This window comes from Neofelis nebulosa, chromosome 4, assembly GCF_028018385.1.
Source record: "Neofelis nebulosa isolate mNeoNeb1 chromosome 4, mNeoNeb1.pri, whole genome shotgun sequence".
Taxonomy (NCBI): domain Eukaryota; kingdom Metazoa; phylum Chordata; class Mammalia; order Carnivora; family Felidae; genus Neofelis; species Neofelis nebulosa.
Genome location: NC_080785.1, coordinates 112,848,094 through 112,990,619, shown reverse-complemented (window position 1 = coordinate 112,990,619; position 142,526 = coordinate 112,848,094). Strand labels below are relative to the sequence as shown.

Genomic DNA, 142,526 nt, shown 5'->3' with positions numbered 1-142,526 from the left:
AGTATTTGTGAATAGCCTCCACATCTATCACTCTTCTCTTGCCTTTTTTCTAGAGAGGATTCTTTGGGATTGTTCAAATGGCCTGCAACTAGTTACAAATGTTTTTCTGGGGGGAAAATGTTTTACTGGGAATTTCTAACTAACACACTTCATCAGCTTCTGGTGACAAAATTGTGTCGACCTGAAATTGCTCCCATTTCTCCAAACATCCTGTAATTTCACACTCTTGCCACTAGGTGGCGAGCGCACTCACTGAATAGAGGAACGAACAGAGGGTTCAAAATCGCCTTAAGCATGAGGTCTGGGAGTCTGGGATTGAACGCATCCGGATGCCCCTCCTTAGATATTTGCCGTATCTTTGCACTACTTGTGCTATTACCAACTCGATATTTTTCTTAGAATCAGCCCCCTTTTTAAACTTACGGAAATGGCTTTAGGACGAAAAGTTGTTGTGCACTAATTTAATTGAGAAAGCAGTCCCGCCTGCCGAACCCAGAGGGTAATGTAACAGGAAGTTCACAGAAAATACGACGACTTGTAGCTTCTGACCAGATGCATATGCCGAGCCTGAGGAGACAAGCAAGGGGCAAAGCCCCAGTGCTCAGGGGTGCCAAGCTAGACTGTCTGATCCTTTCACACAACTGATGTGGGACGCAAGGACGAATGAAAAATTAAATTTTCTTACAATTTACACCCCACTGACAAGTCCTTGAGACAGGCAGAGTGACCTTCCTCCAGGAGCTCGGCTGCCAGATGATGACACTTTGCTCAAGGCAAAAGGCAATCTTAGCCCAACCCTCCAGGATCCTATAAGTCTACTTTAACATGTAAAAATTCCTTTGGAAACGTCTTTTATCTATTACTACCCACTCCCCCGCCAAAATATATGTTGGCAATCATACTCCAAGTTTAATGGCCCCCTGGTACACATCGAAGGTCTCATGACCGAGGTTTTACTGAACAGTAATAAATGACTTTCCCTAACAGAAGCTAGCCCCCAAGGTCCTGGAAACCTTGCTTCCAAATTCCTTAGAGATTTACACTATCCCTAACCCCCTCCCAACCTGAAGGTATATAATCAGTCACCCAACACAACCCCAGTGCAGCTCTTTCTGCCCACGGGTCCTGTCCCCATGCTTTTAATAAAATCACCTTTTTGCACCAAAGACGGCTCAAGAATTCTTTCTCAGCCGTCAGCTCCGGACCCCCACCCCCACTCAAAACCACATCACAACCAAAGAGACAAGAATCCTCTGACACCACAGACAGATCCAAGGGTGTCAGGCCCACCTTTTATGCCCTGATAGCAGACAGTGCCTTGCCTGTGGCTGGCTGGCCCAGCTCGGACTGTACCAGGCTCCAAGCAACGCGCTTCAAGTCCCTGACTCACGCAGCCCTCATGGTTCCCCAGAGAGGCAGCTTCTTTTATTCCTCCATTTTACAGATGAGGAAACTGAGGCAGGGAGAAGCTGAGACTGTTGCCCAAGATCACGGAGCTAGGAAAGTTAGCAACAGGTGGGTTTGGAGCCACGCACGCTGCCCTACAGCCTGGTCCCAAACAGCTTTATTGACAGAGATGTGTATCCGCAAAGAACCAGCCAGCAGAATTTCTGGTCAAAGGGGCCCCAGCAGCTGGGGCAAGGGTGATCCTTTCACTGCCTGGTTACACACCAGCTAAAAATGCTAGGGAGTAGTGGGGCACCTGGGTGGTTCAGTCAGTTAAGCGTCTGACTCTAGATTTCCGTTCAGGTTGATGGGGTTTTGGAGTGGTGGGGTCCAGAGCTGATGGCCAAGAAAGAATTCTTGAGACACCGTTGGTGCAAAAAGGGGGGGTTATTAAAGCACCGTGACAGTGCCTGTGGGCAGAAAGAGCTGACCTGGGGTTGTGATGAGTGACTGGTCATATACTATGGAGTTGGCGGAGGTCAAGTCAAAAGGGAGGCCTCCAGGAGGACTTTCACATGCTAAAGAGGACTCAGAAGATGCCAGGGGCCTTGCTATTGTCAAGCTAAGGGTGTTTTCCCTCTAGTAGGGCATTAACATGAAGACAGAAGGGAGTTCCTGGAGAAATGTTCTACTCTGTATTTGCCTCAAGTATTTGTCAATGAGCTGCAGGCTATAAGGAAATTTAATTTTACCTGCCATTTCCTTCTTGTCCCCCACATCACTACGGCGGGGAGGGTGATGTTGGGGTTCCAGGAAACTGAGTCTCTAAGTTTCTGGAGATCCGGCTATTGATAAGATGGCCTTTTTCTTGCAATTAACTAAGATTTGTAAACTGATCAAGACCCGGTGTCCTGAAGGACTGTGATCTCTATCGGTTAACCATTTGTTTCCTTTCCTTTCCCAGGAGAGCCTGGGGAATGTCACACACATCCCACCTGGGGCGTGCTAGCTGTGCATTGCCCTGTTTGCCTTGCGCTCCCTTATCAAGGTCATGGTCTCACGGTTTGTGAGTTCAAGCCCCACCTGGGGCTCCGCGTTGGCAGTGTGGAGCCTGGTTAGGATTCTCTCTCTCCCTCTCTCTCTCTGCCCCTCCCAGCTCACTCTCTCAAAGTAAATAAATAAAGTTTTTTTAAAAAAACCACAATTAAAAATGAAATGTTAGGTAACAGTAATCACGTCTTATTCTCCTCTGCTTCCCATGAGAAGAAAAAATTATTTCAGGAGGACAGTGAAGGATCCTGGGGCCCCCAAATAAAGGGTTTCTAAGCAGCTTCCCTTATACAATAAGCAGACCAAGGCTCTCTCCTTTGATGCGGTTTTGGAGTGGTGGTGGGGTCTGGAGCTGATGGCCAAGAAAGAATTCTTGAGACATCTTTGGTGCAAAAAGGTGAGTGTATTAAAGCTCGGGACAGGACCGGTGGGCAGAAAGAGCTGCAACGGGGCTGTGAAGAGTGACTGATGATATACTGTGGAGTTGGGGGAGGTAAAGCCAAATGGGTGGTTTCCAAAAGCGCTTTCATATGCTAAAAGCTAGACTATTCCTAAGATACCTGAGGCCTTGCTATTGTCAAGCTAAGGGTGTTTTCCCTCTAGTAAGGCATTAACATTACAACAGTAGGGAGTTCCTGGAGAAATGTTCTACTCTGCCTAGGCAGGTTATAAGGAAATTTAATTTTACCTGCCATTTCCTTCTTTGTTCCCCACATCACTATGGAGGGGAGGGTGAGGGTGGGCTCCAGGAAACTGGGTCATAGGTTTCTGGAGATCAGGCTATTGATAAGATTGCCTTTTTCTTGTAATTTACTAAGATATTTGGAAACCGATGGAAGCTCATGACTGTGATCTCTATCAGTTCACCATTTGTTTTCCCCTCTGCTTTAGCTTTAGGGCAGCCAGGAGTGACTGAGGAATGTCACACATATCCCACCTGGGGTTGGGGGGAGGGGCTTGCTAGCTTGGGCTTTGACCTCAGCTTGCCTTACGCTCCGACATCACCTTTGGGTCAGGGGATGGGAGAGGAGTGACTCTGTCCCTCCTGTGTCTCAGTATGTATGTCAAAGGCATGTGTATGTGCTGAGATCACCTGAGAAACTCAAACAGCTTTGAGTCCTTCCTCACTCTGTGAAGCTCATCCATTATACCTCTGTGGGTGCCTGCAGTCCCCAAGGAGCTGGGCTTATGGGCAGACAGACAGGCAAACAGCAGGGCCACTAACTCAGCTGGGGAAGCAGGTCTGGGAGGACTTTTGGAAAGAGGTCATGTCCTAGGTGAATATATGTATATATTTTTTACATTTATTTATTATTGAGAGACAGACACAGAGCATGAGCAGGGGAGGGGGAGAGAGAGGGGAGACACAGAATCTGAAGTAGGCTCCAGGCTCTGAGCTGTCAGCACAGAGCCCGACGCGGGACTCGAACTCACGAACTGTGAGATCAAGACCTGCGCCAAGTCGGTCACCCAACCAACTGAGCCACCCAGACGCCCCTGAATATATATATTTTTTAATGTTTACTTACTTTAGAGAGAGAGAGAGAGAGACAGAGAGAAAGAGCATGGCGGGGGTGGGGGGTGCAGAGAGAGAGGGAGACACAGAATCCGAAGCAGGCTCCAGCCTCTGAGCTGTCAGCACAGAGCCCGATGCGGGGCTCGAACCCACGATCCATGAGATTGTGACCTGAGCCAAAGTCAGGTGCTTAACCGACTGAGCCACCCAGGCACCCCTCATCCTAGGTGAGTCTTAAAGAGAGGAGTGTGACAGGAAAACCAGCTGGGGAGGGGAGCAGACTCCAGAAAGAGAGAGGCACAGAGAGGGAAACCAGCATGTGGGTGGGGAGTAGCATCAGAGATGACCTACCCTGAGGCTTCTGGTCAGGAAGACATGACAGGGGAGCCTGGAGTGGATGGCCGAGGAGAACTCTGAGGAGTTGGACTTCATCCTGAAGATAACCAAGGAGCCATGAAAAGATGTTGAGCAGCTGAGTGTCAAGGTCAAACCTCTGTAGCCAGAGGCAGAGACTGGCATCCAGGAGACAAAAGTCCTGGAGAGATATGGACTAGCCAGCACCGGAGGAGAGCTGGTCAGCAAAACTGACAAATATGTATTAGGCACATACTATGTGCCACGCATAGGTGTGGTTATAAACAGCAGTTAACAGAGTCCCTGTCCTCTTGAAGTTCAGCGTCAGGGGCACAGACATTTAAGAAATGCACAAAAATGTACATAGAAGGGGCGCCTACGTGGCTCAGTCAGTTGAGCCTCCAACTTCGGCTCAGGTCATGATCTCAAGTTTCGTGAGTTCAAGCCCCGCATTGGGCTTCTATGCTGTCGGCACAGAGCTTGCCTCAGATCCTCTGTCTCCCTCTCCCTCTGGCCCTCCCCTGCTCGTGCATGCTCTCTCTCTCTCTCTCAAAAATAAACATTAAAAAAATAAAAAATAAAATAAGATAATCTTAGGTCCCATCAAGTGCTATTGATGAGGGAGCATAAAGCAAGCTGACATCCTTCAAGCACCGCCCCCCCACCCCCGCCCCAGGTGGGATGTGTGTGACATACCCCAGGCACTCCTCCTGGCTGCATGAGAACAAAGGAAAGGAAAGAAAACAAATGGTTAACCAATAGCACAGTCCTACAGGACTTGAGTTAACAAATCTTAGTTAATTGCAAGAAAAAGGCCATCTTATCAATAGCCGGATCTCCAGAAACTTAGAGACTCAGTTTCCTGGAACCCCAACATCACCCTCCCCGCCGTAGTGATGTGGGGGACAAGAAGGAAATGGCAGGTAAAATTAAATTTCCTTATAGCCTGCAGCTCATTGACAAATACTTGAGGCAAATACAGAGTAGAACATTTCTCCAGGAACTCCCTTCTGTCTTCATGTTAATGCCCTACTAGAGGGAAAACACCCTTAGCTTGACAATAGCAAGGCCCCTGGCATCTTCTGAGTCCTCTTTAGCATGTGAAAGTCCTCCTGGAGGCCTCCCTTTTGACTTGACCTCCGCCAACTCCATAGTATATGACCAGTCACTCATCACAACCCCAGGTCAGCTCTTTCTGCCCACAGGCACTGTCACGGTGCTTTAATAACCCCCCCTTTCTGCACCAACGGTGTCTCAAGAATTCTTTCTTGGCCATCAGCTCTGGACCCCACCACTCTAAAGGAACTGAATGGAATACTATGGGGCAGAATAATGGAGAGCTGCCTTAGCGGGTGGGGGAGGGCCTTTGAGAAGGAGGTCACTTCAATTGAGGCAAGAATGACGGTCAGGAGGAAGCCATGGCAGGGTCTGGGGGAAGGGTGCTCCAAACAGGGAGATCTGGGAGTGCAAAGGCCCAAAGGCAGGAAGATACTGGAGTGTTTGAGGAACAGAAAAAAAGGTCAGCGTGGCTTAGATTAGGGAGCAAAGGTCAAGAACTGGGTGGGGGTCAAGCCACAAAGGACCTCATAAAACACGGAAAATGGAGTTTATTCTAGTTGCAATAGGAAGCTGAGAAAGTTTACAGAAGACCAGGGCAGTGGCAGTCCAGTGGGTAAATTCTGTATATTTGGGGGCTGAGACAACAGGAATTACTGATGAGTTGGATAGCAGGTGAAACCAAATCTTTGGAGGAATTTCGTGATGGAGAGAGGCAGGAGAAGTGGAGGAGACCGGATTAAAGTGTGGCATTAGGGAGGGTTTTATAAAACGACGATATTATAGACCATTTGCAATCTAATGGGAATGGTACTGTAGAGGATAAATTTGATGATGCGGGAGAATGGCTAGCTGTGGGAGCAATGTGCTTAAGAAGGTGAAAGATGATGACCTTAAAAATAAAACTATCAGTTACCTTGCCAGCAAAAAAATGGGCTTATTCGGGAACAGCAGAGAATTGCAACTGGAGACAAAGAAGCTACTGCAAAACCATAGGCAAATCCGCAGAATAAAAGAGAAGGCTCTTTTATAGAGGAAAGGGAGGAGCTGGGAGGGGCTGTCTTCATTAAACAAAAAGCCCATTGGCGTAAACTAGGAGCTCAAAGTGTAGTGACTTCTCATTGGCTGAGTTGGGACAGCCTCTCATTGGCTGGGCTGTTGCGAAGGCGGGGCAAGAGAAACCTTCCTTCCACCTGCTAGAGAGTAAAGTAGCATTCAAGTGCCAGGTCCCTCTCTTCCTATTGGGTCTGTAATTGACCATGGGTGGTAGGGCACGAGCGCTCCCCCTGCCTGCCTCCCCGCTCCATTCTGAACAACATTTCCTTTCATGACTTTTCCCAAAGGGGATAGAATGCAGAGCACCTGAGCGGATCCTGCCCTTGGCGTTGGTTTTCTCTTGCTGCTGTGAGAAATTACTACAGACTTGTAGTAAGGCTTACAGCAACACTCGTTTCTTATCTCACATTTTTCAAGGGGCAGAGGTGTGGGCCCAGTGTGGCTCTTGGTTCTGTGCTTAAGGTCTCACAAGGCTGAAATCAAGTGTGGGCAGGGCTGCCTGTGTCCCTTCCCAGATGCTCTGGGTTAGAATCCACTTGCTGGCTCATTCCCGCCATTGGCAACATTCAGCTCTTGCTTTGTCTTCAAATCGGAAGTCTCACATCAAGTCCTCGTGGTCAAAAACCGACCTCTGTGCTCTGGAGCTGAAATATAACAGGAGGACAGAGTTGGGGGATAAAGAGGAACAATTGTATTAGTTTGCCAGGCAAAAGGAGGCTGCAGCAGGCTGAATGCCTTCAAATGCCTTCTAATGCTTTAGACCTGCCCAGGGTAAAAGGCTGAGGGGTTTTATAGGGAAATACAGGATCTGGGCAGTTTTGATAAGAATCTGGTATGCTTCAGTCACGTGTGTCATGTCTTCGAGATGGTCTTATAACTGGCACTGGCACAGGCTATCCAAGCCTCATTATTAAGTATCAATACCAAGTTCCAGAACAAAGCGTTCTACAGAAAAACAAGTGAAGGGGAGGGGGGAGGCCTCAAGAATGAGGAAGAAGGGGGCACCTGGGTGGCTCAGTAGGTTAAGCGTCCAACTCTTGATTTAGGCTCAGGTCCTGATCTCACGGTCGTGAGATTGAGCCCCGCATCCAGCTCCACGCTGAGCATGGAGACTGCTTTGGATTCTCTCTCTCTCTCTCTCTCTCTCTCTCTCTCTCTCTCTCTCTCTTCTCTCCCCCCCACCCCTCCCCCACTTGTGCACACATTCTCTCAAAAAAAAAAAAAAAGTGAGGAAGAGAAACATTTGTTCAGTTTCAAGTCCCCCTTCCTGAAGAATTAGTGTGTCCACCTTAATTTCTATCCACCCTGACATTTCTAGAGCGATTCCATTCTTACATTCCGGATCTCTCCAGCTTCCCTTTCTGCCGCATCTCTCTCACTTCCTCTTCTGCCAGCAGCCACAGAAAGTTCTCTGCATTTAAGAGCCCACATGTGTGGATCAGGCCCTCCTGGAACGCCTCCCTTTGTACAGTCAACTGTACCATAAAACAAAGCACCACCATGGCATTGATGTCTCATCAGATTCACCAATTCTGGGGATTCGGGTGTGGGATCTTGGAGTTAGGGAGGCATTCCTAGGAATTCTGCCCACCCAGCCTTACAACAGCAGGACCTTCTTTTTTGTTTTTCTTTTTGAGAGAGTGAGAGTGAGCAGGGAGGGGCAGAGAGAGAGGGAGACAGAGGATCCGAAGTGGGCTCTGTGCTGACAGCAGAAAGCCCAATATGGACTGAGCTAAAGTCAGATGCTTCACCAACTGGGCCACCCAGGTGCCCCAGAACTGCAGGGCCTCCTTGCACTGTAGCAGGTGGCATGGCAGAATGTGTGAGGGCAACCTACGGGCAGACTGCCTGGGTTTGCCCTCAGAGGCACATAGGCTGCTGAGGCACGTGCCTGAGCCTGATGGCAGTTCCAGAACCATCAAGAACCCGGGCTCCTTCTTTTTGCTCTGCTATCGTCAAGTCAGGACTATTCCTCATGGACCAAGATGGCTTTCCCTGCCCTCTGCAGCCAGTGGAAAGCAGAAGTGATCACTTCTTCCTCTTTCCCCATTGGCCTACACTTGGTCACATGACTACACTGAAAGGCAAAGGAGGCTGGGAAATATAGTCTTTAGCTTGACAGCCACATGTCCAGCTAAAATTCTATTTGTGTGAGAGAAAGGAAGAGTGGACACTGAAAGACAGTGGTCATCCCGGAGTCAGCTTGTGAGGCCATGACATTGAGAGTATAAAAGGACCATGATAAGGCCACTGGCCTGGAGATCTTGATGAGGTCAGAGAAGGACCAGAGCAGGTATGCTCAAAAACTTGTGCTGGAATGGAGAGGTGTAGTCAAGGGGTGGGGCACTTGAATCAAGGGTTGGAGGAGGAGTGGTTGCTGGTGATGGCCAGTCTGGGGTAGGATTGTGAGGGTGAGTGGCTGGGGTAGGGCAGAGGGCAGGAGTACAGTGCAGGGAGAGGCCAATGGACTGTGAGGCCAGGGGGACCAAGGGTCATCCACGTGGATGCTAGAATTACAGAGAGGGAGGGCAGTGTTCATGGTGGACAGGAAGCCATGTACCCGAAGTGGAAGTCACCCAGAAGAGGAGTGACCAGGATAGGGAGCTGCTGGCAGGAGCAGGTGGCCTGGTAGACAACAAGCATCAAGAAGGAGCAAGAGGATAGGGTCCTAGGGAAGAGCTGGGTTTCCATTCTAGAAGTGGAGAAGGATGTGAGAGGAGAAAGGGGAGTGGTGAGGGTTGCTTGAGAGAGGTGGAAAGCAAGGCCAGAGGAGGGGGACATAGAGTGAGCAGAGAGCCACCCAAAACGGGACGAAGTCTACAGATATGTGGGAGGCATTTGGCCAGCTTGGAGGCCAATGGGATATGAGAGTGGGGAAGAGAGGACATCCCTAATGGTATCCCAGGTTTCTGGCTGGGTGATGGGGTGGACGAAGCTGGCCCTCCCTAAGGTGGAGAACACTGAGAAGGGCTGGCGTTGGGGAAAAACAACCAGGTTTAGGCCATGGTGGGTGTGATCACCCTGTAGGACACTCAGAGGGTTTGTCCAGGAGTTACAGGATACCCAGGTCTGGGCTGGCATTGGAGATGGGTAGGTGAGCAGTGCAGCTGGACTGGAAGCTAAGAGAGAACACACAGGACTGAGGTAGGACTTGGTGCCTGTGGGACGTAGCGACTGTATCTGGGATAGTCGTCATCCCAAGGGGATGAGGGGAATGGGCAGGGAGCATGCTGTGGTGTTCAAAACATGCACACACACGTACACACACGCACAAGATCTTTCCAGAATATAAGAGGTCATAAGCATGTACAGGAATTGAGAAGAAGGAAGGGGCCAGACAGAAGAGGCCTCCACATATAGAGAGTGGGGGGTGACCTGGTAAGGAGCCTGAAGGGGCAGGAATGGAGAATGCCTCAGTTTCCCCACAGGGAAAATGGTGTAATAAACCAGGCCAGCCAACTTGGGTCGGCCTGGAAGGAGGAGTCTCCCCACCTCAGGAAGCCCCAAGAGCTGTCCCCCTCCCACCCTCAGCCCCCACAAAGGCCTGTCTGACCAAGATAAGGAGAGCAAGGCATGTTCCTTATGCCCAAAGAGTCCTTAAATAAAAGGTGCCACATCCATACAATGGAGTCATGGCGAATGCTGGTGACATATGTGGGTGTTTCACAGGTGGGAAGAGAAGGTTCCAGAAGAGCGTGGGCCCCAAGTGACCTGATTTGGGTAAGAAAAAAAATACACACAGGGAAAAACTAAAAGGCAAGCCTGTTTGGTATTAGAATTGAGAGAACATTTTATTGTCTCTTTCCTGCTCATCTGAACGCTCAATTTTTCCACAACAAAAATGAGTTCTCATTTGTCCCCTTTTTTGTTTTTTTTAGTTGTACATGCTAAAAATAAGAAGGCGATCTCAGAGGGCCAAAAAGAAGAAAGAGCGTGGGCCCAACTAGGTCAGGTCAGGTCAGGGAACACAGCCTAGGGGCTGTGGGACCCCCACTCACCGGGACTCCTTCCCCAACTGCTGTAAACTCATGCAGGCAGAGGGAGATGGGACAAGGCCAGGAGTTCACAAGTGGACCTCCAAGGGTGGGTCCATGGAGGCCAAGGTTCCCGTCTGGGGTCCAGGCTCTACTGAGAATGTTCACCAAGTACCTGCCAGGGGACCCCACCTGGAACAAGCAATCTCCACAGCAGGCATGATTCCAGGGGCCCGAATGACACCTTTCCCACCCTGCTCTGGGCCAGGCATCAGAAGGTCGGGGAGGCTGGCCCTTTGGGAGGTGCGTGGTAAGAAATAAGAAGGCCTTGGGGCGCCTGGGTGGTTCAGTCCGTTGGGCGCCCGACAGTTGATTTTGGCTCAGGTCGCGATCTCACAGTTCATGGGATGGAGCCCTGAGTGGAGCTCTTCGCTGACCTCGCGGAACCTGCTTGAGATTCTCTCTCCTCCTCTCTCTGCCCCTCCCCCCTCACATGCCCGCTTTCTCTCTCAAAATAAATATACCTTAAAAAACAACAAATATAAAAATAAATAAGTAAACTAAACAAGAAGGCCCCCATTCTCAAGCCCCCCTCTCCCCACCCCCCGCCCCGCCCTGGGCAAGGATAGTTTGGATAGTTTGTTGCAGTTTGTTTTACCGAAATGAGGTATTACATTACACTCAATAGGATGGAAATTCCTTCAACACAATTCATGCAGTTTTATGTCACTTAATGTAATGTCAGTATCATATCCCGGGGTGTGAATGCACCAGTACCTATCCCTTTTGCTTCCGGCTCTTTGCTACCATTAACAACACTGCTTTGGGTATTTAAAAACAAAAACAAACCCAATCCCAGGTGTCCTAGGACCAGAAGTCTGCTCAGAAGCCCGGGGCCACCGTGACAGGTGAGGCTCTTGGTGAGCCAGGGCTCCCCTCAGAGCTGCCTGCCAGCATCCGGCATCTACACAATGAGGGGTCAGGTTAGAAGAGGACCAGGGTACCCCTGCAGATGGGATCGGTCAGAGTCAAAGCACTGGCTCCCTCCTGCAATCACCCGGCACAAACTAAGTGAGGACCCTCAACGTGCAGGCACTGACCTGAGCACTGTCACTGGACCTCGGAGACGGTTCCCGCCCTCAGGGACCCCTGTGCAGTTGAGGAAAAGGCAGATGACAGATACACACAAGAATGGGAGCAATGCCATGCCTCGAAGTGGGCTGGGAGTTGCCAGATGCTAAAAAAATAAAACACCCACATTCCGTGTGAACACAGGAATGCTCCTGTGGGTCTAGGGTAGTGTGTAAACGGGTGTTTAATGTTGTTTTTTTTTTTTAATGTTTATTTATTTTTGAGAGAGAGAGAGAGAGAGAGAGAGACAGAGCGTGAATGGGGGAGGGCAGAAAGAGAGGGAAACACAGAATCCGAAGCAGGCTCCAGGATCTGAGCTGTCAGCACAGAGCCCGACGCGGGCCTCGAACTCATGAACAGTGAGATCATGGCCTGAGCGGAAGTCAGACTGAGGCACGGTCTAAATATAATGCAAATTAAAAATGGTCTCTAGCTAGAGACCAGTGTTTGATGGAAACTGCGCCCCAGACTGCAGTGTCCTGTGAAAAACAGGGTTCAGCAAAGCGTTAGAAGGCGCTAAAGACACGGGGGAACCAAAAAGCGACTTTCTCCCTGGCCTATTCCGAAGAACCGAAGAAAATGAAAACCCACGTCGTTCTCCCCCTGTGGGGTTCTCAGCCCATGGGAGCTGCCCAGCCCACACCCCGTGTATGCAAGCAGGACAGACATCATCGCTCCCATTTTACAGATGAGGAAATCTGAGATTTGGAGGAACAGCCAGCAAAGTCACTCAGCTCCAAGGCCTCTTCCTCCTGGAAACCTTCCCCACCACCGGGGACCTGGTGAGGGGCCTCCTTGGTCCTCCCACAGACCCTGAACTGAGGCCCAGTGAGGCGCTGGTGGCACATAGCGTACCTTGAGGGACCCCCTTCCGTAAACTGGGGTCGACTTACAGTTCTGGGCCCGAGCCCGCTGGATCCCTGAGTGCCCGCTGCCCCCGCAGATAGGGCCCCCCGGCGGCTGCATTCGGGGGATAAGCCAGGCTATTTTCATCACTTCCTTCCTCCCACTCGAGCAGCGCCCACCATCTGCCGCCTCACATCCAGCTGCCAACTTAGCCTCCACCAGGACAGTTCAAACCACAGAAGAGGGTGCCGACTGCAGGCCTCACAAGTAAGTGGCCCTCCTTATTACTCATCGCCCCCTCCCACACACACCCCCTCACCCAGGTAGGACAATGGGACAGGGCCTGGCAGGGGAGGCCAGCCACCGAGGCCTGCCTGTGTCCCACCTTCAGCTCTCCGCTCCAGATGGGGCTGGGCGGGGGGCACTCGCTCTGAGACACTGGCTCCTTGGTTTATTCAACCCAAATTCACAGGAAGCCTGTGCGGGCCAGGCCCTGGTGGGGAGGGCCTGTCTTAGGAAGGGGAAACGCTCATAGGGAAGTCACCTGGAGCTCACGAGGCCTGAATTTGAGTCTGTTCTCTGACACAGACCGCTGGGTGACCCTGCACAAGTCACGCTCCGTCCCTGGGCCTCAATTTCCCCAACTCTGAGCATTAGCCTAGATGCATGGCTTCCCACAGGGAACCTCTTCTGTTCTCCTTCCCTGTCTGCGCCTCAGCATCCAGTTTTCAGCATTGGCTTTCACCTAAGAGTTCACTTGGCCTCGGGGCGAGCTGTTTGGCATGGTTGGGAGGAGGTGTGGGCTGTGAAATCCACACTGGCTGCCTGACCCCAGGCTTAGAGGTAGGGGGGCTGGGAGGAGCCTGGGGGCCAGGGGTCGGAACTGGGAATCACGTAGCAGGCATCAGCGCCCCTCACCCATGAACTGGGGGTGGGGTCTCTGTTAGGGGCCAGGAGGTCCCTTCCCAAGAAACTTCGTACCCTCCCTCGCGTCCCCCATCACAGCCACGCTCACCATCCTGCCTTCTGAGTGTCCAGTGAGGCTCAGCGAGGCCTGGGTGGGACGCATTACACTTGCTTCTGTCTTCACCACCCCATTTCAACACAGGAGAAAGTTGAGGCCTGAGAACGGAGGTGAGTGGTCCCTTGTCTCAGGTTCGATTCCTCTAGCCCTTGGCATGGGGTGGAGGCTGCCGGGCCCTCCCTCACCCTCCCTCACCTCACGGCCACCCTCCCCACAGCCAGCCTGCCAATGCCTGCCTGGGGGGCCCTGTTGCTGCTCTGGGCTGCCGCAGAGGCCACCAAGGACTGCCCGGCGGAGTGCACCTGCCAGGCCCTGGAAACCATGGGGCTGTCGGTGGACTGCAGGGGGCGGGGGCTCACGGCCCTGCCCGCCCTGCCCACCCAGACCCGCAACCTCCTGCTGGCCAATAACAGCCTTAGCTCCGTGCCTCCGGGTGCCTTCGACCACCTGCCCCAGCTACAGGTCCTCGACGTGACGCAGAACCCCTGGCACTGCGACTGCAGTCTCACCTACCTGCGTCTCTGGCTGGAGGACCGCACGCCCGAGGCCCTGCTGCACGTCCGCTGCGCCAGCCCCAAGCTCGCCACCGCCCACCCCCTGGGCCAGCTCACGGGCTATGAGCTGGGCAGCTGCGGCTGGCACCTGCAGGCATCCTGGGCCTACCCGGGCTTCTGGCAGGACGTGGCGCTGGTGGTCGTGGCCACGCTGGGCCTGGCTCTCCTGGCTGGCCTGCTGTGCACTGCCACAGAGACCCTGGACTGAGCCCGGGGCCCCCAGGGTCACTCCCCCCAGCCTGAGCCCCCAGTAACCCAAAATAAACTGCTCAACCATTGTCTCCAAGCTCAGAAAAATTGTGTTTCCTCTCGGTACCCAAGTCTGGCTCCTTCTGGAAACCTGGGTCCGTTTTGTTATAACCTGATATCAACTGGGGCTTCTCTGTCCCCCAGGTTCCTAGTAAAATGGGCTGTTCCACCTCCCCCACACCAGCCACCCCCAATTCCACCATCTGTGGACATCCCGAGCCCTTCTTCGGTGCCTGACAGGTCCCAGGACTCCGGTCCGCACGCTCTCCTCTGTCCCGGCGCCCACATGGGACACTCTGGAGGGCCCAGGCGAATTTCACATCAACACGTGGCTCCCGTCCAAATTCTGCAGAAAGCTGGCTCTCACGACACAGCAGTGAGCAAGCGGGAGGCGCAGAAGACCCCAGGCAGGTGGGAGGAGTTTCCATCTCTGTGACAGACATACCTTGAAAGGCACACCACCGTGTCCAAAACAGCCTTTTGTGTCCTGGCCACAAAGACACCTGCTTTTCCAGCCCCATCTTTTCTCATCTTCTCCTGCAGGCCTTCTCTCCTTTCCTCCTCTCTCTATCCCTCTTTCTTCAGAAACAAAAGTGGGGCTCCTGGGTGGCTCAGTCGGCTCAGCGTCCAACTCTGGCTCAGGTCATGACCTCACGGCCTGTGAGTTCGAGCCCCACGTCAGGCTCTGTGCTGACAGCGCAGAGCCTGGAGCCTGCTTCAGATTCTGTGTCTCCCTCTCTCTGCCCCTCCCCCCCAAATATAAATAAACATCTAAGGCATTTTTAAAAAAGAAACAAAAGAAATTTTTCCCTTTCTCATGGAAACAACTCCAGGTACTGACATCAGACACCTCAAACTCTGGAGTCCCACCTCTACCCCAAGCAATGGTCACCAAATTCTTCAAACAAGACTCTTATCTCCCTCAGAGGATTCTGGTGCCAGCAGTTAAACTAATAAAACATTTCTCAACTGTATGAGAGTGCTTCCAGGTCTGTTACGGCCAATCCGAATCCAAATATAATCACCCCAAAGTCCTTCCCTCGAGGAGATCCTGCATGTGGTGGGCCTGGGGCTCAGAGGGTACCATAAGGAAGGTCAGGTAGGCACAGAGCACCATGGGAGGGCACTGAGCCACAGAGCTGAGGCTGGAGCAGGAGGCCCGAACTCGGGGGCGGGGGTGAGCTATAGGGAGAGGTGGAGACTGTGGCAAACCCCGACAGCCCGTGTTCCATCTGTGCTGCCCTGTGCAGATGTGAACCCTGTCTTCCCATTCGTCCGGAGAGATCGGAAATGTACATCTGTATGTGAAATCCCAACCTCAGTGTTGGCAAGTAAATCCGGAAAAAAATACGTATACATCAACAGGACACATAAAATACATTGATTGACTGGATGGAGTCCGTAGGCTGAGAGTCTGTGAATTTTACAGTCAGGATCAGCTGGAACGGGGCGGCCTTGGGAAGCAGGAAAAGCTGGCATCTCCCCACAGGGCACTTAGTAGGTGTGCGGCCCTGCGTGAACCACCCGCCATGGGGCCTTCTTGTATGTCCCGTGAGGAGGGCACTGCTCCCCCACACCGGATGGAGGACACAGCCCCAGGGCCCACGACAGTCTCTTCACAGGCGTGATCTCAGACAGGTCCCCTTTTGTACCTGAAAAGTGCCCCCTTGACAGCTTCCTCAAACTAAGGCCCTTCAGCAACCCCAGGGCCCCCCATGTAGGGTGCCCCTAAATCCTGCTACTGCCCCTTCCTGAGGCCCACACATGCAGCCACAGCTCTGGCACAGTAGTGATCATAAGCCTTGATCCTACTGGCCAAGCAGCTGGTCCCATGAGACCCTGCCAGAAGCCCAGACAGCACAGCATCGTCAATGCAGAGGGTGACGTCCCCGCGGAGGTAGGGAGGGCAGGGATCTCCCGAGGTGGATGGCGGATTCACACGAGAATCCCCAGGGAAACAGGTGCACTGGGAAACTCAATTGGCCACCTCCGTTGTCCCCATGGTCTTTGTCCCAGGCCAGCAAGGTGGCCACCACAGCGCCACGCGCATAGTCCCCACCCACTCCACAGCCACCAACCCAGCATCCACAGATCCCATCACCACGGCCGACCATCCGCTGGCCACCACTGTCTCCTACGGGTCGGCCACAGCCACAGACATCAGGTGACACTGCCCACCTCCTGCCTCGCTGGCCCCCTACTGCTTCTGTCACCTCTAGCACCAAACAACCAGGGACCTTGGCCCCATCATAAGCAAAATGTCATCTTTGTCACCATTGTCAATCTATCCCACGGTCACCCTGACGTCATCCTCGTGACCATCTCCCTCATGAGCGTTTTCAAAATCAAGCAGCACGTGGAGAATTCGCTAAGGTGACTTTCACCAGCTGCTGACCCCCTTGCCACCTCGGCCTTCTGCCCCTGCTCCAAGGCTCCTGCTCCACTCGGCTTCTAGGGCCTGCTCAGAGCCCTCTGCTGGTCCTCTGCAATCCTCTGGCCAGTGGGTGAGCGGAGAGACCAAAGAGGAAAGCGCGGATGTTCGTGGCCGGGCCTGGAAGTGGTAGGGAGGGCCTTTGCAAGCAGCTGTTGTCTGGAACCAGCCACCGGCCCCGCCCTAACCACAAGGGAGGCCTGGAACTGCTCCCCCTGTGTGCCCAACCGCAGCAGCAGGCAGGCATCTGGCCACTGCCAGCCCCACCCGGTCTACGCAAAGGTAATGGCACTTGATCAGAAGGCAGGCACACTGTAGAGAGGGAATCTGTGAAGCCTGGGCGGTCTCGGGGGCACACGCCGGGTTTTGGCCCTGAGCCACAGCCAGACCCAGCCCCTAACACAGTGCCCATCTCATGTGTTTTGCATACACACTTAACCACACCTCCTGTAAGTGCATGTGTGCACAGAGTCTCCTAAGACTCCATGGCCCAGCCAGGACCCTCACCGTCTCCAGCCCCTGAGGTTGACACGTCAAACCTGATAAGAGTGAATTCCTTGTCAGGCAAAGGATGCACTCCATTTCTTGAAAGCGGCCTGAGCCAGCCCCTGTGCATGTGGCTGAGATGGCAGAGAGAAGGTGGAAGGCTCTGCCCTCCCCGGGCTCCGCTCCAAAGGGGGACACTGAGTCCGGGGCCTGAGGAATCTTCTAAGAACAGCATCTGACTTGACAGAAACCCCTGGCCTCTGAATGTCAGCTTTCTTAACAGCTCTGGGGCCAGAATCCTCATTTTATTTATTTATTTTTTTTTTTAAATTTTTTTTTCAACGTTTTTTATTTATTTTTGGGACAGAGAGAGACAGAGCATGAACGGGGGAGGGGCAGAGAGAGAGAGGGAGACACAGAATCGGAAACAGGCTCCAGGCTCCGAGCCATCAGCCCAGAGCCTGACGCGGGGCTCGAACTCACGGACCGCGAGATCGTGACCTGGCTGAAGTCGGACGCTTAACCGACTGCGCCACCCAGGCGCCCCTGTTTATTTATTTTTGAGAGAGAGAGACAGAGTGTGAGCAGGGGAGGAGGAGGAGACAGGGGGAGACACAGAATCCGAAGCAGGTTCCAGGCTCCGAGCTGTCAACACAGAGCCCAACACGGGGCTTGAACCCACGAACTGTGAGATCATGACCTGAGCTGAAGTCAGACGCTTAACTGGCTGAGCCACCCAGGCACCTCTATTTTCTTTTTTAATGTTTATTTATTCTTGGGAGAGAGAGAGAGAGAGAGAGAGAGAGAGAGAGGGCATGAGTGGGGGAGGGGCAGAGAGAGAGGGAGACAGAATCTGAAGCAGGCCCCAGGCTCCAAGGTGTCAGCACAGAGCCCGATGCGGGGCTCGAACCCACGAACCGTGAGATCATGACCTGAGCTGAAGTCAGACGCTTAACCAACTGAGCCACTCAGGTGCCCCAAAACTATATTACTTTCTTAATAAACACACACACACACACACACACGAAACAAAACAAAACAAAAAAAAACCTCGGGGTTGTGAGGGCAACAATACAGAAGGAGCCAGATGGAGCCCCGGATCAGCCCTATTGATCCTGTCCTGTTTGTGTTCAGACTGTTAGAGGGACATAGATTTAGTCCTATTCCTTTCTTTTAGATCTGTGTACCCCTATTAAGTAGAAAACAAATATGAGGTTTACAACGATATCGTGAAAAGAGAGGTCGGGCTCTGAGGTTCATCCAACCTGCTGGGTTCTTTATCTGATGCTTCAGGGTGCTGACTTGTTAGTGAAAACAAAAGCATGAATACATGCATTTGACGTTTCAGAGTCTAAAAGAACTCCGCACACCTGCATCGCAAGCTGAATGACTATTCCTTCCTCTGAGTTCAGAAAGTTTGAATTACCATACAGAAAGTCTTTGTATATTTATGCAGTATCTTTCGACAAACACGGATAATTGTATTCTGTAATTGAAGCCTTTAAAAAGTCGACAGTGGAGACTCAGGGGTGGGGAGTTTGGGGAGCTGTTGAAGGCGTGTAGAGTTTTGTTTTGCAAGAACTAAGACGAAGAAGCTCTGGAGGTGGATGGTGGCAATGGTCGCACACCCACGTGAATATACTTAACACTCCGGAACTAGACACTTAAAAAAGCTTAAGATGGTAAATTTTATGCTATGCATGTGCTATCACAACTTTTTAAAAGAAGTCTAGAGGGGCGCCTGGGTGGCTCAGTTGGTTGAGCATCCGACTTCGGCTCAGGTCATGATCTCGCAGTCCGTGAGTTCGAGCCCCGCATCGGGCTCTGGGCTGACAGCTCAGAGCCTGGAGCCTGTTTCAGATTCTGTGTCTCCCTCTCTCTCTGACCCTCCCCTGTTCATGCTCTGTCTCTCTCTGTCTCAAAAATAAATTAAAAAAAATTTTTTTTTAAAAAGAAGTCTAGAGTGATGGTTTTCAAACCTTTTAGCAGTAAGACCTTTCTACCAATGAACCCCTAGGCAGTACCTGGTATATGAAATAAAGTGTCTCCATCTAGTTGGACAGGGGCCTAACTGGCATCCTTCCCTCCTTCCCCATCCCTGCCTTTTGTGGGCTACTGACAGGCTTCAAGACTCTTCCAAAAGCCCATTTGTGAAACACAGGTCTAGAGTTTTAGTGGGGTATTAAAATTTGGTTAAAAAAAAAAAAAGAGTACAGGGGCACCTGGGTGGCTCAGTCAGTTAAGCGGCTGACTTCGGCTCAGGTCATGATCTCACAGCTGTGGGTTCGAGCCCCACCTCTGGCTCTGCGCTGACGGCTCCGGGCCTGGAGCCTGCTTCACATGCTGCGTCTCCCTCCCTCTCTGGCCCTCCCCCGCTCACACTCTGTCTGTCTGTCTCTCTCTCAAAAAGTAAATAAACATTTTAAGAAATTAAAAACAGGGGTGCCTGGGTGGCACAGTCGGTTAAGCGTCTGACCAGCTCAGGTCACGATCTCGCGGTCCGTGAGTTCGAGCCGTGCGTCGGGCTCTGGGCTGATGGCTCAGAGCCTGGAGCCTGCTTCCGATTCTGTGTCTCCCTCTCTCTCTGCCCCTCCCCCGTTCATGCTCTGTCTCTCTCTGTCTCAAAAATAAATAAATGTTAAAAAAAAAATTAAAAACAAAACAAGTACAGCAAACTGTCTCTGAGGACACATGGTCTGGAAATGGAAAGAGGTACCCGTTCAAGAACCGCAACACTCAGTCCTCCCAGATTAGTCTCTAAATTCAATGTCATCCCAATCAAAATTTTTGCTATAGAACCTGACAAATGAGGGATGAGACCGGCGTCACTGGAACCTCCTTATCAATCCTCGTGAGAGGTTTAAGCAGAAAGTCAGATAAAGCCAGAGCGGCAGCTTGGAGGGGCGTGGGTGAGGCGGACAGAATTTTCCCCAGACTGCTTACACTGAGCATGCTGACCACATGGGACAGACAGCTCTCCCTGCCTCAAGCCCCATGGAAGTTACTAGATGATTGTAAAAAAAAAAAAGGGTAAGTTCAAGGGATACAGGAGTACTGATGTGTAGGGGCACTTGTACCCCAATGTTTACAGCAGCACTCTCAACAATAGCCAAATTATGGAAAGAGCCTAAATGTCCATCAACTGATGAATGGATAAAGAAATTGTGGTTTATATACACAATGGAGTACTACGTGGCAATGATAAAGAATGAAATATGGCCTTTTGTAGCAACGTGGACGGAACTGGGGAGTGTGATGCTAAGTGAAATAAGCCATACAGAGAAAGACAGATACCATATGGTTTCACTCTTAGGTGGATTCTGAGAAACTTAACAGAAACCCATGGGGGAGGGGAAGGAAAAAAAAAAAAAAGAGGTTAGAGTGGGAGAGAGCCAAAGCATAAGAGACTCTTAAAAACTGAGAACAAACTGAGGGTTGATGGGGGGTGGGAGGGAGGGGAGGGTGGGTGATGGGTATTGAGGAGGGCACCTTTTGGGATGAACATTGGGTGTTGTATGGAAACCAATTTGACAATAAATTTCATATATTGAAAAAAAATGTAAAAAAAAAAAAAAGGGTAAGTTTCCAAGGATGGGTTAATAGAGGAGACAACAGTAGGAAAGTGATGCCCACAAGCTTCTGTAAGACGGACAGTGGACAGAGGAGTCGCCACTGCCTCAGCAGGTGACAGGAGGCTCCCCCCATGGCCTGCACTGGGACCACCGAGGAGGGGCCGCGGCGTCGCCCCACTGAACCCCCAGGAGGCTCCATGCTCCCCTGTTGCAATTGTGATGTGACTCTTATTCAGAAATGAAACAAAAGAATTAAAAAAAATTTAATGTTTCTTTACTTTTGAGAGGGAGAGAGAGATGGAGTGTGAGCGGGGGAGGGGCAGAGAGAGAGGGAGACACAGAATCCGAAGCAAGCTCCAGGCTCTGAGCTGTCAGCACAGAGCCCGACGCGAGGCTCAAACCCACGAACCAGGAGATCATGACCTGAGCTCAAGTCGGACGCTCAACTGACTGAGCCACCCAGGCACCCCTCTCATCAGATTTATTACTTATTTCCCATATGAGCATGTACCCATATGTACCTGTGTCTATAGCTAGATATAGGTATATAGTTACACACACTTATGTAATATGTATCAATAGGATACATATAAAACACGTTTTATATATATATATATATATATATATATATATATATAAAAGATAGTTCCATTTTTAAAGATTTATAAAAGAAAGAAAAGAAGGAGGAAGTTCTTCATAGCTCTATTTTAACACAATCGCTGTTAACATTTTCATGTCCAGACTTTCTTGTTTACATCAGTCAGAACACTTCTTTACTTGGGTACTCTGAATCATTTGCTGACTATTGCATCATATTTTTGAACGTTACATTGTTTTCCTGACTCTTCTGAAGTATATATATTATGCCTTTCTATTACAAAGATAGTAGATATTGATTATGGAAGACTGGAGAGTGTAGAAAGGCAGAAGGAAGACCCAAGCTCCCCAGCCCTTCACTGAGAGATGGTCCTACATTTCCAGCGTTCCAACATACTGTCTAAAATACTCTGCAGCGAGGGATGGCTACCTCCTGGGTCCCCCTGGTATGGGAATAAGGCTATCATGGATATTCCTGTGCGTAGAGGTTTTATTGTTTTTAAGAATCATTCCTCGAGGGGCGCCCGGGTGGCTCAGTCAGTTAAGCATCTGACTCTTGATTTTGGCTCAGGTCATGATCTCATGGCTCATGAGATCGAGCCCCACATCGGGTTCTGTGCCGACAGCACGGAGCCTTCTTGGGATTCTCTCTCTCTGCCCCTCCCCTGCTTACATGTGCCCAAACTCTCTCTCTCTTGCTCTCAAAGTAAATAAGTAAACTTAAAAAAGAAAAAGATGTGTTCCTTGAGATAGATCCCTGTAAGTTTTCTGTTCTTTTCAGACCTGTCCACTTAGAATTGAGTCCCTTTTGTCGAATCTAAACCTGAGTACACGGCACTGTCACTGCAGCCACAGTCCCACCCGACGAAACCCAAGGGGTCCCCCCAGGATTTCAGGGGGGTCAAGGCACGACCCTACAGCACCACATCGAGGCCTCGCATCTCATCTCTGCTGTTCACTGGATGTGCATTTGAGGCAAGGCCTCAAATTCTATGTGAATTCTCTTGTGAATCCGTATGTTTTCCAACTGGAAGGTCTACAGCTTAAAGGGGTCACAGATCCAGACAAGACCCAGAACCCGCATCAGGCACGAGCTCAAATGTTGCCAGAGGGGGTTGGAGTATGATGGAAGAGTGCTGGGTGTCAGGTGATCTGGCCATCAGAATCAGACCCTGCCACCAGCCCTTTGCCTCTGATGTCCTTTGCCTCTGTGCAGAGGACAGAAAACACTCTTCAGGGGTAAACGGGCAAGAACCTTCGGCTCTTCTTTTTTAGGAAGAAACTAAAAACTTCTGAGGCACGAAGACCTGCCCAGGGGACACATGAGTGGGGTAGGCAGGCGGTGCAGACCAGGGTTCCTCAAACTGTAACTTGCATGCAGATCCCTTGGGGAACTTACTGCAATCTAGGTTCTGACTCAGGAGCTCTGCTGTGGACACTGAGATCCCGTGTTTCTAACTGGCTCCCGGATGACGCCGGGCTGGCGGCCCATGGACCACACGTTGGGCATAAGGTTGGAGCATGTTGGCCGGGAGCTAACTCACCAGCCCCCTGACCACCCTCTCTGTCTCCTGGCCTCCTTTGCCGGGTCCGCACCTCCTGATGTCCCCTCAACCCTGCACACGGGGCTTCCAGCTCCCTGGTGGACACCGTCATCACTGTGCTGGTGAGGAAGCAGCTTTGAACCGGCAACCCCCACGTCTGCGGCTGGCTCCCCAGGAATCGTACTGAGGCCATGGCTGCAGCAGGACGCGAGGTTCAGAACCGCTGCAGGGGACAGAGTCCCGAAGCACACAGCCCACGTGGGGGAGGGCTGGGACGGTCCGGGCTCTGTCCAGGGCCGAGGTGGGCGGGCAGAGCCATCCTTGCCACACCCCCGGGCTGGCCCGCGTGAAGGCACACCACGGATGTCCAGGAGGCGCGAGTGGGAACCCAGCCTGCCATCCGGGCTGGGTCTTTTCTTTCCAGGGTGGGGAACCAACGGCAGCGATGGGGTACAGCCCTCTCTGGGGCTGTGTGTGTGGGAGGGGGTTCCCCACGTTCTAGAGGGCTCCTAGGAGTAGCTGGGAGTGAGTGTCAGGACCAAGCAAGGGGGCAACCCGGTCGGTCAGTGCGTGGCCTGCTTTAGGAAGGTGTGTGGAGACGGGAGGCAGGAGCCAGGTCAGGCAGAAGCTGGGCAGAGACTGGCTGGGGTGGGGAGTGGCCGTGTGGGGAAAGGGACAGAGGACGAGGAGAGGGGATGTGACTTGGGTGAGGGCACCCTGCGTCCTGGCTTTCCCAAAGGAAGGGTGGCGCAGTCCCTCCTCAGCTGAGCCCCTGGCTGAATGTGTGGTCGGGGTTGGGGCTTTGGGGGCCCCCGGGGGGGGCACCGGGACCAGACTCCGCTCTGGGACCTAGGACCCAGCCCCAGCTTGGTCTGGGACAGGGGCTCAGGAGCCAACTTACTGGGGGCTTTGAGTGAGTCCCTCAGGCCCCTGGCCTCACTCTCCGTTTCCAAGTCCAAGACGTTGTCCCAGGGTCTGGCAGTCCCTTGGTGCGGGCAGAGGCAAGAGAGGGCCCTCAGCACAGCTTCTGGGGGCCACGTGGTGGCCCGGCTCAGACCACCCAGTTAGGGGTTTTTCTTCCAAGGGCCACATGCAGGCTTGGGGCCGCCCTGCATTCAAGGACACCAGGAAATTCAAACAACAGGTATCTCTCCCTGGAAAAGGTCACAGAAGAGACTGCAGTGTGGCCCCTCTGGAACGCCCAGGGCTCCAGGCCCGCCTCCGTCATTCAGTCCGTGGAATTCACAGGTTTCAAACCTCTGGGACAGAGTCAGAGTGTCACTGCTCCTGTCCTTCAGTTTCCAAAGTCCCACCCAGCTGGGATCTCCTGGTGGCTTCCCAGGATGCAGGCAGGACAGGAATTCGTGTCCCACATCTGAGGAAGCTGAGGCTGGGTGGAGAAATGACTTGCCTATGGTCACACTAGTCATACCGGACCTGGGATTGGAATGGAGGTTGGTCTGACCCCCATGTTGTCAGCGTGTCTCAGAGCCGGGCTGCCAGACCGGGTACTGTTACTACCTGGCCACCGTGCACAGTCACGCTATCGTCATCTGGCCCCTGTGTCAGCATAGGCCCCCTTCTGAGAATGACCGGGGACAGATCCCAGATGGTCTCGGCGGGCTATGGTTCCTGGTGGCAGGGGCCCCATTCAGGCACTTGGCAGTTTTTTGAGCACCTACTATGCACCCAGAACCATTCTCTGCCCTGGGAACATAGCAGCAGTGAGCAAGACCAGTCCTGGCCCTTGTAGGGCCTCTCCTGACTTGGAATACAAGGTCTAACTTGTTACAGCTGCAAGACTCGGGCAAGACACTCCCAACCACTGAGTCCACTGGCTTATCTGCAAAGCACGGGGATGGTAACACCTCCCCCACAGGGTTGTAGGTGTGGGAGAGGCCTGGTTCCCCCGGGCATCGCCCAACCGTACTCCTCAACCTGCCTCCCCAACTCAAATCGAGCTGAAGGAACCAGAGGCCCAGGAGTCGTTCAGTGACTTGCCCATGGTCTCCCTGGCTGAGTGAGGACCGAACCCAAGCTCTTTCCTGCCCCTTGGGCACTGACTGCTCCTCTGCCAAAGGATCCCACATTGGCCTGGGGCAGAGACGTCTTAACAGGGCTCCAGGCAACAGATGGGCGGTGAGAAGTGCAGACCCACCCGTCCACTCTGGGCCTGAAGACTAGTCGGGGAAACCAGCTGGGCAGGTGGGACCATCTGTAGAGATGTGGCCACCTGGGCCAGCTCTGGGCTCAAAGGTGAGAGAAGCAGTCTTGGGCGCCATTGACTCTTTGCAGAAATCTGTTTAATGGTTTAGGAATGTGTAGACTCTGGCTCTGCTAAGTTTCCATAAAGGCAACTTTCCCATGTTTTAAAAAATAGATTTGCTATAAAGATTTATGTATCATAAATAGGTAACATGAAAAATTCCCAAATGCAAAATGGCATTGCCTTATTGCAATGCTGAGGCCCTCCCTGCAGCCCAACAGTCCAGTCCAGCAGGGCTCAGAGGGTCCTTGAGGCCCCCACCCGTGGCAGCCCTCCTGGGGAAGAGTAACTGAATTCAATATGAATTAGGAGCTTCCTCTAGCTCCATGGCTGCCTGCCGGGGTCTGTGTCCTTGAAGCCCTTTTCTGGAAGGACAGGGACCCTCTGGGCAGCCCTGCTCCTCCTCCCGGGAGTAGAAAACACCAGCCTTCTCCTTCTTCAGCCCACGCCCCATTAGCCCCACCCAGGCCACAGACTGCCCTGTCCCTGGGGACCTGGTGGCGGCCAGGATACTTCCTGGCCCTCTGATCCCTGCCTCCTCTCCTAAACCCTGGCCTCTGACCTCACCGGCTCCTGCTACTGGGTAATTTATAAACAGAGGGAGAGATAAAGCTGTTTCCCTTCAGCCCCAGAAGGCCTGGGCTGTTGCAGGAGGAAACAAAGGTGGGTTGTGTTGTCTCACACAACTTCCCCGTTTTCTCTTACCCAAATCCGGGTCCCCACGTGACAGAAGACTGAGGCCCAGGAGGTAGTGAGGCTCCTGCCTGATGCCTCACTACAGGCAGCCCACCAGCGTGGGGCCCTGAGCACTAGCATTTGCGCCTGTGACTGAAACCCGGAAATGGTCTCTGTTCGAGGCTGCAGGAAATGGCTTCTGCCCAGGAAGAGGGGGAGAAGGAACTCAATCTCACCAGAGGGTACTATGGGCTAAGGACTAGCTTGGGGTGGGGCCAGTGCTCAGAGGTGTCCAGCTAGGTCATTTGTGGGACTCTGAATGACACAGATAAAAAGGCTGGGTAAGTGGGGGTGGGGGAGGGCAGGAAGGGCGCGGCCTGCATAAAGGGTGCTCCTGGGGGACAAGGTGCTGGGAGAAGCCAGGGCGCAGCTGTGGAGGCCTTGGACACCTAGATTGAGTATGGGCCATATCCCAAGGGCCCCAGGCACCCTGGAATGGGGAGGGGGCAGCAGCATCAGTTGTGACCTTCTACAAATGCCACTCTGACTGCAGCACGAGGGCGGCTTGGGCTGCACAGGCTAGAGGCCCAGGAGCCAAAGAGGTCCATGAGATGTCCAGGGGATCCTGGGGCCCATCCAGAGCAGGGGGGGGTGGGGGGGGGGAGGGAGTATGGAGGCGGGATCCCAGCACTGTGGTGGGGAGGGGAGAGGGAGGGTCCTGGCTAGACCCTATTGGCTGTGGTGCCTGAAGGAGGGATGGCCAGAGACCAATCAGCCCACGTTTCAGACACCTTGGGACTCTGAAGGGAGAAGAGAATCGTGCTGGGGGTTGTTGCTGGGTGAGCCAAGAGGCTGCCAGTGAGGAAACCTCCCCGGTCCAGGCTGGGCCAGCTGCTCCCTGCCCCCTCTCAGCCAGGCCCTTGCAAAGTTTCAGGTCTCCATCCCAGGGGTCTGAAGGAGGAGGGAGATGGCTCATAGAGAGGAAATGAAAGGTCTCCCCACCTTGCCAAAGCCATCCCAGCCCTGAGGCAGAGAAGGTGCAGCAGGTAACAACGGCAAGGGCCTGCACCTGTGCTCAGCTGGAACTGTGGCTGCAAGTCAACGATGGGGGTGCAGGCCCAGACCCGTGCTCGAAGATCCCCCGTGTTCCCGCCACCGCCCCCCAAAGCAGCAGGCCTCTGGAAGGTCAGGCTTCATGAGATCGCTCTTCCAGCTTGGGCCCTGGTAGACGGCTTAGCTCTGCCCCAAGATCAGCCCTTAGAGGCCATGGTCTGAATGTGTCTCAGTGACAGGCACTTTCTACTTTGGAGGTAGAGCCCAGGCACTGCAATGGAGGGGCCTGGCAGACACCAGCTCTCCCTGCCAGCAGCTGGGCCCCAGGCCCCGCTCACCCCATCTCACTGACAAGGCCACTGAGGAAGGAAGCCAAGTGGCCTTCTTGCTCCCAGCTCCCACCCCACCACGGCCACCAGTGGGCCGGCTGCCCTCAGCACAGGACCCTGCTCAGCAGCTCTTGGCCCAACCAGGCCAACATCCTTCCCTTCCAGAACCGGGCTCAGACATGCCTGCCTGAAACGGAGTCATCAGCCCTGCTGGTCTCGGTCTCAGCCAGGGAAGCCTTCCATGCCCAAGCCCACAGAATGCCGTGGGTCTGGCTTCTCACTCTGCGGTCAGGCCTGCCTACGAGAAGGGGTGGGACGGTGCAGACGAAAGTGCAGGAAGTGGAAGGCAAGGGAAGTCGGCTGGAGCACCGCCTGGGCCCCACAAGGCTCTGGGCTGCACCTCCACGATGTGACCTTCCCCACGGCTCTGACGGCAGTTTATTTCCCGGGGCCCTCCACTGAGGGGGCCTAAGGGGCTAGACTGGGCTGACATGGGGGGTCCGGGTAGTACGGGGAGATCACCCGCCTCCCCCAGCTCAATCCCTGTGACCCTCTGAGCTACCCGCAGAGTGCAGCCCCAGTGATCCCAGCCCCCACCCGCCTTCTAACCTCAGCACCCTGCACACGTTGAGGCTGGTAAGGCCCAGGATAAGAGAGCCAGACCCAGGACTGCCGGGGCATCGCCTTTTTGGTTTGAGAAACCAGAAGCTAGACTGGAAGCAGTTAGGGAGCTGTCGCTCTGAACGTGGCAGGAAGGGCTTCTGCACAGCTAAGACTAAGTGCCCTGAGGGTCCCTCTCAGACCGTAGCCTCAGGGATGCAAGCGTTTACTTTTCCCTTAAGTGTCCACATTCCCACCTCATTCCCCCAACCCCCAAGTTCTGAGAGTCGGTGCTGAAGGAATCAGCTGGTTTTGCAACCTGAGTGGCCACACTTTGGGCCCCAGGCCAGCAGACGGTCCCCGCTGGGCTGTGGGCCATGACCCCATACTTGTGCCGACGAAAACAAGAAGCTACACGGAAAACCAGAAAACTTGAGAGGTCTTGCTAAGGCAGCAGGCCAAGCCCCAAGCTGTCTGTGAGCTTCGAGCTGGCAGTGAAGGAAGGAAGGAAGTTCCCGGCCTGGAAGGAGCTGGGGCTTCCCTGGGGCTGTGCTCAGGAACCGAGTCTGCTGGGCGGGTTGCTCTCACTCGGTACAGAGGCCCTGGAGTGACCTGAAAGAACCCAAGGCACCAGCCACACACCCCTGCCGCCTGAGCTGCAGCAAGACTCAAGGTGTGAAATGGTCAGACCCAGTACATGTGCAGCAAGGGAGGCACATCCCGGCCCCTCTCCTGCTGGGATCCACACCGGCAGGCCTGGGCCAGTCCTGGACTGTGAAGAACACAGAGGGGACGGCCACTGGCTGGCAGGTGGGGCCCCACGCCCCACAGGCCAACAGGTCTCCCTCAGAAGGTATCCCGCTGCTTCTTTCATCCAGGGTAGCTTTCCCATCAAGCACCCAGGCCACGGAATGGAGAATTCCAGGGCTTTATCCAGCTGCTCTAGGATCGCTGGCACCGTGGAGGGCCAGCTCTGGAGGGGTGGGCCTGGCAGGCCAGAGAGAGAAGGTGGGGAGGCCCCTGCCTGCCTGCCCTGCACCCCGGTCAGCAGCCGCAGCCCCAGCTCTCTCCGACGACCTTGCTATCCAGCTGGATGTGGTCGGTGCCCTTCTCACTGAGCAGAGGGCCGCCGTGCCGCATGACCAGCTCCGTGGCCACCCTCACGAAGGCCTCCTCCACGTTGCTCGAGTCCTTGGCCGACGTCTCGATGGCACACAGGATGTCATAGTGCTCTGCCAGGCTCTGTGCCTCGGCCAGCGGGACCTCCCGGAGCTCGCCGAGGTCCGACTTGTTCCCTGTAGGGAAAGGCCAGGTGCAGCTTGGTGAGGCCCACGGTTGCCAGCCCGCCCTGTCCCACCCGGTGGGGCCAAGCCGAGACACGTCAAGCCGCCCACCGTGCTCGGCCAGCCACCAGTGAATACCTTCTGGTGTGGCCCTCCATCTTTTTAGGGGAAGAAAAAAGACCTTCTTTTATTTTAAGGCTCTTAGTCCAGCCTTTAGTCCCTCCTTTTGTTTCTCTTTTTTATCTTTGCCAGAGGCTGGTGTCTTTTATGGCTTCTTTCTGACACATCGGAGCACTCAACTTTGGTGGAAAGAACCTTAGAGCTGCAGGAAACTTCAGCTCCCTTGCACCTGCTGCGTGACCCTTGGGGAAGTCACTTCATCCCTGGGTCTCGGTTTCCCCATCTGTGATGCCACCTTCAGCACAGGAGGGATCAGATGATACAGTGAACCTGAAAGCAACGGGCACTTGGCAGACGCTCTCTACGAGGGGACGCCAACAAGGAAGTCTCGCACTGCCAATTGTTTCCTTGGCTACAATTTCGTTATGCTTATTATTTAGGCTCTCCTATTCTCATCTGGAATTCTTTCATTGCCTGGAAGACGGGGACTTTGATTATTTTGCTTTGCTGATAGTAAGAGCACAGCCTACCGCCTGACCTGAGAGCGCACCTCTGGTTGCTCCTGCAAGGTGTCAGCTGTGTCATTATGTTCTAAATAATCTGGTCAACTGCTCCTTGACCCAATTTCTAGAAGAATTTTTTTTTAAGTCTCTAAGCGGTTGACTTTTGTAATGTGGTTATAGGGAGGACACAAAAAAAAGATAACCGCGGGGCCCCTGGGTGGCTCAGTTGGTTAAGTGTCCGACTTCAGCTCAGGTCATGATCTCACAGTTCGTGAGTTCGAGCCCCGCGTCAGGCTCTGTGCTGACGGCTCAGAGCCTGGAGCCTGCTTCGGATTCTGTGTCTCCCTCTCTCTCTGCTCCTCCCCCACTCATGCTCTGTCTCTCAAAAATGAATAAACATTAAAAAAAAAAATAGGGGCGCCTGGGTGGCGCAGTCGGTTAAGCGTCCGACTTCAGCCAGGTCACGATCTCGCGGTCCGTGAGTTCGAGCCCCGCGTCAGGCTCTGGGCTGATGGCTCGGAGCCTGGAGCCTGTTTCCGATTCTGTGTCTCCCTCTCTCTCTGCCCCTCCCCCGTTCATGCTCTGTCTCTCTCTGTCCCAAAAATAAATAAAAAATGTTGAAAAAAAAAAAATTAAAAAAAAAAAATAGATAACCACCTATAAAAATCAAGACTGTCTTTGGTAACCTTAAATGCTACAGCAACTAATTTCAATGTGTGGAACTCGTTTGGATCCTGATTTCAACAAAAAGAAAAAAAACAAGTACATGTGATATTTATTAGCAATTATAAATCTGAGCACTCATCAGCCATTTGATTATATTAAGAAAATATCAATATGGGGGGTGCCTAGATGGCTCAGTCGATTAAGCATCTGACTCTTGATTTTGGCTCAGGTCATGATCTTGTGGTTCGTGAGTTCGAATTCTGCATTGGGCTCCAGGCTGACAGTGCAGAGCCTTTTTGGGCTTCTCTCTCTCTCCCTCTCACTCTGCCCCTCCCTTGTTCTCTCTCTCAAAAAATAAACTAAATAATAATAATAAGAAGAAGAAGAAAATATCAATATTTTGTGGATGTGAAAATGGTATTGTTATGTACTTTTTATTAAACTGTTTGTACCTTTTATAGATTTATGCTGGAATATTGATAAATGAAATAGTTTGGTGTTGGGATTTGTTCCAAAGTAAGACAAGGGAGGGGAAGGGATGAGGGTAGAGAGGAAACTGGCCGTGAATGGCTCATTGCTGAAGCTGAGTACTGGGTATCTGGGGTTCAGTGCACTATTCTATTTTTATACTTGTATAAAATGCTCTATGATAGAATGTTTTATTTTATTTTTTATTTTTTTTAACGTTTATTCATTTTGGAGAGACAGAGACACAGAATGTGAGTGGGGGAAGGGCAGAGAGAGAAGGAGCCACAGACTCCGAAGCAGGCTCCAGGCTCTGAGCCATCAGCACAGAGCCCTAGGCGGGGCTTGAACCCACGAACTGTGAGATTATGATCTTAGCCAAAGTTGGATGCTTAACCAACTGAGCCCCCCAGGCGCCCCAGAATGTTTTATTTTGAATGTTCTGGATAAAAGGGAAGTGTCAGGCCAGGTAAGGAGAACCCCATTCCTGGCAGGGGAGCCCAGCTCCACTGAGTGCTCCCATATCCGAGGCCAGGCAGGGAACCAAGCATCGCCCTTTCCCCAGGTGGAGCTATGTGCAGCCCCATCTGTACAATCTCATCTTAGAAGAATCTGCCTCTAAAAAACGAGAACAAAATTGGGGCGCCTGAGTGGCTCAGTTGCTTAAGCGTCCAGCTCTTGACTTCGGCTCAGGTTGTGATCTCATGGTTTGTGGGTTCAAGCCCCACATCGGGCTCTTTGCTGACAGTGCGGAGCCTGCTGGCAATTCTCTCTCTCTCCCTTTCTCTCTGCCCCTCCTCCACTTGTGCGTGGTGTGCTCTCTCTCTCTCAAAATAAAATTTAAGATTCTCTCTCTCTAAATAAATAAGTAGATAAACTTAAGAAAATTAAGATTCTCTCTCTCCCTCTGCCCCTCCCCAGTTGTGTGCATGTGCGTGTGCTCTCTCACTCTCTCTCTCTCTCTCTCAAAAAAAAAAAAAGAAAAAAAAAGGAAGAAGAATCCGCCTGACTGTTGGAATGAGGACCCTGGGGACCACAGAAATGGTCCAAAGCGCTTGAGCCCAGGTCTGGGGAGTTTATGTAGGAGGAAAAGGGAAAATGGAAGTAAGAGCATCTCTCTGCAACAGTGGTTCTCAGTGTGGGGTCTCTGGGCCGCCAACATGGACGTCACCTGCGTCACCTGGGAACCTGTGAGAAATGCACATTCATGGGCCCCACCCAGCCCTCCTGAGTCAGACACGACGCCTGGCATCTGTGCTTTAACAAACCTTCGGAGCGCAAAGGTTTGAGAAGCGCTGCTCTGCGGTGTGGGGGGACAGCATGTCACCAAAGCACCACCAGCAGGGCCCCAGTTTCGGATTTATAGGCTCATAGGGTGCGCGAACTGGGACAAGTTACTCCACTTTTCTGAGCTTCGGCTCTAGCCCTGCCAAACCAGGAGGAGCCAGTAGCCAAGGTTATGGGAACTGAATCCAGAGACACACGTGAAGGTTTAACCAGGGCTGACCATGGTGGGGATATGGTCAAAAAAAAAATGTAAAAAGCAAATGTTCGCTCCTTTCTCCCTCCCTCCAATTCCAGTTTTGAATATGACTTTGTAAGTGATTGGCAGGATCAGAATTTGCAAGATCATCGTTCAAGCTCAGCCTCTCTCTGCGCTCCACCTGCCCTTTGTTTAAAAAGAAGAAAGATGAGGGGTCCCCGGGTGGCTCAGTCAGTTAAGCGTCCAACTTCGGCTCAGGTCATGATCTCACAGTCCGTGGGTTCGAGCCCCGTGTCGGGCTCTGTGCTGACAGCTCGGAGCCTGGAGCCTGCTTCCGATTCTGTGTCTCCCTCTCTTTCTGCCCCTCCCCCATTCGTGCTCTGTTTCTCTCTCTCTCAAAAATAAATAAACATTAAAAACAATTTTTTTTTTAAAGGAGAAAGACACTAAGACGGAGAGACAGAACCGTGGCCCCGAGAAACCCTGCTGGCCCTGGCCCTGTTCCCCTCAGCTCACCGATCAGCAGCTGCACAATGTTGGAGCCCGCGTACTTCCTCACGTCCTCGATCCAGTGAGGCACGGACAGAAAGGTGCTCCTCTTGGTGATGTCGTAAGCCAGGATGGCCCCGTTGGCACTGCGGTAATAGCTCTGGGTGATGGTGCGGAATCGCTCCTGGCCAGCTGTGTCCCAGATCTGCAGCTAAAGAAATAGGGGGCCTCCCGTGAACCTGGTGGTGTGACCAAGCACGGGGGATAGGGAGGCCAATCCCACAGACCCATGCCCAAAGTGCTGGTTCCACTGGGCAGGCCACCAGCCCACACCTTGGCGGGAATCATGCAAGAGGGGCTAGAAGGTGGACAGAGAGGACCCCTGATCCCTTGCAAGACAACTCAGTGGCCCAGCTTTGAGGGGGGCAGGAGGATGCAAAGGAAGGTGGGGAGCCCTCATCTCTGCTCTCTAGAGTGCCCAAGGCTCCCCCTAAGGCTGGGCTCTCTGCTGTTGGGACACTGAACCAGAAGAGCTCCAGCAGCTCACAGTCCGGCGAGCTGGTTCTGGTATGCAATGATGCTGGCTGTGTGTGCATGTCCTGTGCCTTCCCCTCTCTGGGCCCGTAAACACACTGCTACACCCAGCCACGTGGAAAGCTCCTCCAGCATTAGGGTTCTCTACTTCTGCCTCGGTGATGCCTGGTAGCAGTGACGGCCTGGGGGAAGCAGTGGATGGAGTCCTCTGGCGGGGCCTTTATCACCTGCTGGCCCAGCTTGGCCAAAGGCAAGGAACTTGGGGTCTTCCCTTGCCCATGTTTTCACTTAACTAACACCCATCAGTGCCCACTGCCAAGCCTTCCTGCACCCTGGCCATGGATGAGAGGTGCCTGTGTAGCGGGAGCTTCCCTAGTTTCTGGAGAAGCAATAGTCTGGCATTCTCAGATAGGGCAGGGGGAGGGCCTGAACCCGGGGTAGACCTTGGACCTTCACTGTGCCCGGGCTGGGAGGCTGCGCACTCTGGGTGGAGGTCACCAGCTCTGCAACTGGGAGAGATGGACTGCAGGCAGGCATCAGAGGAGGCAGATGGCAGGGCTCTTGGGGGCTCAGGACTTGCCTTCTCTGCTCCACAGATCACAGGTTCTTGGGGCTCTCTGAAGATGAACACGAGCCTTGGGTCTCCACCACGCTCTGGGTCCATCCATTTTCCTTTGCTGGCACAAGCATTCTGGGGGCCTCTTTATCTAGTTCTCAAGGTATTGGGAGGCACCCTAGTCCATCCGGGGTAGAGAAAAACCCCAGAGGCCTCAGACTGTTCCTGAGGGCAGGGCTTCAGGCCCTGGTACCATGGAGGTGAGCAACCTCTTCCCTCGGCCCCACAGAGAGACGTTCAAGAGTTAACAAACTCAGCCACAACATGCCAAATGAGACCCTCCTGTCCCAAGACCTCCTATTTACTCAACTATGAAAGGTTCCAAGGAAATCAGGTATCTGCTTGCTTACGCATGATGGGGGGGGGGGGGGGGGGGAAGGGGGGGCGAAGCGAAAAGCATGAAGTCTGGCAATACACAAATCTGGAATCCAGTTGACCAAGAAACTCATCCCCATACCCCAGAGAGAGCGCATGACACAAAAGACAAAGGACAAACACAGAAAAAAAAGTGACCTGGACGAAACAAAAGCTAGGCAGAAGCAAATTTTTGTTTATCAAAAACAAACATCGGTATTTTCAGAGATAGGAAAAGATCCACAAAACAATAATAGAATACTATTTTTTTTTAAGTTGTGGGAGTATTCAGGGAAAAAAAGAGCTTTTGACTATTAAAAATATATCAATGAAAAATACAACCTAAGGGCTGGAAGATAAAGTTGAAGAAATCCCTCCAAAATAAAGAAATAAGAAGAAATAAGAAGAGTAAGAGGGAAAAAACTGTAGAGCCAGCCTAAGAGGTCTAATATCGGGATAGTAAGCATTTCAGAAGGAAAAGAACAGTGGGGCGCCTGGTGGATCAGTCCGTTGAGCATTGGACTTTGGCTCAGGTCATGATCTCATGGTTTGAGTTTGAGCCCCGTGTCGGGCTCTGTGCTAAGCCCTCAGAGCCTGGAGCCTGCTTCAGATTCTGTGTCTCCTTCTCTCTCTGCTCCTCCCCTGCTCATGCTCGGTCTCTCTCTCAAAAATAAACGTTAAAAAATTAAAAAAAAAAAAAAAAAAAAAAAAAGACTGAGAAAAAAAAGAAAAACAGTAAAATCAAGGGGAGGAAATCAAAGAAAGACTTCAAGAAATCTCCCTCTGAGAGTTCAAAGGGCCCACTGAACATAACACACAATGGAAGAAAACAGACACCCCCCCCCCAACACACTGTGTGGGAATTCTACAATGGGGTAGGGGAAAGTGCTAAAAGCTTCCAGAAAGAAAAAAAAAAAAGAAAAGAAAACAGGTATTAAGGTTAAAGTTTCATAAAAATCCATATGGCATTAGATATCCAATGAAAAATGCCTAGGGGCGCCAGGGTGGCTTAGTCCGTTAAGTGTCCGACTTCAGCTCAGGTCATGATCTCATGGTTCACGGGTTCAAGCCCCACGTCAGGCTCTGTGCTGACGGTTCGGAGCCTGGAGCCTGCCTCAGATTCTGCGTCTCCCTCTCTCTCTGTCCCTCCCTGTTCACGCTCTATCTCTGTCTCTCTAAAAAATAAATAAACATTAAAAAAATTATTGTTTCTTGTAATTTCCTTATAAGACAACTGACCAGAAAACGATAAATAAGGACTGTAAAGTGGGATTTCTAATGTGTAAGAAATAAAAAAGTAGGACAATAATAGCAGACACAAAAAAGGAAAGCAGATACATGAAATCATCCTGTTGTAAGGTGACTACACTTGTGCGGTGTCAGATGTGAAGTGAAAAATGAGAAGGGTTCAGTGCCAGTTGTAACATATGAAGTGATACAAAACTGTAAAGAGACTTTATAAGTTAAGGACGCCCTAACTTATCATTGGCCCTATATCAACTAGTAAGAGAAACAGCAAGTCAGTAGAGGAAATAAGGAAATAAACTGGTATTTAAAAAAAAAAAAATTTTTTTTAATTTATTTTGAGAGAGAGAGGGAGGTGTGCAAGCAGGGGAGGGGCAGAGAGAGAGGGAGAGAGAGAATCCCAAGCAGGCTCTGTGCTGTCAGCATAGAGCCCAACGAGAGGCACCTTAACGTTTTTTGTTTTTTTTTTTTTTTTTTTTTTTTTTTTTTTGGGACAGAGAGAGACAGAGCATGAACGGGGGAGGGGCAGAGAGAGAGGGAGACACAGAATCGGAAACAGGCTCCAGGCTCCGAGCTGTCAGCACAGAGCCCGACGCGGGGCTCGAACTCACGGACCGCGAGATCGTGACCTGGCTGAAGTCGGCCGCTTAACCGACTGCGCCACCCAGGCGCCCCTAGAGAGGCACCTTAAATATAAAGACACAAATAGGTAGCCTATAAAAAAAACGAAACATATAATAAAATACATATAAGAAGTGAGGGTAAGAAAGTATATGAATGACAGTTACAGTAATATCAAAGGCTTCCAGACCAAGAATTGCAAGAGATAAAGAGACACTTTGGGGCACCTGGGTGGCTCAATCAGTTAAGCATCTCTTGGTATCGGCTCAGGTCATGATCTCACAATGTGGGATCGAGCCCCATGTTGGGCTCCACACAGAGTGTAAAGTCTGCTTGGGATTCTCTCTCCCCCTCACCCCTCTGTGCCTCTCCCACTCAGACTTACTCCCCAACTCCCTCTCAAAATAATGATACTACATATGTATCTACCTAATTACAGAGTTTTAAATCCCATGAAGTTAAAACTGATAAAACTAAAGGGAGAAACAAATCCACAACTATCGTTGGAGATTTAATACCTCTCTCTCAGGAATTGATAGAATAAACAGAGAAAAAAAAAATCAGTGTTGGGTAAAGAACATCTAAACCACACTATTGATCAAATTGGTATTTCCAGAACACCATACCCAACACGGCAGAACCGCCCCAGCGGTTTGCCTTTTTTTTCCAGTGGACCCAGCATATTCACCAAGATAAACCATATACATACACTGGGCCTCAAGTAAGTCTCAGGACATTTCAAAAATGGAATTCTTATAGAGTAGTACTCTCACCACAAAAACAAACAAACAAACAAAAACCTAAAATAGAAATCAAGAAAGCTCTGAGAGAGATTTCTTCAAGAAGACAGAACTGAGGGAAGGTCATATACTGAGAGGCAGGGTTTACGGTATGTTGGACAGATGGGGAGGACAGCTATCCCAGTTAGGATCTCCCCTACTTGCAGAGATGAATTAATGGTAAAAACACAGACACGTAAGCAAAACCAAGATGATAGTGCTTCCAGGAAGAACTAGTGGGACGTGGCCAACGGAAGATCAGTGAACAACTCTTAGTAATATAATCATCACCCTTAGTTGAACAATTCCTTCAACAATTTCTTTAAAAAAAAGTTTTTTTTTTAATGTTTATTTATTTTTTTTTCTTTTCTTTTTTTTTTTTTTAATTTTGGTTTTTTTACTTTTTTTTTTTCAACGTTTTTTATTTATTTTTGGGACAGAGAGAGACAGAGCATGAACGGGGGAGGGGCAGAGAGAGAGGGAGACACAGAATCGGAAACAGGCTCCAGGCTCCGAGCCATCAGCCCAGAGCCCGACGCGGGGCTCGAACTCACGGACCGCGAGATCGTGACCTGGCTGAAGTCGGACGCTTAACCGACTGCGCCACCCAGGCGCCCCAATGTTTATTTATTTTTGAGAGAGAGAGAAAGCAGAGTGTGAGCAGGAGCAGGGAGGGGCAGAGAGAGGGGGGAGACACAGAACTTGAAGCAGGCTCCAGGCTCCAAGCTGTTGGCCAAGAGCCTGACACGGAGCTCGAACTCACAAACCGTGAGATCATGACCTGAGCTGAAGTCAGACGCTCAACCGACTGAGCCACCCAGGCGCCCCCCTTCAACCATTTCAACAAGAAAATACTAGAGATACTGGGGCCAACCAAACAGATGCGATTTGCTGTCCTCAAGCTTACAGTGCAGGAGACAAATGCTAAGTAAGATCATAAGTAATAAGGGTTTATAATTATTATAAAATATATTTGTTTATACATAAATATCTATAATATAAATACTATCAATTATAAAGTAAATAATAAAAATAGTAATTATGGTAGCTAGTGATCAGATGGGAAAAAATGAGCAGGGAAAGAAATTATGAGGCAAGGCGAGGAATAGAGATTTAGATAGGACAACCACACAAGACCTCATTGTTCGTAAAGATCTGGAGAAAGTTAGCTACCAGTGCAGATGTCTGGGAGAGAAGTATTTCAGAGAGAGAGAACAAGTGCAAAGGCCCTGAAGCAGAGACAAAGCAAGCAAGACGATGGGTGTGTTTGGCACAGAATACAAAGGGAGAGAGTAATCAGGGATGATGGGGCGGGGAGGCGGGACCAGATCACACAGTGGCTTCCAGACCACAGCAAGAACTTTTGGCCTTCACTCTGAGTGAAGGTGGGAAGCCATGGGAGTTTAGAGCCAATCAGATTTACTTTCTAACAGGATCGCTCTGACTGCTGCCCGGAGAAGAGATCAAAAGAGATCCAGGACAGAAATGGGGAGACCAGTTTAGGAGGCAAGGGCCATCATCCAGGTAAAAGACAGCGGTTGGACCAGGGTGGTAACCACCCTGTGGTTACCACAGCGAAGGTGGGGAGAAAGGAACAAATTCAGAATACGTTCTGAGAACAGTGCTGAAAGGAACATACTGTTGATCTAATCAATATTGCCACACCACTCTACTGGGAGGATGTGGAGTGTGTACGTGTGTGATGGGGGCTGGGGAGGCACTGAGAGTTAGTTAACTCTCACCTTCTGAAGTCAGAAGTCAACAGACTACGTGTGTAACTGGGGGAAGCGGAGGCAGGTAGCAATGTAAGCAAAATAAATAGAAAAACCCCATCAACTGAAAAGAGCTCGAAGGGGTTACCCCCAGAGGCTGCGGGTGGCCGTATCAGGAGACCTTTTTGTACCGTGCCCTTGTTGAACCAGATGACTCTTTCAACCATACACAAGTACAACTCTGATAAAAATAAAAACTAAATTAAAAACCAACAAAATAGCTACAGGTCAAGGTATCTGGGTCAACCAATTGGTGAAATTTGGGTGGCAATGGAGGAGGTATTTCTGGAAAGTAGGTCCTTCCCATGACTGGCAATATTCTCATCCTCTCCCACATTAGAGGAAGGGAAAGAAAAGAGCAGTGTCAGCGCTCTTGGGGTCCGACCGACCTGACTCCGTCACTTTCCAGCACGGTTATCTCTGGGCTACAACTGAATTCAGTTTCTCATCTGTTCCAAAAAAAAAAAAAAAAAAGAAAGAAAAAAGAAAAAAAAAAAAAGGTCCAGTAAGGGCCACATGACAGATTCAGTGTGTACGGTGCCTAACACAGAGAAGGTGTTGGATAAATGCAGCCATTTAACAATATTTGCGTAGCTATTTACAATTTTTGGCTAGTGTTTTTAATATACACAAAGGAGATTTAATGTACAAGGTAGAATACATGAAATGCCCAAAGGAAAACCTACTGGGCTGTGGGCATGGGCCAACCACTTGTTCATCTAACGTGTGCTGAGTTTCTGCCGTGTGCCAGCCCTTGCTCTAGGAACTGGAGATACTGCAGGGAACAAAACAAACACAGGGTTCACATCGCAGCAAAAGGAGAGACAGGAATGCAGACAGGATCCTTGCAGAGAAGGGTAACGAGCACTCTGAAGAGGATACAGATAATAGGAGAGACTCCCTGGGACAGGGGCCGCCTCGGGTGGTCACAGAAGGGGGCACTCGAGCTGAGGCCTGATGATGAGAAGCCAATCATGGGGACAGTGCTCGGGCAGAGGGAACAGCGCGACAGTGTCCAGAAGGACAAAGCTCTCCGTGTTGGGAGATACAGAAAGGGCAGTGTGGCCAGACAGCAGTGAAAAGGGACATGGAAGGAGACGCGGTCAGAGGCAGACTGAAGCCAGAACGTGTGGGATCTTACGGGCCATCGTCAAGTGCAGGTTTTATTTTTATCGCGATGGGAAGCCACTGGAGATGGTCTGCATCAGGGAAATATACATTAGACATCTCTTCCATCCCACCTGGGAGTCTCTCCGATTCTAGCCAGGGGTGGGGGTGGGGCGGTGCTGCACAAACCACCAAGCTTTCATGCCTTCGTGACACACATGTGAGAAGGCCTCACCAACCCTATGGATCAACCCTTGGCCAATGGGGAGCAGGGATGTCCGGCCAGATCAAGCCCTATCTGCCCATGGCAGCGACCAACTTGAGGATGCGGCCTTGTAACGTGTCCTTCCTCCTCTGTTTCCCCCTCTCCAGTTGCCAAAACAAACGAGCTGCGAGCCAGCCCTTGTCTCAGGCCGTTTTCCAGAGGGAGCCCAGGCTAAGACAAGAAGCACTCTTGACTGATGTCTGTGAAGTACATCTGGGCTGCTGAGCGCGGCGCGGTCCTGCCGTGGGATCGCAGAGGAGGTTTTAGTTGAGGAGGCTCAATCTCTTGGCCCAAACGCCCTCTGTGTTCCAGAAGAGGTGCGAGAAGCCAAACCAGGGGAGGCCCTGCTTTCCCAGCAGCCAAGTGAAGCTACTCTGCCAGAGCCCCAGGTGTGCCACTAGGCAGCGCCCCGAGGGGGTCTGGGTGAAAAGTTTAATGAGCATGATCAGCCACCTCAGCTCCTCAAGAGACAGGAAGGTGACGAGGTAGGCAAGCACGCCAGCACCATCCTGAACCTTCCATCGGAGAGGATGATGCAGGCTCTACTTCTCAGAAGTGACAGCAGAATCCACTGCATGGATGCTGTGGGGTCCTGGGGCAGGCATGCAGGCCACCTCACCGGGTCCCCAACAGAGCCTGCAGGCAGAGACTACCAGCCCAAGGCAGAGAGCAGAAAGGCAGGCTCTGACAGCCCCATGATTGGCTGAGGCATGTGAGCATCGTGCTGGACCCACGCCAGTCTGTCTGGCTGTCTGTCTGTCCACTTACCTCCTTGCTCTCCACCCTCAGCAGGGGCCTGGGTGAGCAGGAATCATGGACACGGAGTCCTTCGTTGCTCCGTGCCCTCCACACCTGTTGTCACCAAGCCTTACGAGGGGCCACTGCGGATGGCCTCAAACCCGCCCCAGGCTTCCTCCTGCACTGCGGTCCATTGTCCACCCCACAGCCAACGTGGAGCCACGAAAACAGTATTAAGAATCTCGTCGCTCCTCCGTTCTCCTCCCCGGAAAGGCCTAAAGGTCCTGCGGCATGGACCTTACTCGCCTCCACAGAACTTCCCTTGGGGCCGTATTTGCTCCTGGCTGATCCCTGAGCACTCCGAGGTCTCTATACCAAGCCCCTGGCCCTTGATGTTCCCCTTCCTGAAGTGTTCTTCACCCAGACTGGTGCACGATTGGCACCACCCTTCATTTCCAGCCTGCTTTCAAGTATCAACTCCACTCACAGCTCTTTCACAACCACCCTTTCTTAAAAGAGCAGTCCGTCCTGTCCCCTCACCCCAATTTACTTTTCCTCCGCAGATCTTTTTATCTATTTTAAAGTTTATTTATCTTGAAAAGGAGAGAGAGAAAGCCAGGAGAGGGGCAGAGAGAGAGAGAGAGAGAGAGAGAGAGAGAGAATCCCAAGCTGTCTGTGCAGAGCTCAATGCAAGGCTCAAACTCATGAACTGTAAGATCATGTCCTGACCCGAAACCAAGAGTCAGACTCTTAACTGGCTGAGCCTTCTGGCATGAAGAAGGTCCTCGATTAATACATGCTGGGCAGATGAGCACCCTGTCTGCCCTTAAAGCCTTGTCTCCCTGCCCTGCCAGGTCTCCATCTAGCAGATTGGGCTCCAGGGCCTGGCTTAGGAAAGCTAACCATGGAGTTAGCTTGGAATCCTACCCCAAGTCCATAATCAGCCTGAAGCCAAGAGAACATCTGCCAAGTTGAAACTACTACCCCACTCACCGGAAGTCCTCTGCACGCACTTGACAGATAGGGACTTTGTCCTGTGGATTAGGTCTCAGCCTGCCCTCCCTCACTCTCCCACCTCCCACCTGGCACACTGCCAGCCTCTCCTACCTTCCCCAGCCAGGCCTCCACATCTTACATTCAACTTCAGGGGAAACTTTCGGGGCTGCTGACATCTGGAGTGACATTCAGAAGCATCTGCTAGGCACAGAGGGCAGGAGGGCAGCCCAGTTAGGATGGAGAAGGGCTCCCAAAGCATGTACATTCAGAAGAGGGAGGCTGCCCCCACTCCCACTCAGCAGGGGTCAGTCAGGTAAGTTTCAAATGGGCAACGGGTAGGGATTCCAAGGCTGCAAGAGTCCTGGGTTTCATCAGGTCCTTCTTCCACCCTGGTGACAGGAGGGCTCGGGCACACTGATCACAGCAGTGGGGGGAAGCAGTCTCAGGATGAGGGATGACGCTTATTTTTTCTCCTAAGCTCCATGTGTAATGAGTCTTAGTTTACACTGTCCCTCTGAGTCACTAGGGACGACACCTTTATCTTCCTTTTCTAGGATAGATGGCATTCATCTTGACCTTTTGGTGAACTCCTACCTAACCTTCAAGACCCCAGATCAGAAGTCATCTGATTAGTAGAGCTCTCCCTGACACACAGGCCTAGGCCCCAGCCCAGAGGGGAATTCATTCTTCTTTCCTTCCTGGCTCCCTAGCATCCTGGTTCTTGCTTCTGTAACAGCACCCACGGCAGACTGTGTTCAACATTTCATTCAACTGTCCCAAACGAAGGTGCCCTGGGGGCCAGGCAAGGAACATAAAATGCAGCAAGACTGAGGTGCCTGGGTGAGTCAGTCAGTGAAGCATCTGACTCTTGGTTTCGGCTCAGGTCATGATCTCAGGGTTTCAAGAGGTGGAGCCCTGTGTTGGGCTCCAGGCTCACAGCGCAGAGCCTGCTTGGGATCCTCTGTCTCCCTCTCTCTCTATGCCTCCACCATTCACCATCTCCGTCTCTCAAAATAAAAAAACTAAAAAAAAAAAAAAAGTAGCAAGACAACAGAAAAGGAAATCCTGCCTAAAGCAAATCCAAAAAAAAAAAAACACTAAACTAACAAATGACCATTCTGTAGGCGCGCACACACACACACACACACACACACACAAAAACAGGTTTCTTAGTGGAAAACTGGCCTAGGGCTGTCTGTCTGGGGCTCTAGGTTTGTAAGTCTGTCTGTTGCCATCAAGAATAGGCTCTAGGGGAGCGTAGGTGGCTCAGTCATTTCAGTGTCCAACTCTTGATTTCAGCTCAGGTCATGATCTCAATGGGTTGTGGGTTCAAGCCCTGCATTGGGCTCCATGTTGAAAGTTCAGGGCCTACCTGAGATTCTCTCTCTCTCTCTGCCCCTCCCCTGCTTGCTCTTGCTCTCTCAAAATAAATAAACTTAGGGAAAAAAAAAGAATGGGCTCTTGAGGGGAGAGACCCCATCTATTCTTTGTGTTACCAGCAACCTGGCACAGACCCAGGTACTCAACAATAAAGGAAGCTTTCTGAAGACAAGTCCTGGTAGTTGGGCAGTGAGAGGGGACAAGAGGGGGACAACAGGCCCAGTGGGCTAAAGCTGCTTTCCAGGGATCTGTGCCGGCTGTCCCCAAGGAGTGAGTTCACATGTGCCCCAGTGGAAAATCAGTTCTGCTCATTAGATTAAAAGCATTGCTAGTGGTTGAGTTCCCAAAACCTATGTCTAGCACTGTCTCCTCTAGTGGAAAGAGAAGATTTTATTTGAACAGTCTTTCTCCTGCATGATGGAACAGACGACGCAAAGTTCCTTGCTACTTCATAGTAGAAAAGGACCCTGGGAAAATGAGTTCTCAGGACAAAACTCTGAAAACTGGTCAGACTGACCCAAATATGAGTTCCTGAGTTATTTTTCGTCATGTCTTGGGATGTGGGGAGTCGAACCAGGAGGTGGAGTCTGCAGGCCACTCCTCCAGCCAGCTGCTGTCACTTCTGCCCCAGTCCTCCAGGGAAGAGGGTGGCCTGGGGCTTGCCAACCAGCCACAATCGAGACACGGGTGTGCCGTCAGGAGCGACAGTGACGTGCTGCCAAACGTCCAGTATGCTAGCTGAAGACAGGCAGCAGGAGGGCAGACACCGAGTGAGAGAGACAAGGGCGAGACAGGGAAGGGCAAGCAACGTGGCCCTGAACACAGATGGCTCCTCTGTGGCGGGCAGTGAGCACTGGGGACAGACTCCTCAGTCCAGATTCCTCCTGCCCCCTAAACACAGCTGCTCTAGGTCCCAGCGTCACAGAGTTCTCATCCCCTGTTACAACGCAGCCCTCCTCGGCAGGTTACCCGTAGTCTGAGGTCAAAGAGCCATCAGGACTCTCGGGTTCCCGTTCTCCATCCGCCAAGGGGCCAAGGATGGTTCAGTAGCTTCCTGGAGTCGGTATTTCCTCACCAGGATCTTGGGAGGAGCAGCGACCAGCCCCCCTCTGCAGGGCTGCGGGGGGCACGGGGCGCAGGAAGGGTTTTAACGTGCTTCGAGAACATCAGGCACCACCAGTGTTACTGCTCACATCTGCCAGTCCATCTCATCCTCACGACAGCTCTAGAAGGTTTATGACTTTCTACACCAGGGGTCGAAGGGTCACAGGGAAGCCGTTGGCAGAAGAGCCTGGTCTGATTCTAAAACCCCATGACCTTTACTGTGTATGGCTCCTCCACAAACCTTAAATGCTTTGTTTGGTTTGGTTTTGTTTTCTTTCTTCCAAGAAACCTCACTGATGATTCATACCTCCTGCAGGAATCAGTCAAACCCCTTCCTGAACAGTCTGCATGGGGAAAAGGCACGACGTGGGAAAAAGACCAGAGCCTCTGACCAATGAGTCCTGCCTCGGTCGCTAGCAAAGGGCCACTGGCTCCCCAGGGACGCCCCTCCTCCTTCTCACAGGGAAGCGGAGACCATCCAGCACAACCCAAGCCCTTCCCCCCACCCATCCCCCTTCCCTGCTGCCATCAAACTGCACTCACAGGCCCTTTGAGGTGCTGCGGGGAAACAGAGAGGGACCTGACCCAAGCAGGGCGCCAGGAGGCTCCCCCACCTGATTCAGTGATCAGGCAGTCCCCCGCTAGGCCAGGAAGAGCCCATAACAAACAGGGTGGGCTGCTGGCTCCTTGTGGCAACAATCCATGCCTCCCAGGAAAGGCCGAGAACAAGCAACGGCAGCATTCCTAAAGCCACGGCCACAAGCTCAGACTCTCTGGGTAAACGGTCTGGTAGAGCCCTCACTGCCTCGACAGTAATTCCCTTAAGCCCACCGGCTTCTCTTTTTCCAAACTTCCTCAGCAGCAAGGACCCAGCCCACAGAAGGGTCGTATGCCATATGTCCCAAACTGAGCTCTGTCTTCCCTCAAGGTGTCCCTCTAGTGCCCTGCCACTAAGGTTAATGGAGAGTGCACCAAGCAGGGATACCCGCTCGGCCTTGACCCCTTGGGCGCCCCTCCACTCAGCCACAGCTGATCGTGCCTCCCGCCCGCATCAACCCTGAGGGACAAACAGTGGGTCTTCCAGAGAACGCTTCCCACAGCCCTCAGGACACCGTTGACGTACCTTCTATGTTCAGAAGTCTGGTCTTGAGCCCCCTCCTTACGCTCATCCCTGCCCCCACCCCAACACACTCCAGCCACTTTGGACTTGGACGAACACCTATACTTCCTCTCCCACACCTCCATGGCTTTGTGCATATGTGGCTCTGGTAGCAAAGCCCCTTCTCTCTTTCCTCAATGGGACACTGACTCATCTTCCAGGGCCTACCTAAGCTTGAAACTCCCTGCCTCTGCAACCCTGGGGAGAGTGGACTGCTGCCTCCTCGGTGGCCCTGCAGCACTCAGCCAACACCCCTAGGACAGCCATGGCAACCACAGGGCCCTGCTTTGTGGGAACAGTCCTAATTTTCTTTTCTTCTTCTTCTTTTAAATATGTATTTATTTTGGGGGGAGCGCTAGCAAGGGAGGGGCAGAGAGAGGGGGACAGAGGATCTGAAGAGGGCTCTGCACTGACAGCAGCGAGCCCGATGTGGGGCTCGAACTCACGAACCGGGGGACCATGACCTGAGCTGAAGTCAGAGGCTCAACCGACTGAGCCACCCAGGCGTCCCGGTCCTAATTTTCCATATTCGGTCTTGTGGCCACAATAAATACACACATACTTACTTGTCAGGCCACATGCTCCAATTCCGGGTTCAGAAACTGGGTAGCAACATTCACAGCACTGCACGCTAGCTATCTGTTTACATATCTGTTCCCCCAACCAGATGTGAGCTCCTAAAGAACAGGGACTGTCTCTTATTCCCCTTTTTTTCTCTTCAGAGCTTAGAACGGCGCCTGGGGAAAGAGGAGGTAGTTACAGAATGGATGGATAACCCATGAATGAGTCTCCATTTAATGATCTCCCGGATATGCAGTTGGTGTCTCAGGGTGTCAGATGGTAAATTCTACCAACAACTGTAATTAAGCTGGGCAGAGTACCTTCTAAATGTTAGGCGTTTTTCCCTTTCAATCCCATTTCATCTTGTCTGCTGCTCTAGGCAGAAAAGGCCAGGTCAAGGCCATGGCTCTGAAGTGATCCCCCAAGAAACAAGCTAAGAGCAAAAAGGAATCTTTTAACAATAAACGTGAACAGAGAAATCTGGCAGGCACTCCCCTCACCAAGTGATCAAAGAAGGCATCAGTACCAGGGGGTAACCTGGCAGCTGGTACTGCCTGCCGTGGTGCAAATGGGCAGCACACATTACCTATGATTCATTCTTGCCCAAACCATCCCACCCGAGCCAAAGTGAGCCTCTAACCCAATCTCCAGTTTACAGGAAATACAGGAGACAAAGGGACAAGTCCAAAGACGCCCCAAGGAAACCACAAGACAAATCCAGGGAGCGAATCTTAAAAAAGAAAAAAAAAATCAGTATCATAAAAAAAAAAAAAAAAAAAGGTAGCAAGGTGTTGTTCTGGACCAAGCCTGTACTAGACTCTGGTTCAAAGAGGAAACACACTATAAAAGACATTTGGGAGAAAAGTTGGAAAAGCTTAAAAATCGGCTAGACAGTAGAAGCTATTATAGAAATACAATTGACCCTTGAACAATGTGGGGGTTAGACGCGCCAACCCCCTGGGCAGTTGAAAATCTGGGGGTAACTTTGGACTCTCAAAAACGTATCTACTAATAGCTTAACTGTTGACTGGAAGACTTGTAGATAACATAAACAGTCAATTAGCATGTATTTTATATGTTATATGTACTATATACTATATTCTTACAATAAAATAAGCTAGAGAAAGCAATGTTATTAAGAAAGCCATAATCCCTACGATTGCACTACTAGGTGTTTATCCAAGGGATACAGGTGTGCTGTTTCGAAGGGACACATGCACCCCCATGTTTATAGCAGCACTATCAACAATAGCCAAAGTATGGAAAGAGCCCAAATGTCCATCGACGGATGAATGGATAAAGAAGATGTGGTATATATCTACAATGGAGTATCACTCGGCAATCAAAAAGAATGAAATCTTGCCATTCGCAACTACGTGGATGGAACTAGAAGGTATTATGCTAAGTGAAATTAGTCAGTCAGAGAAAGACAAATATCCTATGACTTCACTCATATGAGGACTTTAGAGACAAAACAGATCAACATAAGGGAAGGGATGGGAAACCAGGGAGGGGGACAAAACAGAAGAGACTCATGAATATGGAGAACAAACTGAGGGTTACTGGAGGGGTTGTGGGAGGGGGTGGGGGGATGGGCTAAGTGGGTAAGGGGCACTAAGGAATCTATTCCTGAAATCATTGTTGCACTAAATGCTAACTAATTTGGATGTAAATTTAAACAAACAAACAAACAAACAAACATAAATAAATAAAAAGAAAGAAAGAAAGAAAGAAAGAAAGAAAGAAAGAAAGAAAGAAAGAAAGAAAGAAAGTCATTAGGAAGAGGGATGCCTGGGTGGCTCAGTCGGTTAAGCACCCAATTCTTGATTTCGACTCAGGTCATGATCTCACAGTTCGTGAGTTGAAGCCTCACACTGGGCTCTGTGGTGACAGTGTGGAGCCTGCTTGGGATTCTCTCTCCCTCTCTTTGTCTCTGCCCCTCCCCCTGCTGGTGCGCTCGCCCTCTCTCCAAATAGATAAATAAATTAAAAAAAAATTATATTACATATACAGAAAGATAAGGCACACAGCAAAATACAAACAGTGGCTGAATCCAGGCGGAGGACAGTTTCGCGGTTTACTGTGTTCTTTCACCCTTTCTGTTACGCTTGAAAGTTGTCACAGTAAAAAGTCAGGGAAAATGAGAGTATTAATAACAACCTCAGAATGAAGGTATTACAGATATGAAAAAAACCAGCTAGAGATCTTGGGAACGAAAATCGTATTTGTCAAAATAAAGAAACCGAGAGATGAATGATCAGAACAGATACAGCTCAAAAGGAAATCGTTGTGCCAGAAGGTGGAGCCCAGGTTTTGTCCAGAATACAACACAACAGAACACAACGCTGTTAAAGTGGAGGAGAAGGCAAGCGATGTGGAGAAGAGACCCTAAGTTCCAGCTCCTGTCCCATGCAAGCTCTGGAGGAGAGAACAGGGAAAATGACAAGAAGGAGCTTATGAGAGACATTTTAAAAAATTCCTTAGGCCTTCAGAAGTATAGGAATTTTCATACTGTTTCTATCTAATGCATAATGCCAAAAAAATAAAATCAACAATGATCTGACACGCAAGTTTTAGATGATTTCAACGTGGAAATTGGGGATGAGGAGGCAATAAACACACAGGGAGAATGTGCCAGGTTCTTGTACTCTTAGGGTCAAAGAAATAAATGCTGATTCTAGACCGCAGGTAGAAAAATATAAGTTTGAATACACATTTAACATTTAACAAGATAAGTAGAAATAGGGTATATGGATTTCCCAACTACTAGAGGGTAGCATGGGAGACAGACAAATATTGGATCCGCCAAAGGCAAAGACGTACTTCGTGACGTGGAAAAAGGCAGTCACTGAACAGTGAGGGCAGAAGGCTTCATCCAGTTCGTTCAACAACAGAGAGGGGGCAGTGGAATAGGGACACAGCAGAGCTCACATTCCCTCCCGGGCCTGGGAACCAACAAGAAAGCGTGTGATGTGGGGTGGTGGTAAGTGGTAGGAAGAAAAAAAAAGTAAGGCAAGTAAAGGATATAAAGGAACGCAGACCGCGAAAACGTTATGCTCAGCGAAAGAAGCTAGATGCGGGAATACCCGCCACATTGTGGGTTCCACTTACACAGAATGTCCAGAACAGGCAATCTATAGAGGCAGAAAGTAGACAGGTGGTTGCCAGGGCCATGGGGAGGCAGCAACAAGAGCGACTGCTAACAGGTAGAAGGTGTCTCTTGGGGCGATGAAAATACCTGGCAATTAAGTGTGCTGACAGTTATACAACTCTGTGAGTACACGCCATCACCACCCTGAACTGAACATTTTCAATGCGGGAGTTCTACGGGATATGGATTATATCTCAGTAAAGACTTTTTTTCAATTTTTTTTTAAGTTTATTTATTTTGAGAGAGACAGAGACAATGTGAGCAGAGGAGGGGCAGAGAGAGAAAGGAGAAAGAGAATCTCAAGCAGGCTCTGTCAGCAAAGAGCCCAATGCAGAGCTCGAACTCATGAAACGGTGAGATCGTGACCTGAGCTGAACCAGAGAGTCAGACGCTTAACCAACTGAGCCACCCAGGCACCCCAAAATTTTTTTTTAATGTTTATTTATTTTTGAGAGAAAGAGAGACAGAGTGTAAGCAGGGGAGGGGTGGAGAGAGAATCAGGCTCCAGGCTCCGAGCTGTCAGCACAGCTGTGGGGCTCAAACTCAGGAACTGTGAGATCATGACCTGAGCCGAAGTCAGACGCTTAACCGACTGAGTCACCCAGGTTCCCCCCAAGAATTTTTTTTTTTTTTTAAGTAGACTCCACACCCAGGGTGGAGGCCAACGCAGGGCTTGAACTCACGACCCTGAGATTAAGACCTGAGCTGAAATCAAGAGTCAGAGGCTGAACTGACAGAGCCACCCAGGCACCCCAATAAAGATTTTTTTTTTAAAGGAACTTGGTAGAACGCTACTTTAGACAAGCTAGTCCAGTAAGGCCAACTCATGTAAAGCAAAATAACAATCTGTTGATGCTTACACACATGTGCACACACGCAGAGCAAACTGCCCCAAAGCATCTTAATAGCCACGGCCTTCCATCCATTACCACGCTCCTGCTCAGAGGCAGGGGAAACCCTGACTGGTAAAAAGAAGAATCTAGTGGGAATTCTATAGCTTGGAGTCCTTTTAATACTTAATGAGTTTTTCATGTTAGGCTTGAAAGCACCAACTGTGTGACCATTTTGCATCAAATTAGCCCAACTTTGCCAATTAAATTTTAAGAGATCAGGCTTTGTTTTTTGTTTTTTGAACTTTTTTTAGTGTTTATTTATTTTTGAGAGAGAGAGACAGAGTACAAGTGGGGGGTGGGGGGAGAGGGGGAGAGAGAGAGAGAGAGAGAGAGAGAGAGAGAGAGAGAGAGAGAGAGAGAGAGAGATCTGAAGCAGGCTCCAGGCTCCGTACTGTCAGCACAGAGCCCGACGCAGGACTCGAACTCACGAACCACGAGATCATGACCTGAGCCGAAGCCGGACACTTAACCGACTGAGCCACCAAGGTGTCCCAAGAGATCAGGCCTTTTAGCAAACTAGTCTATAAAACTTTCCCCATCAACTTGTGCTGTGGTGGTACTATTTCTCAAAAGTCATAAAATCAAACAAAACAAAAATGGAGTTCCCCGTAAGGTCTCCTGCTCTCATCAGTCATTTAACTCGCCTCCCTGGCCAGGAGCCCTTCAGCTGATGCATGAACCCCACTCTTCAAGCAGAGCCCCACCGTCACCCTTTCCCGCTTAGAAGACTCTCCCTTCTCCCTCCTTCTCTACCCTTCCCTCCCTCTCACTATTTGCTCGTTCACTCAGTCAGCACGTATCAAGGGCTTATTCTGGGGAAAATAACCCAAAGAAAACCCTAGAGTCAGAGTGCACACAGAGGTATTTAATTTATCTTGTGGTTTCAATAATAAAATAGACTCTTTTCTATGTATTTCAAAGAATGTTCATGTATTTTATAAAATTGATCTTTTTCTATGTAATTCATCTATCACATAAACATGGCAAGATATGCACAATTCAGAGCTAGCGAACTGAAGTTTATTCTGACGGCTTTGATCCACTTTTTCATCACGAAATCACCTACTGTTTGTGTATCCATTAGAGAGTTAAAACCCAAGAATAAAAAAACAAGTTAAATAAATTTTAAAAAATCAAAGTTTTTCATTAGAAAATGTAAACGGAATGTTTTTAATTTTAAAAACTATTGGATTTTTACCCTTCTCAGGCATGAAAATGGCAGGAGTGGAGGTTACCTGGCTTGAAATTATAAGAAAAATTTTTTTCAGTGAAATGGTCCAACATCCTCACCATCAGCAACCGTAACCCACTAACCATCAGCTGTGAGCCTCTCACATCAAGATGCACAGCATCCCCGGGGCACCTGGGTGGCTCAGTTGGCTAAACGTCCAATTCTTGATTTCGACTCCGCTCATGATCCCACAATTTGTGGGATCAAGCCCTGCATCGGGCTCGGGATTCTCTCTCTCAGCCTCTCCCCCGCTCATGTGCCCGTGCTCTCTCTCAAAATAAATAAACTTAAAAAAAAAAAAAAAAAAAAGGATGAATGGCATCCCTTTAAAAAGCAGTTGCCTCAAGACGGGACACACTCCAATGACCTGTCACTGCCCAACACACACTGCAGTTGCCATGAGGGCACATGGGCAAGCCCCCTGGCCTGCCGTACACCAGATTTGCGATTTTATAGTCAGACCTCATTTTGGACTGAAGAAGTGCTTAACACTATGGCAGGTGTTCAAATACATCCCTGAAAGTCCTGCCAAAAGTAAGAGCTGCAGGGTGCCTGGGTGGCTCAGTCGGTTAAGCGTCCCACTCTTTGATTTCGGCTCAGGCCATGATCTCATGGTTCATGAGTTTGAGCCCCACATCAGGCTCTGTGCTGGCAGTGAGGAGACTGGGATTCCCTCTCTCTCCCTCTCTCACTTGTTCTCTCTCTCTCTCTCTCAAAATAAATAAATAAACTTTAAAAAAAAAAGATCTGTACATTCTGAAGAATTTGAATAAGGATCATCGCAGCTGGTTAAACATCTGGGAAATACGTGTACAATTTTTCAAGGAGACTCTTTTGAAAGGCGCAGCACCCATGGACACATCAGGTTCTGGGGTTGCTATTTTTTACAAATCAGGCACATCGCTCCTTAGTCACGCTCCAAATTTGGGATGCTGTCACCTCAAACGTTGACGAATAGGTGAGAAAACCTCTAAGAACCGCCGATGCTCACACACCTCATCTCGGGTTAAATTCACCTCTTTCCAATCTGGGAAACAGAGGCTTACGAGGCACAGTAGAGCAAGTAAGATCAGAGAAGTCCATGTGTGTCGTGGTGTATATACAGGAGCTGCTAATGAGAAATGGTCTTCACTTACTAATCCCTCCCAGCAGGCTGGAGGGATCCTCTAACAGTCCTTGCTTGGGTTCTGTCGCTATGTGTTCAACAGGACCGCATTCTGTAAGCCATTCTAGAAGATGGGCTTTTTCTTTTGTTCGTACCAGCCAAATGCACCACTTTACCCAATTCATCTGAATTAACAAGGATTTGTGTAACAAGCACCTGGCATCAGGATGCTGCTTCGGTACTGCTAATCAAAACACACAAAGAGTGTGAATTGCAAGTGATATATGACAGCCCAGATATTGAACTCATTCCTCCCCAACCTTTCTGCGTGTGCGTGGTGTTGGTGCGGGTACTACCGGGCGGGGGGTGGGGGAGGGCATGGCCAACAGTGAGCAGAAGCACCGGGAGCCAGAAGGCTCAGTTCTGTTCAGATCTGTCACCCGCAGGCCTCCATGTCCTGCTCTGTAAGATGAGGGTCTCTCTCACAGGGTGGCCACGGGGAAACCCCATATGGGTAGGTAAGACAGGGATCCTTCCTGCATTCACTGACAGGGTAACAGATCAGTGAAATGACTTGTGTAAGGTCCGCTGCGCACCCAAGCTTCCTGACTCGCCACATCACTCGCTCGCTCTCTCTCCCAGGTGATTTCCATACCAACGTCAGCACCCATTTACTGATGATCTGCAATGGGCCATGTCCCTAAAGCGAAGGGGTTTGCAGGGTTTGAGGGTGAAGCCGGTAAGAGGAGGTGACATCACACGCCTAAAGGGCTACGTGGCAAAGCCAAGATTTTAAGGTGGTAAATCTTAAGGAGCAGCGTGGGTCTGCTCCTGGAGCTCGTTCCACGGTCTTTCCGCTACACGTGCTGCCTCAGGACGGTCAGAAACCTCAGCAAGGTTTATTTTGCAACAGGGATAGCTGTCATTCTCATCAAGAACAGATTTCCTCGGACAACCAGCACGACCCAGTACTTCTTTCTTATCTAACAGTCCTTTTGCTATTTCTGATCAAAACTGAAAAAGTCCAACCAATATGACCCAAGTAGGAAAAGCACCTGATCCGAACCACAAAATCCCGATTGGAAGGACCGAGGATGCAAACTTTAAAAGAAGGCAATGCCTATTTCCCTGCCCCTGCCCCCTCTTTTGGAAGTGCCAGGCTACAAAAACAAAGATTACTTGTAGGGCCCGGGGAAGCTTGAGAGCCAAGGCCCAAGGTCCTGAAATCTGGAGGCCCAGGCCCAAGGGCATAACTTTACCTCTGTGAAGGAGAGATCTGGCAACCTCCCCAACAAGGGGAGAGTGAACCCGACAGAGAGCTGAATAAAGGGGGTACAATTCGACAAGGCTAACCTCTGTGTGTGGACTTGAGGCCTGTGTCCCCAGTGATCTGCAAAACGAGTTTACATAACAGGCCTTTGTATTGTCCCAGATAAGAGAAGAGTAGAGGAGCGGTCAGAATGTTTTAAGGATTTAGAACCGGCTGAGATTTCCTGGGGGACAGTGAGGTGGGCGGGGCGGGGAGTGAGGGATGGAGGAGGGGCGAGTTAAGAAATCACCTGTCTGCTCTGAGGAGGAAAAATGGTAACAACAGCAATAATAATGTAAGTCCTCATATTTGCAATTCCTTGATTTTATCCGCAACATCACTTTCAGGATAGACCAGAAATGAGTAACACTGGTTGTCTCTTCTTAGAGGGCACCGCAGAGTTGGGGGTCAAAGGGAAATTTTTTTTTTTTAACTGTATGCCCTTTTATGTCTTCGAAATTTTGAAATTCTGGACCACGTGGATGGATCATCCATTCAAAAATATGTAAGGGGAATTTTTACACTATTTTAAGTACGTCCATAGTTTTCCAATAGCCCTAAGAAACAAGCAAAGATCATTAGTCCCAACTCAAAAATGAGGAAGCAAGCCATGGGCTCCAAGAAGGGAAAAGGAATTTGCCACGGTTGTGCCAGAGCTGGATGGAAGATTCAGACCTTCAGACTCCTAAGCCAGTGCTCTCTTTCAGAGACTGCACGGTGTGCAAGATGGCGCCCCCAGGTTCACTCTTGAAGTTCAACCTGCATAGCCAGCGCCTCAGGAATCCCCATGAGGTTGGGCACAGGAACCTGTCACCCCATAAGGTGCCTTCCTAGCCAGCACAGCAGGCTCTGTGGGCTGTTCAAGGCTGGCTAGATGTTCTGTTAGTGGACAAACATGCTGGAACTCACTGAGGCTTCAACCCTTATTACTGAAAAATCTATGAAATGCCCAAGTCCACATTCTTGTCTCAAAGTGCGGTGGCTGCAACTGCATTTTTACTAGATTCATTAACTTGCAGACTCTGAGGGTCATTATTATGAACTCAGAGGGACTCAGATGGGGGGCGGGTGGGGGAGGCAGGGAGGTAGGTGTTGAGTATGAAAACAAGCACTAGGCTTGGGACCCAGGCAGACCCTGGGCTCAAGTCCTGGTTTTGCCACTGACTTGTGTGTAGCCTTGGGCATGCTGGTCACTTCATTTATTTTGGCCTCAGCTTCCCCTCTATTAATAAAAATCAATGCACAAACATGTACTGCACATCATGTGTCTTAACAATGTGCTAGGGACTCATAGGCCCATAAGGCAGACTAGATCCCTGTGCTTCCAAGGAGCTGATACACATCGTACAGGAGGGGACAAACAAACGAGGCAATTTCAAGTCCTAATAAGTGCTATGAACTTATACTGTAATGGGAGAGAGGGTCTAGAAGGTCAGGGAAGGCCTCTCTCTGAAGAGAAGGCATTTGCAGTGGGAGCCAAATAATGAAGCAGCAAGCGGATACAGGAACACGGTATGATAGGCAGGGGGACAGATACAAAGACCCCAAGGCAGAAAGGGCTAGCAAGGCTAGACAGCAGCAAGTGAGGGACAGAGGGAGGGACATGAAATCAGCCCAGGTAGACGGGGGCCCACCTCCTCAGGTAAGGAGTCTGGATGTTATTGTGGTTGCAACAGGAAGTGACTATAGAAATAAGGAAGTCTGATTAGATCTGTGACATTTCAAACAGTTTTTAACAGAACTTTTCAGTCAAATAGAAACAAGTGGACCCTCAATACAGAAGTGGATAAAAGGAGTATTACTCTGGCTGGGTGAGAAGCCAGAACCTGTAGCCCCTCGGCCTTCCCCCTTCACCCCTGCAGCAGTACCCCACCCCAGCTGCCCTGCCTAGCACTGGCGTTCAGAGGGGCTGGAAAAACACCGGGTGATCTATCTCTGGGTTGTTGGAGCTCTAACAAAAGCCTGTGGCACACGGAGAGGAGGTTTGGGAGATCATGTTGGATGCTTGTTGGAACCCCAACAGCCCCTGGAAAGGTTTTAAACTAAATCCCTGATACGGACACACTTTCTGCAGGAACAATAACAATAAAATCTAGCTCACCAAAGGTTCCAGTTAAAATCACATTGCTGAAACTATAGGGACAGAAAACAGATCGGTGATTGCCAGGGGCTGGGGTGAAGGGAGGACACTGACACAAAGGGACACAAGGGAACTTTCTGGGTCGCTGGAAGTATTCTATATTGTGATTGTGGGGGTGATTATGGGACTGTATACGTTTGTCAAAATTGACAGAACAGCACACCTAAAATGGGAAATGTTTAAGGAGCATAAATTAAACTTTAATAAACCTGGTGAGTTTTTTGAGGGGAGAAAAAAAAGACACCTCCTAGGTGTTTTATGGATGAGGAAACAGACTCAGAAAGCAAAAGTGACTTGTTCCTTCTGAGTCAGTAGAACCCCAAAAGTCCCCCACCCACTACTGCTCACAGTTTTTTGTGTTTTTTGTAGTCTTTTTTGCTCAGTTTTAATTCAAAGCCTCTTTAGCATCCTGGGCCTCAGGTTTCTCTGACTACGAAATGAAGAGATAAATAATTGCCAAAGACTTTCCCACTCCAAACAATCAGATTCTAAGAAGCAGTCTGGTGTAAGGGGAAAGAGCTCAGTGCTGTGGAGACTGAAACAGTGGAAGAAAATTCCCACTGCTACCATTGCCTGCCGTGTGCCCTGGGGCAAGCCTGTCCTATGCCAGACAGGGTTAATAAGGACACATCTGTAGGGGTGCCTGGGTGGCTCAGGCAGTCAAGCATCTGACTCTTGATTTTGGCTCAGGTCAGGATCTCACAGTCGTGAGATGGAACCCCACGTCAGGCTCTGCGCTCACAGCGCAAAGCCTGCTTGAGCTTCTCTCTCCCTCTCTCGCTGCCCCCTCCCCCTCTCAAAATAAATAAACATTAAACACACACACACACACAGCTGTAAAACAGCTGGCACACAACAGACTCTCAACTACCACGTTGTGAGTCACAACAGCCGTCGTAACTACCGAGGGGTTTTACCATCCCCATACTGTTCTGAATGAGGAGGTGACCATAAGGAAAAGAAATCACAAACTGCCCGCGCTGCATTGCATAACCTGTGCCCGGGTACACAGTACACCCTGGGCTCCACCGGGGCACAGGCTGTTATCACACCAGGTAAACAGGAACACACTGCCCCCTCCTTGACCACCGTCAGCACCCAGTCACCACAAACACTTGGGTGCAGAAGGCCGACAGCTCACAGGAACACCACGGCTATTTATGCCTATATTTTAGGCACTCCGCTTTCCCTGTGGCTGCTGGCATCATCACAGGGCACAGACTCATCCAGAGACACACCCCACCCATCCTACAGCCCTTTCCCTCACCATCTGCTCCAAAGGGGTGGTCCCAAATAATGACTCAAAGCTGCCTGCCACACGCTGCTCCTTTTTTCTGCTCTCCGAAAGAAACCAAAACACACAGAAACCGAAAAGACTGTTTAAAAACAACAACCACACACAAACAAACAACAAACGCTTCAGGTAGGGAGTTTCTGCTTCCTCTGGCACATCCAATCTAGGGGCACTGTGGTCATGTAAAGTTTGTTGGCTTACTTTTTCTCCACGGAGAGACAGGAGGTAGGCAACACCCACAAATTATCCCAATTCTGCAGAAACAAAGAGCGAAGTACCCTGGCAAAAGGCAAACATGAGCAGGGCTCCAGCAGCCCAGGGACGCAAAGCACCAGAGCATCAGGCCTCAAGGGACTTCAGTACTCTGGTTCATCTTCTAGAAAACACAGAGATAACAGGAGAAAACACTTGCCCTGTGCCGCCCCTGCCCGGTGCTCTTAAGAGCCGTCCTGGAGATCATGTGAATTCAAAACCATGAAAGAATGGAAAAGATTTCTGCACAGCTCAGTTAAGTAAAGTTACTGGGCAAAAACAATGCTCGGTCCTGGCCACGATCTCCTAACTCTATTAGGGAGAGCTGGCACCCAGGTTAAGAAAACTCTGATTCATTAATCACAAATATTATTTATCAAACCACTGCCAGGACATTGTGGCAACCACATCCTGCTGTTTCTATTCAGAGCCATTGCCAAAGTTTGGTCCTCTCCCCCACCTTCCGGTATCTGTGAACTTTTCAGTTTCTATCAAACTCCAGATGGGGGAGGGGACCCAGTGCTGGCCCTAGTCGAGTAAAGTTCCACCACCAGGTCCACAAAGAGACTGCAGGGAGGCGTGGCCAGGCCGGAAATTCTGACAAAAAGTTTTGGCCCTCCGGTCCTAGAAGCAACTACTTCCTGATCCTTTCTAGTCGTGGAGGGAGGGGGGAAGGGGTAGTTTTCTGGCCGGGTTCTCCCAGCTCGGGGCCGAGCTAGGGCCTTCGATCGCGGTGGGGAAGGGTCAGGCCAACCATGGGCCCTTCTATACCCCGCACTCCGAGGCGCTCTGCTGCCTTCCACCGGCGAAGTTATTTTGGAGCAAAGTGCCCCCAGGGTGTGAGCTCGGGAGGGCAGGGACTCCTCCCCCACACTATCCCCAAACACACACACCCGCACACACACACCCCAAGGCCGGCGCTCTGAGGACTGAACCTGACCTAGACCCTAAGGCCCAGGCCTGCTACTACAGGAGGAAGGGTAAGGAGAAATGAAAGGGGTTTGTCAGAACCTCAGAACAATCCGGGGCGCTCGCTGCGGTCTGGGGTTGAACCAGCCCCTGCCCCCGCTGGGGGAGCGCGCCTTCCGGGGTCCCTGGTCGACCCCCAGTGCCCGTCGTTGCCCCGGCCGCGCCGCAGTCAGAGAAGGCCAAACCACCCCCCGCGCGGCGACCCCAGGCCGGGCCTCCCACCTTGACCCGCTTGCCCTGGACCTCCAGCGTCTTCATGGTGAAGTCGACGCCGATGGTGCTGCCCTGACGCTCGGAGAAGGCGCCCGTCTTGAAGCGCTGCACCACGCACGTCTTGCCCACGCTCGCGTCGCCCACCAGCACCAGCTTGAACAGGAAATCGTACTGCTCGTCCGGGTCCCCCTGGCCCGGGCCCGGCCCCGCCATGGCCGCGCGGGAGCCGAAGGGCCGGCGCTCCGGACGCTGGGGGCAGCCCGGGCTCACGGAAGCTACGGACCGCCAGGCGACGTGGAACCACCGCAACACCTGAAGAAGGGGTGCAGCCGACTGCCGGCCCCAACCCGGGCCCGCCCCGGCCCCGCCCCTCCGCCCTTCCGCCCCGCCCCCGGCCGGGCCGGAGCCCACCGGCCTAGGCTCCGCCCGGGACTCGCCCGGTCCCTCCTCCGCAAAGCTCCCGGCCAGTCCGGCCCTCAGGTCCGGCCTCAGCCCTGCCGCGGCCAGGCTCCGCCCCCCGCACGGCCCCAGCCCGACTCTAGCCTCAGCACATCGGGCCCCCCCATCCCCACTCCAACCTCAGCACTTTGCAGGACAGACTCCGCCCTCAGCCACACCCTCGATTAGACTCCGCTCTCAGCCCCGCCCCGGCCAGACTCCGCCCGCAGCGCCGTTCTTGGCCGCGCCCCCAGCCAGACTCCGTCCCCAGCATCGCTGTCGGCCCCGCCCCCAACCCGACTGCGCGCTCGCCGCGGCCCTAGGCGGGTGGACGAACCCCTTCAGCACCGCTCCTAAGCCTTCCCACAACCTAACTCCGCCCGCAGCACCGCCCCCAGCACTCGTCACGCCCCCCGCCGTCCCGCTAGTCAGCCCGCTCGCAGAAGCAGTCAGGAACAGGCTCCAGGCAACGGTAGGATCTTTGGGCCTGACCCAGCCAAAAAGAACCAAACACTTGGCCTGAGCAGAGGAACATGGGAGGTTTGTGGGGAGCTCTATGGAAGGGCAGATCAGCTCCTGCCAAGATGGTCCATAAACCAGGGGTCCTTGGAGAAATGGAACCCAAATGTCTATAAGAAGCTGAAAATAGATCAAACGGGACCTATCCCCCCAAAGGGCTTCCCGACCACCAAGATGGGAGGGAACTGAGAACACTCTTGCCCTCCAATTCTACTTCAATAAATTTGGTTAATGCCTACCATGGTTCAGGTACTGTTCTAGGGCCTTTGTTCCTTTCAGTCCACAAAGCAGACAAAAATCCATACCCTCCCCAGTAGAAAAGGGAAGAGGGCTTTTCCATGGCTTAAGGAGACCACCAGAGGGCAAGTCCACCAGGGCCAGTACCTTGAGGATCCCTGACCAGCTTTACTGGCCAAGTGGGGAAGAGACTGGATGAGGAGGCAAAGGCAGACCCATGGAGATGGTGGAGGAGCAATTTGTTCTGGAACAGTGTGAACTCTACTCCCATGGTAAATACCCAACAGTGCCAGACAGGAACCCCCAAAGTGCCATGGAAAAGCAATTCTGGGAGCCCAGCTTTATTACATCAGACTGGAGTGGCAGGAAGTAGCCTCCATCCTGAGGTGGAAGGAGACAGGATATGGGATGGAGGGCTTCCACATGCTGGGGTTGGCTCTGGGAAACTGGGGCATGTCAAAGCTTAGAACTCTAGAAAATAACATCTGCTCCAGCCCTGAGTGGCTACTCACAGCCACTGGTGGAGACAGGGAAGGGAAAGGTGAGCCCAGGAGCTGGATTGAGCCAAGGCTTAGCTGCTGGAAGCACCGGGAGAGGAAGGAAGAATGTCAACAGTTGCAGGGTGGGGTGGATGAGTGGCTGATGAACTGAACTGGCCTTTTCATTTGCCTTGCCTGGAATTGGTTTGGGGTGGGGTGGGGGCATGTTGGTCTTGCTATGGATTTTGCCAGAAGGCCCAGCCACCACTTGCTTTGGTAGGGTGATGGAAAGGTTCTAAAACCAGACTGTTGCGATGAGGGCTGCATGACTCAGGAAATGTATTAAAGTCCTTAAACTACACTTACCATGGGTGGGGAAGATGGTGTGTTAAGTTACACCTCAATAAAGCTGTTTAAAAAATATCCGCATTTCCTCTTTTTTGGTGGGAAGTTTCTGAGTAGCCGGGTGCCATTTTATCTGAAGTTGAATTATGCACATTTGAAATAGAGCAATTCAAATTTAGAAATGTTTTATGATGTCTCACTTAATGCCCCAAATGTGAAATGATGCACATCCCAAATTTTAAAAAATAGGTCAAGAATTTAACATTCTTACAGCTGGGGGGGGGGGGGGGGGAATGCGGAGTTTTAACTTTGCCGTTGCCACATGGGGGGGGCACCAGCCTAGCTGACATGCTGAAGCATGCACTGTAACCCCCACACAGCGTGGATCAGAACTCCTCCCAGTGGTTAGAGAGACAAATGCCATCTTCCCTCTTCCTTAGTTCCTCCCTCCGTTCCTTTTTCATCTTTATCTTTCTTTCCACTGTCACCTTTGGTAAAATATACAGCCTCTAACAATACCATCTTGAGTTTTACTTGTCAGTGCCCAGGCTAGTGCTAAAAATGTGTCCCCAACATACACGAAGGCGAGAAAACACCACAAAGAAGACCAGACACCAACCGTGATACCCTGTGTTAGTAAAGAGTGCTTGGTGCACATTATTAGAATATAACAGAGCAGCAAGGACTGGGCTGGTGATGGCTGAGGACTGGGAAGGCTCCCTCGCAGGGGCAGCCCTCAACCCACCTGGTGGCCAAAAAAATGGCAGCCATCCCACTCTTTCCCCCCCTCCCCAAACCCCAAAATGTTATAAACACTGGTCAAATGACCCCCAGGCCTCCCTTGCTTCCGTTGATGGTACCCATTTCACGCTTGAGGCTTTGCCTAGAAATAAGGGAGCAATTGGGTCTCAGCACCCCTATGCCAACCTCTCTACCAACTCCATGCTGCCCTCCCACCCCCTCTGCTACCCCCACACCCAGCTCAGTGCCCCACCCAGCACTGCCCTGGCTTTCTCCCCTGCCAGCTTCTAGTCCCCACAGTCCCCCACCACCAAATAGGCTTGCTGGAAGGGCTCTTATGAGGTCACTCCCCCTGCTCAAATGTCAGTGATGAGCCCAGACCCTCTGGAACACCCACACCTTCAAGGTCCACCCCTCCATAATCATCTGTTCCCCTGCCAGGAAGCCCCTCCCCTGTTTCCCAGACCCTCCAACCTTCCAGTTTTCACAGAATCCTCCAGGGTCCTGCCGGAAGGACTGGTGGGATCAGCCCTGAGCTCACCACTCCTCACCATGCTTAGACGGAAACCCAGGCTCTGAAGCTTGCAAAATACCCTGTGCAGGAACTCTGCCCTGCTCAGTCCTGCAGGAGACCTTCCCGCCACACTTTTACTTTCAGGGGGAGGTGGGGAGAAATGAAGGAGACGGACATGATATGAAAATGCCTGAAGGGGCAGGCTGCTGCCACAAATCTCCCAGGGGGCCTGTCTCTGCTCATTAGTTAAGTGGTGCCTGCCCAGTGAGGGAAGTGAGGGAAGGCCTGATGTACCCAGATGGGTTCCTGCTGTCACCACTTCGCAGTTCCTGTGAGCAGAGGATGACACACCCCTACTCCATCCTCTCTTGGGGCTTTGGGAGGAGGACAGTAGTAGAGGATGGGGTGGGGATGGGAACGGGGCAGTCTGTGCAGCATCAAAACCAGCACCTTTGCTTTTCTGTGACAGGCCTGGCCCTCTCATAGCAGCCCAAGGTATCCAGGGCCAGAGGAGAAAGATTTTAATCTCCTCCTTGTTTATAAATTGCTCAAGAGCAGGAGCACAAGGGTCAGGGGGCAGAGTGCAGGGAGGTGGGGGGGTGATGCAGGAAAAGGAGGGCGGTCTGAGGCCTGGGTGGGGCTGGTGTGTCGAATCTTAAAGCAAAACAAGAGGAATATTGACATTTTGCTCAGGAAAACAAGGAATAAGCAAGGAAGGAGGTCTATGGAAATGTATCCATGAAAAATCGCCTCTCTGGAAATGTTGGGCAAAGACAAAGCTAAACCATGAAACAGATTTTGTCAACAAAATCAAGGTTCCTGAGACTGGTTCCTTTGCCTCTGAGCAATGAACTGGGCCAAGGGAATCACATCCCCACCAATGGTCACACATGCCAAGCCAGTTCCTCTGCTGTTACAGGCCTAGAGTGGGAGACATGCACAGATCTTCCCCCTTGGGGCCCCTGGCAGACAAGTAGCCAGGGCCTTCAGGATAGGAAGAAATCTGGGGTTGGGTCCGTCTCAGCCAGTAACACCTGTGCTACGTGCTTCTCTACCCAGCCTCAGTTTCCTCAGACGTGGGACACAAATTCCTGTCCTGCCTGCATCCTGGGAAGCCACCAGGACATCCCAGCTGGGAGGGACTTTGGAAACTGAAGGACAGGAGCAGCGACGCCTGTTTCTGACTGTCCCAGAGGTTCGAAACCTGTGAATTCCACGAACTGAATGACAAGAGGCCGGCCTGGAGCCCTGGGCATTCCAGAGGGGCCACACTGCAGTCTCTTCTGTGACCTTTTCCAGGGAGAGATACCTGTTGTTTGAATTTCCTGGTGTCCTTGAATGCAGGGCGGCCCCAAGCCTGCATGTGGCCCTTGGAAGAAAAACCCCTAACTGGGTGGTCTGAGCTGGGCCACCACGTGGCCCCCAGAGGCTGTGCTGACGGCCCTCTCTTGCCTCTGCCCGCACCATGGGACTGCCAGACCCTGGGACAACGTCTTGGGCTTGAAAACAGGGAGAGTGAGGCCAGGGGCTTAGAGGGACTCACTCAAAGTCCCAAGTTGGCTCCTGAGCCCCTGTCCCAGACCAGGCTGGGGCTGGGTCCTAGGTCCCAGAGTGGAGTCTGGCCCTGGCCGCCCCCGCCGGGGGCCCCCAAAGCCCCAACCCCGACCACACATTCAGCCAGGGGCTCAACTGAGGAGGGACCGCGCCACCCCTCCTTGGGGAAGCCAGGACGCAGGGTGCCCTCACCCGAGTCACATCCCCTCTCCTCGTCCTCTGTCCCTTTCCCCACACGGCCACTCCCCACCCCAGCCAGTCTCTGCCCAGCCTCTGCCTGGCCTGGCTCCTGCCTCCCGTCTCCACACCCAGCTCCACACACCTTCCTAAAGCAGGCCACGCACTGACCGACCGGGTCACCCCCTTGCTTGGTCCTGACACTCACTCCCAGCTACTCCTAGGAGCCCTCCGGAGCATGGGGAACCCCCTCCCACACACACAGTCTCAGAGACGGCTGTCCCCCGTCGCTGCCCTCAGTTCCCCGCCCCGGAAAGAAAAGGCCCAGCCCGGATGGCAGGCTGGGCTCCCACTCGCGCCTCCTGGACATCCGTGGTGTGCCTTCATGCGGGCCAGCCCGGGGGTGTGGCGAGGACGGCTCTGCCCGCCCACCTCGGCCCTGGACGGAGCCCGGACCATCCCAGCCCTCCCCCATGTGGGCTGTGTGCTTCGGGATTCTGTCCCCTGCAGCGATTCTGAACCTCACGTCCTGCTGCAGCCATCGCCTCAGTACGGTTCCCAGGGAGCCAGCCACAGACGTGGGGGTTGCCCTTCCATATAAAAATCTTTAATAAAAATAGCTCTCTTCAGAACCTGTCATAAAACGGAAGTACCAAACTGAAAGTCCTGCCACCTGGGCAGGAGGGAATGAGGCAGGCTGGGCAGGCCACGGAGAACTGCGAGCAGTAGCCGACCCAAAAGGAACAGCTCTAGCTGGTGGCTGACACATGGGACTGTGGGCCGAGTTGACACAGTCTCATTTTTCAAGAGGAGGTAGCAGTATATCTTTTTAACGGTAGTCATAAATTGACCTCCCCCCGCCCCCGCGAGTGACAGGAGAAAGCTAAATAAAACGCAAGCACCCAGCTAGCAGCCTGTTTTACACACTCAAGATAAAAATAAGTGGGTTCCTACAAAAGCAAAACATGTGTACAAAAGTGACAGCTGAAGTGCACAGTCTGCCAGGGAGGGACAGGGGCCAGGGTAAGAGAAGGTGGCAGAAGAGGCCCCAGGACTCACAGCGCCAGCCTGCCCGTCTGCAGTCCCAGGACAGCAGAGCCCTGTGGCAAGGGCCAGCGGGGGATGATGGTCCCCTGACAGATTTCCAGACCCTGCACAGGTCCCGGCTCAGCCCTAATACCCCAGAAGTCTTTTGGCCTCTTCACTCTGGGCCTGCAGGGTCTCACTGGCGTACTTCTGGAGGAGTTCCATCTTCTTCCTTCGCACAAGGGCCTCCTCGATCTGTGGACAGTGAGAGTGAAGAGCTCATGTTGGACTCCTCACAAGCCCTCCGTGCCCTGCTGGAGCTCAGCCAGGAGGGAGATCCCCAGACAGAGGCCATCGAGGAGCCAAACCCCAGAGCCAGCTCCCACTGGAAGCGGAGGAACAACCCTGTTTGTCAGTATCCCCTAAAGTGGACGGGACCCAGCCCCCCGCTGCATGCTGCACCTTACCTACCGGAAGCATAGCGACCAGTGCCAAGTGGTCAGAGTCAGAGCTGCCCTAACGGATAGGAAGGGCGAAGAAAACCCACGAACGCACTCTGTGCAGGCTCCTTTTCCCCGAGTCCCCTGGCACTGGGGAAGCCCCACCTGCAAGGGGAGCAGCTCTCAGCCTCTGTCCTACCTCTTGCTGTGATGGCACTGGGACATGGGCGATGAACTTCTGCTGCCCGTCTTCACCTCCTTTCTCCTGGCTGCCTTCCTCGTCAGACTACAAAACAGAGAACCACCAAAAGGCAGTGAGCCGGAGCCCGTTACACACATGTTGGAACCGCTACAAAACGCACAATTCGGCAGCTATTTAAGAGGAAAAAAACAGGGGTGCCTAGGTGGCTTGGTCAGTTAAGCATCCAACCTGATTTTGGCTCAGGTAATGATCTCTCTGTTTGTAGGATCTAGCCTCACTCGAGCTCCTTGCTGACAGCAATGGAACCTGCTTGGGATTCTCTCTCTCTGCTCCTCCCCTGGTCTCTCTTGTGTATGCGACATAATAAATAACTAACTAACTAAATAAATAAAGTCTCTCTCACAAAATAAACTTAAAAAATAAATGCCAGGTGTGCCTGGGTGGCTCTGTTGGTGGAGCGTCTGACTTCGGCTCAGGTCATGATCTCAGCTTGTGAGTTTGAGCCCCGTGTCGGGCTCTGTGCTGACAGCTCAGAGCCTGGAGCCTGCTTCGGAGTCTGTGTCTCCCTCTCTCTCTGCCCCTCCCCTGCTCATGCTCTCTCTCTCTCTGTCTCAAAAATACATAAAACATTAAAATAAACAAATAAAAATAAAAATAAAAAAAATAAAAGGAAAAAAACAAAAGGAATGGGGACGTTCAGTGCTCACACAGAAAGACATGGAGACACCCACTAACTATTTAAAAAAGCCACAAAACACTGTGCAAATGATGCTACCTTTTGAATGAGGAAAGAGAATTAGAAGAGAATCTAGTGACAGCCGTGAGAACCGAGTGCATCTTTGCACTCAGAGAACTAGGGAATCTTTGTTGGTCTTTACACATTCTTTGGTTTTTGAACCTTGTGAATGTTATCTAGTTCTTTAATTAAAATTTAAAAAATTTAATTACCAAATGTACCCAATATGGAAAATGTACCAAATATAGAAAAAAGATCAATTCAGGTCTACCCACGAGTCAAAAGAGATTGCCAATAACTTCAGGAAATAATGTGGCCTTGGAAATCTGAGGAGAGAGGGCTCCCATGAGGTGGTGGGGTCCGCTGTTTGCCAGTGTCGGTGCCAGACGCCCTGCACCAGCCTCTGCCCACACCCGCTGACTACTACCTAGCAATACAGAGGAATGACTCTTGGATTCAACACCTCGGATGGAGCTCAAGGGCACTGTGTTGAGTATAAAGACCATCCTCAAAGGTGGCATACGGTACGCTTCCATTTGTGAAACATCCTCAAAAGGACAGAATTATAGAGACAGGAAACCGACTGGAGTTGGCCACGGGATGGGGGAAGGAAGGAGGCCTGTCAGGGTGCAACACGTGAAGGGAACGGCTCTGTATCTTGACCAAAATGGTGGTTGTACAAATCCACACGTGTGATAAAAGACACACAATGCTGTACACTCATTACGCCATCTCTGTTTCCTAGTGTTGACACCGTCCTGTAACTCTGGAAGATGTAACCGTTGGGGCAAACTGGGTGAAGGATATACAGGACCTTCTGTACCACCTTTACAACTTCCTGTAAATTATTTCAAAACTACAAGGAAAAAAACCCACCTTTGGTGGCTCTCCATCGCTCTTCGGATGAAGGCAAACCCTTCTCACCAAGCAGCAGGGGCGCCGGCCTGTTCTGCCTTGCCTCCACCCCAGCAGCCCCTTACTGTGCTCCAGCCACACCGGCCCATCCTCTGTCCCTCACACTCCCATGGTGTCTTTCAGTACATATGTTTCCCCCGTTGCTGGAACACTCTTCCCTCACTGCCTCTCCCTTGGTTATTAACTTTTCCTGATCTTCCAGACCTCGGCTGAGGGGTCAGCTCCCAGGGAGAGCCTTCATGGGCTCTCCCTGCACCACATCACTATTGCAGACCGCTGTCACAGCCACTGGTTCCCACTGTCTCTGCTCACCGGACTGTCTCCCCACTGACTCTAAGCTACAAGCAGAGCTTGTCTCCTGCTGTGCCCCTGGCACAGGCCTGGTTCACAGTAGCCACTAATTAAACAAACACCCGCTGAAAGAGCAAATGAATTATTTGCAGCTGAAGAAGACCTTCCTAGGGCTTCAAATGTTTCACTGTCCCCACTGCTGAGCAGCCAGACCTGCATATGAGCCTAACCTCAGGTCCGCCGTACCCTGTGTGATAATGACCAAGTCACTAAACTTCTCCGAGCCTGCTTCCTTGCCACCGATGTCACGGCAAGTTCCTCACCCGGGACCTGACCTATCGCCCACGCACGGGTAATTCCCCTCCCCTTCTCAGTCCAGCAAATCCATTTCATCCCTTCTCAATGTGTCCAGGGAGCAAGGGCTGCATGGCAGGCTCTTCAGAAGAGTCCAGAGCTAGCAGGCTCTGCCTGAGAGGCAGGATCATAGCTCCACCCTCAACCACCACCCTCTGAATAAGGCCCTCTCTGCTCTGGGCTGGTTTCTATCTCTAAAATGGGGTTGTTAAGACTAAACAAGACCTTTTGGCACTGCCACTTAAAAGGAAATGATGAGGGGCCCCTGGGTGGCTCAGTCAGTGTCCAACTTCAGCTCAGGTCGTGATTTCACGGTTCATGAGTTCGACCCTGCATCGGGTTCTCTGCTGTCAGCAAAGAGCCTGCTTCAGATCCTTTGTCCCTCTCTCTCTCTGCCCCTCCCCGGCCCGCGTGCTCTCTCTCAAAAATAAACAAACATTTCAAAAAAAACTTTTAATAAAAACATCAAAAAATAAAAATAAATGCTGAGGCCTACCCTGCTGACACCTTGATATTAGACTTCTAGCCTCTAGAACTCTGAGGCTAGAAACATCCATTTCTGGTGTTTAAGCCGCCCAATCTGTGGTACCTTGTAATGTATAAGCAACTAATACAATAGATACATAATTAAACCTGAAAACGTGGTAATAATAAAGAAGCGAATAAATAAATAAAAAGAAACAATGGGGACACGGGCTAGAACTCATGGCATCAAATGTGTTTATAAGTCCGACAGCAGTGTATTCAGAAGGGCCTATCTCTACAAAGCAGGTAAGTAATGCTGGGTATAAAGTACAGTTTACCAAGTGCTCTAACAGCCATTCCCTTCTAGAACCCTCCCTGGGATGCTGAGTCCTCACATCCATCTTCCAGCTGAGGAAGCTGAATTCTCAGGGCTGGGCTTTGGCCCCGACCCCCCGCCAATGGGCTGAGGCTTCCTACCATCCCACCCATTCTCCCAAGGCCCAGCCTTCGTGGCTCAGAGCAGAGGCAGTGAGCACCGGGGCCCCCCACTGCCCACAGTACCTCTTCCTCGGTGACAGCATAGATGTTGATCTCTTCCTCCTCTTCCTCCTCCTCCTCCTTTTCTCCTCTTGCCAGCCGGGCCTCTCTCTCAGCTTTCCACTTTTCCACCAATCCGGCCCTGACTGGAGAAACAGGAGAGCAGGTGCTGCTTAGTCAGGCCTCTAAATCAGCTTTATGTGCAATGCAGGGTGAGGCCCACATGTCCCCTCGGAAGAGGGGAACCCTCCATTCTGCCCTGGCAGGCAGGAGTGGAGTGTGAGAGGTAGTCTGGTCACACCACAGCTCTAGCTCCCAGTCACAACAAGGCAGCCTGCCAGGGGACAACCCCAGATCATCCCCAGTTCAACGACCTAAGTGACTTCCTGACATGCCTACATGAAAGAGGAGACACAGCGGTACAGCATGCCGGAAAAGGGCTCAGACTCCTGACCACCTGCCCCCAAAGCCCTAGCTGACACACCAGGGGTCTCAGCACTAACTTCTTTTTTTTTTTTTTTTTTAAATTTTTTTTTAACATTTTTTATTTATTTTTGGGACAGAGAGAGACAGAGCATGAACGGGGGAGGGGCAGAGAGAGAGGGAGACACAGAATCGGAAACAGGCTCCAGGCTCCGAGCCATCAGCCCAGAGCCTGACGCGGGGCTCGAACTCACGGACCGCGAGATCGTGACCTGGCTGAAGTCGGACGCTTAACCGACTGCGCCACCCAGGCGCCCCACTAACTTCTTCCTCATAGGGCTGTCATGAGGCTTCAGGACAATGTCCATAAAATGTTCAGCACAAGGCTTGGCATGGAAGAAGCACTCAGAAAGAGACACCCACCTTGCTCTACACTGATAACCTATTAGCTGTGCTTAAAGCATATCTGAAAGCTACTTAAATGGGCACCACTTCCCGATTTCAAGAAAACCAACGTGGGAAGGAATCTAGACGATGCATTCTGGGTGGATAGGGGGCAGGTCAGATGTCACTCTTGGGCTTCCCCAACCTGCTGCTTCTGGCCCAATACAGCCCTGACTGCATCATAGATACCGAGCAGACCATTTCCTCAGAAGACCATCAGCAATAAAACCAACCCACTTCTGGTGTAAAGGACATTTTCAAAGGACAGAATAGAAACCAGATGCCATCTATAATGAAACGAAATGCTCGGAGACCTACATTTCTTTTCATATTCCTGTTCCAAAGGCACGATGACACCATCATCTTCATCAAGGTAACCGTAGTATTCAAAATCGATTGCTTTCATGAGCTCAGCGCGTGTCTTTCTTGGAGGGGGAAGAGCTGAAAGAAACAGCACCAGCTCAGCTAAATATCCCACCACAGTCACACCCAAGCCTTCATCCTGGACAACGTTATGTGGCCGTGGAGTGTGCATTCTCAAGAAAATACCATGATGTAGGCACCTCTCTGTACTAGCCAGAGATTTACATTAAGTGATACAACCCTTTTTAAAACTTTAACCCAATTAGTCTATTTAGAAAAAATTTATACTAATTAAAAACACAAAAACAAAAGCTAGCAAAGCCTAATGGACAGAGATATACATTATTCACAGGGTCGTGAAAGCCTGGAATAACCTAAGGCTCTATGTAAGCTGTAGGATGTGTGTAAAATGGGGTATCTGATGACCCCTGTACTGCTCTTACACAAGATGCTTTGATAATATAGGAAATGTCATGTTAAATGAAAAAAACAGGATAGGAAAATGTAAGTATGTAGATAAGACAAAAGAAACTATAAAAAAACAAAAAAGATAAATGAGAAAGTCCTAAAGAAAATATTTTCAGGGGCACCTGGGTGGCTCAGTTGGTTGAGCAACCAACTTCAGCTCAGGTCATGATCTCACAGTTTGTGAGTTCGAGCCCTGCGTCAGGCTCTGTGCTGACAGCTCAGTGCCTGGAGCCTGTTTCGGATTCTGTGTCTCCCTCTCTCTGCCCCTCCCCTGTTCATGCTCTGTCTCTCTCTGTCTCAGAAATAAACAAACATTAAAAAAAATTTAAAACAGGGGCGCCTGGGTGGCGCAGTCGGTTAAGCGGCCGACTTCAGCCAGGTCACGATCTCACAGTCCGCGAGTTCGAGCCCCGCGTCGGGCTCTGGGCTGATGGCTCACTGAGATGGCTCAGAGCCTGGAGCTTGCTTCTGATTCTGTGTCTCCGTCTCTCTCTGCCCTTCCCCCGTTCATGCTGTGTCTCTCTCTGTCTCAAAAATAAATAAACGTTAAAAAAAAAATAAATAAATAAATAAAAAAATAAATAAATAAAAAAATTTAAGGGGCGCCTGGGTGGCGCAGTCGGTTAAGCGTCCGACTTCAGCCAGGTCACGATCTCGCGGTCCGTGAGTTCGAGCCCCGCGTCAGGCCTGGGCTGATGGCTCGGAGCCTGGAGCCTGTTTCCGATTCTGTGTCTCCCTCTCTCTCTGCCCCTCCCCCGTTCATGCTCTGTCTCTCTCTGTCCCAAAAATAAATAAAAAACATTAAAAAAAAATTTAAAAAAAAAAAAAAAAATTTAAAACAAAATTTTTTTTCAGACTAAGGGTTACTATTCAGGATATCTAAGTAATTCTTAAAATCAAAAGGGAGGGCATCTGGCTGGCTCAGTCAGTAGAGTATGCAACTTTTGATCTCAGGGTTGTGAGTTTGAACCCCATACTAGGTGTAGAGATTACTTAAAAATAAAAAATCTTAAAAAAAAAAATCAAAAGGGAAATGGCAACCCAACAGATAGGTGAAAGAGTAAAAGCTGATCATTTCAGCAGAAAAAGCTCACATGTATAAAAATTTCATTTAGCATGATGCCTGGGTGGCTCAGTCCTGACCTCTGATTTTGGCTCAGGTCACGATCTCACCATTCACTGCTCCACTACTCTTGGTCCCTGACCCGTGACCATGCTGGCTGCACCCAGGACCAGGTTCAGGGCTAAAACCCCTCTGGCTCAGAACGCTGCGTTCCTCCCAGTCAAAGGGAGTGGTTTAAGGGTAGAACTATGGTCTGGTCAAAGCCAACCAGATTCAATTCTGGGGGTTTTGCTTAAACTGCTTGGGAGAAAAAAAAATCTCTTGCTGAAGAGGGCAAAATGTAAGTCGGTGATAAACCACTTGCTGCCACAAGCAGAGAACTAAACAGAGAAAAAAGTTCACGCAGTGGAAGTCAAAACTGCAACATGGAGGAAATGTGGCCTGGAATTAGCCATTCCTGAAAGCAAACCACCGTGGGCTTCTCAGTTATGTGAGCCAATAAATTCACTCTCCTGCCTAAACTGAATTGGGGTTAAGCCAAGTGTCACTCACACTGACGAAATTCAGCTTATGAAATAAGCACGTAAGTGCATTAAAAAAGACCTGGAAGGGAACGTAACAAACAGATAATAATGATTACCAGTTATCCAGGGGCACGGGGAAGGGGGGGGGTACCCAGGGGAGAGTACTTTTTTTTTTTTTTTTTTTTTTTTTTTATTTATTTTTGGGACAGAGAGAGACAGAGCACGAACGGGGGAGGGGCAGAGAGAGAGGGAGACACAGAATCGGAAACAGGCTCCAGGCTCCGAGCCATCAGCCCAGAGCCTGACGCGGGGCTCGAACTCACGGACCGCGAGATCGTGACCTGGCTGAAGTCGGACGCTTAACCGACTGCGCCACCCAGGCGCCCCAAGGGGAGAGTACTTTTGAATATACTCATGAAGACTGACTTATATACCTTCTCATTTAAAAAAGAAAATCTACAACTGGAATAAATAATAAATTTAGAAAAATTATTTTTCTAAAAATAATGACCTCGATATAGGTGCCCCCCCAACATATGAATTTTTTCTTCTTAAATTATCAGCTTTGATTCTTTGACCAATCTGTTGGGTTTTCATTTCCCTTTAAAAACTAGATGGAAATATGTCCCAATAGGTCAACAATTGTCATCTACAGATGGGAAAATATGGGCAGTTGTTTTTCTGATTTTCTGTATTTTACCACTTCTCTGTAATAAAACTATATTATTTTCACAATGAACAGCATGATACTTACACTTTGAATTATTTTTTAAAGTTTTTTTAAGATTTTTTTTTTTTTTTTTTTTTTTTTTACAATTTTATATTTAAGTAACCTCTACACCCAACGTGGAGTTCAAACTCACAACCTCAAGATCAAGAGTCACATGCTCCACCGACTGAGCCAGCCAGGTAACCCTTGAATTAATTTTAAGTGGTGTTAATAACGCATGCAAAACCAGTTTGGGCATAATTAATTTAAAATTAAGCAGGGCTTGGGGCACTGAGGTGGCTCAGTCGGTTAAGTGTCTGATTTCGGCTCAAGTCATAATCTCACGGTCTGTGGGTTCCAGCCCCGCACTGGGCTCTCTACTGTTCGCACAGAGTCTGCTTTGGATCCTCTGCACCCTCCTCTCTCTGCCCTTCCCCTGCCGGTTCTCTCTCAAAATAAATAAACAAACTTAAAAAAAAAAACAAAACAGGGCTGAATACAGATAGAATTATAAATATATTTTTAACATTTATTTATTTTTGAGAGAAAGAGACAGAGCACAAGTGGGGGAGGGGCAGAGAGATTAGGGAGACACAGAATCTGAAGCAGGCTCCAGGCTCTGGGCTGTCAGCATAGAGCCCAACTTGGGGCTCGAACTCACAAACCATAAGATCATGACCAGAGCAGAAGTCGGATGCTTAACCGACTGAGCCACCCAGGCGCCCCTAGAGTTATATATTTTTTTTCTAAATTTTTTTTAATGTTTATTTATTTTTGAGACAGAGAGAAACAGAGCATGAGTTGGGGGAGGAACAGAGCGAGAGGGAGACACAGAATCTGAGGCTGGTTCTAGGCTGTCAGCACAGAGCCTGACACAGGGCTCGAACCCACCAACCGTGAGATCATGACCTGAGCCGAAGGTGGACATTCAAACCGACTGGGCCACCAGGCGCCCCTAGAATTATATTTTTAAAAGAAAAACTGACTGGAAGGAAATAGAGAAGAACACCAACAGTGGTGAGAATATTGCTGTCATTCTTCTCTGCTATTCACATTTTTTTCTATAATATTTAGACTACTTTCTTAAAAGGCAAAATTAAAATCCACAAACACCCCAGGCTAGTGGTTTCCAATTGCATTTTGGAAGGCCAAGGTTTGGCTGAAGCTCCCCACGGCCACGGAGGGAAAAGGCAGGACAGGTGAGGGGACCAGCCCTGAATTCGCATAGACCAGTTCCCCATTACTCCATTTATACCTACTGGGGTTCGGTCCAAGCTTTTGTTCTTTGGCTAGGGTTTTTTCAGCTAACAAGTAACTGAAACATGAGCCCATCTCAATGAACATCAGAGCCTGCCCTGATAGTTCGAGGAAACTTCAAATCGGAAACTTGTCATTCAGACTGAGAGACTGGCATGTGAGAATTTGGTGCCAGTCAATTCTGGATTCGCTCCCAACCCCGACTGCATGCCTTGGGTCAGTGACTTCAACTCCTGGTATTTAAAGTTTCTCATTTAAAATGGGGGAACAGTAATTCTGACACTACTACTGTGCAGCTGAGAAACAATGCAGGAGGAGCACCTAGCATACAGATCTGTTAGGATGACTACCAACAATTAGAGGCTAAGACCTTCACAAACATTAGCAGTCACTTACGTTCTTTTTCAAATAGCTCTCTAACACCAGGCAAATCTTTGGCTGCTCCAAAGTACTTGTAACCTCGATTTCCGGGGACTTCTTTCCCTTCATGATCCAGCATTTTAGGGCCAACTTTCTTATTGGGAAGGAAAAAGAGAAAATGAATCTGATCCTTTAACCCACTATTTCCATGTTTGCAAATATATTTTAAGATAATAACACTAATTGTGGGAAAATACTGATGTACACGGAAAAACATTTGGGCACTTTTTTTTGTAAATTAAAATCAACCTAAATACCTAACAGTAAGAGGATGATTTATGTAAATTATAGCATTGTCATGGATGGAATATATTCTATAACTTAAAGATAATGATTCTTATGAAACTCCTATACTGCCTTGGGAAAACACTTATAACATGAGGTAAGTGACAAAAGCTCACAACACAATTGCAAACAACCTAAATGACGAGCAGTAGAAGACAAATGAGATACATCCTGAAAACGGAATTCTACCCATTAAAAATGATGATGTCAACAACTACATGTAGTATGGTGACCCTGAGCCAGGTCTATAGGACTATAAAAGGATATTGTTGAGAAAATCTATGAAACAGTCAAGTACTTTACATAAAATGACTGTACCAAAGTGTCTTACACTTGATAATTTTACCACGGTTATGTAAGAGAACATTCTTCCTCTTGGAAAATACACACAGGGGTGCCTCGGTGGCTCAGTCAGTCGAGCGTTCAACTCTTGATTTCAGCTCAAGTCATGATTGCAGGGTCATGGGATAAAGCCCCATGATGGGCTCTGCATGGAGCATGGATCCTGCTTGAGATTCTCTCTCTCTCTCTCTCTCTCTCTCTCTCTCTCTCTCTCTCTGTCTCTCTCTCACCCTCTGCCCCCCTCCCCCATTCGCATTCTCTCTCTCTAATAAGAAAATAACAAAAATAAGAAAGAGAGAAAATATACACAAGAGATACTAAGTATTAAGGAATAAAGAAGCATAATGTGTTAAGGTACACACAGAAAATGACAAAGTAAACACAGGAAAAAAGCCAAAATCTGGTAAATGTGTATGAAGGGTATATAAGAATTCTCTGTACTAATTTTGCAACTTTCTCAAAAATTTGTTTTTTTTTTTTAATGTTTATTTGTTTTTGAGAGAGAGGGAGAGAGAGCGAGTAGGAAAGGGGCAGAGAAGGTGAGACAGAGAATCCCAACGCGGGGCTTGAAACACAAATCGCGAGATCATGACCTGAGCCAAGTACAGGAGTTGGACACTAAACCGAATGAGCCACCCAGGCACCCCTCAAAAATGCTTTTTAAAATGATGAGGGGCGGGGCGCCTGGGTGGCTCAGTCGGTTAAGCGGCCGACTTCGGCTCAGGTCATGATCTCGCGGTCCGTGAGTTCGAGCCCCGCGTCGGGCTCTGTGCTGACAGCTCGGAGCCTGGAGCCTGTTTCAGATTCTATGTCTCCCTCTCTCTGACCCTCCCCTGTTCATGCTCTGTCTCTCCCTGTCTCAACAATAAATAAAACGTTAAAAAAAAAAAAATTAAAATGATGAGGGGCATGTGGCTCTTCATCTCAGGGTCATGAGTTCAAGCTCCACATTGGGCACAGAGCCTACTTAAAAATAAAGAAATAAAAATAAAAATAAAATGATGATATAAATGACTATTGACATGCAAGTATGCTCCTGAAACACTGTTAAGTGAACAAAGCATATAGTTACAATAAAAAACAATTTCCGTAAAAATAAACATATATACATACATAGAAAAAATGCTAGAAAGGTTAAATAGAAAATGTCAGTAGTAGTTATTTCTGTGTAGTAGAAAACTATATAACATTCTGTATCATTCATAGAATATAACAAATTTTTTAATATTTTACAATTTTTATGATTTTTTATTTTATATTTTCTTCCTTTTTTTTTTTCTTTTTTTTTTTTGCATAAAACTCTGTAGTATCTACACAGGCAATGTTACTATTTTGGAAAGAAACAAATCCTACAACCAAAGTTGTATACACAGTGAGTGTGATCTCAATCGTGGCACTCACAGGAAAACAACAGAAGGAACTATTCAAGTAGTTTCATCCAGGTAATGCCATCCTGACTGAATGCTATCCTGCTTCTTTATACTTTTCTGAACTTGATAAATGTACTACTTTTCTTTTTTAATGTGGCAAAATACACATAACAAAATTTACCATCTTAACCTTTTTTTTTTTTAAGTTTATTTATTTATGAGAGAGAGAGACAGACAGACAGCATGAGTGGGGGTGGGGCAGAGACAGAGGGAGACACAGAATCTAAAGCAGGCTCCAGGCTCTGACCTGTCAGCACAGAGCCGGACGCAGGGCTTGAACTCACAAACTGCAAGATCATGATCTGAGCCTAAGTCGGATGCTTAACTGACCGAGCCACCCAGGCGCCCCAGCATCTTAACCTTTTTTTAAAAGTTTATTTGCTTATTTTGAGAGAAGGAGAGAGAGAGTGTGTGCAGCGTGCGTGCACAAGTGGGGGAGGAGCAGAGAGAGGGAGACAGAATTCCAAGCAGTTCTGCAGTACCAGCAAAGAGCCCGACGCAGGGCTCAAACCCACAAACCATGAGATCATGACCCGAGCCAAAATCCAGAGCCAGGTACTCAACCAACTGAGCCACCCAGGCACCACCCATCTTAACCATTTTTGGTGGACAATTCAGTGATACTAAATACATTCATAATATTATATAACCCTCACCACCATTAATCTGCAGAACTCGTCTCATCTTGTGAAACTAAAATTTTAAATGTATTACTTTTACACATAGAAAATGGAAATAAAACTGTTAAGCATTAAAAAAAATTCAAGAAAAATATTGAAAGATTAATGTGAATTGCACCAAAAATTTGTAAAATAAACTTGACCAAGGAGGTGAAAGACCTGTACTCTGAAAACTGTAAAACACTGACGAAAAAAATTGAAGATGACAAATGAAATGGAAAGCTCTTCCATGCTCATGTACTGGGAGAATTAATATTGTTAAGATGTCCATATTACCTAATGCAATCTGCAGATTTAATGCAATCCCTATCAAAATACCAGCAGCACTTTCCAAAAAACTAGAACACATAATGCTAAAACTTGTACAGAACAACAAAGACCCCAAACAGCCAAAGCAATCTTGAGAAAGAAAAACAAAGCTGAATTCCAGATTTCAAGATATACTACAAAACTGTAATAATCCAAATAGTATGGCAGTGACACAAAGACAGACACACAGGTCAACGGAACACAAGACAGAGCCCAGAAATAAACCTAGGATTATATGGCCAATTAATGCACGACAAAGGAAGCAAGAATATGCAATGGGAAGACAGTCTCCTCAAAAACAGTGCTGGGAAAACTGGAGAGCTACATGCAAAAGAATGAAACTGGACTACTTTCTAACACCATACCCAAAAAGAAACTCCAAATGGATTAAAGACCTAAACGTGACACTTGAAACCATAAATACACTAGAAGAGAGCACAGGCACTAAATTCTCTGACATCGGCCATACCAACACTTTTCTAGATATGGAAACAAAAGCAAAAATAAACTATTGTGACTACATCAAAATAAATAGCTTCTACAGAACAAAGGAAACAATCAATAAAACAAAAAGACAACCTATTAATTAGGAGAATATATTTGCTTAATATCCAAAATATAAAAGAACTTCTACAACTCAACACCAAGAAACAAGTAATCCAATTAAAAAATGGGCAGATGACATGAACATTTTTCCAAAGGCAAAGATGGCCAACAGACACATTGAAAAGATACTCTACATCACTCATCATTAGGAAAATGCAAATCAAAACTACGAGATATCCTGTCAGAATGGCTTAGTATCAAAAACACAAGAAACAACAAGTGTTGGCATGGCAAGGATGTGGAATAAAAGGAACCTCACGCACTGTTGGTGGGAATGCAAACTGGTACAGCCACTGTGGAAAACAGTATGGAGGTTCCTCAAAATTAAAAACAGAATTACCATATGATCCAATAATTCCACTACTGGGTATTTGCCTAAAGAAAAATGAAAAACACTGATTCTAAAAGATAAAATGCACTCCTAATACTGTAGCATTATTCACAATAACCAAGATATGGAAGCAACTCAACTGTTCATGGACTGATGAATGGATAAAGAAGACGTAGTGTGTGGGGCGCCTGGGTGGCTCAGTCGGTTAAGCGACCAACCTCAGCTCGGGTCATGATCTCACAGTTCGTGGGTTTGAGCCCCATGTCGGGCTCTGTGCTGACAGCTCAGAGCCTGGAGCCTGGAGCCTGGAGACAATTCTGTGTCTCCCTCTCTCTGCACCTCCCCTGCTTGTGCTCTGTCTCTCTCTGACTCTCAAAAAATAATGTTAGTAAGAAAAATTAAAAAAAAAAAAAAAGTTGTGGGGTGTGTATGTGTGTATAATGGAACACTCAGCCACAAAAAGAGTGAGATTGGGGAACGTGGGTGGCTCAGTTGGTTAATCATCTGACTCTTGATTTCGGCTCAGGTCATGATCTCACAGTATGTGAGATCAAGCCCCATGTCAGGCTCTGCACTGACAGCACAGAGCCTGCTTAGGATTCTCTCCATCCTTCTCTCTCTGCCCCTCCCCCACTCTCTCTCTCTCAAAATAAATAATACACATTTTTAAAATATTTTTATTCTTTTAAATAATCTCTACACCCAACGTGGGGCTCAAACTCACAACCCCAAGATCAAGAGCGGCATGTTCCTCTGACTGAGCCAGCCAGGTGCTCCAGGACCATGGTCATTTTAAACAAGAGGCCAGGGGCGCCTGGCTGGCTCCATTGGTTGAGCCTAAGACTTCGGCTCAGGTCACAATCTCACAGTTTGTGAGTTTGAGCCCCACATTGTGCTCTCTGCTGTCAGAGCAGAGCCTGCTTCAGAAACTCTGTCTCCCTTTCTCTCTGCCCCTCCCCGACTCGCACTCTCTCTCAAAAATTAATAAACATTTAAAAATAAATAAATAAACGAACAAACAAGAGGCCCAGAGAGATTAAGTGGCTTACTCAAGAACATCTGGACAGTATACTGAGGGGCCCTATCTGCTCTCATGGCTGTGCTATGGGGTGTTTAAGAATTATCCTACCATGGGGCGCCTGGGTGGCTCAGTCGGTTAAGCGTCCGACTTCGGCCCAGGTCACGATCTCACAGTTTGTGAGTTCGAGCCCCACGTCAGGCTCTGTGCTGGCTGTGTGGAGCCTGGAGCCTGCTTCAGATTCTGTGTCTCCCTCTCTCTCTGCCCCTCCCCTGCTCGCTCTCTGTCTCTCTCTCTCTCAAAAATAAACATTAAGGGGCACCTGGATGGCTCAGTCGGTTAAGCATCCGACTTTGGCTCAGGTCATAATCTCACAGTTTGTGAGTTCGAGCCCCGCGTCGGACTCTGCTGACAGCTCAGCCTGGAGCCTGCTTCATATTCTGTGTCTCCCTCTCTCTCTGCCCCCTCCCTGCTCATGCTATGTCTCTTTCTGTCTCAAAAATAAACATTAAAAAAAAATAAAAATTAAAAAATTAAAAAAAAAAAAAAATTATCCTCCCTACCTTTCCCATGTTTCCTGTCCACATTTAACAGGCATGCTTCAAAGCTTCTTTCATTCCTCAAGTACCTACTCTGTGGCCAGCATGGGCTGGGAGCTGCAGCGGATGCAAAGTTACCCAGCCTGCCAAAACGCTTACCCGCAAGATCCACTGGCACAGTGGCTTACTTACTCCATAATCGGGACCACCCAACTCCTTTATCCGGACTTCCCAGTGTCCTTTCTCTCTTAGCAGTTTGTTAATTTCATCATTCAGGTCCCGAATTCGGAATTCACCTAAACCAGCTGGAAAACAAAAACATTAACATTGTTTCTTCAAGATAGCACTCAATGTTATACCCTAAAAATAAATGTCAATACCTACAAAGGTATGCGGGACAAAAACACTCATTTAAATTTATAAGAAAAACCATCACACCCAAATAAAGGAAATGGCAAGGATTATGAACCGAGTCCCCACCAGCACAGGGGAAAAAAATTCTTGAGGAAAACCTTCATCATCATTAGCAACTGAAGAAATATAAACTGAAGCAATCCTACTGTTCCATTTATACAACTATTAAAATACTTTGGTGGTGGGGGCACCTGGCATCCAACGCCAGCAAATATGCAGCAAGGCTGACATAAGGCACCTGGACTGGGAGAATTCTGTGTTGGTTTCACCCTTTCAGGAAAGCAATGTTTTGTTATATGGGAACATCTTTTGGCAAAGACTATACTCTGAGAATGAAGCCTAAGGGACTCATTTAAAAAAAATTTTAATGTTTATTTATTTTTGAAACAGAGACAGAGCATGAACGGGGGAGGGTCAGAGAGAGGGAGACACAGAATCCGAAACAGGCTCCAGGCTCTGAGCTGTCAGCACAGAGCCTGACGTGGGGCTCAAACTCACTGACCGTGAGATCATGACCTGAGCCGAAGTCAGCCGCCTAACCGACTGAGCCACCCAGGCGCCCCCTAAGGGACTCATTTAAAGGAATATGCACAAGAGAGTTTGCAGAGGCGTTGTCTCCCACGCCAAGGGCAGCTGGGGCATCCCACCACAAAGGAAGGGAAATGGCTAATGAACCTTGATATGTTGAAACAAAGTATCACGTGGCTGTTGCAAGGGAGTAACCTCCCTCCCCCTTCTCCACTGAATGGCTTTTATACCACTGTCAAAAGTCAACTGACCACATGTGTGGCTCTATTTCTTCCTCTCTTCCATTGGTCTATCTTTCACCACTACCAACCCCATTATCTGGAATAGAGTAGCTTTATATAAAATCTTAAAGTTAGGTGGTATGAATGCTACAATCTTGTTCTTTTTCAAAATTATTTTGGCTATCCTAGTTCCTTTGACTTTCCATTTAAAATGTAGAAAAAATCTGGCAACCTATTTAAAAAAAAAAATCCCATCGGGATTTTGATTGTGGTAGTATTTGAAAAGACCAAGAACTGACATCATTACTAGGTTTGGGTCTTGCCATCCACGAATGCCGTGTACCTCTCCACTTACTTGGGTCTTCTCTGATTTCCTTCATCAATGTTTTAGTTTTAAGCAAACAGACCACACATTTTGTTAGATGTATGCCTAAGTATTTCTTCTGTTTTGGTGCTTTTGTAAATAGCCCTTTTTGCAAATGTTCTATTACCAATTTTTCAGTGCTGGTTTATAACAACAGAATTGATTTGTGTGTACTGTCCTTTCTACTCTGTAACCTTGCTAACCTCACTTACTCACTTTAGAAAGCTTCCCATAAGATTTCTTGGGATCGTCTACATGGAAAATGACATAGTTTGAGAAGAGAATTGTATTTCTTCCTTTCCCATCTGTGTGCCTTTTATTTCCTTTCCTTGCTTTACTGCACAGACAAGGAATTCCAGTACGACCTTGAATATAAGCAGTAAGAATTTCTGCCTCGTCCTTGCTCTTAGGAGGAAAGCATTCAACCTTTGCCATTAAGTACGATGCTGGCTATAGGTTTTTTGGGAGAAGTGTTTTATCTGGGTGAAAAAAATTCCCTCTTATTCCCAGTTAGCAGAGAGTTTTTACCATGAGTGGATGTTAAATTTTGCCAAAAATTTTTTCCATCATCTACTGAGATGATCTCTACTAAAGATCATCTAGACAGGCTTCTCTACTTTAGAATGATGATACAGTGAATTATATTCATTTCTGAATACTGAATCAGACATGTACACCAAGGATAAATCTCACTTGGTTGTGATGTGTTATCCTTTTTATAAATTACTGGATTTGGTTTGCTAATATTCTATTGAAGATTTCTACACTCATGAGGAATATTAGTTGGAAATTTTTTTCTATTCGTGTAATGTCTTTTTCTGATTATAGTATCATGGTAATGCTAATAGTCAAACTTCTAAAATGAAGGAGGAAGTGTTCCTTCCCCTTCAATTTTCTGGAAGAAACTGTGTTGAACTGGTATTTTTTTCTTCCTTAAATGTTAGGTAGAACTTACCTTTGAAGCCATCTGGGTCTGGAGTTTTCTTTGCTGGAAGGCTTTAACTACGAATTCAATTTCTTTAACAGATACAGGGGCATCTGACTGCCTCGGTCAGTAGAGCATGCAACTCTTGGATCTTGGGGTCATGGGTTTGAGCCCCATGCTGGGCATGGAGTTTACTTAAAAAAAAAAAAAAATTCTTGATTTCTTTAATAGACATAGGAATGCTCAGGTTTCAATTTCATCTTGAACAATGTTTCTAAACAGTGGCACTACTGACATTTTGAGTCAAATAATTCTTTGTAGGATACACTGTAAGATGCTTAGTGGCTTCCCTGGCTTTAACCACTAGATGCCAGTAGCACCCCAAGTTATAAAAATCAAAGTTTCTCCAGATACTGACAAATGTCCCCTGGAGGGGCAAAACTGCCCCTGGGTAAGAACTAATTCTCTTTAAGTTTCTGTCCTTCAAGGACTGGTCGGTTTCATCTGAGTTGATGAATTACAGGCATAACATTGTCTGTAACATTCCCTTATTAACCTTCTAATGTCTGGAGAGTCTGTAGTAATATTCCCAGTGTCATTCCTCGTGCTTGTAATTTTTTTAAGTTTGCTTGTTTGTTGGCTTGTTTATTTATGTAATCTCTATATCCAACGTGGGGCTCGAACTCAGGACCCTGAGCTCAAGAGTCACGTGCTCTACTGACTGAGCAAACCAGACACCCCTAGATGTTCCTAATTTGTATCTTCTTTTTTTCTTGGTCAGTCTAATTTTATTGACCTTTTTATTTATTTTTCTTTTTTTTTTTGAAGTTTATTTATTTTGAGAGACAGAAAGAGTGAGCAGGGGACGGGTGGGAGGAGGGGAGAGACAGAGAGAGAGACAGAGAGAGAGAGAGAGATAGAGAGACAGAGAGAGAGAGTCCCAAGCAGGCTCTGCTGCACTGATAGTTCAATGTGGGGCTCAAATTCATGAACTGTGACCTCATGACCTCAGCCAAAACCAAGAATCAGACACTTAACCGACTGAGTCACCCAGGCATCACTTACTGATATTTTTAAAGAACCAGGTTTTAGGGGCGTTGGGTTGAACGACTCTGGCTTAGGTCATGATCTCACAGTTAGTGAGTTCGAGCCCCACACTGGCTCTGTGCTAACGGCTCAGAGCCTGGAGCCTGCTTCGGATTCTGTGTCTCCCTCTCTCTCTGTACCTCCCCTACTCACATGCTCTCTCTCTCTTAAGAATAAATAAACATTAAAAAAATTTTTTAAATAAAAAATAAAAAAGTAAAGCCTTGGTGAGGCTTTAAAAAAAAAAAAAAAGAACCAGCTTTTGACTTCTTTTCTCTCTTCATCTTCCATTTTCAGTTTCATCGATATCTGCTCTTACCTTTATTATTTTCTTCCTTCTGCTTACTTAGGGTTTGGTTTACTCTTCTTTTCTAGTTTCTTAGCGTAGAAGTTTAGATCATTGATTTGAGACCTTTCTTATTTTCTATTATTTTAAAACAAAAAAAGAACATCCCCCTCCAAAATTGTTTTTGTCCCTTAAATTCTGATATTATGTTTTCACTTTCATTTACTTCAAAATATTTTCGAATATCCTTGCAGTTTGCTCTTAGACACATGGGTTGCTTAGATACATGCTGCTTAATTTCCAAATATTTAGGAATTTTCTAGGTATCTTTCCGTTACGGATTTCTACATTAATTCTGTTATAATCAGAGAACATACTTTGTAAGACTTCAATTATTTTAAATTTGCTAACATTTGTCTTATAACCCAGAACATGTTCTATTTTCGTGACTATTCTAGATGCTCTTAAAAAAAGAAAGCATTCTGGGATGCCTGGGTGGCTTAGTCGGTTAAGCATCCGACTCTTGATTTCGGCTCAGGTCACGATCTCACTGGTGGTTGGTAAGTTTGAGCCCCGCTTTGGTCTCCAGACTGATAGTGCGGAGCCTGCTTGGGATTCTCTCTCCCTCTCTCTCTGCTCCTCCCATCTGGCTCTCTCTCTCTCTCAAAAAAATAAAATAAAATAAAAAATAATAAAACTTTTAAAAAATGTTTTTTTTGTTACGTGGAATGTTCTAGAAGTGTCAAATTGACTCATACTATTACTCAGTTCTTCTATGTCCTTAATGATCTTCTATCTACTTGTTCTACTGATTATTGAAAGAGAAGTGTTGAAATCCCCAAGTCTAATGGTGGATTTGAGAATCAACACTGCAGGGGTACCTGGGTGGCTCAAGTGGTTGAGTGTCCAACTCTTGGCTTTGGCCCAGGTCATGATCTCATGGTTCTGTGGGGTCGAGCTCCATGCTGTCAGCATGGAGCCTGCTTGGGATTCTCTCTCTCCTTCTCTCTCTGCCCCTACCTGCCTCGTGCATGCATGCACTCTCTCTCAAAATAAGTAAAACTTAAAAAAAAAAAAACACTGTAAAAGACAAATTAGCTTACCATTCTGAATTTGAGCCACTTTTTTAGAGATCTCTCCAATGATCTGTGAAAAAAAGAAAAGGTAATATTCTCATGACTTTTGATTATGTCTGAAAGCACAGAAAACATATAATTCAAAATTAGTAATTAAAAATACTTAGAATTCTGGTAAAGAATCACTGAGAGAATAAGAAACAATCAGAATACAAATCAAAACCACAATGAGGTATCACCTTACACCTGTCAGAATGGCTAGAATTAAAAAGACAAGAAGTAAGTGTTGGTGAGAATGTAGAAAAAAGAGAACCCTCGTGCACTGTAGGTAGGAATGTAAATTGGTACAGCCACCATGGAAAACATGGAGGTTCCAAAAAAAATGAAAAATAGAAATACTATATGATCCAATAATTCCACTCCTGGGTATTTAGGAGAAATACCAAAGAAAATGAAAACACTAATTTGAAAGATACATGTTAACTGCAGTATTATTTACAATACCCAAGATATGTAAGCAACCCAAGTGTCCTTGGACAGTTGAATGGATAAGAAAGATGTGTTATACATATACAACGGAACACTACTCAGCCATAAAAAAGAATGAGATCTTGCCATTTTCAACAACATGGATGGACCTAGAGGGTATTATGCTAAGTGAAATGAGCCAGATTTCACTTACATGTGGACTCTAAAAAGCAAATCAAATCAATTAACAAACAAAAAAGCAGAAACAGACCCATAAAGACAGAGAACAAACTGATGACTGCCAAAGGGGAAGGAGGTAGGGGATGGGCATAATAATGGGTGAAGGGGAGTGGGAGATACAGGCTTCCAGTTATGGATTGATAAGTCATGGTGGCGGGGGGTGGGGAGGTGCAGTGGAGTTCAGCATAGGAAATATAGTCAATGGTATTATAATAGCATTTACGGTAATAGATAGTAGCTACACTTGTGGGATCACCATGTTGTATACCTGAAACTAATGTAACATTCTGTGTCAACTGTACTTCAATAAAAAAAAGAAACAATCAGAGACTTGTTACTTCTACTAAGACCAGATTCACCCAGAACATACTTGTCGTCTCCACTTCTCAGCTTTGGGCAGCTCAGTACATTCTGAGGCAAGGAAGGGTCTTCTTTCCTATGAAGAAGAAAATACACATGTTGCCACTGTACTAGTTACAAGCTCTGTGCAGCATTCACAACTGATTCAGCCCTGAAGACTAAATGTCTAGTGGTCTAAACACACTTGAAGTTTCAGTTCCAAATGATCTCCATCAAGCCTTATATCTCACACTACAGTTTCCACTTGGAAACAACTATACGAGGGCTGCCCGGGTGGCTCAGTCAATTGAGCATCTGACTCTTGATTTCAGGTCAGGTCATGATCTGACGGTTCATGGGACAGAGCCCTGCAATGGGCCCTGTGCTAAGAGGGTGGAGCCTGCTTGGGATTCTCCCTCTCCCCCTGCCCCACTTGTGCACGCACTGTCTCTCTCTCAAAATAAATAAATAACTTTTTTTTAAAAAAGGAAACAACTATACATGCAAAAACATACATACATTGCACTGTATCTGGTACAGTGAACCACTGGAAACAACTTAAAAGTTCAATAATAGAGAGATGACTAAGTAAGCTAGGTTATATTCACTTCATGGAATATTCATATTATCTTAAGAAATAATGTCTATCGGGGGCGCCTGGGTGGCTCAGTCGGTTAGGCGGCCGACTTCGGCTCAGGTCATGATCTTACGGTCTGTGGGTTCAAGCCCCGCGTCAGCTCTGTGCTGACAGCTCAGAGCCTGGAGCCTGTTTCGGATTCTGTGTCTCCCTCTTTCTCGGACCCTCCTGTTTATGCTCTCTCTCTCTCTGTCTCAAAAATAAATAAATGTTAAAATTTAAAAAAAAAAAGAAAAAAGAAAAAAGAAATAATGTCTATCGGACACCTGGGTGGTTCAGTCATGATCTCATGGTTCATGATTTCGAGCCCTCTATCAGGCTCTGCACTAATGGTGTGGAGGCTGCTTGGGATTCTCTCTCTCTCTCTCTCTCTCTCTCTCTCTCTCTCTCTCTCCTCTCTCTCTCTCTCCTTCTCTCTCTGTCCCTCCCCTACTTGCTCTCTCTCTCAAAATAAAGAAACTTAAAAAAAAAGAAATATCTACAATATTCAGAACATACATAAACGTGTATGTGTACACATGCATGTGTGTGTGAGCATGTGTGTTTCTTTTTTTTTTTTTAATTTTTTTTAACGTTTATTTATTTTTGAGAGAGGGAGAGAGACAGAGCGTGAGTGGGGGAGGGGCAGAGAGAGGGGGAGACACAGAATCGGAAGCAGGCTCCAGGCTCTGGGCTGTCAGCACAGAGCCCAACGCGGGGCTCAAACTCACAGACTGTGAGATCATGACCTGAGCCGAAGTCGGACACTTAACCGACTGAGCCACCCAGGCGCCCCTGTGTGTTTAATTTCTATAAAATAAAACAAAAATATTGAAAGAATGCTGCCTATTATCCCTGACCTGGTTGAGTCTCCATGAGTTGAGATCATTTACTGGTATCAGCTTAGAGCTCCTCTCCATAGCACATTCCATTTTCTATTATTCACTATTAGACAGAGCTGGGATAATATGGAAAGCCAATTATCATAATACAGAGGAAATGGAAGCAGCTAGATCATCAATCACACTGCCCCAGCTACAGAGAGAGACACCTAGAATTCAAATGTATAGACTCCTAAGAGTGCCAGTGGCTATAGACAAGAAATTGGAAGTCTCGTCTGCTCAGGAGAGAGTTTTACCACATTTATTCTTAACGATTTACAATTCATGAAGATTTACACCAACCTTCACTTTTCCCTCTTCCAGTTGAGCTTGGCGAAATCTTGCTAAGGCCGTCCTATCAGAAAGAGAAGAATCCATTAGATACCACTCACAGACTTCTTATCACTCAAGCTCCTAGATGATGCAGATCTGCTCATGACCATATTTAACATCAGCCATTCATGAACATTATTCATAAATAGATTATAATAATGATTCTTCATAAAAAGAGAGCATACATGAGCATGCACAAGAGATTAAGACACCAAAGAGAAGTTATGGGTTTCCGTGTCCCGACAGTGGAACTTAAAAAGCCATGGGTGTTCCTGAACACCCAAATATCTATTTTACTTACACTGTGTGTAAAGACCGTGGGAAACTCTCCTGATCAGACCACTTGGTGAGCAACACATCCAGATGCTAAAAGACTAGCATCATGGGGTGCCTAGCTGTCACTCTCATAGCCCCTGTACCATCCCCAACTAAACTAGTGTTTATCCAGTATAAGTTCTGGGGAGTTGTCAGAAAACACTAGTAGGGAAAACAAACATCGAACACAGGCATACTATTTTAACACACGTAGAGAAAGAAAAATACGAAAAGAACCAAACACAAAAAGAGCTCCATGGTGATAATTAAGCCCTTAAAATTTACAGACAAAACTGAATTGATACTTACATGGCCTTTTCTGCATTTCGGGCCTAAAAGGAGACAGAAGGGGAGAAAAATGCCCATGTTTAAAATACCCTTTTTTCACATACTTTTAGAGAAAAGTATCAAAAGGACAGTCACAAGCATAATGTTTGAAGTAGTATCCCAAAAGAAAAAAAAGAAAGAAAAGAAAACCAAAAGAAAAAAAAATCAAAAGACGTCCAAATCCTGTGACTTTACCCATGCTGCTCCCTCCACCTAAAATCTTCACTCCTCCACTGTCCCTCCCCACCCTTTGGATCTGACTAACTCTTATCCATCCTTCAAAATGTATCACCGGTGTCATCGCCATCCCAGAAAGTTCGTCTGTGGCCCCTTCTTCCCAACTGGGCTGCTACCTTTTGTGTGGGTTTGTAACTACCATGGTCCTTTCCACTCAGCATCCCAACTGTTTGTTTCCAGCCAGCAGAACTTGAGGAAGAAAAGACTGGCTTTTCCAAAAGGAGTTTTATGTAACTACTGTCACAGAAGTGTCAAGTCCACTGTCCCTGAAACACTGTCAAGCACAGAACATGTTTTCTGGGTTGTAGTTTAAGTAGAAAGAGTACTTGCTAAGTCAGGGACTTGAACTTTACTCTCAACTCTTCCACTCACCATCCCGGAGAAGTAGTCTCTCAAGTTCCCCACCTTTACAACAGGGATCATACCTCTTATCTCCTAGAGATGTCATGAAGACTTAAGAGATAAACACATAAAAACATCAGGTATGCAGCTTCTAGAGCCTCAGCAAAAGTTAAGTTCAACGTAAGTCTCCTTCCTGGCCTTCTGCTACAATGGACACAGCAACAAACTTGGCAAAAGCTTGGCAGATACGTGAACACATTACCAACTAAGGATAAAACAAAGCAGCTCTCCCAGGGGAAGCCATCACCTTGAAGGCTGAGGCAGTGTCCTACCTATTTTACTAAATCCTAGAGATTCTAGATATTTAATTTAGTGTTTCTCAATGTTTACTGCATGCTTAAAACACCGCGGTAGGTGCTCGTTGGAACTTCCACACCGAACAATGAATCAATGTGATACGGGCACGTACCCAGGATAACGTAAGCCCACTCATATATGAATGTGTGATGGTGACAGGGATATAAAATACCCAACAACTCCTGTACCCAAAAATATCTAGGCCCAGGGATTCTTCTCCCCTGCTAGGGAATAGGCAGAAGGATTCCCTATGTTTGTTAGAGTTCAGAAATGACGAGCCTCAAGGCTGAGCAGGGCAGTATGAAGCAGTAATTTGGGATATAGTCTCCCACAGAAAGGTCTGATTCCAGCCCAAGAAGGTTTCTTCCCTTCTTGGGATCTTGGGCTCATTAATCTACAAGAGCTTGCAATACATCTTCTATAACCTCATTACTGCGTGTTGTGCTTCTTATGCGGGCTTCGCTTAATGAAAATATTATGGTAACTAACATGTATGAGCATCTTCTTTGTACCAGCGCTAGGTGCATTCTCACACTGACATGTCGGGTGTGCTTCCTGAACCAATGGAGAAGCCAACAAACCACTCCAGACCACAGAGATCATACCCTCTGTGGTAGTAACACTACGCCATCCATTCAATCGTTACTGAACACCTACAACGTGTCACACCCCTAAGAAAGCCACTATTAGACACTAAGAAAGCAATGTTGAAAAGACCGACCCCCGTGAAGTTTACATCTTGCGGGGGAGATGGAGAAGAGAAGAGACATAAATCAAATAACCCAGAAACATACTGTCACCCCCGCTGCTCATCCCCCGTATGGGACCTGGGGACAAACAAGTGGGCCCACGCCAGGCACCGTGACTCGCTGCCGGTCCTTGCGCCTCTCTTAGTTTTCCCGGGCGATAAGATAAGGCGCTTCATCGAGATTACAACAGTGCTGGAGACGGTAACTCCGCTCTCCGAGGTTCCCATTTCCCACCCCAAATTCTGACAGCTGAAGAGAGGAGAAAGAGAACCCAAGTTACAGGTAGACAAGGAGCCTGAAGCCTGCAGTGATGCCCGGCTGCACCCCTCCACCACGAGCGACCGAATAGGGCTGGGAGCCCTCACTGCGCGCCCGCTCGCCCCCTCCACCACGCACCCACCCAACTCACCATAGTGGCAGTGAGGGCGCCGCCCTCGGGCCGCGCGGCCCCAGCCCCGGGAGCTTCACTGACTCGGGCGAGGCCGACCCCGGCGGGAACTGAAACACTCTAGCCGACCGCACCACCGATTTTTCTGTCGGAGGGACAAACGAGATGGACCGGAAGTTGGGGGCCGGAAGCGAAAATGGTTTTCTACTAGAGGAGGAAGAGGAAACGCCAAAGCGCTCTTGTAGGACTGCCTTCCCTAGGCGTTCGGGCGTCGCACTGACACGCGCGTACGAAGACTGGGGGCGTTGGCAAATTGCGCCTGCGTAGTGAGACTGACGTGTCTTAGACTCCGCTCCCGACGTCTGGTTTCGCTCTCGCGATAACAAGTGCAAATTTTCTTGCGTTAACTATTGCTACTGCGGAAGCGGAGGACACCGGGTGCCGTTGACTGTAAGCTGCTTGGGGTTATGGTTGCCGTTCTGGATCGCATCCCACCGGCCCCCTTTTTATTTCTTTTGGTGAGAGCAAACATGCCCTTTCGGAAGTCGCTCGTCCTCATGCCTCTGAACGAACTGAGTCCTCACAGCCGACTGGGCTCGCTGAACCCAGCCTTCGTAAGAGGTTAGGCAGCTCAAGAAGTGGAAGCCGCAGGCCCCAGGTAGTAGGCGCTGAAACGCCCTTTTGGTCAGGTCAGAGCGAGTGTTCTCCAGGAGTTCGAGCTGGCGGGGCTTCGTAAATTCCTCCGCGTTTCCCTGTCATTTACGTGGGGACTTAACTTTTTCTGAGCTCTTCTGGAATCGCCAGGCTCAATCAGAGCTGGACCAGTGTTTTAAGTCACCCTCTTTTAAGATAAGTAATTTAAGGCCCAGGGAAGAAAAGCCTACTTACTTGGAGGAGGAGGTTGGTTAGAAAGGTAGTTTGGGTCATTACCCAGAGAGATGCGGTCAGTGTGTGATGGGCGCGTGGCTGGCATCAGGAGATCGTCAGACAAGGACCCAGGGACACGGGAGAGGCCACTTGATACGTACGGTTCTGGTGGCTATCCCCATATGGTGTCCAGAGCTGTGTGGAATTCAGGTAAAGGACAGTAGCAAATTAAGCCAGTTACAGCTTCGGCCATGGTGTCTTCTCTACCAGAGGACGCAACCAATGATGGGCACTTCAGCTTCACCCAGGAGGCACAAGCCATCTGGGGAAAGCAGCTGACATGTGGTTCAGGATCAGACAGGACAGACATGTACTCAGAATAGACACCAGGATCTCATGCCTGAGCGGTGATAAGGACAAGTTCTTAAAATTTCAGCTGGGCATATGGCCACCCAACTAGATTCCCATCTTCCCACTTCTGACAACTAATTGTGGGTTTGTGATTATATAACCGCCAATGGGAATTGAATGGAGGGAATAAATGCCACATAGGCAATGCCATGAAAAGTATGGACACGCCTTTCCCTTGCCCTTTTCCCTTCACGGCTGAGAGGTGACTATGGCCAACAGCCACCTCAAGTTCAGAAATGGAAGAACTGAACTGGGAGGATGCTACACTCCCAGCTCTGGAACATCTAGCCCTGTGAAATGAGAGAGATAAACATGGTCTTTTTTTGGGGCGCCTGGGTGGCGCAGTCGGTTAAGCGTCCAACTTCAGCCAGGTCACGATCTCGCGGTCCGTGAGTTCGAGCCCCGCGTCAGGCTCTGGGCTGATGGCTCGGAGCCTGGAGCCTGTTTCCAATTCTGTGTCTCCCTCTCTCTCTGCCCCTCCCCCGTTCATGCTCTGTCTCTCTCTGTCCCAAAAATAAATAAAAAATGTTGAAAAAAAAATTAAAAAAAAATAAAAATAAAAAAAATTAAAAAAAAACATGGTCTTTTTTTTTTTTCAACATAAGCATTGAGAGGAATGGTTTTGCTTCTCAAACTTTATTTTTTTTAATGTTTATGTTGATTGAGAGTGAGAGAGAGGGAGAATCCCAAGCAGGCTCCGTGCTGTCAGCACAGAGCCCTGTGCTGAAACGAGATCATGACCTGAGCTGAAATCAAGAGTCGGACAGTCAACCGAATGTGCCACCCAGGTGCCCCAAGAAACAAACCTAGTCTTGTGTAAGCTGCTGCATTTGGGAGTCTTTTATTACCTTTGTTAACCTTTACCATAAATAACACCTGTTCCCAAACAAGCAAGGTCATTTCTCACTCAAGTTGAGTATTTGTGAGACAGAAGTTTCTCACATTTCTGTATCTTTGTCCATTAAATCCCTGACTCTAGGATACAGAGATCATATATAACAGGATTCAAGAGGCATTACCTGTATTGATTGTCCTTCCAGCATCCATTCTCCCTACCCGCTTACCTGAATTACATTTGGGGATCTTACGGTTCAGGGGAAGGGAACTGCATGCCCAGCTTTAAGAGCAGAATGAAAGAGCTAGGTTAAGCTAAACAATCCATCCTATCTCCCTATGAATATTGATTGGTGGACTGAAAACCCAAGCAGTTGGTTAAGCATCTGACTCTTGATTTCAGCTTAGGTCTCACCAACTGTGAGATCGAGCCCGCATCAGGCTGTGCACTGACAGGGTGAAGCCTGCTTGGGATTCTCTCTCCCTCCCTCTCTGCCCCTCCCATGCTCTATCAAACAAATAAACAAAACAAAACAAACCCAAGCTGACCCAAAGTTGAGTCTCAGGACTTGGCTTGCAATGCTGGGTAGAATACATCCTGCTAGATGCAGAGCAAATGTAATACCAGAAGCTGCTGTCAGCCACTCACACCCACCGCTCAGTCTTCAGTTACATAGACCAATAAACTCTCTTTAGTGTTGAAACAAGTAAAAGTCAGACCTACCAGTACTTAAAACTAAGAGCATCCTGATGATACCATTTATCTTGCCACAGTCTGCTAATGTCCTCACTGCGTGCACAATGATCCTGTCTTTGCCCATAGTGTTCCTTTTGCCTGCAGCACCCTGCCTCCACTCTGCAAATATTCCTTGTTTATGCCTACTTATCATCTGAGACAATTTAGACATCCTGGATTTATCATAGTTCCACCACTTAGTAGTTCTGTGGCCTTAGGTGACTTACACAACCTGTTTCATTTCTATTGTGAAATTGACATAGCAGTATTTACCCTTCTGTTCTCATTTTTCATCACTCATGAAATTGGGACACTTGCCTTACAGACCTGTTATTAAAAAGAGGGAACAGCAGGGGCGCCTGGGTGGCTCAGTCGGTTAGGCGTCCGACTTCAGCTCAGGTCACGATCTCGCGGTCCGTGAGTTCGAGCCCCGCGTCAGGCTCTGGGCCGATGGCTCGGAGCCTGGAGCCTGCTTCCGATTCTGTGTCTCCCTCTCTCTCTGCCCCTCCCCCGTTCATGCTGTGTCTCTCTCTGTCTCAAAAATAAATAAAACGTTAAAAAAAAAATTTAATAAAAAGAGGGAACAGCATATAAGGTGCTCAGAACAGATCTATGTAAACTTCTCAGTAACTATTTCAAAACTCAAAACCCCATGATCGGCAGTCAAATCTATTATGTGGCCTTATCCAACTCCATGTACAGCTGGGAGGCTCAGGGGCTTTGTAAGAGCTCTGTTAGCCTTTTATTTATTTATATATACATATATTTATTTACTTACTTATATAAATATACAACCCTGAGATCAAGAGTCGTACGCTCTTCTGACTGAACCAGCTAGGTGCCCCTAGCTTTGTTAGTCTTTAAATCACCAGACTTAAGATTTACAGGTCTTGCCCTACTGGAATCCTATCTTGTTTTTTTTATCTCCACTCTATAGGTCTGGCTTGTGAGATACCATGGCTAAACGAATAAAGGAGCAAAGACAGTGGCACTAAACTGCCTTATTTTTGTGCCAACAGCCTCAACTTAATGCTGTGTTTCTTAGCCACCCTGTAAATTTGAACAGCATATTTGTAGTGCTAAGACTTTTTGTACTCATATCCCAGTATCAGTCATATATATCTTATCTACTTATGCATCCACGATCAACGATCTATCATTAGATCACATCGCTAATCCATAAGACCACAGCTATAAACTGGCCAGCAGGCTGAATTTGGCCTATAGCGTTGCTTTGCCCTGTATCATGTTATAAGAACTAGAAAATCTCACATAGAAATCCTGATATGAGGTAACACTGAACCCACATGCCTGCACAGTAATTGTCAATACAAGTGAAAAACCTTAATATTAAATCAGTCCATGTTGTGAGCATGTAATACATTTAATGCAATACATTTAATTGGGTAGGGGAAAAAAAAACCTCTTTACATTAAAAAGACATTTTCCAGTTCTGTCTGACCCAACAAGCAACAGAGGCAGTAGTTTCACCTAGCAACACTCATTCATGTGTCCCCTGGCACCCATTTAAGGACCTCAATACTGCATTGGAGAGCAGGTGTGGCAGGCAAGCACCCCCTCCCCCACCCCTGGCCAAAGATGCCCACATTCCAATCCCCAAAACTTGTGAACATATCACCTTACATGGCAAATGGGACTTAGCAGCTGTAACTAAATTAAGGATCTTGGGATAGGGGAAGGTATCCTGGATTACTCGATGGCCCCAGGGTCATCCACAAGGATCTTTATAAGGAGACCAAGGATCAGAGTCCAAGAAAGCATGACTACAGAAGCAGAGGTTGGAGTGAGTGGCCACTAGTCAAGGAATGCAGACATCCTCTAGAAGCTTGAAAAGGCAAGGAAGGATTCTCAGAGCTTCCAGAAGGAAAGCAGCCCTGTTTTTTCCATTTAGTCCTATAAAACCCATTTCCAACTTTTGCCTTCCAGAAGTGTAATAATTCAAAGTGTTTGAAGTCACTAAGTTTGTGGTAATTTGTTACAACAGCAATATAGAAACTAAAACAGATTTTGGTACCTGGAAGTGGAATGCTACTGTAACAAATACCTTAAGATGTAGAAGTGGTTTTGGAACTGAAAAATGGACACAGGCTGGAAGAATTATGGGTATGATAGAATGCTTTCCACGGATTGTTACTACAAACATGAATGTTAACAATTCTGTCAGTGAGGACTCAGAAGGAAGTGAAGAGCCTAGTAGAAAATCTGTAGTCTTAGAGAATACATAAACAGACTGTGAATAGAAATACAGACACTAAAAGCACGGCTGGTGAGGGCTCAGAAGGAATTGGGTAATGTTAGCGGAAACTGGAAGAAAGGGGAATCCTTATATGGTAGAAACATAGCTGAGTTGTACCCAACAGTTATGTGGAAGGCAGAACTTGCACATAACAAACTTGGATATTTAGCTGAAGGGATTTTTTTTCATTTCTTTTTGATGCTTGTAGTAAAATGCAAGAGCAAAGAGATAAATCTAGGGAAGAACGGTTAAAACAGAACCTGAGGGGCGCCTGGGTGGCGCAGTCGGTTAAGCGTCCGACTTCAGCCAGGTCACGATCTCGCGGTCCGTGGGTTCGAGCCCCGCGTCAGGCTCTGGGCTGATGGCTCGGAGCCTGGAGCCTGTTTCCGATTCTGTGTCTCCCTCTCTCTCTGACCCTCCCCCGTTCATGCTCTGTCTCTCTCTGTCCCAAAAATAAATAAAAAAAAAATTAAAAAAAAAAAACAGAACCTGAACTTAATGCAGAAATCTCAGCCTATCCACACTGCAAAAGATGCTAAAATTAGGAGACTCACAGGGAAGTGTGCTCTGGAGAAAAAGCCAAGGTGTGGTTGAGCCCCCTTTTTCTAGTGCCTCAGAATGACCAAAAGGTCATATTTGTCCACACAGATAGGAGATTAGGCGTGTGACTCATGAATACTCTCAACCATCTCAGCAGAACCCAGGAATAGAGATGGGATTACCCAGGAAAGTTCTGTGGAGGCACCTCTTGTCCAATGAAGTGAATTTCCGTGACATCCACAGAAGATCAAGGTTGAGAATTTTTATACCAGCCGAAACACTGCCAGCCTGGACTCTGAGGGATGGAGAAAGGATCAAATTAAAGAAGTCTGTTAAATTCCCGAAATTCTGTAAGCAGGAAACAAGCTGACAAAACTACTCAGCTATGAACAAGCGCTACCTTTCATGAAAAAGAAGGGAGGACTCAGGAAGGTATAGCTTGAGCCCGGAGAATACCCTCAGGCCTTAAACTGGACACTGTTTGCCCAGCTAGATTTTTAAATTGGTTGAGACCAGTGACTCCTTTTTCCCTTTCATTTCTTCCTATTTCGAAGGACCACGTCTATTACTGATGTCCAATACCTATCTTACTATTGACATTTGGGGAGCAGATAACTTAAAAACCTGTTATAAAACCACAGATGGAGAGGGATTTTGCCCCACGATAGATCATGCTCAGCTCTTACCTAGACCTGATTTAGACAATGAGACTTGGACTTTGGAGCTGAGAGCTGGGAGGTTTTTTTCTTTGGTGTATAATGGGTTGACACGTTGGGGGATGCTGGGAGGAAATGAATGCATTTTGCATGTGAGATGACTGTGAATCTTTAGGGGCCAGAAGCCAGACTGAGGTAGGAAGAGTAATGCCCTGTCAGAGATGTACATGTCCTAATCCCCAAAACCTGTGAGTTACCTTACATGGCCAAAGGACTTTGGGGGTGTGATTAAGTTACATCATTAACAGGAAACTAATACAGTGATTGATTCCTTCACTTGCGCAGAAAAAAAAAAAACAAAACAGAATGGATCTTGTAGAATGCTGTTCTTAGCAGAAAATAAGGATGTGACAATATGAGCATAAAATAATAAAAGGTAATTTGTAAAAGTCCATGCGTTCACAATTTTGCTACGTTAAAATATACAGGGGCACCTGGGTGGCTCAGTCGGTTAACCGTCAGACTCTTGATTTCAGCTCACATCATGATTTCACATTTCTGGAGTTCGAGCCCCATGTTGGGCTCTGTGCTGACAAGGCAGAGCCAGCTTGCAATCCTCTCTCTGCCCCTCCCCTGCGCGCTCTTTCTCAAAATAAATAAGTGAGCTTAAGAGAAAAAGCGTATGAGGGGCGCCTGGGTGGCTCAGTCGGTTGAGCGTCCAACTTCGGCTCAGGTCATGATCTCACGGTTTGTGAGTTCAAGCCCGCTTCAGGCTCTGTGCTTACAGCTCAGAGCATGGAGCCTGCTTCGGATTCTGTCTCCTCTCTCTGCCCATAACCCCCCACCTCCCCGCCCCCCCCCCCCCCACCGCTTGTGCTCTGTCTCTCAAAAATAAATAAATGTTAAAAAAAATTTAAAAAGAGTATATGAAAACTAGTTACAAAGATATGAACATATAGTTCTTTTAAAGGAACTTCTAATTATATAGATGTGTACTTTTCGCCCATGAACTGAATCAAAATGTCCCAAATCAGCTAAACAATCCAGAAAATGTATAAACTACACAAAGAACAAAAAGGTCTGATCAACACCTGTGGTCTAATATTAAAAAAATACTGCAAGACCACTTTGTTTCTAGAAAAAAGGGTCCAAACACTTTAAATGTGCTTGAAAGGGGGCGCCTGGGTGGCTCAGTCAATTAAGCGTCCAACTTCGGCTCAGGTCCTCATCTTGCGGTCTCAGTTTGAACCCCACATTGGGCTCTGTGCTGACAGCTCAGAGCCTGGAGCCTGCTTCAGAGTCTGTGTCTCCCTCTCTCTGCCCCTCCCCAACTCATGCTCTCTTTCAAAAATAAATATTTAAAAAAATTGTTTTAATGTGCTTGAAAGATAGGGGTCAGGAGACCTGTTGTGTACGACCATATTAAGAAAAACTGTTATGAAAGAGGATTTGGGGCACCTGGGTGGCTCGGTTGGTTAAGCATCCGACTTTGGTCCAGGTCATGATCTCATAGTCCGTGAGTTCAAGCCCCGCATCAGGCTCTGTGCAGGCAGCCCTGAGCCTGGAGCCTGCTTCAGATTCTGTGTCTCCCTCTCTCTCTGCCCCTCCCCCACTTGTGCTCTGTCTCTAGCTCTCAAAAATAAATAAATGTTAAAAAAGAAAAAATTAAAAAAAAAAAAAGAGGATTCAACCTCACTTCCAGAATCTGATTTTAATCACCTTTGGAATTGTCCTAACCTAGGGCTAACCAGCCCAAAATACCAGAAACTCCCACTGACAACCTGAGATGAGAGGACATCCACTTTCTCTTGCATCTGATTGTTTATACTCAAGAAAAAGCATTAAAAAAGGAATATGGTAGGGACACCTGGGTGGCTCAGTCAGTTAAGCCACCAACTCTTGATTTCGGCTCAAGTCATAATCTCACAGTTAGTGAGATCAGCCCCACATTGGGCTCTGTGCTGTCAGCTGTGCTGATAGCATGGAGCCTGCTTGCAATTTTCTCTCCCTGTCTCAAAGTAAACATTTTTTTAAAAAATGGAATATGGTAGAATTATTAAGATCCTTAGGAAGGTGTATGACTGGAACATCACAAAGGCAGAAAAAATGTAAAGTTCTTAGTAAAACTTTAAACCATGGTATTTGTAGTGTTTCTGCTTAAAAATTTCAAAACCAGATTAAAACATTTTTTAAAGTTTATTTTGAGAGAGAGTGAGCAAGCACGCAAGGGGGAAAGAGGCAGGAGGGAGAGAATCTTAAGCAGGCTCCACGCTCGGTGCATGGGGCTCGATCCCATGACTGGGATCATGATCTGAGCCAAAATCAAGAGTCAGTGGTTTAACCGATTGAGCCACCCAGGCACCCCAAAACCAGATTAAATTTCTATTCAAAGTTTAAATTTTGGACATATTTGGAACCAAGGCCTCAATGCCCGAGAAAAACTGATTTTCAAAATGTTGCTCAGGTTTAACAGAGTATGCATCAAAATTTAAAACAGACTACTAGAAAAGTAATAAAATAGTAGACTGCTCCTCCTTGCACCAAATCACTAGAGAATCTCTCAATCAGGAGGAGCCAAGTAGCTGTTGTCCCTGGAGGGACGTGGGCTCTTCTCCAGAGTTTTCTACAGCACCACCTCCCCCATCTCCCAGCTGACCTGCTTCGTTCATAGCACCAGCTGCTGCCTTCCAAAGGCTCAGGAGTTAGTGGCATACATTAAAGGTGTCCCTGAACTGGTTCAGCCAGGTCTTCTTTCAGACCTGCCAAACATCCTGAGAGGTATTCCTCTCAGTTGGCATGCGGCAATCTGGTGGCACTGTAGGAAGTTTGCATAAAAATAGTATGTACCATTTATTATTCCAGTAAGTGCTAAGCCCTTTGCCAATGTCTCATGTAATCCATCATAGTGATCCTGCAAAATAAATACAAGGTTTTCTCACTTTACAGATGAGGAAAGTGGAGCTTAGAAATCTTGCTGTTTCAAATGTAAGCCAACAACAGACTTAGAACTGAGATTCCAGTGAAGTCTGACACCACAGCCCATATTGGCTGCATGATGCCACTGTTTCAAAAATGAGCAAGGCCGTGAAGCTAAAACCAGGTTTTTGGAGGCATAGATACTGCAGTACTAACAGACCTTGGGGGGAAAAGTGCAAGATAATTTGCACAGCTTTTTAAAATTTTTTTAAGGTTTATTTATTTTGGGGAGAGAGCGAGCGAGCACAAGTGGGGAGGGGTGGAGAGAGAGGGAGACACAGAATCCAAAGCAGGCTCCAGGCTCCACGCTTATCAGCACAGAGCCCAACGCAGGGCTTGAACTCACGGACCGGACAGCGAGATCGTAACCTGAGCTGAAGTCAGACACTTAACTGGCTGAGCCACCCAGTCACCCTAGATAACTTGCACAGCTTTTAGAAGTCACATATATTAATTCTTAGGGTCTTGTATTCTGGGCTTGCCTTAAGAAATTTAAGGTCCTTTCACTAATTTGTTGTTTATGACTAAAGTATCAGTGTAGATGTTTATCATCCATGGCTGCTAAAACTATTTGGTGCAACGTTGATGGAAGACTTTATAATGGATAGAAAACCCTGAAATCACTAGAATCTACTAACCAAGCTTAGTATCAAAAGTAAGGCAATCTGACATTACGTACCTCCTGATATGATGCAAAAGGAAGAATGCAGCACCCACTATGATGTATCTAGCCTTAAAAAATAATCAAAACATAATCAAGCTTCTAGATCTATTACTAAACTCGGGGAGATAAAACCGTATGAAACAATACGACAGGAATACAATCAGCCAAATGCAAGTCATTAGGAATTCCTCAATTTGTTTTTCCAATAAGGACAGGCAACTATTACAAATATAAGACATTACCAAATGCAATGTATATAGAACATTTGGATCCTGATCCAACAAACCAACTAGAAAAAATTAAAATGAAATCAAGTGGGAAATTCACGTTTCCTCCATACATTACCACTTACCACTTTACAAATATTCCAATTCCAAGGCATTTTTTTGGTTGATCTGATTCAGAAACCTAGTTAATGAAACACGTTTGTAAGAAGTTGAGATTAACTTGACAGCTAGAATGACTGTGAGCTAATTCTCAAACTGGCATGAAAATACTAGAGTGAATAGACTTTCTCTTCCATTCACAAGAGAGAATCAGCAAAGGTTTTGGTCATCAGCAATGACCAGTTTTTGCTTCTGCTCTCAGCTGTAGTTTAAAATTTCAAAAAACAAAAATCTTGCCCTTGAATTTTTGTCCGATTTAGAAAAAAGAAAAATCTGTAAGCTCTGACCTCTGCCACATCTGTTCAGGTTCACTGTGTAGAAACTATCGCCCAAAAATATTAGTGGACAAGTGACCACAGCTTGGAGAGAAGTGTCACCTCACCTGTTAACACCATGTAACATGTACAAATATAGTTTGACCCTTCCCAATTAAAAACACCACGTGGAGGGGCGCCTGGGTGGCGCAGTCGGTTAAGCGTCCGACTTCAGCCAGGTCACGATCTCGCGGTCCGTGAGTTCGAGCCCCGCGTCAGGCTCTGGGCTGATGGCTCGGAGCCTGGAGCCTGTTTCCGATTCTGTGTCTCCCTCTCTCTCTGCCCCTCCCCCGTTCATGCTCTGTCTCTCTCTGTCCCAAAAATAAATAAAAAATGTTGAAAAAAAAAAAAAATTAAAAAAAAAAAAAAACACCACGTGGAAGCACTGAATGAATGCCCATCCAAGTGGCCTTATACCTAGATTAGCCAAAAATCTTCTGACGTTGAGCCATTCAACCAGGTGCAATCAACTCTTGATGAGAAGGCTCTTAAGAGCGCCAGTGATCATATAAGGCTGCCTCACAAATGGCAGTTGCATCAGCTAAGCAACAAGCACATTTGCCTATTGCATTGCTTATGGTGGCCTGATCCATGAAGTATAAATATACAGCCAGAATGACTGGAGATCCCAATTCTCCTTCCAGGGAACTGTCCCTCGTTCTATTCCACTTGCACCCACTTTAAGTGGAGGTCCCATTGTGATACCGTTGCTCCTATGACTATCATTATTTGGGGCACAAGAAGGCAAGCGAACTGCAACTAAGAATATCTGAAATGAACCTAAGGGAAAAGGATGGTTACTCTGGGAAGACAAAGCCATGAAGTAGCCACACTTAGGAAAGAAGTCCATCTCAATTGAAGTGGAAAAATTCATACTGAGAAGTCACTGAATTAATTAACTCTGTTTTTGCCTCTGCTTGGTCACTTAACAATGTTCCCTGGGGAGACAAGAGTAGTCCAGTTCTAGGCCCTTGGTTGGGGGGTCACACTGCAAAGTAACTACCAAGAAAAACGCAGTGCTGAAAACCAAGAACCACAATAGTAGGGAGAAAAAAGATCAGGAAATATCAAGACTAAAATGCATCCACACTACTCAACAGAATTGCAGCTACGTTCCTTGTAAAAGGTTTGTTGTGGGGTTGAAAATGGAATAGATGTGAAGCAGGTATGTTTAATGAATGTTCTTTCAGTTCTAAAGCAAGAAAGGGTAATTACGTGTAAACCCCTGTAACCAAGAGCATAAGCACAGGACTGAGTTTTCAAATTCCAACTGCACCACTGGGGCTATGACCTCAGTTACGTACCCCAGTGGTTTTCAACCCACTGGTACCGTAGAATCATCTAGAAGCTTATAAAACACCAATAGCTTAGGGACCCACCCAAATTAGACCTAGATGCCTGCATGCCTAATTCTATCGGTTACCAGCACCCAGCCACGAGGCTGTTAAGATTCCTGCTTCACTGTCGCTCGCTCCGCACAGCAAGCACACCAGACTCACAACAGTACCCCCGGCACTTCCGGTTACACACAGGAAATACGATGTCTAATACTTCCTAGGACATAACAGAACCCAACAAGAAAACCACGTGCTCCGAATCTTTTACAGAACTTTGAAAAGTCATTAACTTAGACTGCCACAACAAATACTAATGCATATTAAAGCAAACACATCCAAAACAGAAAATAAGAGACAGATGGTAAAAGTACGCACCAAACACTGAACACCCCCCAAATACCAAGGTTTTACCTTGGGGGACTTTTAAGTGCACAAGGTTACAAGCGCACCTGTACCAGACAGCAGAACCTAAACGTTTCCTGAAGTCGACTACCCAATGCCCTTTGATACTCATCAAAGCAGTACGTGCAAGTTTTTGTACATTGTTGTACAGTGCTGCACTAGACTCCTAATAAAGCAGACGTGCTTCAGATGTAACCAGTGCATCACGAAATCACCTCCATCATCGCAATCCAGCATATCGGTTGTGTAGAGAGAATTCTGGACTTATCTACAATAGGAAAAGGAAGGAAGTATCAAAGCAAGGGGTGCCTGGCTGGCTCGGTCTGATGGGCACATGACTCGATCTTGGGGTTGTGGGTTTGACCCCATGTCGGGTGTAGAGATTACTCAAGTAAAACTTTAAAAAGAAGGGAAATTTGGGGGGGTGGGGGGGGTCAGTCAGTTGAGCATCCAATTATTGATTTTGGCTCAGGTTATGATCTCTAGGGTCATGGGATCAAGCCCTGCTTCAGCTCCACACTCAGCGTGGAGCCTGCTTGAGATTCTCTCTTCCTCTCCTCCCCCACCTCCTGTTCACAGGTGCATACTCTGTATTAAAAACGTTTTGGGGGTGCCTGAGTGGCTCAGTCGGTTAAGCATCCGACTTCAGCTCAGGTCATGATCTCACGGTTTGTGAGTTCAAGCCCCCCATTGGGCTCTGGGGCTGACAGCTCAGAGCCTGGAGCCCACTTCAGATTCTGTCTCCCTGTCTGCCCCTCCGCTGCTTGCACTCTCTCGCATTGTCTCAAAAATAAGCATTAAAAAAATTTTTTTTTTAATTTTCTTGAAATTTTGTTTTCGAAGCAGAGAGACAGAGGCACGAATGGGGGAGGGGCAGAGAGAGCCAAAGCTGGCTCTAGGGTCCGAGCTGTCGGCACAGAGCCTGACACGGGGCTCAAACTCACCAACTGTAAGATCATGGCCTGAGCTGAAGTTGGGACACTTAACCAACAGGGCCACCCAGCCACCCCTAAAATACTTTTTTAAAATAATTTAAAAATAAGATAAAGTGTCACACCAAGAATGCAAAGACCAGTCAAATTAACATTTTAAAATAGTACCTAAAAGTGTAGTTTTCTTTGCTATGCATATCTAAGTTAGATGGGATGTTCAACTTCAAGGTTATTAAATAAGCTCTCTACCTCAAGCTAGGTGGACCACTACACTTCCCAGAGAAAAATGTCTCATACTCTGCTATGATTAGAAAACCCAAGCATCTGACCCCGGCTCTAGAACTGCTATTAAAAACAGGTTTCATGTAACATTTAACATGAAAACTCGTGTGTGTGTGTATATATATATATATATATATATATATATACACACACACACACACATATGCTTATTTTAGAAGTTTTGTACCCACAACTTCAACAGAAACGGGACTATAATTTATATCAAGAAAACCAACTTTTCCTTTTGTGGCTTTTTTAGAGATACTTAACATTTATAAAGAACCTATGGTTTGGGATACCCGGCATCATTCTGGGTATAACCTGGCTTTGCTGAGCTAGTGAGATTACATTCTACATCCCTAGCAATTGCACAACAAATTTATGAACTCAAAGCAACATCTGAACAAGGCATAATACGTGCTAAAAGCATTACGTGAAAAGATACTGGGGATGGAGACCGATTACTAAATTTTCAAGAGAAACACGTATCACTGCAATGAAAAAATAGTCTTAAACGATCGATAAAGGTCTGTATCAAAAGTAAAACTAATGAAATGCAACATTACATACTTTTAAAACATTCGTGCCAAAACAAGTTCAAGCTGAACCTAATAATCAGGACTCTACAGCAGGAAAAATAGAAGACATAAATAAGCTGACACCAGGAAGAAAAAATAATTAGTAAATACAGGACATTCAAGAAAACTGCTCTGGTCTCTTCAAAAACAAACCAAAAACCCATGGTTATGAGGGGGAAAGGTAGGGAACTGTTAGATGAAGAGAGTCTAAATAAACTTATCAACCAAACACAACTTACATACCTTGACTAGATCCAGTTTGGAAAACCTGGCGACGTTGATTTTGGTACAACCGGCACTGTTTGAATTATTTTATTAAGGATCAGATGGTACTAGAGAAATAAGGTCAAATTTTCTAAGTATGATAATGGATTGCAATCCTTGTGATTGAGAGAACATCTTAGTTCTTAGGACATGTAAGCCACAATAAAAGTGTCAGGTGTACCAACTTATTTTCAAATGGCTCAGCAAATGTTTGCTGTTAAATCTAGGTGGGGAGTAGAAATGTTCAATGTTCAATGTATTTTTCTTTTTTTTTTTTTTAATGTAAGCTCTAAGCCCACTGTGGGGCTTGATCTTCAAGATCAAAAGTTGCAGCTTCTACCGACTGAGCCAGCCAGGCGCCCCTAAGTGTACAGATTATTCTTTTAACTTCTTCAAAATAAGTTTGTAGGCAAAAGCTTGCCATCTGATCCACTTCATTTAAGTCACTGATGAAGCAGCTTCAAGAAGATGAAGAGGAATAGCCATTCCAGAAGTAGGCAAAAAAGTAGCAAAATTCCATGAGGATGCAAAGAAGAAATTTTGTTACACAATGAAAAACTCATTGTAGTACCTTCACTAATCTTTCCATCATCCCCTCAACCCTTTGTCACAAGAGAAATCCTTGACCTTTTTATCATAGCCTGCAAGGATAGGAATCTCAGTCGGTATTATAGAAACGGAGGATTAGTTTCTTCCTAATCCAGATCCCCCAGAGGAAGAATTCAAGTTTTCTTAACCAAAGGTGAAAGCTGCTAAACCCCCAAGCAAACCTCACTTTTGAAAGAACCATTCGCCAATCAAGGGAATGTTAATTAAGGTCCGAAAAGTTTTTAAAAAGTTGCTTAAAACCAGGGCGCCAGGGGGGGGTTCAGTCAGTTTAAGCATCGACTCTTGATTTCAGCTCAGATCATGACCTCCCAAATTCAGGAAATCAAGTCCCGCATCAGGGTCTGAGCTTCAGCCTGGAGCCTGCTTGGGATTCTCTCTTCTCTCCACTCCCCCACATGTGCACGCTCTCTCAAACTAAATACACCTAAAAAAAGTTGCTTAAAACCCACTCTTATAACAAACCATTAATTGTTACAGGAACAGCTCATTGGCTTCCAGCATAGCTAAGTGAATTTCCCTAGAATTTTCATGTTGTACTTGCCCAATCATCAAGGTCAATGCAACTAAATGCTATCTTATGAAAGAACACTTATGTGGCCTGTGAATAGGCCCTCAGTTATGTTTATCAAAGAGCTTGGAACAAAAGGCTGCTAGGTACTACAAATGCAACACAAAGAACAGTTGTGTAAAGCAAAGCAGTTCTAAGTATCTCACTTGCTGGGTTTTCTGAGGCCAGAAACCTCATAGGAAAATAGCCCCGTGTGCACCACCCCCAAACCTGAATTTAACTACATTTAACAGTGATCCCCTTGAAAACAGGTCTTCCCTTACATTGTTTATTTGCAATAGAAAGAAAAATTATCAAGATGCTGCTTAGTTAACATCTGAGATATACCATTTGCTCAGTAAAAATATCAAATGAAAAAGGAACTTGTAAGCTTGTATTCGTAAGTGAACGGACCTACACGACAGGACTTCGGTTTTTTTTGCCTGCTTTTGACTGTTAATTTGACAAAGTAGGAATTAGCATAGCATGGCTGAGGCACCAACATCTTAATCGTGCAATGATATATATCACATGAGGATGAAAATTCACAATACATCCAATGCGAAGAATCACATGGAGGGGAAAAACTAAGTCAGGAAGGCATAAGCCACTAACTATAGTTAGCTTATGGGGAGTGGGGAACAAAAAAAGAAGAGGACACAAGGTGGGAAGGATACTGGAGTAGGTTCTAGGCTCTAGACAGCCATACATTTTTCAACCAAGTTTCCACTAAGTCATGTACAAAGTGAGTTCCTTAAACCAAATGATTTCTAAGGTCCACCTCTAGATCAAATCCTAGAAAAAACAATCGAACATTTCAGATCCTTGTGAAGCCCAGGAAAACTATTAAATGCTAAAACAGAACAATGGGGGCACCTGGGTGGTTCAATTGGTTGAGCGTCTGACTTTGGCTCAGGTCATGATCTCGCAGTTTGTGGGTTCAAGCCCCATGTGGGGCTCTGTGCTGACAGCTCAGAGCCTGAAGCCTGCTTCAGATTCTGTCTCTCTGCCCCTCCCCCACTTGCTCACTCTCAAAAATAAAAACAAATAAATAAAAAATAAAAACATAACAACAATGGCATTAAAACTATTGAGAGTGGACACCAGAGCTCAAGGACAGCAATATAATGGGTTACAAAGAGAAATAAAACTTTTACATCTTCGCAAACGGACACCTAAATAGCTAAAGCCTATGCTTCCTTATAACAGGTATTTTTCATTACTAAGACGTGACTTAGTACACAAAGAAAAGTCCAAACTGTCAGCTTTTAGTCCTCCACATTCCCCTCTTTAATATGGCATTTTGCACTATATACATTAATGAAAATTTGAAACAAACAAAAAGAACTTTAGTCAAACTCCCCTTCCTCCTCCAGCTTTATTGGATAGTTTAAAATTACATTTCTATTTTCTAGGACTTCAGTTGCTTTTTCCATCTGACTTTTAAAAACTGATTACAGCAAATGAAACACAGTTGTCTAAGTGATATAGTATACAAAAATAACATCTTGATTTCTGTGAAAATGCATTTCTCTGCAATTCCTGAATAACTCCAAATTATGCTAACTCTGAGCTTAGATGTTTACTCTGGGTTTTAGATTTAGTCTTTGAAAAAAATGTGTTCTAAACCTTTGTCATCACCTTATGTATATCCAGCATCAACGCTGTGATGAAGTTGTTCCTGTTTAGGCCTTTATCCTGATCTTTCTTGCACAGCCATTAACACACGTTTGTCTTTTTATTTTGTTTACTCCCACTCAACTGTATGTTCTATGTAGGGCCTGATACAGATGTTACTTGATGTTATTTAATAGCTACTGAGGTCAGACAATCCAAGGCCATCATTATGCTAAAATTAAAGTTATTTATGGAAGCTCATAGATACTTCCAGAATTGTTTTTACCTCCTACATGGGAACATATCCAAGAAACCCAGAACGGGCTTACTGGTCTGACTCAACTCTTCCCATTCATCAATCCCTATTCACCAGTGGCGCGGAAAGGGGGTTCTTTAACAAAGCATTATACATAACACCTCTACCAAACTAAACATAAACTTTTTTTTTGTAGTTAAATGCAGAAAGTCGATTTTTTTCCACCCCTTTCCTCCTTTTACACGGCAAGTAAAGCTCACTGGCCTGGGAGTAGCCTCTATCTGCCAACCTTTGGCCAGTGAAGAGGATTCAGAGAAAATAATACAACCATCAATCAGAAAAAGGAGGGGCGACAAAGGAAAATAATTAAGCTGTGGCTTCAATCGTGCATTCCCGTGCAAGGTGCCCTGACTCGCCACAGCGGTAACAGTTGACTTCACTTGTCTTGCTGCAATTGATGGCTACATGACCAGTTTCACCACACCTACAAAAAAAAAAAAAAAAAAAAAAAGAGAAAGAAATTAAGATAATTTTCCACAATGTGTTCAGAAAGTACAAAACCATAGTGAAGCAATAATTAACTGCAGAACAAAAAGCAGTTAACAAGTGAAGGAACATTATTTTTCCCCCTCAAAACAGTCTCATTAACCCCTAAACTAAGAGCAGAAAGGAGGAATTAGATAACAAAGTACTCAATCGTGCAGCCTAAGCCATTACATTAAAATTAAAATTTTCACTGTAAGAGATCCACCAATATCAAAACCAACACAACAATAACACTGGGCAAAATGCTGTTACCTTTTTAAAAAAGTTTTTAGTAATCTCTACATCAAACATGGGGCTCAAACTCACAACCTCAAAATCAAGAGTCGCATGCTCCACTAACTGAGCCGAGCCATCCAGGTGCCCCAAGATGTTGAACCTTTATACAAATTAATCCCTAAGATCTCACTGGTATGTACGTATCAAAACTTACCAAATTTTACACTTTAAATACGTACATTATATGTCACAACCACAAAGATTTCTGGTTGCAGGACAAAAGATTTGTGGATGGGGGTGGGGAGGTGCCTTAGTGGCTCAGTCAGTTAAGCATCCAACTTTGGCTTAGGTCATGATCTCTAGGTTTGGGATTTCAAGTCCAGCATTGGGCTGTGTGTGAACAGTGCGGACCCTGCTTGGGATTTCCTCTCTCCCTTCTCTCTGTGCCACCCCCACAAAGATAAACACTAAAAACAAAACAAAAACAGATCTGTGTATGCGAATTATGAATTTAGTTTTCTCCAATATCTCTGAAAACACCAAATTACAGCATAACGTTAATTTTTACATTAAAAATTCCCAAGTTGTATAAGTTGTCCAGCAGCCATAAGCCACAAATTATCATGGTAGAATAGTGACTGATGTACAGATAGGCTGCTGGTTATATATGCTTAAAACCATTATCATCTGGTCACAACCAACTTTCACTGAATGTACTGGTCCGCAAGGTCCTTCCATTTATAGCTCACTTCTAAAATAATCTCTACAATGAGCTTTCCCTTCAGTAACACCCTAACAACTTACCTATAGCACTTCACTTTGGTGCAGTCTTTTTGAATGTGTCCAAATTCTCCACAAGAATAGCACTTCTGCTCATCAGCATGGTCACAGTCACGAGCCAGATGGCCTGGTTTGCCACAGTTGTAGCAGCACTGCTCTCGCTCTCTCTTGGGCTCCTTGCAGTCCTTGGCAATGTGGCCACCTCTACCGCAGTTATAGCAGGCTTCAACAATAAGGAAAAGAAGCAGACCAAGACTATAAAACCTTTACATAACGTTGCTGTTCTAAGCCATACAATACAAAATCTCAAAAGTAGCAAGTCCTTTCCAATGCTACGTGCAGTAGTAGTACATCCTCACCGCTCCAAGTTCTAGAAGGGTATGAAAAGGAAGTATTAAATACTTACCATCCTCTTGAAGATCACAATCCTTGGCAAGATGACCAGACTCACCACAGCGATAACAGATGTCTGGAAGAGATGAGGAAACAAACTGGAAACCTATTTTGGGCAGAAACAAAAAGAATTTGACTAATTAGACCAGTCTTGATACTAAGAAACACTGAAGTACTTCAAAATTTTTTATTCGACAAAAATACCTCTATCCGAGGTAAAACCACCTCTGCCACGGCTTCTCATTCCACGACCACGGCCTCCACCAGTAGGGCATTCCCGGGCCCAATGACCAGATCGTCCACACTTGAAACACTCATTGCTGCTCATGGCTGCAGTTAGATCTTCAAAATATTAAAAATGACAATGTTAAACCACTTGGAATTACTTTAACTTTTATTGCCCTTTTAGTGTATTTTTGGATAATTATTCTGGGGGGGGAAGAAGCCAGAATATATGTTGGTTAGGAAAAACAGCCACACAACTATACACTTTGGCATTATACACCTATTATGAAATATATTAAAAGTGAAAAAAAAAATGTAAACATATTTTGATATAATTCTTGATCTTTAAAACCATTAGGATTATGCATATATTAATACAAATGTTAATTCAGTTATTGATGGGGTGATGGAATTTATAGAGTTAATATCAATGAATATCCATTATTAGAAATAACATCTACCTCATGCGAGGTCCAACTTAACGGACACATTTTCATGGTTACAAGCCAGTAAACTTTATTTTGGGCAACTGGAAGTTATTTAATCGTCATAAAATCAGAAAAGCTCAAACCAATGGAGCTGTAGTATGGATTGAAAGTGAGGAGTAAAGAAAAACAATTTCTCTCTGTAATTTTAGTATCTAACACCCAGTTGTGCTGCAACACTTGCCTGCTGACTCTTTAGAGCAGATGTGTTAGAAGAAACGCAGGACATAAATTTTATCTCTAGAAGGTACAGTATGTTACAAATATTAGAAAAACAACAAAAAGGCACACCAAAGTGCTAATAGCACCTAAAGCACTGGGACCACTTTTTTCTCTTTTCTATTCTCTCCAAGTTTTCCCAGTTTTACATTTAAAACAACGCTACTTGGAATTTCACAATAGATTCCTTTATTGGGTACTACTTTTTTACAAAAAAGGGAAAAACTCCCACTAAAGCAAATGGATTTTATACTTCTTATGTAACAATCTAAAAATAAGCAAGGGCTATTCCTGGAATAGAATGGAAAAGAATGGAATGTTTCAGGACAAACTCCTCAGAAAGTAGTTAAAAAAAACCCAGCTCAAAACAATGTAATAACCTTTACATTTCCACATCTGAACATTTTTACCCTTATTTCCAGTGTCAAGCCATGGTATAAAAAGTTTTTTTTAACTACCCTCTCAAAGCCAACCGTTAAGGACCATGGTCTAGCAAAACATATTGCTTCAAGGGAACAAGACTGACTGGACAGTGGAATTACCCAAACCAACCACAGCACCGAATATCAAATGACAGCAAAACAGTAAAGCCTCCACCCATTCTTTAACTGGTTCATCACAAGTTATACAGATAGTAACTAAAAATTAAGCTGAAGTTCGGTTTCAAAAGTTTCCATTGTCAAATATTCAAAAGAATTCAATACTTATCCCAAGTCTCTGCAATCAGATTCAGGATAAGTTTTCAAAAGGGATCTTTCTATCAATTCTTGCCACTTGCCATATGAACACATTAACAAAAAAAGGAAGGGCAGGTGCGGAGCTGCATGGGATACTTAAGCATTAGTGGTTTCAGATGCATAATGTACATTTCTAGCCAGAAGAAAACAGCCACTGGAAAATCTGAGATTACATTTGCTTTCTTATACTGGTATTAGCCTTCAATATTATGCGAGGTCCTGGCTTCCAGAGAGAACAAAATAAGATAAAAAGATCACAGAAAAGAGCTGCTTAGGGTACCTCATCCTCCTCTCCATCCCCATTTCATTTTGGATCTTCTTCAGTTTACAGCCAGACCAATTTGAGCACATTTAACTACTGCTGTCGATGAGTTCTTTGCACAGAAATGATCATGTTCTTTTACAACATAAGTTAGGCAGTATGAAAAGTCCTTAATAGGTTACCATTTAATATTTAAAGACTGTTTTTACAGAAAATGACAATCCTATACATTCAACACACTATATATTTCCAATGCTAATTTAAAAAACAATGATCGTTCCAGGTAATCTCCCCTTTAGACTGCTACTTTAAAAGGGCCTTGTTTATTTCATAATAAAGTACAAAGGAAATGCATTATAATGAATCATGTGTTTATCAGTGGAATAAAGTCAACAGGTAAAAAATTTCAGGTTTTTCTATACTTTTGGTATAGAAATATCAGTTTAAAAAACGACTCAAGATTTAATTTACACGTAGATTTTTCATGAACTGTTTCTCCGTTTTGCCTTCTCTCTCTTTTCATGGTACCCAGATCCTAAAGGAAAAAGAAATGATAGGAAAAGTACTTCTGGAAAGAAGACAATTAAAGTAACATTAAAAGATTAAACACTAAGCTCTACTTCCTCCTACCCTAATTCCTAATTGAAAGTTGGTTAAAATGTGATCATTGCTGTATGAACCACAAATTACTTAAGGAAAAAGGCATTTCTTCATTTAGACAGAAATTAAACTATTCCACAAAACAGATATGCAACTTTATACATGTAACTAATTTTAAATATTTGTTTTGCCATCAACCAATTTCAGTCTCACATAATTTTGTTCACTGGAATAAATTAAGGCTTAATACTACATCTTAAAAGGTAAAAGAAACATTAACTTCATTAATATCCCAAAGACCATCATCAGTAGGCCACAGGCTTTTTTAAAGGTCTTCTCAGTGGGCTTAGGTACCGTGTGTGCAATCTGCCTCTTCTCCCTTCAGCCAAGCCAACTGCAGTCAATTAGCTGTTCTGTATTTTCACTAAGTCCCCTGTGATATATTTGTCCCTTCATTAACATTAAACCAACCCACTCCCACTACATTTTAGAGACCCACCACTTATCCTAGGAGCAGATCCCCATCCTAATATCCATCTTATATGCAAATGTATTGAGTTAAAAGTTCTTTAGAGAACTGTATGCTATTCCCTATGAAAAGGAGTGCCAGTAAGGTAAGAAAATTGAAAATTATCGCTCTGTGATTCTCACAGCCTATGACTGCTCTTGGCTGCAATTTTGCAGCACTGTTCTGCCTCCGCCCCCTCCACCTGTCACAACCTTTTCCAACCTTCAAGGGCCAGCTCAAATGCCAACTCTTATAAAAGAATCTGACCACATCTCCCAGCTTGGAACTCTCCTTCCTAGTTAAACCCAGGGTACTTTGTTAGGATCTGTCTGATGACACTACCATATTGCCTCTTACCTTGAGGGCAGAGACCAAGTATTTCACCTTTCAATCATCACAACACCCCATATAATTATTCTTTTAGTAGCAGTTGTATTCAGTATTTTAACTACTGGGGGGGGGGGGGCAACTAATAGTCATTTGCTGAATGAAACAAACTGTTTCTTGTACAGACCCAACCCAATCTAACCAAGTACTAACAATAAAACAGCTAAATTCTTGCTATCACGGGAATTATTGCACCATTAGAGTAACAATGTATTTTTAAATTATGTACTCATTAAGGATGAACTCTGAATTCAAGAATGCTTATTTCAGATTACCTAACAAAATCCTATTACTCCAAGAATTCAATCAACTAGACCTCAGTAATATTTTATGGAATGCTACAAAACGTATCTACAAATTTAAGATAAAAGACAAAATGCTGTATTTTCACTGTTGCCAGGCAGAAAGAGAACATGTATTTTCCTCCTTTTGCTGCTAAAACTCATTGCTAGGTATCTCTACACCTATGTTATCTTCACATAGTAAAAAGATTTGGGGACCATAGGTAAGCCTGGGTTAACAACTTAACCCAGTTTAACCACCTGTTGTGTTACCTCAGAAATTTGATGTATTAGGAAAAGATGGGAAAACTGATCAGTGATGAGAAGTGTTACCAGGTGCCCTGTGCTTAACAGATGTTCAAATTTTAAAACACTTCTAAGGGTTTAAGTCCTCTGTTTACATAGTTATTCCTTCCTTTCCACTCTTCCTCCAATTAAGTTAGATTGCTTACAGGTGGATTAGAACTCAGTGCAATGCCTACAGAGCAGACTTAGGATAGGGCAAACTGTGCTTATAATTAAGTTTTCCATCTCAAAGTCTACTTCCTCAATGGAATGGAGAAGAGCTAAGAAAAATGGGTGAGTGCCAAATGACTTCACATTCCCAACAACAGAAATGTTGTGTTTCCACTTTAATTTCTGTATATCTAATTTTCATGACACAAACCACACTTAAAGATGTGTAGGAGCACAGGTCATGCCAGGCAGCAGGAGGGATAATGCAGTCAAGATATCGCCTGAAAAGACTGAAAATTCACTGAAAGACCATATGTAACTAAGAGGTCTATTTTACACTCATCTAGGCTTAAATCTCACAATTGGTAGCAAAACACCGTAATACTAACTTGTCTTCATCAATGTAATTGTTCCACATTTTTGATAAGAACAAAGCCAGTAAATGACTTAAATCTTAATACACAATTCAAGACTAACAATGTGAGTTGCAATGAATAAAAGACCCTGTCTCTATAAATACATTTAAAATAGGTAGTGATAGCTAAGTGGGGGGGGGGGGGGGGGGGAGGGTGACAAGGTATGATGGGGACCTGGCTATCCTGTTTTATATGGCTTTCCTAATATACCTGTATATATTCACATTTTCGGCATCTCTAGTTATTTCCCTCAAGTGTAGGATTATCCCTGACTCATCCATGTAACCCTAACTGCATCCAGACCATAGGGGAGCTTTTGTCCCCCTGAATATACTCATTCATCACTACACTCTTATAAAGTGGTTCAGTGTTCCAACATGGTACTGCAACATTTCAGGCTGTTGTAAGACAAATAAAAAACTCAGAATGGAAGGAAGTTACATTGTGTATAGTTACCTGCATTCCCGCCAGAATAATAGAGACCAGAGTGCAACAGTGGGAGTGATTCTGGGTTCTCATCCTGGTTTCTGCTCTGATTACCCACAAAGGGTTTGGAGGTTTTAATAGCTAGATATCTACTACGGATCAAAGGTTAATAAACATAGCATCTACAATCCTTACAACAAGTTATGCAAGTTATGCATTCTTGTTCCCATTTTACTGATAGGGAAGCTCAAGAACTGAGACCACATAAAACATGTCAATTTTAATACAAAAAGTATTTGTATTCTGTATTCTTATCTCTTTAGATAAATCAAAACTAGAACTGATAGCTTTTTAAAAATACACAGCCATACACAACCATACACAAATTTATTCACAGCATACCATCACACAGCTTTCCTGAATTTTAAGCCAAGACAGATTTTCTCAAACCTCTTTGTAGAACTTAAAGTGTCACTACACAGCCAAAGACTGACCACCTGATTTCCCTAGTTAATACCCTCATTTGTAATTATGGAGCCACTCCAGGTGATCGCTGTATTACATTCTCATACTACTGATTAATAGATTCTACTTACAACTTGCATTTTGGTTGCCACAAGCTCTCACTTTATTATTCCAGCAGTTTTTTACAACATAAAAATGGTGCACAGTTTACTGGAATTCTCAATAGCATGCCCTTACTGCAGCAGCATCTGACACTGCCAGAATAGGAGTTCTATTAAGTGAGACAGTAAGGAAAGAGCATTCTCCACATAGCAGGCCAGGATGCCTTGGCATCAGTCTTCTGGCTCTCCACTTACTGTCAGGAGGCTAGGAAGAGGAAAGAAGCCAACAATTTTTTAAAACTCTCACTCCTGGGGGAAAAAAAAAAAAAAAGCAAAATCTCTCTTGTGGTCAAGTGCTTAGCCAACAGACCAATTGTTCCAATTAGTCAAACTGTGGTTCCATTGCTTTTAAGCGCCAATTTGGTAACTTCCCATGTAGGATGTAGGTACCAGGTATTTTTATTAGATTTAAAAAGAACAGTAAAAATAATCCAAACATATAACCATTCACAAAACCCACTTATAATACCGTAAAGAAGAGATCACTCTGCCTGTTCCAGTTGTTCAAATTCTAGTGCAATAAATGCCCTTTGATCTTCCATTGATTTGGCTCAAAATATTTTAGAGACTCCACATTTGTTTGAAATCATTACCTCTCATTATCAAACATGAAAATGTGGACCTTTGGGTTGCTAAGACTCATCCAAGTTTTCTAATGTGACATATGCAGATAAGTACACAAACATACGGATAGCTTTAAAAAAAAAAAAAAACAAACAAACAAACAACACACCGCTGCCAAGAGTTGCAATTTGGAGAAACTTTCAAGTCCTTAATTCAGCCCTTGGGACTCTAATAAATGATTCCTTTTATATTCCAGTGCAAGAGAGCTCCTCGTAGACAAGAATCAGGCTCAACAACCTAAACAGAGTACACACCTAAGTACGTGGCATTTGCAGGTGTGATTAAGCCATGATCACAGCAATTTTTAAGCAAGTATTTGAAAATGACTGCTTTGCAGAGGGGGAAAAAAGCCTAAGAGGTGGGAATTTCGTCTCCTGCATCTTTTAAAAACCCTCAAAACCTTACATGCAATTTACAGCGCTTGAGCAACAGAGTAACAAAGTTGCTATCTTAATTTAAGGTAACTCCTCCATGCAGAAATTAACTGGTTATGTTTCTCTCAAAAACTGAGTCAAACGACAGGAAAGCAGGAAAGCCTTTTTAAAAAAACTTTTATGAGGAGGCTGTAAATTAATCCCTGTTTACCTTAAAAGAAAAAAGCAACCCAGATTCTTCTTACACTTTGTCTTTCTGAATGACTGAAACACACTATCCCAAGTCACAAATGACTACTGAGCAATATTTTCTTTTTCTAAGTAAGCTCCCCAATACCAGATGCAGTCACTTCCTTTGGAAGTGCCCTGTGACTGGGGCCATGTGGTTAACATGTGGCAACAAGCATAATGCTTACCCATAATAAAATCAACACCCAAACCCAAATGTGGGCAATTATGTCCTTCTAAAATAGGTTTTCACATTTGGAATATCTAGATGGGGGCTGGCTCATTAACTTTCACGTCTCGTTTTTAGATTAAATTATATTCGTTTAATGAATCCAAGAAATGATGTGTGTTTCGTTGATTCATGGAAAGCGAAACCTAGCTGCCTCTTTTCGAATTGCCATGTAAGACAAGTAGTTTAGCCTTTGAACGACAATAAAAATTCAAGGATCGGAAAGCTATCAAGTATAGAGAGTAAGAATTTCAAACATTCTCAGACCTTCTGGCAGGGTATCCCCTCACTCTAACCGCAAGCGCGTCTTCAATGACCCTTTCCTAAGCCCATCAGAACATTTGGCACATGGCCCGCCAGGCCCACTACCCCAGCACATGGCCTGCATAAATACCCAACCCCCCCGCTCCCCATCTGCACTAGGGTCTTTTCCCCACCACAACCACCTTCCAGTAAGTTCCCGCCAAATCGACCCTCCTTCCCGCATCCCACGACCCTTAAAGTCTCAGGGCCTCAGTCCCAAGGGCGCACGGGCCTGGGCCTCCACTGCTTTAAGGCTGCGGCCTGGGGTGCGGCCTTGGCCGCAGAAGAGGCCCTGACGCGCAGCGGCCCGGCTTCCCAAGACGGAAGGAAGGGCGGAAGGGTCGTCCGACTGCGGCAGGCCGGAAACTTGAACCTGAAGCAGCGGTGGCAGCCGAGTTTCCCGCCTGACGCAGCAGCAGAGCAGGCCAGAGTGCGGCCGCCATCTCCGCCTCACCGCTCCCTACCCTCTCCGTCCGCCTCGGCCAGGGCCCGCACCGTGGCTCCCCCAAGCTCAGGCCCCACTCCAGGCCCTCACCTTCGGCGTCTGAGCTGGACCGCAGCGGCGGAGACTCGGACGCAGGCCCGGAGAAGTCGGCTCGCTAGGTAGCGGCTGTTTATTTTCAGGGTCCTTGCCTGCGCCACACGCGGGTCTGCACACGGCCCCACACACGCCGCTGCGCACGGCTCTCCTCCGCCTCGCCCACGCGGCCAATCAGCGCGCGGAGCTCCGCGGTCCAATCAGAGTCGCCCAGAGGAGGGCCGCCCAGCTTGAGCGCGGCGCGGGGCGGGGCGGGCTTCTACCTCGGCGCGCCGCGGCCTTTCCCGCCGTGCCCCGCGCGCGGCCTTTCCCGCCTGGAACCTCGGCCCCCCGACCGTTCTCGGGCTCTTCCCGCTAAATTCCAGGCCCCTCGCGACCCCGTCCCGGCCTTGGTGATCTCTCGCGGCAGCCGGCGACGAGGGATGCCAGAGGGCGGGTCTGAGTGAAATGGCTGTGATTAACGTGGGGTCGGGGAAAATTCCGGTCCCTTTTGGGGCTCAGAAAAAAGCTGCCGCTAGGCCTTTGGATCGTTCTGGCTTTCGGAGCCAGGACCCATTTCCTAATACACACGGCTCAGTTTGGGGAAGAGTCCTGGTTGCTAAGTGACGGAAGTTTCTGTGGCTGAAGGTCACGGGCCCTGAGGTTTGTTCTGGTTTTTGTGTGAGCCTCGGCAGAGCCTGGAACGCCTTGCTGTGTTCACCTCTAACATCTACCGCCACCACCAACCCCCAAACATCCCTTTCTCCCAGAAAAGTACCTGGTGAGGGTGTGAAGATGGCGAAGGGATGGCACCGAGACCTCTTTGCCTCACAACACACCTAGTGACTGTTCAGCACACTGATGAGTGACATTGCCTGCGACTTAAGGGGTAACATGGAGTGCCAGGAGAGCCATCTGGCCTGGGCTATCATGTTCAGGAATGGCCTTCAGTTGAGATTTGGTATCTTCTCCAAAAAAAGATTGGCTATGTAGTCAGATACTTTTCCAGGATGCAAACAATTTAAATTGCTGAATATGAACTAAAATGTTAGAGAATTTTGTGTACCATTTTGGAAGGGCTTCTGTTACAAACAGGAAAAAAACAAGCGTCCCCAGCCTCTCGAGCTCTAAAAGCCCTGAAGCGACTATAGTCTCCTACTGAGCTTAATATGCTTCTCAAGGTTGGTGTGCAGCCCATGTTGTTGGCTGGTATAGCCCAGAAATTTTCTTTCCTTTAATGACCATCTTCTTTGAAATTAACTGTACAGATCTATTGAGATGTTAAAACTGACGAATGGTCCTTGTGTGTAGCATTAGTTCCGTGGGTAGCTACAAAGACTGGAACTGTTCTTTGCCCTTGGTTTCATTGAATCCTCCCGGTCCCCAGGCTGTATGGCTTCTGAAATCATGTTTATGAGGAGGCAAAGCAGTGAAGAGCACAGGTGTTGAGAATCAGGCATTAAACCTGGTTTCAAATCACTAGTGCTGACTCAATCATTGTAGCGCATTTAGCAGATTGTACGCAACATAGTGCTCAATAAAGGGTAGCAATTATCAAAGAGTGAATGAACTATCTCAAGGACCAATGATTTTTAAGCTGTTTTTAACCAAGACGATTAAAGTAAAAATATTTCAAAATTCAGTAGGAGATGGTCCCATTTCCAATAAGATTGAATTGCCCAGCAGTTTCTGTATTGAGTTTTAATACCAGTTACCATAATAAAACAGTGTTTTGTGCTTCTGTGGTTTTATTACCAAGAAGCTTAACACAGCTTTATAGATTTCCCCTGATTAATCTTTATAATATCTTGAGGTAAGTACTAGTGTAATTGCAGACACTTAAGTAGTGATTTCCTAAGCCCCAGCAGTGAGTCAGTACAATGCAAGAGGCTATATGGAGGAAGTCCACCCTGGGTGCATCCGCATCATGCCAGGAAGATTAGTTAAATTGTCATAGTAACCATAAATTCATATTTTTGACTTGATTTTTGTTTATCATCCCAACCACAATGCTACATAAAATGTTTGATATTTATTATAGACCCAGGGACAGAATGTTCCTAATGTTAAAAGAAAAATGAGGGTGGGTGTGAAACAGATAGTGAACATATGATCTTCTGTAGGTTTCAAAAGACTTAAGTGGAAGGAATGGAAGCATAATATGGTCTTTGTTGCTAGGCTCTAGGAGTAGTAACAGGTAATGGCTCTTCTCCACCCGACATCCAGCTTTCTGTAGTGACTATTATTATTAACAAAGCCAGACTGATCATGAGGCATTCTGTCTCCAGAGGTCTATGATGAAATTTAACTACAGTAGTTTGTGTTGTCCGGTTATACCCTTGGGTACACCTATTTTCACTAGAGATGTTTGAAAATAAGAAAGGAAAAAGGCAGCCCACTCAGAAGATAAACTGCCAATTATATATGAAGAAAGAGTCTCCTATTACATTTCCTTCCCCTGGAAATGTATTTTCTCTCCCTCCTCCCTTCCAGTAGTCAGTCTTACCAACACTACTGTGCTCAGCAATGTGTTACAAAGGTGACTAGTTCAGACAAACCTTGCCCTTGAAGATCTTGCAAGATGAAAAAAGCCATAAGAAAGTATTAAGTATCCTGAGGGAGGACCAGCTAAAATGCTATGATTCAGCATGATTCAGGATTCCTTAAAATGAGTACGAGTTGAGCAGCAGCACCTGCCAACTCTTAATTTCCGCTAAAATGCCCAACTGCAATAGTACATGCCTTAAATTCTGCTGTTAAATGGAGAGGATATCGTATATATTGTTCTAAACCTTCAGTGTCTTGTTTTCTCTGCCTGCAGGGAAATAGTCTCTGTGACTTGACCTGGAAAGTATGCAACTAAGGTTAAAGAGCATATATCGTTTTTACCTCTCCTGTCTGCTCCTGCAACTAAAACACAGTTTATTAAGCTAAATCCTGAAATTGAAATCAGTTATACTAATAATAGATAATAGTGTATATAAAGTTCTTTAAAAGGGCCTGGCATAATTTCTATTATTTTTGTTATTGTTATTGAGTGCTTATTATATGCCAGTCATTGTTTATAATCTCTTTTTAAGTTTACACAAAACCTCTATGAGATAAGTACTTTTATTGTCCCCAGGAGGAAATAAAATTCCAGAGAATTGAAGTATTCTGCTAAAGGTCAGAGAGTGAATAAATGATAGTGCAGGCTTCAAACCAAGGCAACCTAAGTGCCTAAGCACAAAGCTTCCAGCCTCCCAGTAGTGATTGAAACCTAATCCTACAATTTTCCATTGACTCCTTAAAGTGACAGTGTAGAGAATATTAACTGTTGATAAGGGAAATATGAAACACCGACTAATAATTTAGTGAGCAGTCCATCATTTGGCTTCCTCCTCTATGACCTTGAATTGAACTTCTCTCTACTTCTGCAAAATAACTGGCAAGAGAACTTTATTTACAAATAATTTTTAAAGGTTCAAAGTGAAACCACCCATTTTTTTCTTAAAAGAAAAGCAGTTGCATTCATTTAAAAAAAGTAACTTCATCTTTTCATTATTTAGTTAAATCTTGAAATACGTAGTGAATAGCAAAATAACGGTGTTTGCATGTTTGCCACGTAGAACTTTACAAAATGTCTTCTGTTGTTTTTTGAGAGAGCATTATAAATTTGATCATTTGGCTCTCATAATCTACAAAAATAATGTAACTGACTTTTCAAGATTAAATTGAAAAAGAAGCACTATATATTCAGGTGAATTAGAATCTAACATCTAGAAGAGTATTTAGCCTAATCTCAGAATATTTCATTTAATCCCCTCATTTAAATGAGAAAAAGGCTATAGAGTTACTCAGGGTTCCCACAAGTTCCCAAAAGAACTGATGTTTTGACATGAACAAACCAGGGTGCCACCCACATCTCATAAGGAAGGAGCTGTTAGGGCATTTTTTTTTTTTAAGTTTATTTATTTAAGTAATCTCTACCCTTAACGGGGTTCCGAACTCATGACCCTGAGATTACGAGTCTCGCAAGCTCTTCCAACTGAGTGACTGAGAGCCCAAAGGAGCTGTTAGCTATGCTTGTGACCTGGTTAATTCAAGTAACTGCAGTTAGTAAGAAAAGGAGAGCCCAAATCTAATACTGTACACTTGTACCATGTGTCTCTAGCCTTTTTCTTTGGAAATTAACACAAATGGCCATTCTCATTTATAAAGTAGTCGTTTATGAGTTTGACAAAGATGAATAAACAATCAATTTCTAAATCTTGAGAAATGTACTCAGACTTCAATATAAGAAACATTAACTGTAGGCATCCAAATCGGCAAGGAGGAAGTCAAACTTTCACTCTTCGCAGATGGCATGAGGTACTATGTGGAAAACCCAAAAGACTCCACCAAAAAAACCTGCTAGAACTGATATATTAATTCAGCAAAGTCACAGGATATAAAATCAATGTACAGAAATCAGTTGCATTTCTATATACCAATAATGAAGCAGCAGAAAGGGAAATCAAGGAATCAATCCCATTTACAATTGCACCAAAACCTATAAAATACCTAGGAATAAACCTAAGGAAAGAGGTGAAAACTCTGTATACTGAGAACTGTAGAAAGTTTATAAAAGAAATTGAAAAAGACACCAAAAAATGGAAATATTTTCTATGCTCATAGATTGAAAGAACAAATATTGTTAAAATGTCAATACTACCCAAAGTAATCTACATATTCAATGCAATCCCTATCAAAATAATACCAGCATTCTTCACAGAGCTAGAACAAAAATTCTAAAATTTGTATGAAATCAGAAAAGACCCCAAGTAGCCAAAGTAATGTTGAAAAAGAAAACCAAAACTGGAGGCATCATAATCCTGGACTTCAAGCTGTATTACAAAGCTATAATCATCAAGACAGTATGATTGTGCCAGACAGATTCTGGCACAAAAACAGACACATAGATCAATGGAACAGAATAGAGAACCTAGAAATGGCCCCACAAATGTATGGCCAACTTATCTTTGACAAAGCAGGAAAGAATATCCAATGGAAAAAAGACAGTCTCTTCAGCAAATGGTGTTGGGAAAACTGGACCACTTTCTTAGATCATACACAAAAATAAACTCAAAATGGATGAAAGACCTAAGCATAAGACAGGAAGCCATCAAAATCCTAGAGAAGAAAATAGGCAACAACCTCTTTGATCTCGGCGGCAGCAACTTCTTACTTGACATATCTCCAGAGGCAATGCAAACAAAAGAAAAATGAACAACTGGGACTTCATCAAGATAAAAAACTTCTGCACTGTAAAGGAAACAATCAGCAAAACTAAAAGGCAACCTATGGAATGTGAGAATATATTTGCAAATGACATATCAGATAAAGGATCAGCATCCAAAATCTATAAAGAACTTATCAAACTCAACACCCAAAACACAAATAATCCAGTGAAGAAATAGGCAGAAGACATAAATAGACATGTTTCCAAAGAAGACATCCAGATGGCTAACAGACACATGAAAAGATGCTCAACATCACTCATCATCAGGGAAATGCAAATCGAAACCACAATGAGATACCACCTCACACCTGTCAGAATGGCTAAAATTAACAACTCAGGCAACAACAGATGTTGGCAGGGATGCAGAGAAAGAGGAACCCTTTTGCACTGCTGGTGGGAATGCAAACTGGTGCAGCCACTCTGGAAAACAGTATGGATGTTCCTCAAAAAATTAAAAATAGAACTACCTGATGACCCAGCAACTGCACTATTAGGTATTTATCCAAAGGATACCAAAATGCTGATTTGAAGGGGCACGTGCACCCCAATGTTTATAACAGCACTATCAACAATAGTCAAAGTATGGAAAGAGCCCAAATGTCTATTGACTGATGAATGGATAAAGAAGATGCAATATAGATAGATAGATAGATAGATAGATAGATGATAGAATACTACTCAGAGATCAAAAAGAATGAAATCTTGCCATTTGCAACAATGTGGATGGAACTAGAGCGTATTATGTTAAGAGAAATAGGTCAGAGAAAGACATATACCACATGATTTCACTCATATGTGGAATATAAGAAACAAAACAGATGAACATAGGGGAAGGGAAGCAAAAATAAGAAAAAAACAAAGAGGGAGAACAAACCATAAGTGACTCTTAAATACAGAAAACAAACTGAGGGTTGCTGGTGGGATACTGGGTGGGGGGAATGGGCTCAATGGGCAATGGGCATTAGGGATGAGCACTGGGTGTTATATGTAAGTGATGTATCACTGAATTTTATCCCTGAAATCATTATTATACTATATGTTAACTAACTTGGATTTAAATAAAAAAAATTTTGACTTAAAAAAATGTTTTTCAATGTTTATTTTTAGAGACAGATAGAGACAGAGCGTGAGCAGGGGAAGGGCAGAGAGAGAGGGAGACACAGAATCTGAAGCAGGCTCCAGGCTCCGAGCTGTCAGCACAGAGCCTGATATGGGGCTCAAACTCATGAACCATGAGATCATGACCTAAGCCGAAGTTGGATGCTTAACCGACTGAACCACCCAGGTGCCCCAAGAAACACTGACTTTAGACTCTAAATTTTTATACTAGGAAAACATCTTTCAATTATGAATTGTAACTACAAAACAGAACATTTGAAATTATACTTGGCAAAAAAATGGCTTTTAAGGCAATTAGAATATTACAGATACTAATGCTCCCTTTATCCCTTCTTACCCTGAGTCCCACTTCTTTTCCTTCCTCCCCATACTACAAATAGGGGTATGTCCTTCAGGTCTATTTCTTATAATATATAATAAAATTACTATGCATATAGTATATAATAAATCTATATAGTATATAACAATTATATATGTATAAAGTAATTATATAGTCTATAGTAAGTGTATTACATATGTGTGTATATATAATTACTATATATGTATATATACATATGTGTGTGTACATACACATGAATAACTAAAAATTTTACATAAATACTACCATATATATTTGCTTATTTGTTTGTGTTCCCTTACAAGAACATAAAATCCACAAGGCAAGAACTTTGACTTTGTCTGTTTTCTGCTGTACTTCCAGGCCCTAGAACAGCTCCTTATATGTGGCAGGCACTCAAATATTTGCTGAATAAATAAATATCAATCTGTATCTTGCTTTTTAAATTTGATGTTGTGTTTCTGACTTACAGCGTATATTATATATATATAATCTTATCTGGTTCATCATTTTTACTGCTATGTATTATAAATATACTAGTATTCGTGCCCATATTGGAAGATATTTATATTACTTCCACTCTTTTGCTATTATAAACAACATTGTAAAAAGTGCCCTTGTATACAAGTCTCCTCAGGCACATGTGGAGAGTGTCTACAGGGCATAGAAACCCATAAGGAGAACAGTTGGACAAGGAAGGGTGTGTATTTTAAATTTCACTGGCTGCCTGCCATATTGCTCTCCAAAGTGGTCACACCAAATTATACTCCCAGCAGCAATGAGTGAGGGTGCCATGTTTCTCAAATCTTTGCCAGCACTTCACACTGTGAAATTATTTAATTTTTTGCTAGCCTGATGGATGAGACATGTTGTCTCTGTTTTGTTTGTTTTTACTGAGATAATTGTAGATTCACATATAGTTGAAAGAAGTAATATAGAGAGATCCTGTATATCCTCTTTACCCAATTTCCCCCAATGGTAACATCTTACAAAAATACATAGTATAACGTCACAACCAGAATATTGAAACCGATATAACCCAGGGTGCCTGGGTGACTCAGTCTGTTACGCATCTGACTTCCGCTCAGGTCATGACCTCACAGTTCTTGAGTTTGAGCCCTGCATTGAGTGAGCTCAACCCCCACTTCTCTCTTTCTCCCTTTCTCCCTCCCTCTCTGCCCTTGCTCACTTGAGCTCTCTCTCTCTCTCTCTCTCTCTCAAAAAAAAAAAAAAGGAAGAAAGCAAGAAAGAAATTGATACAGCCCACTGGTTTTGTTCAAATTTCCCCCATTTTAGTTATACTCTGTGTGTCTATGTGTGTGTATGTGCATGTGTGTAATTCTATGCAATCAAATCTTAATGTAGGTCCATGTAACTACCTCTGCACTCAAGATACAGAAGACCCCTTTATAGCCACATCCACTTCCCTCCCACCCTTCCACTCCTCCCTAATCCCTGTCCTCCATTTCTAAAATGTCCTTTCAAAAATGTTATGTATAGGGGCACCTGGCTGGCTCACTTGGAGTAGCACATGACTCTTGATCTCAGGGTCATGGGTTCAAGCCCCACGCTGGGTGTAGGGATTATAAATAAATAAATAAATAAATAAATAAATAAATAAATAAACTTTTAGAAAATGTTATACATACAATTTTTTTTAAGTTACATAAATGGAATTGTGCAGTATGTAACTTTTCAGAATTGGCTTTTGTTTCATTCAGCATAATTCCCTGGAGATTCATGGGAGTAGCTGTGTGCATCAAATAGCTTGTTCCTTTATTACTGAGTAACATTCCACAATATGAATGAACCATAGTTTAACCAACACCCATGGAAAGACTCCTGTGCTATTTCTAAATTTGGGCTATTACAAATAAAGCTGCTATGAACATTCCTGTGTAGGTTTTTGTGTGAACACGTTTTCATTCGGTATTTCATTTTTTTCAATTAACATTTCCCACATTACCAATGAAGCTGAACATCTCTTCACATATTTGTAGACTCTTCAAGTTTCCTCTTTTAAGAAGGGTTGATTTCACTCATTTTGTCTGTTTTGTCATTTGCCTTTTTCTTACTGATTTGAAAGCGTTCTTTTTTTTCTTTCTTTTTTTTTAATGTTTATTTACTTATTTTGAGAAAGAGAGAAACAGGTAGTGAACAGAGGAGGGGCAGAGAGAGAGAGAAAGGGAGACAGAGAATCCTAAGCAGACTCCATGCTGTCAGCACAGAGCCTGATGTGGGGCTCAAACTCACAAACCCTGAGATCATGACCTGAGACAAAACCAAAAGTCGGACGCTTCACCAACTGAGCCACCCAGGTGCCCCTGAAAGCATTCTTTATATGTTCTGGATACCAATCCTTTGTCAGTTATATGACATTGTATGTGTTGACATTTTGCTGATCGTTGTTTCTCAACGTGATGTAAAGTTTAGGAACTGATGAAGAATTCCTGGAACTTGGACTTAGATCATTGATGAAGACAGAGAGTGATTTCATTCAGGAACTGTCACTCAGGGCTACCCATCGAGAGTTCCGAAGAAAACAAAAGGAGTGTGGGAATACTGCTGTAGCCCCCATGCTCTGCAGCACCTCCTTTGCATATGTTAAATGCCATCAATATGCTTTAATGGTGGCATGTTGGACACTAGGCAGAGCATATCAAAACTTCTGCCTGCCTGAGAGCAAATGCCACGTAAGAGTCCTTAGATTTGCTTTTAGCAAACCCTTTGCCTCATTTTGGGGCAGGGCATTCAGATGCAATTTATTGCATCACAAAATCTTGTTTTTCAGCATTTTAATAGCCCTCGGAAATTGCTGACATCATGATGTACTCCACTGGTGTTTCCATTTTCCCCAGCACTGCAGCTGGAATTTAGAATCCTGACTCACCCTTCAGCCAGCCACACAGAATGCTGATCATTCTGGTATGGTCAACGCTCACAAAGTGACTTTGAAAGGGGAAATAGCTTTTGGACAAACCAAAACCAATGCAATTCAGGTAACAGTGAGACTTTTCTAACTTTCTCTTCTGCTCAGTTACTGTCCTTTCTCCTTTGACTGAAGGGGAAGTCACGCTTCTACAATCCTGGCCATAAAGCTGTGGATTGTACTAGCTGGCACGGCCAGTCCTGTCCTTCTGAGCTCAGTGAGTTGTCTTTCCCATCTGCAGAGTCCAGGCTGGGGTGTGGCGCTTACAGTGAAACAGTCTGCATAGCTGAGTTAACAATTCCAAATTTAGTTCTCATTTCAATAAATTACCTTATAAAACATTCACTGGTCAAAATTATCTTGACTAGTTTATTTATAAGAACATTGCAATTGTTCATGGATTGCCTGTGAAGAAACTGATACACAAAGTTTCTTATAATTTCCCCTCAAACCACAGGGGAAATAAAACAAAACAAAACAAAACAAAACATAAAGGCAAGTACCAGGATTTCTAGGAGCATGAAATTTATACTTAAGCTATACAAAGAAATGTTAAGAGGCTTTGGATATTTTCAAAGGGCAGTGGTGAGGATTAAATAATGTATAATATATGAAAATGCTTCACTAATTCCAAAGTGTCTTACCAAGGTAAAATATTATTAGGATTAGTTTCTGATACATCTAAGGCATGAAATTCCTTTTGTACGCTGATTTAAAACACATAAACAGTATCTTGGACATGTGAATAGGCAATGATAATATTTCAATTGTATTTGAAGAATGATTGGAAGTAATTTTTTCCCTTTATTTAGAAGTTGGCTGCTCCATTTGATGCAATAAAAGTTCTCAGGGGACTAAAACTGACTCTAAAACTTACGGATGCTGAAGATTTATCCAAAATGAAATTTGCCTGGGTGGTACAGAATTTAAACACAGCTCATGGGGCGCCTGGGTGGCTCAGTTGGCTGAGCGTCCGACTTCAGCTCAGGTCATGGTCTTGCGGTTTGTGGGTTCAAGGCCCATATCGGGCTCCGTACTGACAGCTCGGAGCCTGGAGCCTGCTTTGGATTCTGTGTCTCCCTCTCTCTCAGCCCCTCTTCTGCTCACGCTCTGTCTCTCCCTCTCTCTCAAAAATAAATAAACATAAAAAAAAATTAAAGACAGTTCAGGACTAAACTAATGGGGGTGCTTCATGTGATCCCTCCTGGGCTTCCTATTTTCCTCCTTTTTGACACTTCAAATACACCTCTAGTTTCCTAGGGATTTCCTGAGTCGATCAGGGCCACTTCTTTTTCTCTTCAAGATTGACCTGCCCTGTCTATCGGGACTATCATCTTATCAACCAACATGCTAGGTTAATAATAAGTTAATTTACATAGCACTTTATGGTTTGCACATAAACATTCAGCTGGTATCATTGAGATATTATGTGCCATACTACCCATGGTATTTTCACCTTTGTTATCTTATTTAGTTCTTACAGAAACCTCCTAGATTCAAGCATAACTTCTCTAGGTAAGATCTGTATATGTAAGTAGGAGGCATTAGCCTCCTGACTCATGCAATGCTTCCAGGTGGTATATGGCAGGGCATCAGCTAAAGTTACATGATATGGTAATAAAGTCTCATTTCAAGTTCTTGTAATCCCTCTGTCTCAAGGGGAAAGTCTCACTTTGGTGCTTACCAGGCTTTAACTCCTCTAGGACCGTATTTAACCTTTCTTAATGAGGAGAGTGTAGGTCCAAGTAACCATCTAGAACATTATCATTTTATTATGATAATGCAATAGACAAGTTACGCTGTTTTCTCACTTGTGTAATCAAGTTTCCTCTTTTGTTCACATACACACACACATACACGTATTTTATTGCTGAAGCAGCTGAGAGTAAGTTGCAGACTTGGGCATTTTTAATCAAGATATAATTGACAAAAAATATTATATTAGTTTCAGGTGTAACAATATAATGATTTGACACTTGTATATATTGTGAAATGAATCCACAATAAATCTAGTTAACACTCATCACTGTACATAGTTACAATTTTTTTTCTCATTTTGAAAACTTTTAAAATTTACTCTCTTAGCAACTTTCAAATATAAAATACAGTATGATTCACTGCAGTCACCACGCTGTACATTATATCCCCAGGACTTATTTATTACTGGAAGTTTATACCTTTTGACCCCTTCGCCTAATTCACCCACCACCCTCCCCCTGCCTCTAGCAACCACCAACCTGTTCTCTGTATCTATGAGCTTTTATTCTTTTTGTTTGTGTGTGTGTGTGTGTGTGTGTGTATGTATGTATGTTTGTTTGTTTAGAGTCTACATATAAGTGAAATCATATAGTATTTGTACTTCTTTGTCTGACTTATCTCACTTAGCATAATGCCCATAAAGTCTATCCGTGTTGTCACAAAATGCAGGATTTCCTTCTTTTTTAATGGCTGGATAATATTCCATTGTATATATATACATTTTCTTGATCCATTCATCCGTCAATGGACATCTATGTTGTTTCCAAAAGTTTCCTCTTGGAAATTCAGAAAACGGGGCACCTGGCTGGCTCAGTCAGTGAAGTGTGCGACCCTTGATCCAAGGTTTGTGGGTTCGAGCCCCACATTGGGTGTAGAGATTGCTTAAAAATAAAATCTTTAAAGGGTGCCTAGGTGGCTCAGTCGGTTAAGTGTCTGACTTCGGCTCAGGTCATGATCTCATGGTTTGTGAGTTTGAGACCTGCATTAGGCTCTCTGCTGTCAGCACAAAGCCAGCTTCAGATCCTCTTGTCTCCCCTACCCTCTGCCCCTCCCTTGCTTGCACTCTCTCTCTCTCAAAAATAAATAAAAACATTTTAAAATAAATAAAATGCAAGTGTTTTTTTGTTAAAAAAAAAAATAAAATAAAATCTTTAAAAACAAAAGAAATTAAGAAAACAATACCGGGGCACCTGGGTGGTTCAGACAGCTAAGCAGTCCAAATTCAGCTCAGGTCATGATCTCACAGCTTTTGAGTTTAAGCCCTGCTTCGGGCTCTGTGCTGACAGCTCGGAGCCTGGAGCCTGCTTCCGATTCTGTGTCTCCTTCTCTCTCTGCCCCTCCCCGACTCCGCTCCATCTTGCCCCCTCTCTCTCTCTCAAAAAGAAATAAACATTAAAAAAAAGAAAACAATACCATTTACAATTGCACCAAAAAGAATATTTTAAAAAAAGAATAAATCTAGGACTGTAGATTTATCTAGGAATCTAGGAATAAACTTAACCAAAGTGATGAATGACTGGTATGCTAAAAACTATAAAACATCAATGAAAAAATTGAAGATGACACAAACATATAAAAAGATATCCCATGCTCATGGATTAGAAGAATTAATATTGTTGGGGCGCCTGGTTGGCTTGGTTGGCTAAATGTCCGACTCTTGATCCTGGCTCATGATTTTATGGTTCATGAGTTCCAGCCGCACATCGAACTCTGTGCTGACAGCATGGAGCCTGCCTAGGATTCTGTCTCCTTCTCTCTCTCCCCTTCCCTCCTTGCTTGCACTCTCTCTCAAAAATAAATAACATTTTTTAAGAAAAGAAGAATTAATATTGTTACAATGTCCATACTACCCAAAGCAATTTACAGATTCAATGTAATCCCTACCAAAATACCAACAGGATTTTTCACAGAACCAGAACAAATAATACTAAAAGTTGTACAGAACCACAAAGACCCTGAATAGCCAAAGCAATCTTGAGAAAGAAGAACAAAGCTAGAGGTATCACAATTCCAGATTTCAAGACATACTGCAAAACTGTAATCAAAATAGTATGATACTGGCACAAAAAAATAGATGCATAGAACAATAGAACAGAATAGAGAGCCCAGAAATAAACCTACGATTATATGGTCATTTAATCTGTGACAAAGAAGGCAAGAATATACAATGAGGAGAAAACAATCTCTTCAATAAATGGTACTGGAAGAATTGGACAGCTACAAGTAAAAGAATGAAGCCGGACTATTTCCTTTTTATTTTTTTTTCATTTTTGAGTGACAGAGAGAGCACAAGCAGGGGACAGGGGCAGAGGAAGAGAGAGAAGTATGCAGGCTCCACACTCAGTGCAGAGCTGGACACAGGGCTTGATCCCACAACCCTGGGATCATGACCTGAGTGGAAATCAGGAGGGAAACACTCAACCGACTGAGCCACCCAGGCGCCCTGAACTGGGTCACTTTCTTTTTTCTTTCTTTCTTTTCTTTTCTTTTTTTTTTTTAAATGTTTAGTTATTTATTTTGAGAGAGAGAGAGAGAAAGAGCACATGCATCAATGAGAGAGAGAGGGGTAGAGAGAGAAAGAGGGAGAGAGAATCCCAAGCAGGCTCTGTGCCCTCAGCTCAGAGCCTGAAATGAGGCTTGAACTCATGAACTATGAGATCATGACCTGAACTGAACTCAAGGGTCGGCTTCTTAACCAACTGAGCCACGCAGGTGTCCCTGGACCATTTTCTAACACATACACAAAAGTAACCTCAAAATAGATTAAAGACCTAAATGTGAGTCCTGAAGCCATAAAAATCCTAGGAGAGAGCACAGGCGGTAATTTCTCTGACATCGGCCATAGCAACATTTTTCTAGATGTGTCTTCTGAGGCAAGCGAAAACAAAAGCAAACTAAACTATTAGGACTATGTCAAAATAAAAAGGTTTTGCACAGTAAAGGAAACAATCAACAAATACACAACTTACTGAATGGGAGAGGATATTTACAAATGATATATCTGATAAGGGGTTAATATCCAAAATCTATAAAGAACTTATACACCTCACCAAAAAAACCCCCAAATGATCCAACTAAAAAACAGGCAGAGGACCTGAATGGACATTTTTCCAAAGAAGACATACAGGTGACCAGCAGACACATGAAAAGATGCTCAATAATACTAATCATCAGGGAAATGTAAATCAAAATCACAATGACATAGCACTTTGCACCAGTCAGAATGGCTAAAAACAAAAAAGACAAGAAATAACAAGTCTTGGTGAGGATGTGGAGAAAAGGGAACCCTCTTACACTGTTGGTAGGAATGTAAATTGGTACAGCCACTGTAGAAAACAGTATAGAGTTTCCTCAAAAAATTAAAAATAGAAATACAGGGGCAGGGGCACCTGGGTGGCTCGGTTGGTTAAGCGTCCAACTTCGGCTCAGGTCATGATCACGCGTTTCATGAGTTTGAGCCCCGCATCAGGCTCTGTGCTGACAGCTCAGAGCCTGGAGCCTGCTTCAGATTTTGTGTCTCCCTCTCTCTCTACCCAATCCCCCTCATGCTCTGTCTCTCTGTCTCTCAAAAATAAACATTGAAAAAATTAAAAAAAAAAAAAAAGAAATACAGGGACACTTGAGTGGCTCAGTCAGTTAAACATCTGATTCTTGGTTTCGGTTCAGGTCATGATCTCACAGTTCATGGGTTTGAGCCCTGTGTCAGGCTCTGTACATAAAATATTATGCAGTCATAAAAAAGGATAAGATTGTGCCATTTGTGACAACAGGGATGGACCTAGTGAGTTTTATACTAAAGCAGACTGAGTCTATACAGACTGAGAAACACAAGTACCACATGATTTCAGTCATATGTTGAATCTAAAACAAAAATCAAAAAAACCTCAAATAAACAACAAATAAAATGCAGAAACAGACCCATAAATCCAGAGAACAAACCGGTGGTTGCCAGGGGAGGTTGGGTGGGGAAGGGGAGGGGAGTGAGAGATACAGGCTTCCAATTATGAAATGAATAAGCCATGGGATGAAAGGTACAACACGGGGAATATAGTCAATGGTATTGTAACAGTGTTGGTAACAAATGGTAGCTACATTTGTGGTAAGCACAGCATAAGGTAGAAATTTCTCAAACCACTATGTTGTACACCTGAAACTAGTAGAACATTGTGTGTCAACTACATTCATATTAAAACATTTTTAAAAATTTTTATTTATTTTTCAGAGAAAGAGGCAGAGAGACCGAGCTCGCGCAGAAAAGGGGCAGAGAGAGGGAGACACAGAATCCGAAGCAGGTTCCAGGCTCTGAGCTGTCAGCCCAGAGCCCGATGCAGGGCTGGAACTCACAAACCGTGAGATCCGTGATCTGAGCCGAAGTTGGACGCTTAACCGACTGAGCCACCCAGGCACCCCTCCACTACATTTAAATAAAAGAATTTTGTCAAGTTTCCTCTTAAGAGTAAAACGTGAGTTAATTTAAGAATAAATATGAAGTAAATAAGAGCAGAGGAAGTACAACAAAATGTAATCGATCACAAAGACAACATGAAGGATAGGTAGATTGGGCAAAGAGGGAACGGAGGGTCTGCAAGGGGAGCGAGTGTGGGAAATCAGATGACATTCAAAGGAATCCTGAACAGTGGAAGAGGAGAAGGGAAGTATGTGGGGGTGGCATTTCCAGAGCCTCCCGCCTAATCCAGTTTAAGTATCTGCCTTTGGATCAGGCCTTGAGGGTCAGCTGTTGGAGTAATGTGTGTGGTGATTATGGTGGAAGAAAAGATCCTCAAGAAATATACTGTCGCTGTTAAAAATACAACACAAGATCATTTTCGCCCTGTGATATGGCAAGGATGCTGTTGAGTAATTACAACACTCTGGTCAGCTATACTTGAGCATTAACAGTGTTTTCTAAATGGAGGGAGGAAAAAAAAAAAAAAAAGAGGGCAGAACCAATCTCCTGTTTTCTACTCCTTCTGTGTGCAGAGTTTTCGGAGCAGAAGAACCTGGAGCCCAGGGCTGGCACTGGAACATTTGAGTATCTGACTGCTGTTTGACCAGCTTTTCCTGTTGGCTTGCTATTCCCAGGAAACCATCAATGGGGATGTTTGGCTGGGGTGAAGGGCTATTAGAAGAGATGTTTGAGAGCTTCAGCACCTGCGCTCACACACATGCTCACCTGCCCACAGAACCTTACATGCCCTATTATTGGGAGATTGGAAGACTAACACAAGAGGGTAAAACCTCCTCTGGAGACCAACAACTCCAAGGATACTGACTTGCCCTCCGGGGGCCCTAAGACCCATCTGGAAGGTGACAATTGTCTTTGATTTCTGTCCCTCTTCCTTTTCACAAGTCACTTTCCCCCTCCTTACCATTGTCTTTCCTTTACTCTTAGGTAGTGATCTCAGCTGAGTAAGAGCCAACAAAGAGCTTCCTATTGAGAGGTTAGCCAAGGGTCTCAGCTTTTCCAGGGTTTCTTCCATGGGTCCTTCTTGAAGAGTCCAATAAATCTTTCGTGGTAGATTTTGTAGAGAGGCTAATAAAGTATAGGCTCTTTCAAGGTTCCCCATATCATAGCCACAGACCCTTACACATTTGTTTATCCTATCTACTTTTAAGACCATTATAAGTTCCCATATAAAAGGACAGGTTATCATATGGGGATATTAAAGGTGAAACTGTAGTTTTTAAGATCCACAATAGGAGAAAAAAGTAACTCGGAAAAGTAAAATCACAGGAAGTCACAAATCTCTTAATTTCATTATACGATTCTAAACTGTAGGCCCTCCAAGGTCAAGGGTAGGCAAAGTCTAATTTTTATAATACCAGTACCTAACAGAGTATCTTGAATATAGGTCCTCAATGAATTATTATTGAGTGAATGAAGATTTCATTGTCTGTCTCGGCAGCATGCCTAAGATTGCCCAGATTCTTCATTGTTCTCAGAGCCAGCATTTATTACATCTCACTCGAAAGTCAAAAGTTGCTAAGACAAGGCATTTTCCACAGGCTTTTCCTGTTTTTTTTTCAGTACTGGCCAACCTCGATTTTCTGGTGACAACATCAGTTGGCTTGTGTTTTTTTGCTGGCCTTTGCAATAATACAGTAACAAAATCTGGAATCACCAGAACTGATGTTAACACAAATAGTTTTAAAATGGAACTACCATTCAAAGGAAAGGTTGATGCTTACCTAACAAGGGTTAGGACTGTATAATAATGTTTGTAAGAAGTACTGTAAAGTGCTATCCATATTTTAGCTACTATTATTATTTAAAAACTACCAATAGCACCTTATAAAGAGTATTCCAGGTCATTTTTACTCTATATGACAAAGCAGTGGTTTTCCAATATTTTTGGTCAGTGAAATGGTATTCTGGCAAAATACCTCAAGACTTGGTATCTCATTCACTCTTATCCAGTGCAAGCGTTTTATCACAATGAATAGGAAGAAGAAGGCTACCAAGAAGAAGTTTCCAATAACCTTCTGCTAGGAAAGACAAAACAGGATAAAAGAATTGTGGAAAGGGGTTCCAACTACAAGGTAACTATGGTTAGATTCTTCATCAATTCCTCCAAGATCAACCAGGATTAGATTCTTGACAAAGCAACAAGAAGCCAAGCTAAAGATTAGAGAAACCTGGGGCGCCTGAGTGGCTCAGTCGTTAAGTGTCCAACTCCGACTCAGATCATGATCTCATGGTTTGTGAGTTCGAGCCCCGTGTAGGGCTCTGGGCTGACAGCTCAGAGCCTGGAGCCTGCTTCAGGCTCCCTCTGTGTCTCCCTCTGTCTGCCCCTCTGCTGCTTGTGCTCTGTCTCTCGCATTGTCTCAAAAATAAATAAACATTGGGGTGCCTGGGTGGCTCGGTCGGTTAAGCATCCGACTTCGGCTCAGGTCATGATCTCGCGGTCTGCGAGTTCGAGTCCCGCGTCAAGCTCTGTGCTGACAGCTCAGAGCCTGGAGCCTGTTTCAGATTCTGTGTCTCCCTCTCTCTCTGACCCTCCCCCATTCATGCTGTCTCTCCCTGTCTCAAAAATAAATAAATATTTTAAAAATAAATAAATAAACGTTAAAATAAAAAAGATTAGAGAAACCTAAGGCCGCCTGGGTGGCTTGGTCGGTTGGTCACTTTGGCTCAGGTCATGATCTCACAACTTGTGGGTTTGAGCTCCTCATCAGGCTCTGTGCTGACAGCTCAGAGCCTGGAGCCCACTTTGGATTCTGTGTTTCCCTCTTTCTGCCCCTCCCCCACTCGCGCTCTGTCTCTCTCTCTCTCTCTCTCTCTCTCTCCTTCAAAAATAAACATTAAAAAAAAAAAGATTAGAGAAACCCAGAAAAAGGCTCAGAAGTGGAAAGACCATTGAACATAAGACCTCCCATTATGCCTGCTTTCCCCTCTTAATCTTTAACCCTTGGTGTTCCCAAAGGTTCTGTCCTTGGCTGCTTTCTCTCCTCACTCCCTAATTTCCCTGTTTCAACTGCCATTTACCAAAGAGGAAAGGAGGCAAGGGGAAAGTTACCTAAGTTAAATTTGGGGAAGGGGTAGAATGAAAATGACCAAAACAAACGAGCAAATGTGAGTCCACCTGCTCAAAGGAGATAGCCCTTATTCAAATCTAGCTACTTGTCTTTGGAGAATATGGGATTAGGGTTGCCAGATGTCTTTTTTTTTTTTTTTTCTTAAGAGAGAGAAAGAGAGTGTTGACACCCACGCAGGTGAAGGAGGGGCAGAGGGAGAGAGAATCTTAAGCAGTCTCCACCCTCATCTGGGAGCCCGAGGTGGGACTCAATCTCACAACTGTGAGATCATGAGCTAAGTGGAAAACAAGAGCCAGGTGCATAATCAACTAAGCCACACAGGCACCTGAGATGTCTCATTTTTTGACCGAAGTTGAAATTCTTGGTTCTTATGACAAATTTCCCAGTTTCAACTGCTTTAGACTTATTTTTTAAATGGCAGAGGGGGTGCCTGGGTGGCTCAATCAGTTGAGCGTCCGACTTCGGCTCAAGTCATGATCTTACAGTTTGTGAGTTCGAGCCCCACATTGGGCTCTCTGCTGTCAGCACAGAACCCACTTCAGATCCTCTATCCCTTCTGTCTCTGCCTCTCCCTGCTTGCTCTCTCTCTCTCAAAAATAAATAAATATTAAAAAAATAAAAATAAAGTAAAATAAAATTAACAAAATTGCAGAGGGGATGCCTGGGTGGCTCAGTTGGTTAAACGTCTGACTCTTGACTTTGGCTCAGGTCATCATCTCACAGTTCATGAGTTCAAGCCCTGTGTCCAACTCTAGGCTGACAACGTGGAGCCTGCTTGGGATTCTCTTTCGTCTCTCTCTCTCTGCCCCTTCCCCTGCTCACACGTGCGTGTGTATACACGCGTTTTCTCTCTCAACATAAATAAACTTAAAAAAAAAAGTGTTATGCTAAAAAAAAAATTGCAGAGGATTTTTATGGGACTGAAACGACTCTCCATGATACTATATATAATGCATATCATTATAAATTTCTCCAAACCCAAAGAATGTTCAGTGCCAAGAGTGAATCCTAATGTAAACTATGGGCTTTGGGTGATTATGATGTGTCAGTGTAGGTTCACTGACCATAACAAATACACCGTTCTGGTGGGGGATGTTGAGAGTGGGGGACAGTACGTGTGTGTCCAGGCAGAGGGTATAGGCGAACTCTCCGTATCTTCCACTCAATTTTCCCAGGAACCTAAAACTACTCTAAAAAATAGTGTCTATCAAAAAAAATTACTCTGGCCAAATGAATCCCATTAGTAGTACGGATTTGGCCTACAGACTGTGGTTAGCAACCTGTGACTGGCTTTACCCTACACTTCTTTCTTGAGTTTGAGACCTGTATTTTTCATTGAAAATTTGGATGCTTTAACTGGGGCATTCCACAGACTACTCAATACAATTTGTTTAAACTAGAATAAACTTTACTCAACATACAAATAAATAGAAGGAAACTTGCCTCCCATCTTGAAGTCCCTGTCTGTCACAGTCCATCTGTCTAGATTAGAAGCCCTGGAGTCATCAGTGGCCTTATCTCTCCTTTATCTCTCACCTCCAATTCCTTCTTTAAATCTTTACTTAGCATTCCCTAAGTGCCGGAGGATATAAATATGAAAGACGCAGTGCAGGCTCTGGAGGGAAATGTGGAAAGGGACAAGCATTTCCAAAACAGTATTTGCTAAGTGTGATAACAGCCATGTGTAAAATGCCTCAGGGCCTTCTTCTTTTTTTTTCTTTTTAACTTGGAGATCTAATTGGCTTTATTAAGTAATTCATGAATTAGGAGCATCCCATCCAGCAAATGGAGGGGAACCCCCCCCCACTCCTGACTTTCTTTAATCTGTACAACCTTATGAAGTAGGTATTTTTTTTTAATAACAGCTTTATTGGGATATAATGGATATGCCATAAGTCACTTTTTTTTTTTTAATGTTTATTTATTTTTGAGAGACAGAGTGCAAGTGGGGTAGGGGCAGAGAGAGAGAGGGAGACGCAGAATCTGAAGCAGGCTCCAGGCTCTGAGCTCTCAGCACAGAGCCCGATGTGGGGCTCGAACTCACAAGCCGCGAGATCATGACCTGAGCCAAAGCCGGATGCTCAACCAACTGAGCCACCCAGGTGCCCCAAAGTCACCTTTTCATAGTGTACAGTTCAGTGAGTTTTAGTACATTCACAGAGCCATGCAATCATTACCACTATCTAATTCCAGACTTTTTTTTTTTTGTTTTTTAAGAGCAGTTTTAGATTCACAGCAAAATTGAACGGAGCGTACAGAAAGTTCCCACATCCCTCCCCCGGAAACCCTGGCAAGACTGCTCATTTTACTGTCTCCAGTTTTGCCTTTTCCAAAATGTTGTATAGTTAGTTGGAATCATGCAGTATATAGCCTTTTCAAATTGGCTTCTTTCACTTGGTAATATACATTTACATTTCTCCCATGTCTCTTTGTGGCTTGATAGCTCACTTCTTTTTAGAGCTGAGTAACATCCCACTGCCCAGAGGTACCACTGTTTATGTATCCATTCACCTACTGAAAGACATCTTGGTTGCTTCTAAGTGTTGGCAGTTATGAAGAAAGTTGCTGTAAACATCTGTGTGCAGGTTTTTTGTGCACAAAACTTTTCAACTCCTTTGGTTTGGGTACATATCAGGAAGTACGATTGCCGAATCCTATGGCAAGAGTACATTTAGTTTTATAAGAAATTGCCAAATTGTCCTTCAAAGTGGCTGTACCAACAATGAATGAGAGTTCCTGTTTCTCCACGTCTTCATCAGCATTTGATGTTGTCAGTGTATTGAACTCTGGCCATTCTGGTAGGGGTGTGTAGTGGTATTTTGGTTTTTTTGTTTGTTGTTTTTTGTTAGTTTTTTTTTTTTTTTTAAAGTATGCTCCGTGCCCATTGTGGGGCTTCAACTTCCGACCCTGAGATCAAGAGTCACATCCTCTATGGACTGAGCCAGCCAGGCACCCCTTGTTTTTGTCTTAATGTGCATTTCCCTAATGACATACAATATTGAACATCTTTTCATATCCTTATTTGCCACCTCCGTATCTTCTTTGGTGAGATGTCTGTTCAGGTGTTCTGCTCATTTTTTGACTGAGTTGTTCCTTTTTCTTTTTATTTATTTATTTATTTTGAGAGAGAAAGAGAGTACGTGCATGTGGGTGAGCAGGAGAGGCACAGAGAGAGGGAGAGAGGGAGAGAAAGAGAGACTCCCAAGCAGGCTCCGTACTGTCAGCCCGGAGCCCGATAGGGGCTCCATCCCACAAACCACGAGATCACGACCTGAGCCGAAATCAAGACTCAGACGCTTAAACAACTGATCCTCGGGTTGTCCCTTTTCTTAGTTTTTAATTTTAAGTGTTCTTTGTATAGCCAAAATATTTTAAAATTTCTCTTGAGACTTCTTTGATACTTGTATTATTTTGAAGTGTGTTGTTCAATCTCCATGTATTTGAAGGCTTTCCAGCTTTCTTTCCTGTTGTTGATTTCTAGTTCAATTGCATGTAGTCTGTGAGCAGCCTGGGACCACCCAGTTACCTCTTGGCACATGGCAGGGTTAGGCCCCGAGTATTGGCACCACTGAATCTGCTGTATCTGAGCCAAGACTGACTGTAATTTTAACCTGGAAAAATTAACTTTCTTTAAGAAAATCTCCCAAATCTCCACCTCTCTATATTTTCATCTGATTTATGAAAGTTTAAAAAAAAAAAAAAAAAGGCTTAGGGGCTCCTGGGTGGCTCAGTCGGTTGAACGAACATCTGACTCTTGACTTCGGCTCAGGTCATGATCTTGAAGTTTGTGAGTTCGAGCCCTGCATCGGGCTATGTGCAGTGTGGAACCTGCTTGGGATTCTCTCTCTCTCCCTCTCTCTGCCCTCCCCCCCCAAATAAACGAACTTTAAAAAAAAAAAATAATAAAGAAAAAAAGGTTTAGTATTCAGTAAAGGAAGACTAAGCAGATTTCTGTTTAACAGGCCAAAGCCTGAACGTACAAAACCATGTGGATTTGAGGTAGATTCTCCAACTGAATTTTCTTTTTTATTGTGGTAAAATATACCTAACAAAATTTACCACCTCAACTATTTTTTATTGTACAGCTCAGCAGCATTAAGTATATTCATATTGTTGTACAACCATGACCACCATCCAGCCCCAGAACTTCTGTGTCTTCCTAAAATGAAACTCTGTCCCCATGAAACAACCCCCTACTTCCCCTCCCCAGCCCTTGGAAACCACCATTCTACTTTCTGTCTCTATCAGTTTGAAGACTCTACTAGAAGAGCAGAGTATTTATTGTGCATATAAGTGGAATTACCATATTTACCCTTTCGTGACCGGCTTACTTCACTTTGCACCGTGTCCTCAGGGTTCATCCATGTTGGAGCCTGTGTCCATAAGTTCTTTATCTGAATTTTTATTTCTTCATTTTGCTTCACCTTAAAACTACAACAACAAAAATCAGTCCTGATTTTGCAACCAAATGTACTGAGCAGAGGCAACCTAAAGACATGGGCTGGCCAAGAGGGAGCATCCGGTGCGATGGGTCCACGCTGGCTCCCCAGGCCCTCTCCTGAGGCTGCCTTTGCAGTGATGATCATTTGGACAAGGAGCTCCAAGTTCTCTCTATTGACTGAGGCCGAGAAGTAGCAGAGCATTATTTAGTTTTCTTTGCCAAGGAGAATCTAAATTGTGCTGAATCAGAGCAACTGGAAACATTTGTTTGTTTTTAGATATTTCACTTTATCCGCAGGCTCTGAGATAATCAGCCTGTGTTCTGGAGCTGTGTTTCTGAGAAATAGATACAAATGAGTTTCCATAAACAAAATATCTTAGGAACTTTCCAGTCTAGGACAAACCAATTAATATATATCATAGATTGTATTGCCTTATATAAATCTTTACAAAAAGTGTGCATTAATTGGTGCAAGGAAATCTTTAGTCTATAGGAAAATGACAATCTATAAAATATTTACTAATGCCTTATTCTCATACTTTAGTATTTGACTACTTTTTTCATATAATATTTTCTAGGTACAGGAATTTTTATCACCTCTTCCTATCATAAATTTATCAAACTGAAGTCAAAGTGGTAACTGTTAGTGCATCTAGAAAACAGTCCAACCAGGAAATACTGCTTTCTTACACTGTCTTACCATTAAGAAAGTAGTTATATTCCATATTTATAATTATATGCATAAATGTAGCATGTTTATATATTTATATCACTATAAAGAATGTAGATGTTTTTTTATATATGCAAAATTAATGGTACTTACTGATTTTGAACACATTTAAAATACTTCCCCCTAACGTATAAATTGTGACAAATAAAAGCTGCCTTGATGATTTTATCAGTATCCACCATAGGAAGAAAATCCAAGATGATATAAATATTTTTATTGAAAAATGAATAAAACATATGGGGTGCCTGGGTGGCTCAGTCAGTTGAGCGTCAGACTTCGGCTCAGGTCAGGATCTCATGGTCCGTGAGTTCGAGCCCTGTGTCAGGCTCTGTGCTGACAGCTTCGTGCCTGGAGTCCACTTCAGATTCTGTGTCTCCCTCTCTCTCTGACCCTCCCCCATTCATGCTCTGTCTCTCTGTGTCTCAAAAATAAATAAACATTAAATAAAAAAATTTTTTTAATTAAAAAAATAAAAATGAATAAAATATATGCATGCAGCACCTGGGTGGGTCAGTCAGTTAAGTGTCCGACTCTTGATTTCAGCTCAGGTCATGATCTCATGGTTCGTGGGATGGACCCCTATGTCAGGCTCTGTGCTGAGGGCTGGGAACCTGCTTGAGATTCTCTCTCTCTCTCAAAATAAATAAATAAACATGGAAAAAAATGTTAAAAACTGAATAAAACTGAATAATAACAATATTTCAAATGCATGTGGAATGTGAACTTGAATTATTCTGTAGGGACTTCAGTTAAAATGATTTTTAAGGCGTAAACCACCCCTGTAATTTGGAAATAAAAGTTTAAAAATAACTAGGATCTCAGTTTTAAAATCTCAACATCAAGGGGCACCTGGGTGCCTCAGTTGGTTAAGCCTCCGACATGGGCTCAGGGTAT

At 46.0% G+C, this 142,526-nt stretch overlaps 4 protein-coding genes and 2 long non-coding RNA genes across 13 annotated transcripts; 1 reads left to right on the top strand and 5 right to left on the bottom strand.

Moving 5' to 3' along the window:
* Window positions 1–5,898: 5,898 nt before the first annotated feature.
* On the bottom strand, window positions 5,899–12,546 carry LOC131509750 (uncharacterized). Its single transcript, XR_009260678.1, has 2 exons — window positions 12,417–12,546; window positions 5,899–7,062 (listed from the first exon to the last, which is right to left on the bottom strand). It is a non-coding gene; the product is annotated as an uncharacterized LOC131509750 (long non-coding RNA).
* On the top strand, window positions 12,507–15,170 carry GP9 (glycoprotein IX platelet). Of its 4 annotated transcripts, none has more exons than XR_009260677.1 (4): window positions 12,507–12,636; window positions 13,375–13,503; window positions 14,341–14,607; window positions 15,030–15,170. XR_009260677.1 is itself a non-coding variant. In XM_058725823.1 (4 exons), the coding sequence occupies exon 4, from the start codon at window positions 13,622–13,624 to the stop codon at window positions 14,153–14,155; it is 534 nt and encodes a 177-aa protein (XP_058581806.1). In that variant the 5' UTR covers window positions 12,545–12,636; window positions 13,088–13,212; window positions 13,375–13,503; window positions 13,611–13,621; the 3' UTR covers window positions 14,156–14,227. The 4 variants fall into 4 exon arrangements, 3 of the variants coding, with proteins under 3 accessions (XP_058581805.1, XP_058581806.1, XP_058581807.1); XM_058725823.1 differs by lacking the exons at window positions 14,341–14,607; window positions 15,030–15,170 and adding exons at window positions 13,088–13,212; window positions 13,611–14,227 and having other exon boundaries at window positions 12,545–12,636; XM_058725822.1 differs by lacking the exons at window positions 14,341–14,607; window positions 15,030–15,170 and adding an exon at window positions 13,611–14,227.
* A 13,001-nt stretch (window positions 15,171–28,171) lies between these two features.
* On the bottom strand, window positions 28,172–58,896 carry RAB43 (RAB43, member RAS oncogene family). Of its 2 annotated transcripts, none has more exons than XM_058725820.1 (3): window positions 58,556–58,896; window positions 32,786–32,969; window positions 28,172–29,044 (listed from the first exon to the last, which is right to left on the bottom strand). In XM_058725820.1, exons 1-3 carry the CDS (start codon window positions 58,757–58,759, stop codon window positions 28,794–28,796), a joined length of 639 nt encoding a protein of 212 aa, XP_058581803.1. In that variant the 5' UTR covers window positions 58,760–58,896; the 3' UTR covers window positions 28,172–28,793. The 2 variants fall into 2 exon arrangements, with proteins under 2 accessions (XP_058581803.1, XP_058581804.1); XM_058725821.1 differs by lacking the exon at window positions 58,556–58,896 and adding an exon at window positions 33,873–34,130.
* Window positions 58,897–64,135: 5,239 nt separating this feature from the next.
* Window positions 64,136–90,487, bottom strand: ISY1 (ISY1 splicing factor homolog). The gene is made up of 11 exons (XM_058725819.1): window positions 90,241–90,487; window positions 88,129–88,151; window positions 87,475–87,526; window positions 85,706–85,771; window positions 84,655–84,697; window positions 79,920–80,032; window positions 74,164–74,281; window positions 69,702–69,824; window positions 68,541–68,662; window positions 65,216–65,302; window positions 64,136–64,831 (listed from the first exon to the last, which is right to left on the bottom strand). The coding sequence occupies exons 1-11, from the start codon at window positions 90,241–90,243 to the stop codon at window positions 64,724–64,726; spliced, it is 858 nt and encodes a 285-aa protein (XP_058581802.1). The 5' UTR covers window positions 90,244–90,487; the 3' UTR covers window positions 64,136–64,723.
* A 3,945-nt stretch (window positions 90,488–94,432) lies between these two features.
* LOC131509746 (uncharacterized) lies at window positions 94,433–100,987 on the bottom strand. Its single transcript, XR_009260676.1, has 3 exons — window positions 99,368–100,987; window positions 95,814–96,159; window positions 94,433–95,584 (listed from the first exon to the last, which is right to left on the bottom strand). It is a non-coding gene; the product is annotated as an uncharacterized LOC131509746 (long non-coding RNA).
* A 6,172-nt stretch (window positions 100,988–107,159) lies between these two features.
* On the bottom strand, window positions 107,160–117,701 carry CNBP (CCHC-type zinc finger nucleic acid binding protein). 4 transcript variants are annotated; one of them, XM_058725815.1, is made up of 5 exons: window positions 117,541–117,701; window positions 109,824–109,961; window positions 109,633–109,725; window positions 109,251–109,449; window positions 107,160–108,168 (listed from the first exon to the last, which is right to left on the bottom strand). In XM_058725815.1, exons 2-5 carry the CDS (start codon window positions 109,945–109,947, stop codon window positions 108,051–108,053), a joined length of 534 nt encoding a protein of 177 aa, XP_058581798.1. In that variant the 5' UTR covers window positions 109,948–109,961; window positions 117,541–117,701; the 3' UTR covers window positions 107,160–108,050. The 4 variants fall into 4 exon arrangements, with proteins under 4 accessions (XP_058581798.1, XP_058581797.1, XP_058581801.1 ...); XM_058725814.1 differs by having other exon boundaries at window positions 109,251–109,454; window positions 109,635–109,725; XM_058725818.1 differs by having other exon boundaries at window positions 109,845–109,961.
* Window positions 117,702–142,526: the final 24,825 nt, after the last annotated feature.

Bases quoted from the DNA above. Each gene is read 5' to 3' on its own strand.
- ISY1 (XM_058725819.1), bottom strand. The intron at 87,527-88,128 runs GTAAGTATCAAT...TCTTTCTGATAG, and splicing joins CGAAATGCAGAAAAGGCCAT to GACGGCCTTAGCAAGATTTC. The intron at 65,303-68,540 runs GTACTGTGGGCA...TCTGTTTTGTAG, and splicing joins ATGCTGTCACCGAGGAAGAG to TCTGACGAGGAAGGCAGCCA.
- RAB43 (XM_058725820.1), bottom strand. From the start codon at position 58,759: ATGGCGGGGCCGGGCCCGGGCCAGGGGGACCCGGACGAGCAGTACGAT. The intron at 32,970-58,555 runs GTGGGAGGCCCG...CTATTTCTTTAG, and splicing joins TCCAGGGCAAGCGGGTCAAG to CTGCAGATCTGGGACACAGC. The intron at 29,045-32,785 runs GTGAGCTGAGGG...CTTTCCCTACAG, and splicing joins CATTGTGCAGCTGCTGATCG to GGAACAAGTCGGACCTCGGC.
- GP9 (XM_058725822.1), top strand. From the start codon at position 13,622: ATGCCTGCCTGGGGGGCCCTGTTGCTGCTCTGGGCTGCCGCAGAGGCC.
- CNBP (XM_058725814.1), bottom strand. From the start codon at position 109,947: ATGAGCAGCAATGAGTGTTTCAAGTGTGGACGATCTGGTCATTGGGCC. The intron at 109,726-109,823 runs GTATTTTTGTCG...TGCCCAAAATAG, and splicing joins TGGTTTTACCTCGGATAGAG to GTTTCCAGTTTGTTTCCTCA. The intron at 109,455-109,634 runs TGGTAAGTATTT...TTTCCTTATTGT, and splicing joins GATTGTGATCTTCAAGAGGA to TGAAGCCTGCTATAACTGCG.